The sequence below is a fragment of the Castanea sativa genome, chromosome 5 (genome assembly GCF_040712315.1).
Source record: "Castanea sativa cultivar Marrone di Chiusa Pesio chromosome 5, ASM4071231v1".
NCBI lineage: Eukaryota > Viridiplantae > Streptophyta > Magnoliopsida > Fagales > Fagaceae > Castanea > Castanea sativa.
The window spans coordinates 22,363,625-22,507,803 of record NC_134017.1 but is presented as its reverse complement, the minus strand read 5'-3'; the positions used below and the strand labels follow the sequence as shown (position 1 = coordinate 22,507,803).

Sequence of the window (144,179 nt, the reverse complement as noted above, 5' to 3'; positions counted from 1 at the left end):
ACAAGGTACGTATATGAGCAAGTATAATGCGATCAAGATAAACAACAAGATATAAGTAATGAAGCATAACTTGATCACACAAGAACAATCATTACAGAATGACTACAATGATCATTTAACTAATAAACGATCATCCGGACACATAATGCAATTGAGTACAAAGCAAGAATCAATTGCATGTCCAAAACACTCAACCAATGCAAAATACCAATGTATTTGCATTAAGGATACACAATCCAACAAGGGCACAAGAGTTTAGTACTCAAGATAAACTATAAGTACAAAAAAATGCTACAAAGCAATGAGATAAACACAAAGTACTGAATATTAAACTGAATTTAAATCAAAGTACTTAAAGCTTTAAAAGAAAGAAATGTAAATAAAAGAGTCCTAGACTATGGCATAAGCAAGTAAAGAACTAAACCACAAAAAGTCTATAAAGTGCATGTGCTACACTATGCTCCGCTATGCTCTATGCTCCTCCTCAAAATTTTCTCCCCCCTTTTTGACTGAAATGGCCAAAGAAGCTAGTCATCATCTTCTTCTAGTTTCCTTTGAATTTGATCCAATTGAGTTTGAAGAGAAGTGAACTTCATGTCAAAGCGAATATGATGAGAATGCATGATAAATGCAAGTCCGGATAGCTTGGTGCTAATGTCTTTAATGGATGACATAATGATGTCTAACTTCTCATCTAGAGCATGAGAGCTAGAGCTTGAACTAGCATGAGGATTATTACTCTCTTGCTTGGTTGCCTTCCGGGTGTGACTAATGCTAGCATTGAAAGAACACGCGCTGATTGGAGTAGGTCGTGGGTATGGTCTCTCATCTTCCAACCGGTGAACACCTTTCAGTTTCAAAATTTTTGAGATAAAGCAACTAAAAGGAAGGCAGTTCCTTGAGGCAGTCCTCTCAGCTATCCTACGTAAGATGTGGAAGATATGAGAGCAAATGTCAATCTCCTCATCATGGACCAGGTCATGGAGAAATAAGGCCCGACCGAGATTCATGGAGCCGGTACTTGAGAGAGGATAGAGGTTGTGGAACATGATTGATGTGAGCAGCCTCAATTCGGGTGATAGTGATGCAACACTCACCGCTTTTCCATTGGAAGAGAATTCCAAGTTCTTTCCTAGAGTTTCCCAAAGAAAATCCTACTTGGGATCTAACTCATCGTACACCAAGGGCTTTGGAAACATAGGCTGGTTAATACGAAGAATGTCAGCAAGATAAGTTGGAGTTATTGTGAAACTCTTCCCTCTAACCCAACATTTCAGCTCATCTCCCTCAGCAATGGCATTCACATAGAATTCTTTCACCATATTCTCGTATGGTTCATCAAAGCTTGATAGAAAGAAATTCCAATCCTTGGTAGCAAACCATTTTGGAATGCTTGTATCGAGAAGAGAGGTTTGGTCAACTGCTCTTTCAACCAACAAGGGGGCATCTTTGAAATATTTCTCATAATCTTGAGATACGGCGTATAACCTGAATTTGTCAACATCATAAAGCCCTATTGAAGATCTGGTCCTCTTTGGCTTCGGGGTAAAACTGTCAAGATCTATCATTGGTTCTTTTCCTTTGCTACTTCCCCCTTTGACAGCTGATTTTTTGAAGGGTGACATCTACCTAATAGACATAAAGCATAAAAAGAAAAACAGAAACACAAAACAGACCACAAAACTTGATTAGATTCAAGTTAGTCCAAAACTGAAGTAAAAACATCTTTAAACAAAGTATAATAAACTCAAAACAACATGTTAAAAGTGTTGAAACATGTAGACATAAACACAGTGCATGAAAAAAAATGACTATGCATGTGTGTGCATCTGCTGATGCATGTGTGTGCATGTGCTGATGCATGTGTGTGCAACAGGTGATGCATAGTGTGTGCCTAAGTGATGCATGGCATGGCATTTTGAGGCACAAAATGGGCAAAGTGTGTAAAACACACACCCATTGACCAAAACATGTCAAACATGTTCAATCAAGAGTAAACCCAAGCTTTGGAACTCATTTGGGCAAACTATGTAAAGCACACACTCATTGACCAAAACATGTCAAACATGTTCAATCAAGAGTAAACCCAAGCATTGGAACTCATTTGAGTCCAAAACAACTCAAGGATGTCACTAGGACATTTTGTCAAACACCTAACATGCAACGGTGAACATGAACTATAAGCAATGCATGAGCACATGTGAAAATGCCTAAATACATGTTTAGAATGCCATAAGGGGCCAACATAGATACAAACACAGCAAATGGGACTCATCCAATCAAAAAATTAAAAAAAAAATTCACAAGAAAAAGAACCCCAACCCATATTTTGAAAATCCCCAATTTTTAAAACCCTAAGTAAAAAAAAAATGCACAAATCTAAGACAAAGTAAGAACAATGTTTGGAAAAACATACCTTGAAGAGATTTTGCAAAGATTTTGCTTGAAAATGATGGAGTTTGAGTGAATGCACTATGCCATTAGTACGAAAGTACTAAGCCAAACTCACATGTGATATGTGCTTAAACATATACGATCAAACTTTTTGGAATTTTCCACTTTTTATGTGTTTTTGGATTTTTACACACACAAAAACAAAAGCATAAAAGTAAGATCAAATGCAAAAACAACAAAAACAATGCATATAAAGAGATGCATGATGCACAAATGCATGACAATGACGCATCTAAAGCACGAAAGGTCCTACAAAGATCGAAAGAATAAGATCAAGGACCAAAAGAGCATAAGCTCAACCATAGGAACCCTTCCTCATCCAAATGAAACGATTGTTTAGAGTGAATATCTCATGAGAAGTGAGACGATGGTTGGAAGAATGAGAACCGGAGATGCACATAGACAAGGAGGTAAGAACATTAAAAACTTTCTTCAACGACTTATCATTTTCCCCCAAAACCGGTTTAGCTTTCATAGCACAACTTCCAAGAAGCTCAAGTTTCTCTTTTCTTTTGATTCTTTTAAGAGCTTGAAACTTAGAGCAATGAGGTCTAAGATTACCAAAGGCACCACAATGGTGACACACAATGTGTTTAGGTCCATTAGGCTTTTTGGGGAGGGATCTAGTAACATGGTTTTGTTCTCTCTTCAACTTGGAACATTGAGGTCTTATATGATCGATCACACCACAATGGTGGCAAGTTGGAACAAACTTTGATCCATCCAAAACCTTAGGTTGAGACCTAAATGGAGGCTTTAGCTTAAGAGTCTTTCTCTCCACTTTTGGTTTCTTTTGTTTGGAGGAATGTACACTGATTTGCCTTTAGACGTAGAGCTCACACTAGGCACAAAATCAGGTATCACAACATGATTGCAATAAATATTTTCATCCTTTTTAGCAGTAGGTTCAGCAATCAAACACTTGGCATGCATCTTAAGAAATTCATTTTCACATTTTAGACAAAACAAGTTTAGCATCCAAGTCCATATTCAAACATTCAAACTCTTTCAGCTTTTCAAGAGAATTTTCAGCAAGCTTCTTATACTTTTCAACCAATTTATTGGATTCATTGAGCTTAGCAATCAAATCATCCTTTTCACAATGAAACTTGCTCAAATTCTTATGAAATTTCTTAACTTCTTTCTTCAAGAGTTTGATGTTTGGAATATCAACAACACTCAAAGATTCATGTAACATGGCATCACAATGATGTGGATAAGCACTCATAGAGGCATTTTCACAAACACATGGCATGTTACAATCAACAACATCCATAGAAGCATACAAAGCACTATCCATGGCAAAACACACAAAGGGGTCAAGGATCACACTTAGGTAATGAAACCAAAACAAGTGTACCCGCTCTGATACCAATTGAAAGCTCGGATTTGTGTTAAAAACACACGAGCTGTTTAGACCCCAAATTAAAAGATTACGGCTCGAGTGATTTTACTATAACTTAAACTAAGTGCGAAATAGAGTAAATACGAGCAAACAAACAATACAACTACTCTAAGCCATATTCATTAAAACATAGCAGTAAAATGAAAGCTAAAAGAGTAGGGAAGAGAGATGCAAACACAAGATAACTCACCGATGTGTTATTGAAGAGGAAACCGAAGAACTCGGAGAAAAACCTCTCCACCGCCCTCCAAGCGATAAATCGATCCACTAGACAATAAGTTGGGATACACGAATAGAAAATGACCCTCCAAGCCTAGTCTACCCAATGCACCTAAGCCATTCAAGATCCTACTCCAACAAGGCTTCTCGGAACCGTGTCTTGTCTAGCCATCCGGATCCCACAATGCGGCCGATTGCATCCGCCAAAGCTTGGCTTCTTCCAATGCTTCCCAGCAGCACCAAAAACTCATTGGACACTCAGTATGGGTGTGGTAAGTGTTTGGGCTATCAACCTCTCAAGGATTTAGAAATGGAGAGGTAGGAGTAGAGGAAAACCACAATGGATGGTGTGTAGAATTGTAGGTATGACAATCTCACACTCTCAAGGGTTGAGGCTAGGGTTTTCTCTTCTGAAAAGCTCTCTACCCAATATGTGGGTAATGGTGGTATATATAGTGTGTATGAGAATGTAATGGAACAGATAGGACAAAATAGCAAAACAAACTATTTCGTGGGTATCTCAGGAAGGCCTTACGTGCAAGACACTTACAAAAACCAGTTGTCACCATCTGTCGTGACTCTTTGCATTCAGTCATGTGCAAGGCACATGCATCACTTCGAGGGATGCTTAGTTGCGAGACACCCGCGAGAATTCTTCTGTCTTCAAATGCTTGAGTCTTCACACTCTCTCTTTATCACACAACCCTTACAATAAAATCCCACAATATATACAGGGTATAAAAGATTGAACAAAATTACAATCAAATTTGGCACGGAATTAAAGTCAATACAAAATAGTTGTAAATCACAACTTTACAATCTCCCCATTTGGCTATTTCGTGACAAAACACTCTATAACAGACTCTAGACTTAAACGTGAGTTTGGGAATAGTGGGAAAACTCACTCACACCTAATCTAGAAGCTGTGAAGCACTTGCACGAATACACCTGTATCTTGAAACACTCGCACACAAACAAAACTTTCATCAAGCTTATGACAAGTTTCAACCTAAAACTAAAAGCTTATGACAAAACTAAAAGCCTAAAACTACACCGTTTCAGCCTAACTTCTAAAAATCCCAAACCAAAACCCACGAAGGCAACTCCCTCCCACCTTGCACGGCAGAGACCCATCATGAACACACAACAGAACAGCTCCACAGCAGCAGCCACAACGACGGTCAAAGCGGCAGCTACAACGACAGCCTCAGTGAGAACTCTTTCTCTCCTCTACAGCTCTATCTCTCTTTCTTTGCTTTCTCTTTCTTTGACAAATTTTTGAACCCATAACAATTATTTATTTCTTTTAAATGGAAGAATTGTTGTATTGGCTAAGGTTGAATCTGGGAAAAAGTTGTAAAAGCTAAAAATAGTGGAAACAAATTAAAGAGGGAGAAAGTGATTTACCCATACAGATTCTGCATTTTCAGATTTGTTGGCGTCAAAGCACTAGCCAATTTCCAAAGCTTACTTATTTCTTAGTGATTTACTTAGTGATAAATCGTAAACTCTTGCTTCTTTTAGAAGCACGGTAATTTTTGTGTTATTATCATTCACTTTTCTATTTATCAGACCTTTATACCCTTTAGTTCCCTTGACTTAATTGTTCAAATCTAATGGGTTTCACTGAAGAAGTTTAAGTTGAACTGTTTTCTTTGTAAATTTTTTGCAATGATACTCACTGTGGCTGCCACTACGGCTGCTGCTGTGACCACCACTATGGCTGCTATTGTGGAGTTGTTCACGATGAGTCTCTACCGTGCGAGGTGGGAGGGAGCTACCTTTGTGAGTTTTGGTTTGGGATTTTAGAAGTTAGGCTAAAACGGTGTAGTTTTGGCTTTTATTTTATGTATGTAGGTCAACTTTTACTTTTTATTGAAATCGGTAGTTTTGAGGTTGATCTGGCAAAAATAAAACATGTCAGCATGATGATGTGTCAATTAAAAGCAAAAACTAACCGTGGGGGGTGAATTGCTAACGGAACGAAACTTCAAGGTGTAAAATTCAAGTTTTGTAACATTGGGGTGTAAAATCCAAGCAACCCCAAACGTTAGAGGTGTAATTTACAATTTGACCTTTATTTTATTTGTCTACTCTTTGTTTCGTGGTGCTTGGGTTTTTCTAAAGTTATTAAATGAACATGGGGCGATCCCTTTAATTTATTCTACTAAAAGTCTAAAAAGTTCATTCATTTTCAGGGTCTAATTATTTCATTAAAAATCTTTCAAAAAAAATTATTATTTCATTAAAAAAAATTGAAATAAACTTGGTGGCACTTCATTGTTCTAATTTCACACTTGCTAATGTTAGCTTTTGCCGCCTTTTTGTTTGGGTGACCCTTGTGATTACCAAGAGTTGTCAAATGCATGCATAACAGTCTTTTCAAATTATTTGATATAAGTAGGTGACAACAGTGGGTTCCAGGGAGCTCAGTTTGTAAAGTCTCTAATGGTTGTATAAGAGATCTACAGTTCAATCCCTGCCTACACCAAAAACTAATTAGTGTCTTGGTCTGGTAATAAAGAGTTATTATCAGGAGCAGACGTCATAGGTTGAAACTCTCTCAAAAAATAAAAGTAGGTGACAATATTGCCAATTATACACTTACTAATTTATGAGCTTTTTCCCATTCTCTGTTTACTTGCACTTAGACATGACAAAATGGGTAGGGATCCTACATCTAAGCTGTACCCGAAGGAAAATACTTGATATGAACTTGATTTTTTTGACCCGAAGTAAAAACAAATTGACTCGTGACCCAGCCCAATATTTTGCAGGTCAACCTAACTCGATTCAGCTAACTTTTAACCCATCTATTTTTTAAAGACATGGTTGATTTACTTGTTTGTTTTGGGTTTTACAATTCACAAGTCAAACTCGGTCTACAAATAAATAATGCTAGTGCCATGTGATTATTATTATTTTTAAAAAACATCAATTTTTTTAAAGTGTTTTATGAACAACGCTATTCTAATATAATTGTCTCAAGAAAACAATTGAAACATTTATCTAGCTACATGCAAACGAATTGACAAATGAATGATTGAAGCATTTTTCTCACTCGAATAACGCTATAAGTAAAGATTTTTAGATATCAAATGATAAAATACATGCCAAGATAATTAATTGCAGTAAAGTCAAAAACATATATTTGAAGTTATAGACATGTATGAGAAACATTTATAAGTGCAAAAAGTGTAAAGTCAAAGTACATCAATGAAATTGGCATAAATTATGGATGATTATGCCTATTTTTAACAATCCACAACTAAAATAAACTGCTTTTCAAAATAAAAGATGATATTCCCTAGAATGTGTATTGCTTAACAATGACATGATATTTACAAAAGAGATCATGTATAAATAAGTAAACAATCAAACTTTAAGGTATACTCCCAAATTGAAATAGTGTGTCAACCAAAATGCATTTAAAATTAAACACAACTATTAGATTATTTTTCAAGATATTAGATTATGAAATTAATTTTCAAGATTCTTATATGTTTTTCATTCTTTGTCAAATTAGATATGCAATAGGACATTTGTAAATTTTTTCTCTGTTTTGGGATATTGATATTGTGTAAAAGTGAAACTTGTGTGTTTGTTTTAATTAGATTTTCAAAGGATATATTTACTAGACTCCTTTGTGTTTGTGCAATTTTTTTTTACTAGCAATGTTGAGATTAATATGATTTTATAATTATTGAAAAAGTATCAATTTGTTATGCTAAGCTCTTTCTTGAAATGAGTGGTGAATTCAAAGTAATGCGTTTCACACAAAGTAATTTGATACGTGACTTACCAAGTGGCAAATAATTTTTTTTTTTTAAAATTATGCTAAAATATAGGTCAACCCTACCAACCCAACCCGACCTATAATCCAATTGACCCAACCTTTTTCTAACCTGCTTAAAATGACCATTTTTTTACCCAAACCCGATTGACCCAACCCACCCAATTTGCCACATCTACTTTTACTTGGGTTTATCAAAAGTTGTCAAATATATATGTAGACAAACTCTCTAATTTCTTATTTAAGAAAAGTAAAGTCTTTCTCAAATTCTACCAAATTATTCAATAAAAAATATAATTTATACAAGCCATTGTTCCAATCTCACAGTTGCCAATTTATTAGCATTTGCTTACTCTATGTTTACCAAGAGCTTTATAGCTCATTTGGTTCGCAATTCCAAGTGTTTTTAGCAAAAACATTCAAGATTCAAATTATTCATCTCCTCACAATCGAATTATCCCCAAAAAAAAAAATCCTTGCTCTATGTTCTTTTTTAGGCCACTTGATTAAGGGTTAAATGTCAATTAAGATTGAAGTGCATGTTAATACTGTATTATGTCCAGCCTCAATTAATGTGCCAAAATACCAATTTAAACCCTAAAAGGGTGAAAATCACGTTTTTAAAACCAAAAGTAGGGAACTATGTGAAAAATCCTATTTATCTTGACCGGACGACAAAACAAACAATCCAAGATTTCAAAATTCCAAACTTGCCAAAGGTTGGTGACAACTCCTTAAATAAAAATAAGAAAAAAAGACTTGCACGCACACACACACACCTAAAACCTAAATCTAGGAACACATGCACACTTAAACACATCTCCAAAGCACCCAATGTTGAAACCCAGGGGAAAGAACACCCTTTTGGGGGAAGAGTTCGGGTTTTTTCGAGAGCATCTCAATTCATATAAAGTATAAATACATAACACTCAAACCAATTCTTTCAAGTTAACAATCTATTTATTGTATGTAAATTTTGATAAATCCACCATTAGACTGCATTTTGTTATTATATGTTCCATTTTGTTGTTATATCTTGCATTTTTTTCAAAATTTCAAGAAGATCAAAGATCAATAACTATATCATTATTTAAATGTTTAAATTTTAATTTTTTGTAATCTTAAATTATGCATTTAAAGTACATTTATAAATCAAATGGTAATTAACATCCAATTTGAATGAAATTTGACATTCATGTTAAAAACGTAAGAACTTGCAATCTAACAGTTAAAATTTCAAAATATATAGTCATGTAAATGTTAAAATTTTAATTTTTTGTAATCTTAAATTATGCATTAAAAGTACATTTATAAATTGAATAGTAATTAACATCCAATTTGAATGACATTTGACATTCATATTAAGAACGTAAAGAATATGCAATCTAAAGATTAAATTTTTTAAATATATAGTCATGTTAGCACTTTAGTGAAAGTTTAAAGGGTTTTTCTCCAATCAGTTTAAAGGGTTTCTCTCCAACCATATCTTTTTGAGACCAACCATGTTTTGTTTGGCCAATCAGGGTTGTAAAAAGCCCCAGATTGGATTACCAAACATTATCAACTGCATAGGATAGTAACTTGTATCCTTTTTATTTATTTTTCAAGAAAAATATTCTTACTCAAATTCTACCATATTTAGTAAAAAATAATAGATACAAGTTAAGTGATCCTTTGGAGTTCTAATTTCACACTTGGTAATGTATTTAGGACAAATTACAACTTACCCACCTGTGGTTTGGATGAAATTTAAGTTGCTTACCTGTGGTTTAAAATTTGACACTTTACCCACCTGAAATTTGACTAAAATTTAAGTTAACTACCTGTGATTTGAAATTCCATGATGCAAACGTTCTGATGGATTGTTTTTTATCTTATTTGATCTTGTATTTATATGTTTTTGTGTTTTTGGGGGAGGGAGATAAAAGTGGAGCAAAATTACATATTTAGCCATGTTTTTAGCAAAACTGAGTTATAGAAATCTAACTAGGCTAATCTCAGGCAGTGTGGCCGATACCGTACCGGCCGGTACATACCGTACCGGCTAGTGCACTAGTACCGGTACACTTCTATATTGTACCGGAAAAAATACCGGCCGTACCGGCCGCGTACTGGCTATACCGGCCAATTTCAGGCAATACCGGCTGGAACCGGCCGATACAGAAAAAAAACTTTTTTTTTTTTTTTTTTTAGTTTTGTAATTTTTGAATTTTTGTAAAGGCATAATGGTAACTTATTTACATTAACTTCTTAGTATTATTTGTTTTCTTAGTATGCAATGAACAACTAAGCTTTCTATTTTTTATATTGTGTTTTTTTTTTCTTTTATTTGATACTAAAGTCTAAAACTATGAATAATTTGTTCTGAATTGAGGTAATGTTTTATAATAAACTTTTATATTTACTATAATATAAGTGAAATATTATATGTTTATAAACATGGTTCTAAAGATTTTGGTGTGTGTGTGTGTGTGTATATATATATATGTATATAAAATAGCGGTAAACCCGAAACGGTACACCGGTATTGACCGGTATCCGAAATATATCGTACCAGTGGCCAAACCGATACAGCCTCCAGTACGGTATTGACTTCCTTGATCTCAGGTAGGTAAAATATCAAATTTCAAACCACAAATAGGCAACTTAAATTTTGGTCAAACCATAAGTGGGTAAGTTGTAATTTGTCGTGTATTATATCATTCGCCGAATCTTTGTCTGAGGTGCAACTTATGTGAGTTTCGATCACTTCTAGTCAACAAGTGTTCGTTAAGGATTCAAATCATAAAAATTTTAAAATTATAGGGTTTAATTACATTGTTGTGATTATTCACAATTTAATTTAAAAGCGAAGTAAAACCTTAGGGTTTATTTTATATTTACACCTAAAATCTTAAAGTCTCCAAATTAAAAAATAAACCTACTACTAAATCTTTGTATGAATTGTAAACAATATAAAACCATCACTATTCCTTAAAGGTAAGCTTGGGCGACTTTTTTTGTTCAAGTTTTTTACAAAGAGATCAACGTGGGTGAGTGTTAGTGTATAAGTGTATGCAAAATTCTTGAGTATCAATAAAATGTATTCCTCATTCGGTTCTTTTGTTTTTGTATGAGGTGGTTACACCAAATTACACCATTCTTGAATGAAATATATAAGTTCACTTCTTGGGTGCAAACTTTGTCACTGTGATAACGCTTCTACTTGCTTGTATTGTTTGTCTGAAATTCTGATCACCATGGCAACATCTTTGGCTGTGCCGACATTCTTCAAGCACGATTTTCCATCATTCTACTCTTCAAAGAAAAGCCCCGCCATGTGTTGGCAAGAAAGAAGCAACAGCTTAAATACTAATGGATATAATCCAGACTCTACTCCTCTTCATGGTTTGCAGGTTAAGGTGCAGATTAAAGAGCCAGCAGCCAAGAACAATGGCACCATTGCCCGTAAGTAAAATTATCAAAACATTTGTATGATTGGCAATGTGACAAAGCCACATAGTAGTGATTGATGCAATTGCAACCACTAAAACTTTTATGTAAAAATATATATATATATATATATATATATATTATTTTTGAAATATTGTTCATTACATCCATTGAAATACGATTTTGCAGATCCACATACTAGAGAATTTTGAAATACTTGTGTTAAATAAAATAAAAAATAAAAGTTGTGGGATCAAGTTTGAGACCTGAAAGCTCAGATTTGTGTTAAAACACAAGAGCTTGTTTAGACCCCAAATTAAAAATTACGGCTCGGTTAATTTTACTCTAACTTATCTAAGTGCGGAAACAAGAGCAAATGCAAGCTAACAAACAATAAAACTACTCTAAGCCATATACAACAAATCACAACAGTAAAATGAAAGCTAAAAGAGTAGGGAAAAGAGATGCAAATACAAGATAAGACGCCGATGTGTTATCGAAGAGGAAACCGAAGAACACGGCGAAAAACCTCTCCACCGCCCTCCAAGTGGTAAATTGATCCACTAGACAATAAGTTGGGATACATGAATAGCAAAAGACCCTCCGAGCCTAATCTACCCAATGCACCTAAGCCCTCCAAGCTCCTACTCCAACAAGGCTTCTCGGAACCGTGTCTTGTCTAGCTTTTCGGATCCCGCAATGCGCCCGATTGCATCCGCCAAAACTTGACTTCTTTTAATACTTCCGAGCAGCACCAAAAACTCAATGGACACTCCGTATAGGTGTGGTAAGTGTTTAGGCTATCAACCTCTCAAGGATATAGAAATGGAGAGGTAGGAGTAAAGGAAGACCACAATGGATGGTGTGTAGAATTGTGCGTATGACAATCTCACACTCTCAAGGGTTGGGGTTAGGGTTTTCTCTTCTGAAAAGCTCTCTACTCAATATGTGGATAATGATGGTATATATAGTGTGTATGAGGATGTAGTGGAGCAGATAGGACAAAATAGCAAAACAAACTGTTTTGCTGGTATCTCGTGGGAAGGCCTTACCTGCGAGACACTCGCGAAAACCAGCTGTCACCATCTGTCATGACTCTTCACATTCCAATCATGTGCAAGGCACATGCATCACTTTGCAGGATGCTTAGTCACGAGATACCCACGAGAAATCTTCTGTCTTCACATGCTTGAGTCTTCACACTCTCTCTCTCTCTATCACACAGCCCTTACTATAAAATCCCACATAAAGTATAGGGTATAAAAGATTGAACAAAATTACAATTAAATTTGGCATGAAATTAAAGCCAACACAAAACAGTTGTAAATCACAACTTTATAGGAACCTTTTTTAAAATTATTATAATAAATAAGGTGATGTTCTTTTTTAAATATGGCACCCCAAAAATAATTCAAGGACTACTTTTTTTTTCCTTTAGGTTCTCTAAAACATGGTCTGCAAAACCAAATTTCATTCTAGGTCATTGTAACTTAAAAATTGATTCATGTTAATTAATGATGATGCACAAATATCATTAGTGAGTTGATCATCCACACACGTACCAATGGATGTACCTGAAGAACAAAAGAGAAGAACTAATCAAAGGGTACCAGTGGGGTATCGGCCAAAGATCCTCCGAAGGTTAAGTCAATGATAGAAGAATCTCCAAGAACTCAAGAGTGCAAGAGCTAGGGAGAATTCATGTACCTCAAAAAGGGTAAGGTTTGTGGTTTATATAGTGGTAGCAAGCTAACCTAAATCCCTTGATACGGGAGAATTTCCTTGTAGAGAGAAGGGTCTCAAGATTCTCAGGATCACATTTCCATAGTGGTAGGGCTTTTGGTCATGATGTGTAAGTAATTTCCATGTAAGGATGTGTGAATGGGCCCCACGTAAGCCCCATGGAAACCCTAGGGAGACAGGTCGTCAGAATCGAGGATTGCCTGATTCGTCGGCCCACGGGTGGGTCATCCCTTTCAGGGGTCGGTCATCCCTTTTGGGGTCGATCATTCCTTTTGGGCACCCTCATACTAATTAGTCAAAAATTATCCTCATCAATTAAACTCCTTATTAATTAGTACAAAATTCGGGTTAGATTAACTCTTAAATAAATAGTACAAGGTTGTATTCTTAAAAGATGCTGAGAGTGATAAAATAATCATCTCTTAATAATATTAGTGATAGGTGACCATGTAATACTAGCTTTCAGAATATAAAAATTTATGAGAGAACAACTATAACAAATTACTGATTCGAAGAGAAAATTTTCTGTAAAAACAATATCAAATGAGCATTAATATTTCCTTTTTTTTTTCAACTAGAATTCGCATGTACTGTTAGAAAAAAAATGAGAAATTCTTGACACCTCCACTCCTGATTGGTTTATGCTTCTTAAATCTTAATTAATCAATACAATTGTTGCAGTTGTTAAGAAAAGGCTAAAGCGTCATCCGTGGAAGCCAAGGGAGCTTGATATAATTGACATATTTGGTGGAAAATTGCTGCAAGGAGAGCTTGTTTCCAGCAAAAATTTTTAATTAGATCATACGAGTTAGACCCTGATGGCAAAGTTTTCATAATGGCCGTAGTGAATCGCTTGCAGGTTCTAACTAGCTAGCATCTTTGCTAAGTCATTGAAAGTTATTGTAACAACTTTTGAAACCTTCAACTTTCTCGGCTTTTGCTTGCAGGAATCAAAACTTAACCACCTTAAGAGTGCGGGGCTGCTTGCTGATGGTTTTGGTTCAACACCAGAGATGAGTCGGAGGGACCTAATATGGGTGGTCTATCAGTTGCAGATTGAGGTGGAATACCTTCATGGTAAATCACCCTACCAATATACTATGATATTTGAAGGTTCGTTTAGACCCCTTTAACAAATTGTTTAACCTAATTTATTAACCAAGTGATTACTTAAATAAATTTTTAGATCTAGGTTAAACACAAATAAATCATATCATGCAAAGATGTGGAAAAGTAAATAACACCAAGATATGATGACCCAGTAAAATTAATGAAACTAACCGTTTCAAGGTAAAAACCTTGGGAGGATTTGATCTAGGTATCCTCAAGGTAAAGTAAATCCACTATAAGAGAATCGATGTTTTTACAATCAAATTTAAGCCTAAATCTATTACTACCTCATGTAGTAACTTACTGACATAACCACGTGCAAGCTCCGAATCCACAAACTCCTCTTCTTGGATTAACAGCACCACAAGCACACCCTTGATTGTGACTTTGAGACTCCACTCAAAGGTTTCAAATTACCATCAGTAGTTGATCTTTATGCAGCAGCTAGTTCTACCAATCCTTGATTGTAGTTTTAGCTCTGGTAGAATCTTGTGTAGTTAGAAGGTACAGAACCTCATCTCACAAAGAGTAACACACAAGTCTTCTCAAAAGTCTTCAAAATGTAGCTAGGGTTTTCTTTTTATATGTGGAGAAGTTTAAGTGAAACCCTAAACGTTTTTGTTGTGATTGGACTGAAATAACTTTCAACAGAAAACCCTATTTGCGATTTTCGATCAATCGGGTCTATTTCTTGATCGGTCGAGAAGGCAGATCTTGACTTCTCTTTTCTGGAATCAACTGGACTTTGAAATCTTGAAACACACTTATTTAAGCACACTCTCAACACTTAGACTAGACTTGTTTTCTTCTCGATTTTGCCAACACGATACAATCATGATTCTAAACATTTAATCTAAATCTTTAGAACCTAACAATATTGAATGAAAAAAAAAAGATTTGTCGAACTCTTAAGTCCAACTTTATTCTCAAATCAATTGTAATAATACTCTTATAAAAAATATTTTTAAAAAATTGTAATAAGACATGTTATAAGACGGTGTTTGATTTTTTTCATTATAAATTTTAATGATTAAAGTTTATTACAAACACATCAAAAAATTACTAAAATTGTAACTTGAAGTTATGATTTTAATTTTAGTTACTTTTTTACGTGTGTAATAGTATATGTGTAGTAGCTTTTATCCAATTTTAGTTACTTTCTAGGGAAAAATAATGGATGTGTTAAGCTATGATTAGTAAAAAATAAAGTGAAACACTCTTAATGGAACAAAAATATTTTTATTTGATTATTATAATATAATACTATTGCCTTTACTTGGTTTTTCAATTATCTTTGTATTATAATTATTATGTAAAACAGTAAAAAGTAAAATTGGAGATCAAATCTAACCCTAGAAGTCCTTATTGCTCTTTTCTAGGCACATGGCTATACTATTTTGGCAATTATACATCACCACGTTTCCTTTTTTGTATTCAAGATTTTAGACTCAATTAAAATTATACTCTTAATAAAGTTTGTGGTAATTTTCACTTTGCTTCTTAAAGTGTAAAAAAAATTAGTTGATCCCTCAATGTTATATATCTATCATTTTGATTGGAAGCCCTTCCGCCATACCCATGTTGATCCGTCCGCTATGTGACACCTAAGCCTATCACACACATCTATTTAGTTTGTCCAATCAAATTATGGCATATCATTTTCATTATTCCATGTCAATTAAATAACTTTTAAAACTTGAAAAATTAAAATAAATTCTCTAAAAAATCTAAAATTACATAAATTACCCCACCTAGTAGCCAGTAGACTCAAATCCACCCAGCACATAAATCCAATGGATTCAAATCAGACCCGATCTAATTTAATACCCTACCTAGCAAAGGAAGAAAGAGAGACAAAATGTGCTTCTTTGTCCAGAATCTCCAACTTGTACTCCTCTTTGAGAACCACTGCAATTTACACATTGTCTAAGGTATATACCCAAGCCCAAATCTTTCTTAGAATTGTACATCAAGGGTGTGTTCGTTTGGGGTGAAAATAGGGAAGATGGAAAATAAAGAGAGGAAATAGGGTGGAAAATGTTGTTTTCCACTGTTCGATTAGGGAACGAAAATAGGAAGGAGAAAAACCCGGGAGAAAATTTTCTCTCCCGGGCCCACATTTTTTTCCTCCCAAATCAAGAGGAAAATCTGGGGAGAAAAGTGCTATAGTAGCACTTTTACAAAAATGCCCTCTTCCCACCTACCCCACCTGATGACTTTTACCCACAAACATCCTTATCACTTTCCTCTTCTCATCTCCTTCACCAACGGGTTCAAGTTCTCTTCTCTCCTTTTTTTTCTTTTTTCTTTTTTCAACGTGACCTGATCTATTTTTTTTTCAACATGACCTGATTTGTAACCACCTTTTTGCTGGTTACAAAATCTTTTGCCTAATTAAATTTATAAGTACACTATTATAATTTTTACATTATAACAATAAAAATAATAATATAAATTTATATATATGATGTGGTAAATTTTATATTATTTAATGAGTACAAATAAATCTATTTCCCACATATTATGTAACAAGGGTATAATAGTTAATTTATATAAATTACATTTTCCATCCTTCCCTTTTTCTCTCCAACCAAACAAAAGAGTTTTCCAGCCTCTCACTTTTCCACCCCTCCAACCAAACACACAAGAGGGAAAAATAAATATTTTTCATCCTCCTACTTTTCCACTCTTCTAACCGAACAGACCCCAAGGGTTAACTATAAAGGACCAATTTTGGGGAAGCTCTAAATACTGTTGGAGTGGACTCTTACCATGACATGATAGAACCAAATTGTTCCATAGTTCGTACCCCATGGTTGCGTTGTTGGTCCAGTTAGGGTTAGGACTGGCACTTGTTACCTGGAAAAGTATGGTTGCCATCAATGCCATCTCTTTCTGTATTTAACTCTCTTTTTTCTTTCTTGAAATCCATAAATGTTGAATTTTTTTTAACTTAATGATGTGGGACAATTTAATTGGATGAGGATTAGTGGACTCAAAATTTACGTAATTTTGAATAAGATAAAGATACGTCATTCTGAGCTTACTTTTTGCATTTAACAGCCACTTCAGTATGGGCATGGATGGAACGACTTCCAATTAAAAAAAAAATAGGTAATGTTAGGGGCGAAATCTGTTAGGGACATATTTTATGTAATTGACTAATCCTTTGACAAAATGCACTTTACTTGTAATTGGGTAGATTTAGGATGGGTTTAAGACTTCAAGAAACATGTTGTTCAAGTCAAGTGTTAAAGCCATGAAGATCTGACCAAGAAACAAGTAAAGAAGAAATGTTCATTAAAGCTCGATAGCAATCTCGACAGAAAGACTTTTACCAAGATTTAAAGTTGAAACTTGACGGAAGCTCGACACAAGCTGTTTCTGTCAAGACTTACGAAATCAGAAATTCCAGATCTGATTTTCGGCCCATGTTGAAATATTTGTATAGGGTTTCTTTTCTCACAACCCTAGACATATATAAGGCTTATTTTAAAGGCCGTCACGCATGCAGAAAGTGCCCTAGTTCATTATTCTTTCTGAAGAAGCTACTACGTCTTTGCTCCAAGGGTTTTGTAACCAATGAGCTTCCTGGTCATCATTGTTAATAAACTGAAGAACTTTGCAGCCAACAACCTCTTCAAGTTGCTGGAGTTGGTCACGTACTGGGATCCGTGCATCATTGGTTAGTCACGTACTAGGATTCGTGCATTGTACAGAAAGATTGCCGCTATAATACAAGTCCAATTGGGTATTGGGGTAGAGGTTCAACTGTAGGTAGGTATTTCGGGATAGGCCAAAGGGTTTGGTAAGATTCCTTATACCTGTAACCGCTTGTGATTGATAATAGTGGATTCTTAGAAGTGGTGACCTAAAAATCACCCGGTGGGATTATGTCTCGGTAGTTTTTCCCATTCATAAACAAATCACCTGTGTTAAATTTCTTTTCTGCTGCATTTAGATAATTGGGTGATTTGTTTGTGTTGCCACGCTATTGCATGAAATTTGATCTAATTAATTAACTTGGGTAATTAATCAATTAATTACAAGGGGTCAATTCATTTTAACCCAACAAAATCAAATTACCCCAAACTTTAAAGGTTTAATTTAAAATTTAGTAAAGATTTTATTAATTCCAAAAAATTATTAAAATTCTCACTAATATCATCAATTACATTAAAGTCATATGTTGAAACCAATGTGTTGTCACATTCGCTAGTCATTTTTATTTTTTTTCCCCTAAGAGAAAGGTAAGAACATATTCGCTAGACTAAATAAATGCAGTCATTTAGAAGAAGAAAAAATGCTATTATTATTTTCAATCTCTCTCTCTCTCTCTCTCTATCTCTCTCTCTCTCTCTCTCTCTCTCTCTCTCTAAAAATATTTTACTTTTGGCTTTGACATTTTTTATTTTTTTGAAGAGTTTGTCTTTGACATTTTATTCATGCTCCAAAATGAAAATATGACTATGGTATCCAAAGGAACCAAGGTTTCGTATTAAAACTAAACCTCCATTCATATTTGTTTCTACAAAAAAAAAAAAAAAACCTTCGTTTTTATTTCTTCTCCTAAATTTCATCACCTTATCTTTTATTTATTAGTTTACATATTCCTATTTTTTAACTTGGAGTTACGCAAATTAATTTCTTTGATTTAAACATACTATATGTGTTTAGCTCTTCTATTTTTTTCTTTTTTTTTTGAGAGAGTTTCAGCCTATGACATCCGCTCCTGGTGAGCGGTCTTTGTCATCAGACCAAGACACTAATCAGTTTTTGGTATAGGCGGGGATTGAACCCCAGATCTCTTATTCAACCATCAGAGACTTTACCAGTTGAGCTAACTGGAACCCACATGTGTTTAGCTCTTTAATTATCTTGATAACATATTCTTATCATAGGATTAACAAAAGACTATGCTAACATTATATTCTTATAAGCAAAAAAAGTATGTTGCTGAAGCCTTTAGCTTGTCCCAAGTTGAAGGCTAGAGGTTGTAGCTATATAATGGGAATATATACTTCTTTATTAGTAGCAAATTTTCAAAATGAAGACGGCAAAAAAGAAAGAAACAAATAGTTTAAAATAAAGATTTATGAAAGATTCTTGACTCCGTAAAGCATAAATATAGTATACTAGCCGCTAACCCATGCAATGCACAGGATAGTTTAACAAAATTAAATTGTTGCACATCAATTATTTCAAAAAGGTAGAAGAACTAAGAATAATACATTGTACTCATATTCTGCATGATGACAATAAAGTTATAAAATAAGAGTTGAAGGGAAAAATATCAAAATAATACAATTTGATTGGAGAGAGAGAGAGAGAGAGAGAGAGAGAGAGAGAGAGAGAGAGAGAAGCAACTCATATCCAATATCAATTATCAAATAACTCTTGTGTGTAAATATCGTACACTACAGCATTAGAGGGATAGATATCATAACGATGATAACTGACTAAATCACATATAGTGGAAATTCTCGTGCCACTCAGTTGTAAGCTAACAAACATTAACAACCTCCACATCATCAGGTTTTACATGGATTGGGGCATTTTGTACACCATATAAACTTATCAAGAATTACCTCACGATGCTCCTAGTTGCATTGCATTGGTTTGGGGTAACCTCTAGCAAAATAAGAAAAAGTAATATCTATTAGAATAAAAAGTTAAGTAAAAAATATATATAATAGAAGCCATGAAATCAATAAAAACAAATTTTAAGGATAGTTCAAGCTCAAAATTAAATGTGTGTCCGTTTTTTCCAACTTAATTTTGTCATTAAATATCCCTATTCAAAATTGAAAATATTAATGTTGTCTACTATTCAAATTTGTGTAGTAGTAATTTAAATATTCTAGAGCTATATCCAACCAAGAACCATAAAGAAAGGCAAAGGGAGGCAGACTAATTTAAATGAAGAAAAATGAAGGCCTCTAGTAGAATTCAACCTTGTATCAATAGCGAGCATCACCTCCAACTTAAACATTAGAGCCCTTACGTATGCTAAAATTATCGTGCATGAATATGTTTATGGAATGGTCTCACGCCCTTAGTGATAGGCCAAAAACGTATTGACCCATTGTGATGGATTAAGTTGATTAATTAGCCAAGTTTATTAATTAATCAAATTAACATGCAAACGCATGGTAGCACAAACAAATCACCAATAAACTAAAGTGCAGCGGAAAATAAATTGACACGGTGATTTGTTTACGAATGGGGAAAACCTCCAAGGCAAAAACCCTACCGGGTGATTTTAAGGTCACCACTCCCGAGAATCCACTATTATCACAACAAGTGGTTACAAGTAAAGGAATCCCAGTACTTTATACCAACCTACAATTGAACCCTTACCCCAATACTCAATTGGACTTGTTCTGTAGTGACAATCTCTCCTTTTCAATGCACGGCTCCCAATACGTGACTAACCAATTGCGCGGATCCTAGTACGTGACTTTAATTACCAACTTGAAAAAGATGTTGGCTGTAAAGTTCTTCAGTTCATCCTCACAATGAAGAATGAGAAGATGCTTGATTACAAAACCCTATGGTGCAAAGACATAGCAGCTTCTTCACAAAGAGATGAACTAGGGCAAACTTTTTCTCCGGTCACAAATTGCTTGAACAAACTTTGCTCAATGCTTGTGCAACTTGTGCTTTTTTGACAACCCTTAAAATAATCCTTTTATATGTCTACGGTTATGAGAAAAGAAAGCCCAAAGACATGTCCACGGATTAGAATCAAAACAGTATTGAAAAACTGTTTTTCTTAAATCTCGACAGCTAGAGGTGTCGAGGTGCTGTCGAGTCACGGGGCTAGAACAGCTTCTTAAAGCTCGATAGATGCAACTGTTGAGCCAGCTATTGAGCCAGCTGTCAAGCTTTAATGAAGAGCACTTCTTAGCTTGTTTCTTGGACAGACTTGCATGGCTTTAACACTTGATCTTGAAACCTTGTTTCTTGAAGTATCAAAAACATTCTATATCTAACCAATTACAAGTAAAGTGCGTTTTGTCAAAGGATTAGTCAATTACATAAAATAATGATATATGTTCTTAACAATTGAACCACGTATGTCCTAACACTTAGCCCAAATGATATGCATTTGGCTGTAGTTTTTATTGAGGTCTTTGACTATATAATTCCTCAGGGGTTTACTTTTGGGTGGGTATATAGTCATGAGGCCTCTCCTAAATTTTCAATAAAACCCAAAAACCAATGTACTATCATGGGCTTTCTAGTGGGAAATCATAATTTCAGCTATAATACTAAAGCTTATAACTTTAAATATACATGCAGAATCACTACTTCTCTTTTGCATAATTGGATGCCAAAAGCAAGCATCAAAATGTGATTTGATTAGGTCTTTTCTTTATTCTTCTTGATAAAACATGTATTTAGTTCTCAATGTTTGTTTTGTAATTAGAAACTCTTCTCAAAATAGTTTATGAATTGAAGTATAGCTCACGTTTCCTAGAATGCATAAGGAGCACACAAATAACATTAAATCTCATGCTCAAACATTATGTCCAGTTTCATAGTAGTTACTTGCAAAACTATTGAATCTTTGACTTGTATAATCCTTTTCATGGACAATTTTGGGTATCACTATCACTTCTTCTACCTTAAAAAACAACAAATTCCAAATAAGAAATCTTAACAACAGCAAACCCATGTCTCCAAGACATTTAATCAAACATGTTAGGACATATGTGATTCATGTTAGGAACATATGTCATCATATATTGGCTAATCTTTTAACAAAATGCACTTTACTTGTAATTGGGTAGATCTAGGATGTGTTTAATGCTTCAAGGAACAAGGTTTCAAGTTCAAGTGTTAAAGCCATGCAAGTCTGTCCAAGAAACAAGTAATGAAGTGCTGGATTTTAAATCTCGACAGCCAGTATCTATCGAGGTTTAAAAAGCTGTCTAAGCCCGAAGCTCGATAGCTGCTCGATAGCTTCTCACAACCCTAAACATATATAAGGATTGTTTTAAGGGCCGTCACAGCTGATACACATCAATGCAAAAGTTCTTCACAAGCATATTGTGAACTGAAGACATATGCCCTAGTTCATCTTTCTCTTGAAGAAGCTGCTGTGTTTGTACACCGTAGGTTTTTGTGACCAAGCAACTTCGTGATCTTCATCGTCTGATAAACTGAATAACTTTGCAGCCAACATCCTTCTCAAGTTGGTGATTAAGTCACATACTGGGATCCACGCATCTATTTGTTAGTCACGTACTGGGAGCCATGCATTAAAAGGAGAGATTGTCACTACAGAACAAGTCCAATTAGGTATTGGGGTAAGGGTTCAACTGTAGGTTGGTATAAGGTACTGGGCTTCCTTTACTTGAAACCGCTTGTTGTGATAATGGTGAATTCTTGGGAGTGGTGACCTTAAAATCACCTGGTGGCGTTGTTGCCTTGGAGGTTTTCCCCATTCGAAAAAAAATCACCTTGTCAACTTTATTTTCTACTGCATTTTATTTTAGTTGGTGATTTGTTTGTGCTACCACGTACATTGCATGTTAATTTGATTAATTAATACACTTGGCTAATTAATCAATTAATTCATCACAAGGGGTCAATACATTTTTGGCCTATCAAGTGTTATTAGAGTAGTCACACTTTGATTAGGTTTTAATCTTTGCTGTGTGATCCATTGACCCCTGTTTGTCATGGATAGAGGACAGTCACTCATTATACCCCATTTATTTGATGGTACTAACTATGCATACTGGAAAGTACGCATGAGAACCTTCTTGCAGTCTTTAGATGAGAAAGTGTGGCTGGACCAAGCCGAAGGAAGCGCCAGCCGATTGGGATGATGCTAAGATCAAGGCGGCAAACTTCAACAGCAGGGCATTGAATGTCTTATTCAGTGCGGTCACAAATGAGGAGTTCAAGAAGATATCCTCCACTGAAACTGCAAAGGAAGCATAGACCATTCTCCAGACAACCTATGAGGGAACAAAGGCTGTTAATGACTTGAAGTTTCAAAGGCTCACTACTAGCTTCAAAGAGATTAAGATGGAGGAGGATGAGTTATTTGATGAGTTCTATGCCAAGCTCAAGGACATAGTTAACTCAGCTTTTAATCATGGGGAAACCATTCCAGAACCCAAAATTGTGAGAAAGGTACTCAGATCTCTACCCGAGAGATTTCATGCCAAGATCACCGCTATTGAGGAATCAAAGGACATCGACAAAATTCCTTTGACAGAGCTGGTTGGAAATTTGCAAACTTATGAGTTAGGTTTGACAAGGATTGGGAAATCACGTAAAGGTAAGAGCATGGCACTGAAGGTCAAAAATAATGACACGGATGAGTCTTCAGATGACGAAGATTCTAAAATGAAGTCCTACATCACAAGGCAATTCAAGAAGTTCATGAAGAATGCTAATGCGAAGGCCTTCGACATGGACCGTAGGCAATCTAGTTCTTCTCAGTCTAAGAGCCTAAACAAAGGGAAGAAGGATGCTAGGGATGGCGGTCAGTACACTGTTCCCTCAGGACCCAAGTGCTTCAGGTGTCAAGGCTTTGGTCACATGAAACAAGAGTGCCCTACCTATCTCAAGTCCATCAAGAAGAGCAAGGCACTTGCTGCTACTTTGAGCAACACCGAACCTGAGGATGATTTCGAAAATGAGGATGACGGAATTGTAAATGCCTTCACCGCCATTGTTAATCCTACTGAGGGAATTGTAGAAGATGTGGATGAAGAAGGTACAATTTCTCTTCTCCTAATATTGCTTCTTCTAGTACTACTGTTTTTGTTTCTCTTGCTAATAATGTTGAATCTGAGAACAATGATGTTAAAACTGTGATTGCTAGTGAGAACATAGACAAGGGTAAATCTATCTTAGGAGCACCCCCTAAGCTTGTTAATAAAAAAGCCAAAAACTCTAGGGCTAAGAAGAGTAATGCTCAAAAGTCTAAAGAAAAGAAGCAGCATCTCTGTCATCATTGAGGAGCAGCTGGACATACTCGACCTAATTGCTATAAGTGGCTAGCCACTCAACAGAGCTATAGCATGGTCTCATCGAGAAACCTGAGTCAGTTTCCATCCTCTCTTGCTTCTCTTGAAGATCTCCTCAAAGCCCTCATGTTCCTTTCGAACTTCAACGGTTGTAATTCTTCCCCCTCTCCACCAGTTCAAGGGTTCGTTAAAAGGAAAGGCTCTTCCAAAGTGTGCAATGAGAAAGGCTCCAAGTGATTTAGTCACTTCTCTTTCTCTCTCTCTCTCTCTCTCTCTCTCTCTCTCTCTCTCTCTCTCTCTCTCTCTCTCTATTTTTTGTGTTTGCATTACTTGTGTGTTTTGCTTTATTGTTTTGAGTCAGTCTAGTTTTTGTGCATTGCTTTTTGATTGTTTGTTTTCAGTTTTGTTTTATTTTTTATATAAAAAAAATTGAAAAATCAGAAAGAAAAAAAAATACAAAAACAGTGTGTTTTTGTATACATTGATAATTGTGTACCTTGAATGGCCAATGAAATAAAGTTTTCTAAACTTTGTATCTCTTGTAGCTTAGATGAGCATCTCTATGCACAACTAAGCAAGTGAGCTTTGTGACTCGTGTTTGTGATGAATAAAATTAAGTAATCTCTTGTACTTAACACTCATATCACTCTTTTTGACAAGAAGGGCTAAAAAATCCTAAGAGAAAGGCATAAATAATCATCTCACTACTATTACCCGCCAATCATGAAATAACATCTATATGCTTCGACATAGCAAAAGTACAATGTCAAAAGGTTAACATAATTGGTTATTTCTTTTCTCTCTCTTATATGCGTATGCATGATATGCTTAATAAAAGATAATATGCAAAGAAAAATTAAAGCAAAAAGAATCAAAAATGCTTTAAATGTGATTGCAAGCGTGTCTTCTAGGAGATGTGGGAGTTATAGGATGTACCTCAAAGGTGATAGTCTCCATCAAGCAGTTATGATTGTGTGTGAGTTAAATGGATTTGCTCATATCTCAAATCGACATAACATGTAGACGCTTATGCAATCTTGAGATGTTTTTCACACACAATACGCAACATTCTTTGCTATGTTTGATACATGTAAAGGTACAATGTGATTTGGCCATCACAAGGAATACATGTGTTAATGTATACCCACTAAACTGTCTTGACTTGTTTTTGAAATATAAAATTGGTTAGACTTGTTTAGTGTGTGTGTGTGTGTGTGTGTGTATGTGTGTGTTTTAGATCTAAGTGCTTGACATTTGTCTTGATTGAGAGATGTTTTTGAGAGCTAAAATTGTTGTTTGGATCTGTCACATAGTCGTAGTAGTAAGTTTTCTACACAAAGTAGCAATAGAATGTTAGTGGTCTAAGTTCTGTTGTAAAAACTCCAATTCTTTCATAGTAGATTTATTTTTACCTTGAGGATAGCTAGGTCAAATCCTTCCCAGTTTTTTTTCCTGGGTTATCATATCATTGTGTTCTTTATATTTCCACATTATTTACATGATATGATTTGAATGTGTTAACCTAGAGCTGAATAATTTATCTAAGTAATGACTTGGCTAAATAACTAGGTTAAACAACTTGTGTTTAAGGGGTTTAAAAACGTACACAACTCTACAAAGTTAAGTTGATAATCCACTTCTTAAAATTTTCAAAAATAAAATGAACTAACGACGAAAATCTAAATATTTTCTAAAACAAAACCAATAACTATATAGCATTAAATCAATTGTGCCTAAAATTTTTATTGAACCCCATAAACAAAATCTATCTGCAACGCACAGGCCATATATATCACTGAAAATTCTGAAACCACAATCTACATCAATACATCAACTTCAATTAAAAATAAAAATAAAAATAAAGAAGAAGAAATCAAAGACAAAACAAATGGAGAAGGAGAAAGACTCTTACAGGAGTGGCAGAACTTGAATAGATTACCAATCTAACAAAATAAATTTAGAGTGGCCCTCCAATGAAATAAATTTAGACCAAGTAATCCATTTAAATTTTGAAATTTAATCCAAATAATTCCAAAAAAAAATTAATCACCAGGCCCATTCTTAGGCCTTTCAAAAACATAGGAACAAAAACACCATGGCTGTTGCCAAAACCTACAGCATGAACTCTAATGGCATGACTAGCATTGGCCTCTCTAAACAGGCCAAACATGTGATAAAAACAGAGATTAGTGCAACAAAGATCCCCTCCACATTAGCATCAAGAGTATAAGTATTATCAGCACCACTAGCATATGCACTTGGTGCATGTAATTCTAGAACTAAACAGGCCTATCTAAGCAAAGCTAAATCAGATCTGCTAAGAAAACCTAGATATCAAAATTAAGCCGAGCTTGAAGCTAAAGCAAAACCTGTAGGGTTGTTGTCAAATTTTGAGGGTTGGGAGGCTCTTCAATACAATCTCCACTACGAAACCCATCCATATCCACAATATTTTCTTACAAAACTTGTAGAATTTGATTTTCTATGATTGTTTCCCTCACTTCAAAAGAAAAAATAATAATAAAGAGGAAAAAGTGTCAGGAATTGAAATTCCTAAATTGATAGAAAACCTAATTGAAGACATAATTAAAACATAACTTTGAGGCTATGTTCTATTTAAAACAATTTCAATTTGAATTTTAACCCATATCAATAAAAGAAAATTAAAACTTGAAAAAGATCAGTAACTATCATTTCATCAAATGAATAGCATGCAAATTTCATCATTTAAATTGGAAAAAGTAGCCACCTGAAAAAAGGCAGTAACTATCATCAATATACAAATTACGATAAACAAAAGGACTAAAATTGTATTATTAGTAAAATCTAACAAATCACTACTAAATTGTTCCAATACCACAACTCATCTTGTTCCTAGCAAGGACATAAAACATGATCTCAATCAACACACCACATTCTCCCTTGAATCTACATTTTAGTAGAAGGATCCCATTCCTAGCCAAATCATTTTTCCTTTAATACCAAGCAAAACAAAAACAAAAAACAAAAGGTATATTATGTCCAGATAAAAGCAATCCTCAAGATTATTAAAACCTAATGTCAGTAAGAGCACCTCAATATAATTCCACACATTCAGCGACTATGCAACAATATTGGTTCCAAAGGAAAACAAAAAAATGCACAACCCAAATGTATGATCCAACAATATGCAAAAGATGCTCTTCTTTTCTAATAAATCAGATCATTCACATAAATCACAAAAGAAATTAGAATTAGAAATCTGAATAAAGAAATACAAATAAGAAAACTCAAGACAACCTAAAAAAGATGTAATCTTTATCTTTCTTTATTTAAAAGAAGGGAGGGTGGGGGGACAAAAAAAAGTGCAGACAAGTGAAGGCGTTGCTTCCCACAAGGACCACAACATTTTGCACAACATTCTGCAGGAAAATCAAAAGATTCCACCAACAAATTCCTCAAAACTTTCGGGTGATTCATGGTTATGGTGATTTTACAACATAAAACTACATAAGCAATAAATTCTTTGAAAGTTTTAATCAAGAGAATTGTACTTTAGTTTATGAGATTATGAGGTTAAAAGTAGTACAATGCATGTATTAAAAGATTGTTTATGAGGTTAAAAGATTCAATGAACAAAAAATGCATGTATTTAAAACTATTACTGCCAACACTAATAGAGAACAAACACCTGAGAGTATAGCTCTCCCAGGCATTCTATCAAACACCTATTAGGAATCTCAAACAACTATAGTAACCAACCCCAACCTTCAAAATAAAAATAAAATTCCCACAAAAACACAAATATTTCAGTCATATAGCAATATGCAACAATACCCACAAAAAGAAATTTTGATTTTTGGGTTATACCATCCTTCTTTCCTCTCATTCTAATAATTCCAATTCTCCAACACTACCAACCATGAACAGCTAAATAAAAACTGTAAAGTTGTGACTTACAGCTATTTTGTGTTGGCTTTAATTCTGTACCAAATTTGATTGTAATTTTATTCAATCATTTTTTCCTGTATTTTATGTGGGGTTTTTAATTGTAAAGGGTGTGTGTGAGAGAGTCTGAAGACTCAAGCTTAAAGTGAAGACCAAGTGGATTTCGTGAGAAGCTCATGAGAAGCTATCTTGCGAAGTAGCCACGTGTAGAGCACATGACTAGAATGCAAAGAATCATGACAGCCTGGAGTTTTTGCAAGTGTCTCACAGGTAAGGCCTTCCCGCAAAATACTCGCAAAACATTCTATTTGGCTATTTTATCATGTTTGCTTTACCAAGTCTTTACCCACACTATATATACCCTCATTACCCACATATTGTAGAAAGTACTTTTTAGAGAGAAAACCCTAGAATATATACTTAGAGAGTTAGAGATTGTTATACCCACAATCATCTACACATTTTCTTATGGTTTTCCTCTACTCCTACCTCTCCATTTCCAAATCCTTGAGAGGTTGATAGCCCAAACACTTACCACACTCAATCTGAGTGTAAAGTGAGGTTTTGGTGCTACTGGGAAGCATTGGAAGGAGCTATTCACTTGGCGGATGCAATCGAGCTGAATTGCAGGATCCGGGAAAGCTAGAGAAGATAAGGTTTCGAGAAGCCAGTTGGTAGCAGGAGCTTCGAGGGCTCAAGTACATTGGGTAGACTAGGTTTGGATGGTCTTTTGTTATTCATGTACTCCAACTTATTCTCTAGTGGATCGATTTACCGCTTGGAGGGCGGCAAAGAGGTTTTTCACCCAGTTCTTCGGTTTCCTCTTCAATAACACATCGTCATGTTATCTTATGTTTGCATCTTTCTTCCTTACTCTTTAAGCTTATCTTTCATTGTTGATATTGCATAAATATGGCTTAGGGTAGTTGTATCGGTTGTTTGCGATCATTTACTCTTATTTTGCACTTAGTTTAAGTTAGAGTAAAAGCAATATAGCCGTAATTTTTATTTGGGGGTCTGAAAAAGCTTTTGTGTTTTACACAAATCCAAACTTTCAAAAACAAATCTCAAGAAAAAACCAAACCTAAATCATAACATCCAAATTTTTAAAACAGAAAATAATTACCAACTGTAGTCTGGCAGTGAAAGAACAAATGCCTGACAGTGTATGGTGGCTCTCTGCCTTACAGACTTGCTTCGCTCAATCTCTCTTTACCTACTAACTTTCACTCTTAGTGTTAGTTATTTTTATTAATATAAGGCGAGCAGATACAAATTAGAGAAAATCAGCAGTGCCGCTGTCACTCCCGCCTTCAACGGACCACAGGGAAGAGAGGCTTGGATGGTATTGAGATTGAAGAGGCACTACTTCAGACATTGCGTTAGGAGTTTTGGATTGCTTTAGCTTCCTCGACGACACTGGCGGCATTTGAGTTTTGGGTTTTTAGGTTTTGATTTTAGGGAAGGAGAGGGTTTTGATTTTTGGGGAAGAAGATGGTTGCATGAGAGAATCTGAAAAGAGAGTAGAAGGCATCGGGTATTTTTGGGAGAAAAAAAGAGTACCAAATTTAGAAAGAAAAAAAAATTACCGATAGCGGTTTAGGCGGCCTAATGTTGGTGAGCGACTGGCTTGCCGGTGGATGATAGTCTGACACTCCGAAGATTTCTCTCTCAATTTCATTTTTTCTGTCTCTTTTTGTTTGATGGTGAACGATCCTCATATTAACTTCTCTCTTTCTAAGTTTCACGGTTTATGGGTTCTCTCTGTTTTTTTCCTATAAGTAGAATGTGATTGGGAGTTTTTCGTCTAAATAATATTTAAAGCCATTTTCTTTTTTCTAAATGTAAAAATTGTTTTAAAAAATCAAAATTTACTAATAGCATGTCAATGAGAGACTGAACGATCGTGGAAGGCCAGAATGGCAAATAATGGCAATCCTAAAATTTTTCTCTCTCTGCCTTATGATCTCTCTATCAATCACTATTTTTAATAAAATAGGAAGTGAAATATTGTTTTAGACAGCCAGTTAGTTTTTGTTATAAACGATGAGTAAAGCAATGGGTTGAGCAATGTGTTTTAAACAGTTTCTTTATGACTTTTCACAATTGAACTCTACACCAGTTAGAATTTTAGGTGTGCAGCTTTCCTACATATATCAAATTTCATACATAGATCTTATCAAAAAAAGAAATTTCATACCTAACTCTAAAAAGGGGGAAAGAATGTGTCGGCGCCAATGCTGATAATCTGATGGTGGTGCATATATGGCCTTGCGGTGTTGATGAGAGATCGAGCTTCAAGAAATAGTGAGTGGTCTTATCAATACACAAATGTATAACTCCCCAGGAATTTCAATTGCGCTTATATTCATCACTGTCGGAATTGGGTTCAAGCTTTCCCCAGCCCCTTCTCATCAATGGACTCCTGACGTAGGCGCGTTAGCACTTTAGAAAGATTGCAGGGCGTTTAGGCTTTACTAATAACATAGATAATCTTAGGCCAAACTAAATGCTGATCAATGAAGACAAGAAAGCTTTTAAGTGTAGACGACTCCATAGATTTTTCTTCTATGGTGAGGCTACTAACCCTGTGAAATAGATCAAAAGGTGTTTTCCAAATCAAAATCCCAGAAAAAAAAATATGAACGCAGATATTACAGAACAGGGAAAGGCTTAGTGATATAAAAAAAAATCAGAAAATTAAGAAAACAAATATTTTCATGGATAACCCAAAAGACCGAAACAAAAAGGAATCAAAACCAAAATCAAATCTAACCCTATCCAACAACAACAAAAAAAAAAAACTCAATAAAAAGTAATATTTCATACCCAAATCTAGAAAAATTGAGAAAAACATACCAGAACTGGTTCTGACAATCTGATGGTGGCAAATATATGGCCTAATGGTTTTGATGCCCATAGATTTTTCTTTCTGCTTGCAGTGGTGCTCTAAGTCTGGCGAGGGAACGAAGAACTCTCTCTGTATGCTGCGTTTTTTTTTTTTTTTGGGAGAATTGCTAGCCTTTTAATTGTATTCTGACTGGTTATATTTTCTTTTATACTAAAGAGAGTGAGAGGCTATCACATAGTGTGTTAACGTTGCCAATTAATATAATTTATCGCTTTTTAATTGTGAACGTGGCAGATTTTTAGATAGGCATTTTTCCTACATGGCAGCACCTCCTTAAGTGCAGGAAAAAGCTTTTGCTATTATATATAGTATATGATATAGATATTGTTAGGACATATGTGATTCATGTTAGGAACATATGTCATATAGAATTGGCTAATCCTTTGACAAAATGGATTTTACTTGTAATTTGGTAGATTTAAGATGTGTTTAATACTTCATGAAACAAGGTTTCAAGTTCAAGTGTTAAAGCCATGCAAGTCTGTCCAAGAATCAAGTGATGAAGTGCTGGATTTTAAAGCTCGACAGCTAGTATCTATCGAGATTTAAAAAGCTGCTTCAGCCTGAAGCTCGACAGCTGCTTGATAGATAAGCTATCTATCGAGATTTATGAAAAACAGATTTTCAATTCTGATTTTCATCCAATCCGTGAATACATTTTTAGGCTTTCCTTTCTCACAACCCTAAACATATATAAGGATTACTTTAAGGGCTGTAAAAGGTGGCACAATTGCAGAAGTGTGAAGTAAAGTTTTGTTCATGAAAATTGTGACCAAAGATAGAATTTGTCCTAGTTCATCTTTCTCTTGAAGAAGCTATTGCGTTTGTACGCCGTTGGGTTTTGTGACCAAGGAGCTTCGTGATCTTCATCGTGTTGATGAACTGAAGAACTTTGCAGCCAACATCTTTCTCAAGTTGGTGATTAAGTCGTGTACAAGGATCCGCGCATCTAGTGGTTAGTCACATACTGGGAGCCGTGCATTAAAATGAGTGATTTTCACTACAGAATAAATCCAATTGGGTATTGGGGTAAGGGTTCAACTGTAGGTTGATATAAGGTACTGGGATTACTTTACTTGTAACCGCTTGTTTTGATAATAGTGAATTCTCGGGAGTGGTGACCTTAAATTCACCCGATGGGGTTTTGCCTAGGTAGTTTTCTCCATTCGTAAACAAATTACCTGTGTCAAAATTAATTTCCGCTGCATTTAGTTATTTGGTGATTTGTTTGTGCTACCATGTGTTTTGCATGTTAACTGGATTAATTAATTAACTTGGCTAATTAATCAATTAATTTATCACAAGGGGTCAGTACATTTTTGGCCTATCAGATATATCTTTTTCAATAATTGTGCATTTTGGAATCGATTTAAAGTCATATATATATCCTCCGACAACATGCAGTGACATTGTTTTCTCTTCTTTGAAGAGTTGATGTTGTTCAGGTGGACACTTGGATGAATTGTTCTTCGACAGGAAAGACCCTGAAATGTGACCAGATTGTCTGGGGGGAAATGGGCTTTTGCCCTTTTTGCGAAAAAAAAAATTAGCGTGTTGCCCTTTTTTCCAAACTAATTAGGGAAATGCCCCTCTTTTGAAACTCGATTTTCTTAAAATCGAGTTTCAAAAAAAAAAATTGGAGCCCTATAGCGGCATTTTAAGGACCTATAGTGGCATTTTGGAACTTGAGCTCCATGAACTCGAGTTCCATGCAAGTTTTTCTTTTCTTTTTTTTACCTATAACTCGATTTCATGGAGACCAAGTTCCAAAACGCCACTATAGGCTGCTTAAAACATCACTATAGGCTGCTTAAAACTCCGCTATAGGGCTTAACTCAATTTTGAGAAAATCGAGTTTCAAAAGAGGGGTATTTCCCTAATTAGTTTGGGAAAGGAGGCACCATGCTGATTTTTTTTCGTGGAAAGGGCAAAAGCCCATTTTTGCCTTGTCCGTGGTTACAATTTTGGCGGAACTCTTATTCGAGCAATGAGGTACATAGAGACTTTTTTTTGTCCATAAATTGGTTAATTTTCTTCCTATCATGCAATTTACTTATCAAACTTTTTAGTGTCAAATGTGCATGCTATAAAAAATAAATAATTGACATAGCTTAGAATAAGAAAATATTTGAAAGAACGCGAGCAGGAGAGAGTGAATGATTAACGTAGTTCGGCACTTCGGCTTTACAAGTTTGCATCCATGATGAAATGCCCTCAAGGGATATATTTTTACTAAGCACTAGCTATGTGTTAACTTCTCCCAAAAAAGGCTCTATGTGTTACAAACTTACAATAAAGGCATCGCAATATATTGAAAGATGTAGAGAAGGGAAGTTGGAAGCCAAAAAAAAAAAAAACACCTCTATGTGTTATAACATGAACAGAAGGAAAGATGACAAGACAAGAAAGGTACATATGTGAAAATCATTTTGCTTTAAAAAAATCATATATGAGAAGGACGCGTGAAGATCCATATATATAAATTTGTCAAGACACTGCCCACAACAAGGAATAAGTCAAGATTTCAGTCCTTTAAGAGTAGTTGACAAAATGATAAAAATGGGCGAACTAAGGCCTTCCTCATTAGTAGAAGCCACAGGAGCCTTGCTCACATATCATATTATGATAGAAAATGCAAGATATAACTCTATAATACCATGTTAGAATAAACACAAGAAATTAATGGAATTCAGCCTTAAATTTAGTTTATATCCAATGGAAAGCCTATAACGAATTCTTAATTTTTGAGGCCAATGTGTTACAAGAAACATATTGAAAACTATATATATAGTATACTAACCATATGCTATCCTAGATTACCCTATGTAAAACTTGTAGCATAGTTAGAAACTTAGGATTACTCATACAAATGGGATTAGAATTTCTAGTACTATAAATTTAGACCAGAATAATACAATTGACTTGGTTTTGAAATCTCTAACTTTTTGAAGCTTGATTCTTTCTTATTCATGCCATACATTTGTATTATAGTATTTCGCTAGAGCTTTCCATAAGACCAATGCTAGAAACACACACAAACAAAACAATAATAAATAAATAAATAAATAATTAAGTGGTGGAATATCATTTAATTTATATGAAATCACCATTAACACCAATTTTATCTATATAAATCATATTATGTCACTTTAAAAGTTCTAAAAAATTGAAATATTTCCATGTCATTGGACTTGTGGATTCCATAATGTTGGGTTCTAAGACTTTAGGTTTAAATGTATTAGAACTTCATTTTGTAATGTTGGCAAACCATGATCAAAACGTTTAGTCTTGTTTGTAGACTTGCTCAAAGTATGTTTATTTGTAAAGTTGGAATCGAGTTTACTGCAGGATTTACTGTGTAAATCTACCTGGCTCAATCGATCGAAAATTAGACTCGATAGATCGAAGCTCGTTCAGATTGTTTTTCTGCAGAATTTTTTCAACTCAGCCCAAGCCCGGTTTGACGTGTAGGGTTTTATGTTTTGCCCTAGGTATAAAAGGGAAAACCCTAGCCACGTTTTATAGGTTGTTGCAGTTGTTGTTCATGCTATGTATGTGAATCTCTTGTGAGATCTAGAGGTGTTTGCCTTCACATATACTTAGGGTTATCAAGAATCAAGATTTAGGTCAAGAGCTTGATGATCATTCAATTGCTGCACTAAGAGCTTAAAGATACACAAGCGAGAGTGCTTGTACTTGCTGTGAATCCAAGAAAGAAGTAGTACGTGAACTCGGAGCTGTCACGTGGTCATGATAGTAAGTTTCCTGCTCGAGGTAGCAATAGGATGTTAGTGGTCTAACTGCTATTATGTAAACTTCAATTCTTTCATAATGGATTTGTTTTACCTTGAGAATAGCTAGGTTAAATCCTCCCCAGGTTTTTTACCAGTTTGGTTTTCCTGGGTTATCATATTGTTGTGTTATTTTTTTTCCACATTATTCAATGATATGATTTATATGTGTTAACCTAGATCTGCATAATTTACCTAAGTTAATCACTTGGTTAAATAACTAGGTTAATCTGGTTGTGTTTAAGGGGTCTAAAAACTGAACACATAATATATGGTGGTTGTTTTCTGTCGGCTGTATGTAACCTGTATATGATGATTAATAAGAAGACAAGAAAATCATCATTCTTAAAGGAAGTATGGGCAGAGATTAAGCCTCATGGTATGAATTGTGATGCTATTATCAATGTGGACAAGAAAAAACTCCTGCAAATTGATGTTGATACAGCAGATTATGTCCGAACAGGTTTAGCAGCAAGTTCTTAAAAGTTGGATATATATGTGAAGGTTAGAGCATTAGCAACCGAGTTTGCAAAAAAGTTATATTTTACAACCTAAAAACTTACTTTATATATTTTACCATCTCATTTTTCAACTCACCCAACATCCCACCATCAATGCCAAACCTAGCCACCACCAAAACAACCGTCACCGAAACCCACCCAAACAACCACCACCCCACCGCCACACACACCGCAGCAACCACCAAAAAAAAAACCCAGCATCCCCACGGTCTCCACCATTACTGCACCATACACACACCACCACCACCTCCAACACACAAAAACCCACAAAACCCATTAAATCCAGACCACCATCAATGCAACCCCAAAACCCATTAAACCCACACCACCATCAACACAACTGAAACCACCACCATTAACCCACTCCACCAATCACCAAACCCATCTCAAAAATAGAAAAAAAAAAAAAAAAAAAAAAAAAAAAAAAAACAAAAACTACCGATGAGCAAACCCAAAACCACCCACCTCCACGAACCCACCACCATGCTCAACCCACAGACCCACCACCACCCACCGCCGATCTGCCCATATCTGAGGGAGTGAGCAAGGTTTGAGAGGGAAAGGAGAGAGGGAGAAAGAGAGAGCATGTTCAGAGAAAGGGCGAGAGAGGGAACAGTTGGCAAGAGAGAGAGATGAGATAGAGAATGAGGAAAGAGAATGTATTTTTTAAAATTTATTTGGAGAGAGAGTGAGAATAAAATATAATTTTTAAGCTTACAAACTCATGAACAATAAGTTCTAAATATATGAGCGAACTGTTCATAGGTTGTAAAAAATTTTAGGTTTGCATCCTCGGATGTAGCTCTATTTTGGATTATCAGTGGCTATTTTAGCAACTGGAAGGGTTTTACACCCCCCACTGCTAATGCTCTCACAACAACATCCACTGGGTAGGGATGGCAATCTAAGCCAACCTGTGGGTACCCAGCCGGCCCGACCCGACCCGACCCGACCCTAATGGGTTGGATTGTACCTGGCCCAATAAAAAATAGGGTCAAGTATGGGTATAAAAAAAAAAACCAAAGTTGGTCCCGGCTCAAACCCGATCCAGTTATATAAAAAATTACTTAAATACCCTTATATATATATATATATATATACTTATAAACCAACCCTAACCTAACTCATTTAATTTTTCCTAATGAAGAGTATTTCCCACTTGCATATGCAGTGGTAGAGGCTGAAACCAAGGACTCTTAGACTTGGTTCATCAACCTGTTACTTGCAAACATAGGTCATAATAAGAGATAGGTGTTTATGTCAAACTAATAGAAGGTGTGTAGTTAATTCTCCTTTTTTTTTTTTTAGAAAGTAGTTAATTCTCCATTTGGTTGTTTGAATCTGTATTTAGTGATTGTACTGTTTGTCCACTAACTTCACATACTTGCCTGTGATACTATTTGTGACAAGGGTTGGTGCAAACATCCATTGACAACTGGCCACAGTATGAACACAGGATTTGTTGTAGGCACCTCTATAACAACTGCAGGAAGAACCATCCTGGTTTTCTGATTAGAGAAATGTCTTGGAGGGCAGCCAAGGCAACTTACAAACAAGAGTTTGATAGGGTTATGGATGAGCTGAAGGAGATTGATGCTAATGCACACAGTTGGTTGGATGTTCACTCAACAACAAAATGGGCCAGACACATGTTTAGTGAGGATGGCTTGACTAACACCATACTGAACAATATGTGTGAGAGCTTCAACAGTAAGATTCTTAAATTCAGATCTAAGCCCACAATTAGCACGGTATGAGTCTTTATGATCACCTTCAGTTAATTATAGTGATTGTTTGGTACTGTTCTTGGCAGTTGTTGTAATTAATATCTAATGTTTCATTGTACTTGTATGTGATTGTAGCTTGAGTGTATCAGGCTATATCTGATGACTAGGTTCCAAGAGAACAGAGAGACGGGTGTGAGGCTAGAGTCAGATATTTGTGCCAAGGTGATGAAAAGGTTGCACAAGGAAAAGCTGGCAGCCAATAGGTGGTTAGCTTGCTAGACTAGGCAGACACAATTTGAAGTGAAAAATGGTCTGCAAAGTTTCACTATTGACTTGGCCACAGCACACTGCCGTTGTAGGAAATGGGATATAAGTGGCATACCCTGTGCTCATGCAATCAGCTACATATTTTTTAATAGACAAGATGCTGAGCAATATGTTCACCCATGTTACCATGTCTCTACATACAAGGCATGCTATGAACCAATCATATCACCAATCCATGGACAGAATATGTGGAGACCTAGTGGTGTGACCCTAGTTCAGCCTCCCATCAAAAGAAGACCACCTGACAGACCTAAGAAGAAGAAAGCAAGGGAACCTAATGAGCCAATAAGTAGGAGAGCTGGCATCTCTAAGCAATGCAAGGCCTGTGGTAAGTTAGGGCATAATAGAAGAAGTTGCAAGGGTGAGATTGGAGGGAACTCCTCACTGCCAGGCACCACAAACACAACTAGTACATCTAATAAGGTAATATATGGGCATGTAAGTGAAATAGTTGCTTTCCAATATTCAATATTAATGTATGTGAATTTCTTGTTTGTAGACCAGCAGAACTAGGGTAGCCTCAGCCACACCAGGTGCACCTTACCAGTCCAACATGCCAAGCTTCAGGCCAGGTGCACCACCTCAGGCCAAGACAAGCTCAACCACTCAATTTGCACTATCTCGGACTCAGACAAGCTCATCCAATCCATTTTAGGCCAGCAGAAGCACATTCATCCACTCTTATACACAGCAGCATAGCTCCACTCCAGCTACACCACACCAGTCAGGCAGCACCACACAGAATCTTGGTGCACATCATCACTCCAGCAGCAGCAACCCAAATCCAAGGCAGAAAAAGACAAGGGTGGTCACATTGGAGACTCTAAAGGCTTCTAAGAATGCATCTAGATACAAGGAAGCAATCAAACATGGTGGGAGTCAATCATATGTGCATGGTCCAAGGAAATGAAGAGAGCACAAGTTCATTTTTCTTGTTGTTTTGTTTTGTGTATTTATGGTGATAGGTTTAACATTAACTATGGAGCAATGCCCTTTGTTTTGTAGAAAGTGATGGTAATGGTGATAGGGTTAACTATGGAACAATTCCCTTTGTTTTGTACAAAGTGATGGTCATGGTGATAGGGTTAACATTAACTATGGAACAATGCCCTTTGTTTTGTAGAAAGTGATGGTTAAAACAGGTTTGGAATTGTATTATGAATGTCCATTTTTTGTTCCTATTTCTGTGCAACTAAACAGATGTGAATATATGTATAGTCTTTGACTTTATTGCTTTAGATCTTTGATCATTGGGCTTCTCTCAAAATTTGATATTTTTTTTATGTTTTTGGGGTAAAGATGTGTGTTTATTTCTTTTTAGTTTTTTTCATAGATTACACAGTTGTGGTCATTGTTGGAATTTTGAAAATTTTATTGGATTGGTTATTGAGAATTGTATTCGATTCTATTCAATTGGGATTGTTTGAAAACCAACCTGATAAGTGTTACCTGTGATTGTGTTATTTTTTGTTTTGTTTCTTAACAAAGTATACTTGCATTTTGTGGACATTTTTGCCTCTTTATCTGAGGAGTTTATTGGGTTCTTATTTTGCCAAATCTTGATTGCTTAGATTGCATAACACATCACAGATTCAAGGAACAGGGGTATTCATTTCATTCCAGGAATGGTACAAAAAAAAAAAAAACAGCAAGTGTTTCCATGTTAACTACCTAACCAAAAACTTTACACATTGCCAGCCCTATGCATTAGCAATTACAGGATATTGAAACTCCCCCATCTATGTAACATGCTAACCAAACATACACTTCCACCACCCACCTAACCAAACATAAACACTTCCAACTTCCCACTTGCTGCCTAACCAAACCTTCACTACCTGGCTAACCATACATACAATTACAGAGACAAATCCCACATATCACCAATAAGAATGCCAAAGCCATAGTGTAAAACTTCTCTCTCTTGTAGCATCTTGCAACCTCGGCCTCTAGTCTAGTAATCTGTTGCCTTTGCTCTGGGATGAGCACCTTACCACGTTCACATATCTCATCATCACGCCATTGGAAGAATTTACACTTTTGCCCAACCTGAAATGCAAACCAAGCACTTAATAATGAAACACAAGAAAATTGAGTAACAGAAATTCAACATCAATTCATCTCAGCAATTTACACTATCATCTCAGCTTCTTTTCTTTAACAGCAATTCAAGTAGGATATGCCAATTATTTATGATACAGTAAGCCAGTTCAATACAGCTCTAATAATTACTGTGAACTAAAACAGTCTGCCAATTATTGTGAACTAAAACAGTAAGCCAGTTCAATACAGCGCTAATAATTATGATAAAAAGAAATGAAATAAGAGAGAAAAAAAAATTTAAGATCAAATTCATTTTAGTTTTAATTTCAAAGTGGTGACATAAAGTAATTTCTCCCACGTTGCAAAATCAATTCATCTTCAGAAAATATCAACTTGGAATTAGAAGTTCCTCCCAGCAGAATCAGCACCAATATGATAATTTCATTTCTAAAGTCAACAGCAATGATAATAATAATAATAATAATAATAATAATAATAATAATATTAATAATATTAATGATAATAAGACGTAGAAAGAGCATACCAATTGTTAAAAAGGCACAGCTTAAAACATAATTAAGAACTTGTGAAAATTTTGGTGTCTACAATATGCAACATAGTACACTGAAAAACTATTTCCAGGTTTACAAAAGCTAAAGGGGGTAAAAAGCAAGAAAATAAATCTTCTTAAGCCTACTGCTAGTTTGATAGCTTCACTTTCAAAACAGGCAGCATGGAAGCCAAAACATGTCTCTACAATCCTAGCTGCTTGCCAATTATATTCACCCTATGAATATCTGATATCTATACAGTCACCTCCAAAACATCAACAAAAGATGGTTCAAATAATGTGCATCGCCCTTTCTTATAGTCCACGACAAGGCTTCTTTAAGGTATGGGTTCCTTTTGTAAAAGGGTCAGCAATTCAAAAATAAAAAGACCAAACCCAACACAGAGAAGCAACCATAAAACAAAATACCCAGAATTTGACAAAAAAATTGAACAGCAATTCAAAAATAAAAAGACCAAACCCAACATGCCATTGCAACCATAAAACAAAATACCCAGAATTTGACAAAAAAAATTGAACAGCAATAGAAAATAAAAAGACCAAACCCAACACGCCATTGCAACCATAAAACAAAATACCCAGAATTTGACAAAAAAATTGAAATACCCAATAGTTTGGACAACCATAAAACCTTCTGCTATGGTTGTCTGCTGTCCACGAAACGACTAGCACTGGTTTTTCAGCACAGTAGCACCTCAATGGAGCTCTCCTCCTCAAGCTTGAACTAGTTGAAGAGATTGCTTCCATTTGATCAGGGACTTCGAAATGGTTGAGGATGATGGTGGTTTGAGAGAGAGGAGAGGCTGATGGTTCGAGAGAAAACGAAAGCTGAAATTCTAGGGATTCAAGTCTAATTTGGGTATTTACAGTGTCTGGTTGGTGCGTGTGTTTGTTAGTGCCTCACGTGACTGGATTTGGGGCGGGAAAGCTGAAGTGTCAAAGTGAGTCATGCCACATGTAAAAAAATATCATTATTTTATTTCTTTGTTAGCCACGTCAGCCTTTTCCGTTAGTTGGGTGACGGAAAGGACTAAAATGTAACGCGTTAATTGTTTTAGGGACTAAAAGTGGTAAAAATAAAATGTAAGGACCAAAATAGAAAAACGTCAAAATGTAAGGACTAAAAGTGTATTTACGCCTAAAAAAAAAAAGGATGCCACGTAACTTAAAAGCTTAAATCAATTGATCTGGACCTAATTATGTAATATTGACCACTCATTCTTAAAATTAGTATCTAATGTAAGGCTAGGCTAACAACATTAGTCACATGTGATTATCAACAAGATTTATATCTAGGGTAATACTTGTTGTACGTACAGAAATTGTTTTACACAGCCAAATAACCACTGAAATTATGATTTAAAGTCACGACTTCTAACTTAGAAATTGTTACTTCAAGCCACGATTTTAATTGTTTTTTAGGCAGTGTAAAATAGTTTCTGTGTAATAAACATAGCCCTTTATTTATAAGGGTAAATTTCACAAACATACCCTGAGGTTTGGCATAATACCAATCAAGTCCAAAGGATTTAAAAACTAACCACTTTAGTCCTTAAACCCAAACAACTTGTAACGTCGTTGCCTATTTTTAATTCTATTCCAAAACTCTCTTCTTTCTCTCATCAGTCTCCTTCAATCTCTCTCCTCTTTTTCTCTGACTCATATTAGAAGAAGAAGAAATTTAAGAACATGTTCCCAGTAATAGGGAGGAAGGGCTTGTTTTACTCTCTCTATGCCAGACCCCTCTAAATCTCTCTTTCATCCTAGAGCTCTTCTTTCTCTTCTCTCCATATGGCTTCCTTGTCCCTCTCTCTAACCTCTCTTTGTCTTTGTGGTGCACCGCAGTGGTGGAGTTACGGTGGTTTATGAGTTTTGGTTAGATCTGTGTTGGAAGATTTGGGTTTTTTGTGGATTGGCTTTGGAATTTTATGGGTTTTAGTTTGAATATTTTGTGGGTTTTTTGGTTTGGATTGGCAAAGGTGTGTGGCTGTTGCCTCTAGAATTTCCCATGTTGATTCATCCTCCACAATCACTGTCACAGAACACACGCGCCGCCACAGTCTCAACCAAGCTGTGATCTAGACATTTTCAACCTTCACACTTAACGGGTCACTCACTGAAAGCAGAGGCTAGAGAGTTGCAATTGCATGCAAGTGGATGAGATCGTGAATCAAAAGAGTGGGAAGCTCCCAAGGTGACCTTCACACGATGGGTCACTCACTAATTTAACTTGTTTACTACATAGAGATGTGATGGAGATTTTTTATAGAGAGCCAGAGTTTTGGTAATGAATTGAGTTGCTTATGCTGGGGTTTGACATTTTTGTGAATTTGAGAAGATTTTTTTGGAGGGTTTTGATTTGTTGGGTTTGGTTTTGGATTTGAAGCTGAGATTGGATTTTGATTTTGATTTTGTGATGGGGTTTGACATTTTTGTGAATTTGAGAAGATTTTTTTGGGGGTTTTGATTTGTTGGGTTTGGTTTTGGATTTGAAGCTAAGATTGGTTTTTGATTTTGTGTTGACGCTGATTTTTGGTATAGTTCTTGATGGCAGGTTCTTTGATTTGGGTTTGAATATTCAAATGAACTGATTTGTTGTGTTTTACTCATTAAATGAAAATTTGTTTTGATTGTTGGTTCCATTCAAGGTTTTTTTTTCTTGTTTGTTTACTGGGAACATGTTCTACAATTTCTTCTTCTTTTAAGTTTTAACACGAGTCAAAGAAAAAGAGGAAAGAGATTGAAGGAGACAGATGAAAGGAAGAGGAGAGTTTTGGAATAGAATTAAAAATAGGTAACGGCGTTACAAGCTGTTTGGGTTTAAGGATTGAAGTGGTCAGTTTTTAAATCCTTTGGACTTGATTGGTATTATGCCAAACCTCAGGGTATGTTTGTGAAATTTACCCTATTTATAATCTTATTCTTTGGAAAAGAAAAAATTCTATGACATAATATTTTAGAAATATATACTAAGAGTCTGTTTGGGAACAGCTTATTTAGCTAAAACTGAAAACTTTTTCTGAAAGTACTATAGATAAAGGTAAAAGTTAGCTAAAATAGTATAGTGTGACCTATGAATAGTACCAAAAAATGTAATGAGACTCATGAATAGTAGCAAAATAAGTTGAATAGTAAAAAAAACACTGGCTTTTTTAAACATGCCAAACACACACTAAACCTGGAAAAATGTACAACAAATAAGTCAAGGATATTTGCTGAACTAAAAAGTTACTTTTTTTTCTTTAATTTAATTATTTTATTTTAAGCCAGGAAAGTGTGCAATGCTTTACTACTCAATAATATGCAATTACAAATCTCCTTCTTCATAACTTGTTCATATGGTCTTGATGAAGATAATTTTTTACTAATTGGTATGGGCTGCCTAAAAGGGATGACTAAACCCAAAAGGGAAGACTAGCCCCAAAAGAAAAGATCAACCCCAAAAGGAATGACCAACCCCCAAAAGGGATGACCGACTCCAAAATGGATAACCAACCCCAAAAGGGATGACTAACCCTGAAAGGGAAGGTCAATCTCAAAAGGGATGATTAACCCCTGAAAAGGTAGATCAACCCCTGAAAGGGACAATCAACCTATAGGCTAATGGATAAGGTAATCCCCGATCATAACAATCCATCCCCTAGGGTTTCCATGGGGCTTATGTGGGGCTCACTCACGCATTCTTGCATGGAAATTACTTGCACATCACGACCAAAGGCCCTACCACACAATCAAATCTCTTATATATGGAAAGGTGATCTCGAGTATCTTAGGACCCTTTTCTCTACAAGGAAATTCCCCTGTATCAAGGGATTCGGGTCAGCTCTCTGCCACTATATAAACCACAAACCTTACCCTTCTTGAGGTATGTGAATCCTCCCTAACTCTTGCACTCTTGAGTTCTTGGAGAGTCTTCTATAACTGACTTAAACTTTGAAAGGTCTTTGGCCAGTACCCCACCGGTGCCCTTTAATTGGTTCTTCTCTTTTGTTCTTCAGGTACATCCATTGGCACATGTGTGGACGATCAACTCACTGACAATTCTTTTGCATCATCAGGTCTCATTGTTATTTCTTTATTGACAATGGAAAATGGTGATGCTTGTTAAGAGTGCTCCTTGCTCAATCTTCGAGAGTCACAAGCTTTCTATCTTGACTTTAGAGTTCTAGAATGAGTGTGGGAAAGATTGCACACTGCAGTCCTTAACTGCAATCAACAGAGATGGCACCAACAATCACTCTACAGAGGATGAAGGGATTGAGTTTGATCACTTGCTTTGTCTTGAAAATGGTCCTGATATTTTGAGGGCTAGGACCATCTAGATACCAAAATTAAGAAAATAAGCACATGTGAAATCAATTTGATATGGTAGACTGAAAAAACTAATAAACAAGTTTCTTACAAAAATGATGTGATGAATGATTCCATCAAATAAAGGGAAGATAGGGCTATGTATAAAATTTGTCTTAAATATAAAAAATAAAAATAGAAATTTTAAAAAAATTTAAAAAAAAACATTATTTTGAATTGAAATTTTGTATAAGTTTTTTCTCAAGAAAAGCATTTCCCTTATGTAAGTTCTGCACAACTCCTAATGCGTATGTGTCATTTATAATTTATCGATTCATCACATTTAATAGGCTTTATTCACTCTTATATTTTCTTCTTATTAATATAGTGAGAAAAAAAGTGTCATAGCATAAACAAACGATGGCTTTTGGCACATCATTCAATCATCACACACAACATTCATACAACAACTTTTACATAAACTTCTTAACTAAGTATCATAGGCTTCAGTTTCCTGTAACCAATGAGCCTAGTGGGAGGGAGGGACTTGACTTTATCAAGTCATCAAACCAGGTGATAGGCCAAGAATGTATTGACCCTTTGGTAAATTAATCAATTAATTAGCCAAGTTAATTAATTAGATTCAATTACATGCAATAAGCGTGGTAGCACAAACAAATCACCAACTAAGTTAAATGCAGCAGAAAATAAATTTGACACAGGTGATTTGTTTACGAATGGGGAAAACCACTGAAGCAAAACCCCACCAGGTGAATTTAAGGTCACCACTCCCGAGAATCCACTATTATCAAAACAAGCGGTTACAAGTAAAAGGAATCCTAGCACCTAATACCAACCTACAGTTGAACCCTTACCCCAATACCCAATTAGACTTGCAATGTAGTGACAATCTCCCCTTTCAATGCACGGCTCCTAGTACATGACTAAACAATTGTTGCACGGATCCAAGTACGTGACTAACTCCACAGCAACCCTTTGATTGATGTAGTTGATTTGCAATAACTTCACATAGAAACACCAATAAGATCTTCAATGATAGTGTGAGAGACTTTGCTTGGTTACAGATCCCAAATGCGTACAAGAAACACAGCAAGAACTCTTTCTTTTGTAGGAGCAGGCTAGGGTTTCAAAAAGAAAACTTTATGAAGCTCTCTTGGATTTGGTTTTTCTTTTTCCACCTCCTTTAAATAGGAGCTTAATGGGCTCTCCTATTCCAAATAGGTTACACAAACCTTGGGCTTTCCTAGACTAATAAAATTATACAAACCCACAAACCTTGGGTTTTCCTAGTCCTATTATGATTATACAAACCCATAAACAAATAGCCATTTAGAATAAAAACGTTGCTGGCTATAGTCTGAATCTCATAAGCTCGATAGATCGAGACATGTGTCAAGCTTTAATGAATCTCAACAAATTGAGCTTCTGTCAAGGATAGGGGTGTCCTTTCAACCCGACAACCCATTCAACCCGACAAACCCACCCACCGCCGACCCGCCGACACCCGATCCAATGACCCCGATGGTCGAACGCAGGTTCTGAACTCAATAACCCGACCCCACGGGGGTCAGTTGTCGATTTTCCACTTTAAAACCCGAGACACCCGACCTGAATTGAGCCTTTATTCTTTCCGACGAAGTATAACGAATTTTCGACCATATCCGGCAAGATCTCGCCTTTATCCGAAGAAATCTAGGCCAGATCTCGACGAATCTGGCCAGATCTCGACGAATCTGGCCAGATCTCGCCAGATCCGGCCAGATTTCAACCAGACCTCACCGAATCCGGCCAAAAATTGTTCCCAGCGATGAAACCCGATACCCAACCGATACAACCCAAAACTGAAGATACCTAAACCGGAAAATCCTACCAAATCAATGGGTCAGTTTCGTGCCATATTTTCCTCCACCTAAATATGGCGGGTTGGGTCCAGGCTGGGCCCAAACCCGACTCGGCCCAACCCGTGGACACCCCTAGTCAAGGAGGTATCGAGACCTGCAGATTGCACTTTTCTTAAGTAGTTCTTGAGTAATCTTCATGTCTTCAATGTAACCACTTGTAATGATCATCTTTGTAAAGTTGTGATTTACGACTATGTTTTATGTTGGCTTTATTCTATGACAAAAAGTGTTGTATTTGCTTTAATTTGTTCCTTGTATTTTGTGGAATTTTATTGTATTGGGTTTAGTATTAAGTTGGTAAAGAATCGAGCATGAATTAAAGAACAAGTGGATTTCGCGAAAAGCTCGTGAGAAGCTAACCCACAAAAGAGCCACGTGAGAAGCACATGCTAGAAGCTGAAGAGTCATGCCAGCCTGGACGATTTCGTGAGTGTCTCGCGGGTAAGACCTTCCTACAAGATACCCGCGAAACTCTCTGTCTTGAGGATTTTTAAGTGTGACTTTCTTACCCTTCACCCATACTATATATACCCTCATTACCCACAGATATTGTAAGGAGGCTATTTAGAGAGAAAAACTCTAGAAAGGTTTTCTACAACACCCACACCCATCTTTTAAAGAGAGAGTTACTCATCCTTAGTGAGAAATCATTGTAGCCTCTTCTCCTTCCCTCTCCCATTTTCATACCTTGAGAGAAGATTTGTACTCAAACACAACCCACACCTTTTCAAAGTGTAGAGAGTGTTTTGGAGCTTGGGAATCTTTGGGGATTTTCCAAAAGAAGCCAGCGAGGCTTGGCGGATGCAATCGGGCGTATTGCGAGATCCGGAAAGCTAAACAAGACACAGTTTTGAGAAGCCTTGTTGGAGTAAGAGATTGGAGGGCTTAGGTGCATTAGGTAGATTAGGCTTAGAGGGTCTCTTGCTATTCGTGTATCCCAACTTATTGTCTAGTGGATCGATTTACCACTTGGAGGGTAGCGTAGAGGTTTTTTACAGAGTTCTTCAATTTCCTCTTCAATAACACATCGCTGTGTTATCTTGTGGTTGCATCTCTCTTCCCTTGCTCTTGTGCTTTACTTTTATTATTTGTTGTTCATGTCTATGCACTAGAGTAGTTATCGGTTTATTGCACTTCATTTACTCTTGTTCCACACTTTAATTAAGTAAGAGTAAAAGCAATCTAGCCATAATTTTAATTTGGGGGTCTAAACAAGCTCTTGTATTTGCACACAAATCCGAGCTTTCAATCTTGAACCTACTTAGATTTACCCAAATACAAGTAAAGTGTGTTTTGTCAAAAGATATGTCAATTACATTAAAATATGTCCCTAACACCAGGTTATTTCTATCTTTTGCATTGATGTTAGACTTAGTTTGCTTCTTCATGTTTGCCTGTTTAGGCTGCATTTTAAGGCAGACGGGAAAATACAAAGCATGGAAGCAATATAAAATCTAGTAAAAAAACTCAATCTTATCATTGACTTCTTTTTTCTTGTGTTTTTTTCAAGAAAAAACTTCTATGAAATTGGAGGATCAATGAAAATGAAATGCTTAATATAATTAACTAGTTGCTAACCCATGCTATGCACAGGAACCTACCTATTTGTAAGGTAAACTAAAATAATTTTAAAAAATCTTAAATTGATTAAGAAACTACACCATTAATGAAGGGAAAATTCTGGTTTTGTATCTCATACAAAACACATAGTGGAATCAACGAACAAGGATCTATTTCATTCATAGTTGATAACGTGCACTATGTAAATTTCAGAATTTAAGAACAAGATAGCGTACCTTGGTGTGGAGAAATTCAAAACCAAGATTAGAAGCACTTGGGAACACTTTTAATCTTCACTCCAATTTCACTTTACGCCCAAGATGTGTGGTCTCTCAATCAGTTTTCAAGGGAGAATGAAAGTGTGTCTCACACTTTCTCACACACCGTTTTTTTTTTTTTCTAATCTCATCTAATAAAAATTCTGTATGTTTCTCCCTTTATAACTAACTGATTATCTAATTGGGTTGGCCTATTGGGCCTTTCCAATTGGGCTTTAGTGTGTGGCTTGAAGTGGGACCAAAAGGGACCAATAAGACACTAGCTCCAATGGGCCTTGGGCTTTTCCGTCAACTCTTGACAAGTCCAAAGTTACCATTAATTATATTTAATACCACTATATAAATATAATTGCACTCTAGGCCTTATTAATAAATTATATCCCAAGACTTTATTAAACACGTAACCCCTTCATAAAATATTCGTAGTAACACAAAGTCATAAATATAGACTGCCACTTTGTAAATTACTACATCTTATCCTTGAGTACCCGGTTTAATTCTTTAAAGTTATTCATTATATATTTATGAAATCCAATTTCATAAATATATACTTTAGTAATTTCTTACTAAAGTGGTTAGGCCTAACTCTCTGAATAACTGAAACCATTAAACTTATCTCAATGGAATATTTTATATCTCCATCAAGAGACTATGAATTCCATCTTGAGAATATATGTTCCATCAACACTAAATGCGGATGCCCAACATACTGAGGTTTTGACCGTCACTTCAGATCTCACTCCTGATATATCAAAGCAACCTACACGTCATGATCAGGTCCATTATTCTCTCAGGATTAAGAGTTCATGCAAATAGAAGTCGTGAGATTTATTATTCATTTGAAAGTCGTTAGAAGAATAATAAATCTCACAGCGGTCCTGTTCAATATGATTTAACTCTTAAAACATATCAACATATCAACTAGAAGTTTCCACTTCCATGATCAAGACAAATCATCGTAGTTGACACGTTATAGTCTTCGCAGATGAAATGCCCAATTTCATCACCGACCACGAACTATAAATTCTGAGTTTACAAAGAACTTGTGATTTACATCTTCTGTGACTTTTCACATAAATCACATACAATGCATCTCATGGACTATGACAATGTCTTAGTTCATTTATAGATAGTCTCATATAATTAAACAATTTAATTATTAAATACATGCCAATAAATTGGGTTTTAGGGCATAAACCCTAACAATTAAATGATTTGCTCTTGTACGATTTCAATTTGTGTTACAATTTGATGAAAAAGTCATTGCTTGAACGTGCAATGGCTTACAAAAAAATTGTCAGAAAATTTCAGATACTGCAAAAAATAACTCAAAAATTCAGATATTAAAACTTCTAAAAGACAAAAAATATTAAAGAACCAAATGATTCACTGCTTAGAAATTATTGAAACAAAACAAAATATGTATGACTAAAAAGTAGAAAAATATAAGAAAAAGATTGGGTTACATTCAAAAGAATAATCAATGACTATAAACTTGCACCCTATCATAAAATATCACGTTAGTGAAGTAGAGAGATAATAATAATAATAATAATAATAATAATAATAATAATAATAATAATAATAATAATAATAATAATAATTGTAGAGAGGAAAAATTTCCGACCTATCACAAGCTAACACATCATACTACCAAGTCCATAAAATACAACCAATTATAAAGTGCCACATACTGCTACTAGGTTTTGCTATCACTACTCAAAAACCAACAGAAATTTGCCAAGTGTCATTGAAATAGGGGCATAAAATGTATGCAAAAACCAATCACGCATCAACATGTTTAAGCAATGATATAAGTAGCCCTGCGCCTGTAAGCGATGACACAAGCAGTCCAATCGGGTGCTGACATGTGTCACCTTGAAAATCAAAACATTTTGGCGAATCAAAAGATGCCACGCATCTTGGAGAAAAAGTCTTAAAGCTCCTATCAGGCTGTGACACATGTCACCAATCAAGCTTCGCCATGTATCATTCACCCACCCCCAAACTCCTATAAATAGAAGCCTTCCTAAGGCATTTCAACACACCAAGACATCTAGAGCACAAGCAGCATCAAAAAAGATTCAGAAGCATTCATAAGTACTAAAGCTCTGTTGGAATCAAGCCCTGAAGCCTCTAGGATCTTCAAGAACTTCAACCTCAAATGTGAGGAACATTCAAAACAAAATCATCTAAACTACCTGCCTAAATCTCAAAGGTCATTGGAATCAAGGTCAAAAGCCTCCATAAACTTCAAGAAACTACAAATTGGTGAAGCTCTACGGATTCAAGCCTCCAAAGCTCCAAAGAAATTTCGCCACAAACCTTCGAATACGAAGAATATTCAAAGAGAAATCATCCAAATCATCTTCCTAGATCTCAAAGTTCATTGAAATCAAGCTCAAAAGCCTCCAAAAACCTCAACAAATCACAAATCAGCAAAACTCTACGAATTCAAGCCTCTAAAGCACCAAAGAACTGCCACCACAAACCTTCGAAGACGAAGAACGCACGAAGAACACAAAGAATACGAAGAACGCGAAGAACAAAGAATTTCTAACAAGCTCATAGCTAGAGATTTATTGTAATTCTATTTCAAGGGTCTTCAATCCATCCTTCAGCCAAATTGAAGGATATTTGGTGTTCAGGTCAAAATCACATTACAACAATTCCAATCAACAAATCCTTCAAGGAGATCAAATCAAATGATCACTCTTTTGTAATCACATAGAATTGTACCACATATTCATCAATACAAATTCATATTTTTGAAACTATTTTACTTGTTTGATTTATTTCAAACTAGAAATTTAGTCGCCCACAATAATAATAATAATAATAATAATAATAATAATAATAATAATAATAATAATAATAATAATAATATCAACATTTGAGTTTGAGTTTAAGTTTAAGTTGGACTTGTTAGAGAGATAGAGTTTCACTCCTTGTTAAGTTTGGATTAAACAAAAACAATTTTGTTTAAAAAAATGATGAGTTTGAGTTTAAGTTGGACTTGTTAGAGAGATAAAGTTTCACTCCTTATTAAGTTTGGACTAAACAAAAATAATTTTATTTAAATAAAATGATAATATTATTTAAATATTGTGCTGACGTGGAAAATTGTGAAAGCTTCAGAGGTTTCGGTTTTATATATATATATATATATATTTATATTTATCTAAAAAAATTATGAGTTTGAGTTCAAGTTGGACTTGTTAAAGAGATAGAGTTTCACCCCTTGTTAAGTTTGGACTAAATAAAAATAATTTTATTAAAATAAAATGATAATTTTATTTAAATGTTGTGTTGACGTGGAAAATTGTGAAAGTTTCAAAAATTTCAGTTATATATATAGATTAAGATAGTAGCTATCATACATAACCATAAGGTTGGAATGAAACACGTCTCTTGCAACTACTCGACCTTGCAAAAATGAAGGTGATTATCTTTAAAAGTAAAAGCTTCAAAAAATGCTAAAAATCTTTTAGTTTAATTCTCTTCTTGATATTTTCAATTCAATTTTCTTCCCTCAACTATCAAATAATAATAATAATAACAATAAAATCGCATTATCTCCTTTATAAGGAGAACAATGGTTCAAATGTCCTCTCTCCTTTATAAGTGCTTATGAGGTGCTTGAAAGAAATAAGTAAAGGAAAATAGAGTTTAGAAAGTATGTTGAAATTTTTTTTACTTTTAGAGTAATGAAATCACAAATTATTTTACAATATTTTTACAAACGGTTGATGTAGCCAACTTCTTGCTAGCTTACATTTAGGCCCACCATTAACATCACTTTTTCATTTACCATAATCACTCACCACATCAGGAATTTGTAAAAAAGTTTGTATCTCTATCATTACTCTTACTTTTATACTAGGTTGACCTAACCCATCAAAGATATATTAGGTAAAGGCAGTTAGTACAATTTATTCCAACCTAGCTAATGAGGTCATTCACTGCATCCTAGAAGCAATCGATAGTGCATATCTAGAAAAAAAAAATAGAAGGTTTCTATATGAGAAAGAATATGACAAACAAGATGTACATATTATGGCATATAGATTAAGGAAGGTTCAGACTTGTCAAAGCATCTCAACGTGTTCAACATGTTGAATACCCAATTGTGAAGGTCAGACGTAAAGATTAAGGAGAAAGAGAAAGTAATACTACATTGATGTATGGGTAGGATTTCCTAGAACTCGAAGAGGTGATTAGTGCTCTCCTATCAAACATAAAGATGAAGGGTATATTGATGGTTTGCAAGGTGATAAACTTGTGAATTGAGATTCAAACAACCGTCGTAAAAGCAAGTCAATGAAGGAACTCTTACACGAATATATTTTCATTTAGATTGATCACATATAAGAAAGATGTAGCGTGATCACAATAAAATGCACTAAAAATATCAGTATAAAGAGTTGAAATAACATCTAGTATGACTATCAAAAGAAAAACGCTAATCACATCTATGCTATACCTAAAAAAATTAGCCTAGACATGTATAAATTAAGGCTTTTTATATTTGTTTATAAAGCTCAAATCGACCCAGTATATGCCAATGTGGCATTCAACATACACCCACATAACACACAATTAAATAATTCAATTCAATATCCAAGCATATATGAGGCACCACAATCGCCCTCACTTAAATCTTGGACATCCTCGCAGGACTCATGTTATGGGATAGTGTTTCCAAACCCACAAAGGGTAATTAGGTAAAGCTTTGATTTCATTTGGAACAACTTAATGAAAAATGCTAATCACATCTATGCTATACCTTAAAATAACTAATTTAGTCATTGAGACTCGTTGTCGTTGTTTACCATGCTCCTACCATATGTGCCATAAATTAATGATGGTTTGACATAGGGCTGTCCATGGGTCGGGCGGATCGGGTTTGTGCTCAACCCGCCGCCAACCCGACCTGATCGGGTGGAGTCTACCATCAACCCGCTGCCGACAAAGAAACTGATCGGATCGGGCGGTTCAGACATCTAGTTGGTTTCGGGCGGGCAAGTCGGTCAGAGTCAAAATCTGAGATTTCAATGAGAAAACGGAGAAAAGTTAGTGAGATTTTGCCAGATCTGGAAGAAATCTCACCTAATTCAATGAGATTTCACTAGATTTGGATGAAATATCACTAGATCTACTTGATAAATCGCCAAAATATGAAAATTTGTTGCCAGAATCTGAAAATTTGAAGACGAAATCATGAAATTTGATGCTAGAATCTGGAAAATCTCGCCGGATTCTGGAAAATCTTGCCAAAATAAGGGAAAAACTCACCAAAATCTGGAAATTTCCGTCGGAATCTGGAAATTTTGGCTGGAAATTCTTAAACATCGGTCGAATCGAGTTTTTCGGGTTTTGGGGGAGGAAAACCGAGACCAACCCGCCGGAATCAGTTTTTTGGAACAAATGACCCTCCGCCAATCGGTGACTTGATCGGGTCGGCTGGTTTCGAATCGGTCGCCGATCAACTCCTCCGGGAGGGTTGGGTCTTGGATGGGTCTGGACAGACCTAGTTTGACATTGCAACAGCAATACTGCCATACTTGCCCTAATGGATATGAGAATCACGACCTGATGAGATTTTAAGGTATACTCCTATATAGTGAGTCTTGTAGTGAGGGTTCTACTAATGATGTTTATTTCCTAGATAGAGAAATGTGAAATGGACTTGTCACTTCATTCTTTTTAGTAAAAAAATCAATAAAACCATATGAAATTATATTTTATTAAATAAAATAAATGGTACAATCTAAAAGAAATATATATATATATATATATACACACACACACACATGAGTTTCAGTTAGCTTAACTAGTAAAATTTCTGATGGTTGAATAACATATCTGAGGTTGAATCCCCGCCTACACCAAAAACCGATTGATGTCTTAGTTTGAGCATAAAGAACTATCATCAGAATTAGATGTTATAGGTTGAAACTCTCAAATACACACACACACACTATTAATAACAGGATTCTTCATTTGGGTTTCAACATTTTGTGTACAAAAATATCCTCACATAAATTCTTAAACTCTCTAAAATACCCCTATCTTATAGCTAAATAATTTTAAATTAAAAAACACAAACCGGTTGAAAAGAGTAATTTACTATTCCTAAATTTGAGACTTTTTCTTTATCTTCTCCATTTAACCTAAAATTTAGGACACTATCACTATCTCATTTTTAAACATGAGTAAAGTTACACCCACAAACTATTTTACAACATTTTTACAAAATGTTGATGTGACCAACCTTTTATTGGTTTTCATTTAGGCCCACCATTAATATCACTTTTTCAATTACCAATAATCACTCACCATATCAGCGGTTTGTAAAATATTTTATATCTCTAGCATTTTTCTTTAAACATTATTCTATGTTGGGCTGTTGGCACATTACCTTACCTCTTCCTTAAAAAAAAAAATACAAATGGTTAATTAGATGCCACTTTTAAACATTGTCAAAGGCCTTGCAGCTGAATTGGCACCTCCCCATGCACAAAGTGCTTGGGATTTAGGGGGGAAAGGATTCAAGCTGCGGGGTTAGCAACATGTTGTAATTATCTTTAAAAAAACAAAAACAAAAAAAAAAGATTTCACTTTTAAACATTATAAATTTATAACATTAAACCAAAAAAAATTAATAAATAAAAAAAGTATTATTGCACGCACAAAGCACGTGTGATGAATCTAGTATATATATAACTCTTTGATTCTCAGTTTCAAACTAATAAAAAAAATTTGCAAAGGAAAAGAACTAATATTTTGTATCTCTAACATTTTTCTTTAAACATTATTTTATGTTGGCACACTACCTTACCTCTTCCTTAAATAAATAAATAAAAAATACAAACGGTTAATTAGATATCACTTATAAACATTATAACATTAAACAAAAAAAACAAATAAATAAATAAATAAGTATTATTGCACGCACAAAGTGCGTGTGATGAATCTAGTATATATATAATTCTTTAATTCTCAGTTTCAAACTAATAAAAAAAATTTGCAAAGGAAAAGAACTAAGTTAAATCCTTCTATCTAAGTTTGAAGAATTCATAACAAGGTAAGTAGGTGTTAAGCACCTTTTTCGCTCAATCCGAAGATTTCTCTTAGCTGGGAATTGATGGCTAATTCTAATTTCATCATTATATCAAACAAAATCATTCATTAACACCACACCGTACATAATATAAACAAGATCAGAAAAATAACACATGAGATTGAATAATGAATTAAAACCTAAAGTCAATAAGAAAAATGTTAGTCCATATGGAATAAATTTTGGATAGGTACAAGCACTGGCGGAATGCAACCATAAACCTTAATTACGGATGATTATCATTAAAACATACATGGGTTCATCCACAAACATCAGGTAAGATTTGAATAATTCTTTTCAACATATCCTAAAACTATCTTGAATCCATTCATCATTTGACATCCGAGAAATTTTCTTATGAGAATTGGATGATTATGCATAACATCACACATGTGAAAATGAACATATCTTAATTCATGTGATCATGATTTCACGATTTATGTCAATTCAATTCTAAGAATCACTTTTTCCCTCAAAAAAAAATAATTCTAAGAATCACTCATGAACTCATTAAATTGCATTTATGTTATAATTATTTGATCCACATGTTGAAACAACAAAGAAAAGTTTAGTTTAGAAGTTCTACAAACATGTACTTCTCCAAATAATGAGTTTGACTATGGATCATATCACTTCAAAGTTCTCTCTTCCCGATCATAGATTTTATCATGGGTCAGGTCTCCATGTTCTCCCATGGATCCATTAGCCTTCTCCCTATCTTGATGCGGAGGAATTATGTGCCATTAAGGCTATTGTAATTATTAAAGACAATAGAGTGACCGTATATGAAATTGCTTAAGAGGAACTAGGGCTTTGACGTCAAAGCTTGATGACTATCAAGGAACCTTTAGTATTGTAAAGTTATGGTTTTTACTTAACATTTATGCTGGCTATACTACATGATAAAAAATGTTGTAATTTCATTAAATTATTTCCTTGCATTTTGTGGAATTTAATTGCAATGGATTTCGTCTTAAGTGGTGAAGATTTGATCAAGACAGTTGAAGGGCACATGCCAAAAGCTAAAAAGTCAATGTATCTCGCGATTTGGCTAACTAGCGAGATACTTTGACTAGCTAGATTTTAAGTATCACTTTCTTACCCTTCACTCATACTATATGTACCCTCATTACCCACAAAATTCTAAGGAGACTATTCAAAAGAAAACCCTAGAGAGGTTTCTACAACACCCACCATTTTAGAGAGAACTACTCATCCTTAAGTGAGAATTCTTTTGTAGTCTCTTCTACTTCCCCTCTCCCATTGTGATACCTTTAGAGGATATTGTACTCAAACACAGCCCACACTCATTCAAAGTGTAGAGAGTGTTTTGGAGCTTAAGAAGTATTAGGTCTTTGCCAAAATAAGCCGATGAGGTTTAGCAATGCAATTGGGCAATATTGCGGGATCTAGGAAGCTAGTGAAGACAAGACTCTGAGAAATCCACTGGTAACTAGAGCTTGGAGGGCTCAAGTGCTTTAGGTAGATTAGGCTAAGAAGATCTTTTTGATTATCCTTGTACTCTAAGTTATTCACTAGTGGATCATTTCGGCTTGGAGGGCCACGGAGAGGTTTTTACGCCGAGTTCTTTAGTTTCCTCTTCGATAACACATCACCATGTTATCTTGCCTTGCATTAATTTGTTCATCCATGCAATTGTTGAATGCTTTGATTAATTAATTTGCTAATCACATATATTCTATATTAAGTGTGTTTAGGTTATAATTAATCAAGCTGCAATTAAAATTGGGGGTCTAAACAAGCTCTAGCATTTAGAATATCAAGCTTTCAGGTATGATAATTTTAGTGATGTATATGGTGATTGAGATGAAGTAATTTCGTTAATGATCACCAAGCTATATGGTATTAAAAGAAAATTTAATAGTTTTTTAGTATTGAAAATGTATTTTCTTAATGGCTAACCGTGGTTTATGGAGGAAAGGATCAACGTTGGTAATAAATATAACCATGATAAAATGACAAAAATGAAAGGCTGCTTTTGTTCCATTTGATGTGTACATTTTTAGACCCCTTAAACACAACCAGATTAACCTAGTTATTTAGCCAAGTGATTAACTTAAGTAAATTATGCAGATCTAGGTTAACACAGATAAATCATATCATTGAAACAGGGCGGAAAATAAATAACACAATAATATGATAACCTAGAAAAACCAAACCGGTAAAAAATTTGGGGAGGATTTAATCTAGCTATCCTCAAGGTAAAACAGATCCACTATGAAAAAATTAAAGTTTACACAATAGTGACTTAGACCACTAACATCCTGTTGCTACCTCGAGTAGAAACTTACTACCACGACCACGTGATAGCTCCGAGTCCACGGACTACTTCTTTCTTGGATTCACAGCAAGTACAAGCACTCTCGCTTGTGTATCTTTAAGCTCTTAATGCAACAACTGAATGATCATCAAGCTCTTGACATAATCTTGAATCTTGATAACCTTAAGTATATGTGAAGGCAAACACCTCTAGATCTCACAAGAGATTCACATACACAGCATAAACAACAACTACAACAACCATACAAACGTGGCTAGGGTTTTCCCTTTTATACCTAGGACAAAACATAAAACTCTACACGTCAAACGAGCTTGGGCTGAGTTGGAAAATTCTACAGAAAAACAATCTGCACGTGTTTCAATCGATCAAGTCTAATTTTCGATCAATCGAACCAAACAGATTTACACAGTAAATCTTGCAGTGCACGCGATTCCAACTTTACACATAAACATACTTTGAGCAACTCTAAAAACAAGACTAAACGTTTTAATCATGGTTTGCCAACATTACAAAATGAAGTTCTAATACATTTGAACCTAAAGTTTTAGAACCCAACAAACTCCCCCTTTGGCACTCCGTGACAAAACACAAACTAAACAAAGTGCTCAAAGTTACAAAAACAACCCATTACAAAACATTGCCCAACAAAAACAAATTCAACCTAACTACTATCTATCAGTTGCAAGTGTAAACAGCAGCATGACTAAATCAACCTATATATTCCTGTTACACTTAACAAACACATAAACGCAAGTGTGGAAAATACAAGTAAACAAAATAAATTCTTGATTTCACATAATCATAAACTACAAGACATATATTATGAATAACCTCATAAATATAAATAAATAAACAATGTAGCACAATGTGAAACAAGAAACAGAAATAAACACATCATAGTATCTCCCCCTACCATAGACAACTCAAATAAAACAAAACACATCATGAGCCAAAAAAAATATAAATACATGATGAAGCACCTAGATACAATCTAAATCTCCCCTATCAAAAAAATCTCCTCTCCATATGTACTCCCCCTTTTTGTGACAAATTGTCAAAGGGCACTCATTCATCATCAAAAGGAGATGGTGGAGGTGACCGCCTAAAACTCCCCAAATCCACTCTCAAAGCCTGAAGCTCGGTATGCATGTCCACCAAAAGCTGACCATAAGCCGCCTGAACGGTCATGACAATGTACAAATCACAAAGAATGCTAGAAACATCCGAAGTGGAAGGTGGAGGAGCAGCAGCAGCAGTCGGATCGACATAATCATTAGCAACCGGATCACCTATAGAAGAAGGGTGAGAAGGAGGAGGTGCACCAGAGGAAGAAACTACTCTAGGATGTTTAGAGCTAGCTCGCATCTGAGCAGCCATCGGCCTAAGAAAGGTGGCACCTATAAGAGCTATAATATGAACGGGCTCAGACACCGAAAACTCATCTAATCCTAGATGCAATAAAATCCGATGAATAAAAAGGGGAAAGAACAGACCATGAGCAATAGAACTACTCCTATGAACCTCAATCAAAGAACGAATGAAAAGATGAAGAAAACTCATAGAAGCGTCCATGACAAGCACATACAAAAATGCACATCTTTCCAAAGGAATAGTGTGCAAGTGAGAGATAGGCCGGATGGAATGGCAAGAAATCCGGAAAAAGAGATAATAAATCTCGGTCAACTTGTGAGAAGTGATCCAAGGATCAGAACCCCACTGGATAGAAGTCCTAGTAAGATATGACATAATGTCATCAAAGGGCGGAGACTCATCGTAAGGATAAACAGGATGCTGGACCAAAGGCACCCCAAGAGCATCAGCCACTACTGAAGGAGTAATGGTGTACTCTTCACCCCGTATGCAACTCCTCACCAGAGTGTTGGAATCATAGGCGTGGACAGAGAGGTTCGAGTACAACTCTCTAATCAAGGCAGCCGAAGGGGGATGTGAAATGTCTAACAAAGGAAGCCAACCCCTATGCTCAAAATTTCTCCGAATCTCACCATCTAGCTCATCTAACACTACCTTCCTCTCAGACCAGACATTGCTATGAATGTTCAGCTTCTCATAGGTTTCTTGGTTTTTCTTACTAAGGAACCTCTCACTATCAAAGGAGGGGACAGAAGAAGAGGAGGATTTCCTATTTGCTCTAGTCTTCCTAGTCATGATGCTAAAGATCATAATGGAAAGACAAAAAAGAGACAAAAGACAAAAACAAGAACCCAAGGGCAAACTTCAAGTTAGAACAGAAATAGTATAGAAACGAACAATCTATATGATGCATGAACAATATCAACACATGATGCATGCTCTAATTCAGTGAGAATAAGTTCAATTGCACTTTAAAATCACAAAATTGGCTTGAGCATAGAGTTATATCATAAACCCCAAATCTTGAAAACCCATTTTAAAAATTTATATTAAAAAAAAAAAAAACTCAACAAATTGACCAACTGATAATTACATAAGATAGTTAATTGAATATAATAATCAAATCAATTAAACAAACAAGCTAATTTCATCAATTAAAGTTCAATTGAACAAAATCCCCAATTCAAGTAGTTTCAAGCCCTAAAAATTCAATTTTTCCAAAATCAACAAATTGATCAAATTAATTCACAAAGATCAGATTTATATCATCCCACAACAAAAACCCATTAATCAATTTAGAAAAAAAAGATTGAAATCACCAAAATCCCCAAATATTCATAGGTTCAAAATTTCCCCAAAATGCATGAAAAATATGCATGAAACATGAAAATAAAAGAAAAAGGAGGGGCAAAAGAGTCTTACCGGCCTTAGAAGACAAAAACCTTGCAAAAAGTTTGAAGGAAAATGACAAAAAATTGCTTTGAATCCTTGACTGATCGAAGAGAGAGAGAAAGAACTTTTTGAAAAAGTTTGAATAGTGACAAACACGTGAAAAGCTTATGTTTTAAAAACCCTCTGAACGATTTTCGATCGATCGAAAAACAGGTTTGATCGATCAAAAATTACATTCGATCGATCCAACATCAATCGAGCCAGACAGATTCAAATCAAAATTTTAATCACAATTTCGATTGGTCAAAAAACACACTCGATCGATCAAAAATCTGAAAAAATCATATTTTTGAAAAACAAAGCATTTTAATGCAGAAACTCCTCAAAGCATAGTATTTTATGAATGAAATGCATGAGTATAAGAAGAAAATTTTTCAAAAACCCTTGAATTTAACCTTCATTATCCAAAAGTAAGATTTTCAATCAAATTTTCCTCAAAAACACTTTAAACACATTTTGCATCAAAATCAAGGTTCTTTCAATCTCGGACGGCCACAACAAGATCACACACAATAACAAGTACCAAGTTTAGCAAAGAGTAACTTGTGAAGTGTGTGAAACTAGCAAAAGTTTGAGATACATGTGAGGTGATAAGTAGATAGTAATGAATCACAATTTCTACAAAATCCATCACATAAATTTAAAAGAGACTATCCCTTAAAGAGTTACATCATATAACTCCCACATCTCATAGAATAAAAGCTTGCAATCATGTAAGTTTCTTGAATTTGCCTCATAATTTACACACCAATTTTATTTGTTTTGAAACTTATTAAAATAACCAAGATAATGTACACATCAATTCTATGTGATTGTGAAGTTATTATAGCTCAATAATATACACACCAATTTTATCATTAATTTGAGGCTACACCTTATGTTCTTTTGGTGTATGTGTGTTACACTTTTTCGAGCACAAAATCATATGATATGCACTAAGGTGTTCATAATTGGCTAGTAAATAGTGGTAAGATGGTTATATATGTCTTTCTCAATAAGTTCAAGTCCAACAATCAAAGGCATGTGAATTCAATATCAAGATCATGTGATCAAAAACTATAAACAATTCCCACACAACATGCACTTCAAAGCTCAAACTAGTAAAGTGCAATAAAGTAAGCACATCCAAGCTAAACAAAGTACATAAGCAAGTTATGCAAAGATGGTTTGGCCAACCTTGATTTCAAAATCCAAGAGAAATGGTGCAAAACACATTTGTTTTTCCCTTTTTTATAATTTTTTTTTTAAAAAAAAAAACCTAGCATGAAATGCATGAATGTTATGCAATGCAAATCCTAAAAAGAAAAAAACAAAAGAAGAATGGTCACAAAGAGTAGAAAGATGAAGCACAGGGACCATATCAGAAAAACTCAATTAGATTAAGCATTTTGCATCCAAAACTTTTTAGATGCAACTCTAGCATTAAAGTTATCATTCTGATTAGAATGATAAGCAACTCCAGGATTGGAATAAAGGTTTAAAACCTTTACCAGTTCACCAGTAAGTATCATAGGATCTTGTGCTTGAGGCACAGATACTTTTGGCTTATTTGCTCGCTTAGCAGCTTGCAACTTGAAATAGTTTGGACGAATGTGCCCAAACTTTTCACAAAAATGACAAATCCATGCAGATCTATCATGCAACTTATCCTTAAGAGGGTTAAGAGTCTTAGGCTTATACTCTTTGAGGTCAACCACAATCTTCCTAGGAGGAGCAACTTCCACTGGTTTGACAATCTCACTTGCGGGGGGCTTAAAAGAAGGAACAAAATCTATGGAATGTGTTTTAGGCACAAAGATGCTTTCTACAAAACCTAAACCAGTTTTGTCTAAGGGAAACTTCTAAACACTCAGCATGTGATCAAGTTTGGAATTAGCAGACCTATTTGTTTGTTCTCTAGCAACAGATAATTCAAGTTCCAAGTTCTTAACTTTATCAAGCAATAGCATATTCTCAGTCTTAACATTATTTAACAATTCATTAGCATCAAACAATTTCAACAGCAAAATTTTCTTATCAAGTTCAAGAGATGCAATTTTCTTTAAGCCTAAATCAACATTCATAGCATCCTTTGCAGCAACCTTGCAAAACTTATTATAGGCTTCTTGTAAATTTGCATCCTTAGAGAGTTCCCCATTAGAAGGATTCTCTTCAACAGCAACACTTTCATCAACTACAGCAGTAACTGTGAAAATAATAAAGTTTTCATTCTCATCACTATCAGACTCATTATCAGAAACTTCATCATCACTAAAGATTACAATTATAGCCTTACCCTTAGACCTCAAGAATGTAGGATATTCTGATTTCACATGACCATACCCTTGACACCCAAAAGATTATTAGCCCATAAAATTACAAGAGGTTTGATCTACTTTTTCTTTAGTTTTTTCAGTATTATTCACCTTAATGGGATTATCTCTTCTAAAATTTCTAGGTTCAGCATCATTTTTACCTCTTATCCTTCTGTTATTGTTCCTAAGAAAGTTTCTAAAGTTCCTGGCAAGATAAGCTATATCTGTAGTAGAGAGCTTGTCATCAAATCCATTCCCTTCAACATCATCAACTGACTTAAGAGCCATTGATTTGGATTTGTTTGTCTTGGGTAGGTCTAACTCATAGGACTGAAGAGATCCTACAAGTTCATCAACAGTGATGAAGTCAACATCCTTACTTTCAGTAATGGCAGTCACTTTGGGTAAGTCCTCAGTCAAAGATTTAAGTATCTTCCTAACAATCTTAGGTTGATCATAGGTTTCACCCAAATTATAAGCAGAGTTAACAATATCATTCAGTTTAGCATAGAATTCATTAAAAGATTCATCATCAGACATTCTAATACTTTCAAATCTAGAAGTTAACTGCTGCAACTTATTAATTTTGACAGCCTTTGTGCCTTCATGCACAGTTTGGAGAATATTCTAAGCGGTATAAGCAACCTCAACATTTGAGATTCTCTTAAATTCTTCTATAGAAACAGCATTAAAAATAGCATTCATGGCTTTATTATTAAAAGCGGCTGCTTCTTTCTGAGAAGTTTGCCACTCACGAACTGGAGTAGTGGGCTTATCCCATTCGTACTCAACGGAATTCCAGACTCTCTCATCAATGGATTTCAAGAATACTTTCATCCTTACTTTCCAGTAGGCATAGTTGTTACCATCAAAATGAGGTGGGATCACAAGAGAATGATCGTGTTCCATGACAACAGGGGTCAAGGATCAACTCTTAGATCAAAGGATCTAAACACTAGAGCTAACCCGCTCTGATACCACTTGTACGTTTTTAGACCCCTTAAACACAACCAAATTAACCTAGTTATTTAGCCAAGTGATTAACTTAGGTAAATTATGCAGATCTAGGTTAACACAGATAAATCATATCATTGAAACAGTGCAGAAAATAAATAACACAACGATATGATAACCCAGAAAAACCGAATCGGTAAAAAACCTGGGGAGGATTTAACATAGCTATCCTCAAGGTAAAACAAATCAACTATGAAAGAATTGAAGTTTACACAATAGCGACTTAGACCACTAACATCCTATTACTACCTCGAGTAGGAAACTTACTACCACGACCATGTGACAACTCCGAGTCCACGGACTACTTCTTTCTTGGATTCAGAGCAAGTACAAGCATTCCCGCTTGTGTATCTTTAAGCTCTTAATGCAGCAACTGAATGATCATCAAGCTCTTGACATAGTCTTGATTCTTGATAACTCTAAGTATATGTGAAAGCAAACACCTCTAGATCTTATAAGAGATTCACATACACAGCATATACAACAACTGCAACAACCATAAAAACGTGGCTAGGGTTTTCCCTTTTATACCTAGGGCAAAACATAAAACCTTACACATCAAACGGGCTTGGGATGAGTTGAAAAATTCTACAGAAAGATAATCTGTAAGAGTTTCGATCGATCGAGTCTAATTTTCGATCGATCTAGCCAGGCAGATTTACACAATAAATCCTGCAGTGCACTCAATTTCAACTTTACACATAAACATACTTTGAGCAAGTCTAAAAACAAGACTAAACGTTTTAATCATGATTTGCCAACATTATAAAATGAAGTTCTAATACATTTGAACCTAAAGTCTTAGAACCCAACATAATGAAAATATTTTTCAATAAAATATATTCATCAATTTTAGGTGTTTGGTACCACTAAAACTGTGGTCAAGCAAAAAATATTTTCAAGTTGACCATAAAAGTTTGAGCATTTTGGCTTAAAATGAGTTACACTTCTATTTTTAGTCAAAATATTTGATGTCTCATTTACTTGAAGTAGTAGATCGAGTAAGGACTCACTCTATTCGATCGTGAGCCATCATGTTACCACTTTCCACAGTCATCCTCAATTGCAATGGAAATCAACCATTATTTCCTCTCTCTCTCTCTCTCTCTCTCTCTCTCTCTCATGGTGTTTTACAACCACCATCACCCCCAATCTTGACCTCTATTTCACATTGCAATGACGACAACCGTCAAAATCAACTTCTGTTTCTCTTCCACAATCACGCCTAATTAATCTATGTTTCACGGCCACCACCACCACCCCAATCTCGACCTCCATTTTGCTACCACCGCTATCCTTGACTAATTTGTGTTTTGCGACTACCACCACCCCCAGATTATCTATTAAAGAGATCTATAAATCTCTCTCTGTCATTGTTTAGTTTGTTAAAGTTTGCTAAGATCTACAAATTTCTATGATATATTTTTGTTATGTTTTGTACTTAATGAATATTGAATTCTATACTTAAGTATGTATAATTTTGTTTTAGAGACAAACGTATAAAAACTGGGACAATATTTTACTTCAAACTAGTTTTGAGAGAAGTCCTTCAAATTCTTTTTATATTTTTTTATAAGATGTGAATTTGAAAATCTAATCATTGGATTGCATGTTCTTTAATTATGCTCTTAACACCAATGTCAAATTTCGTTCAAATTAAATGTTATTTACTATTCGATCGATTAACTTATCTTGTATGCATAATTTATACCACAAAAACTTGAAATTTAAATATTTGATTAGTGACATAGCTTTTTTTTAATGGAATGATATAATTACTGATCTTTAATCTTCTCGAAATTTTGCAAGTATGAAGAATATAATAAGAACATGTACTAATGGTTAGATTTTCAAAATTCATATCCAATAAAAATAAGTATGAGGAATTTAAATGGTTTCTCTCCAAACTAGTTTAGGGAAAAACTTTTTCCTAAAAGTTGCAAACAAATAGTTGAAAATAAAGTTTTAGGCTTTTTAGTTTTTACACCCTGAAGTTTCACAATTTGAATTTTATCCCCTAAAGTTTGGGGGTGTTTGGATTTTACACCATAAGGTTTTATAATTTGGATTTTTCCTCCTAAATTTTAGGGGTGTTTGAATTTTATTTCCTAAAATTTGAGGATTTTTGAATTTTACACCCTAAAGTTTTAGAATTTAGGGTGTAAAATTTAAACACTCCTAAACTTTAGGACGGTAATATCCAAATTCTGAAAAATATAAAATCCAAACACCCCCAAACTTTAATTTTAAAACTTAAAAATGTAAAATCAAAACGCCTTCAAATTTTGAAACTTAAAAATGTAAAATCAAAACGCATTCAACTTTTAGAGGTGTAATTTGTAATTTACCCAAAAAAATTTAAACCAGAAAAAAAAATCTTTATTTTTTTTTTGATAAATTGAGTCAAAACAAATGTATGAGAAATTTAAGAACGAAATTGACAATTGACCCTGAATATTTTCCAATATAAAAAATAATAATAATGAAAAACAAATAGTACCAAGATTATAAGCCGTCTGATCAAACCAAAAAATAAATAATAATAATGGGTTCATAAATTTTTTTTTTTTTTTTTTTGGGAAAAAATTAATTCCTAAAGTTAATCATTTGAAAATCCGACGGTCCAAATACGTCTTCGCCAAACATTCTCCTCTCAACCGTCCAGGGAAACACAGCTTGAGACCCCACCGTTTTGATTTGATATCAACGTTCTCTCTCTCTCTCTCTCTCTCTCTCTCTCTCTCTGTTTGTGAAAGTGTTTGCGTAAGCAATGGAGCAAAAATTTAGCTGACGCTCTATTTTCTCGAGAAAACTGAGAAGTCTCTTTGAAAAGACAAGAAAAGGTTTATCTGATATTCTCTTTTATTCAATTCTGGTAAAGATTTTTTTTTTTTTTTGGGTTCTATTTTTACCTTGAAATTTATGATGATTTCTTTTCTTTTCTTTTTAATTTAGATATGTGTTTGTGAGGTTTAAGTTCTGTCTGGATTTGATTGGTTTAAGATGGTCAAATGTTTGTGGTTTTTGATGATTTATATGTATATGGAAAATTTGGTTTGTGGGTTTTGTTTCTGAACTTGATATTGGTACTTGATTCTGTGAATTTGGGTTTGGTTTGGATTTTTATTTAGTGGGTCTCTGTGCTTTGAGACTTTTCCGTGCTTGTTATGTTGTTTGTTGAGCAAGGATTAAGATTTTGGTGAAAATGTGATGTTGTTGTACAGTATATAAGTTCCAATTTTTGAATTCTGCAAAATTATTTCATTTTAGAAGGATAGTAGTCATGTTTTTTCATGGATTTAATCTTTATATTTATGTACTTAATTGTTTATAATTTTTTTTTTTTTTTAAGAAAAATAAGGCTAAGAATTTGGTGTAATTTTTTAAATATTTATCAATTGATATGTTTTTAACCTGTCTGCTTTTACCTCATCATGTAATCTTGCTATCATTTGACCATCTACATTGCTATCATTTGATCATATAAGAGTTAATACTTGATTTTTATCGTAGTGATGTTCACAAAGATATTTAGAAAGTATATACTATGAATGTTTAAATGTCAAAAATGTCACATGAATCATGTAAGTGCCAGTTTTATCTTATTATACCATTGGTCAGCTTTTTGGCAAGTTGGTGTTGCACATTTTACTAATTATGGGATGTTGCATTTCGGATTTGATAATATATCCGAAATTGGGTTCTGTAACATTAAAGTAAAGAAATTTATTCTAGTTCTGATTCTGTGGCAGCTTGCATATGAATCTTAATGAAAATTGAATATTTTTGGATATTTAGTGCCAAGTGCTGCGGGGATCTTGTTGCAAATTCACCATATTAGACAAGTTTTTTGTTCATAAGGAGAATTTGGGAAAAAGTGCAAAAAGTCGGAAATTTCATTACCACGGATCTATGCATTCTCGCCTTAGAAGTCCATTGGCTGACTTAGATGGATGATCTTTCTCTTGAAACAAATAGCAACGCTCGAACTGACCAATACCCTTTGCTTATGGAGCGGATAGAAAGCGATAACAATCATGAGCACATACTTGATATATCTAGAAATGATGATGCTTCATCAAGTTCTTCTCGTGATGATCATTCAGTTAGAATGGATTCAAATCAGCATGAAGATCGACCATCGAGTAGCACACAACCCAGCTCTTATCAAACTTTTTTGTCTTCATCAAATAGATTAAACTCTAGGAACTCCTCATTGAGGGGAAGAGGTGATGGCTATGGTCGTCGCCGTAGGAGCCCATTGAATTCTGGGCTATGGATCTCTGTTGAGCTAATTGTCACTGTGAGTCAAATTATAGCATCTATTGTTGTTTTGTCATTGTCAAGAAATGAGACTCCGCAGACCCCATTGTTTGCATGGGTTGTGGGTTATGCATCTGGTTGTGTTGCAACACTTCCTATTCTTTACTGGCGTTATCGTAACCGCAACCAGGGAACCGAGCAAGATTCTTCTCAATCACGTCAAGGTTCTTCTCTAAACAATCCTACTGAACCTACATCCTATACTGCTATCTCTGTTGCTCAATCTTCAGAAGAGGAAAATCTTCAGACCTCAGAATCTCTCTCAAGGAACAATCAAACTGGAACCTTTAGTACACGGTATTTTTGCATTTGACTTTGTTCATTCACTAATCAAATCTCTGGTTATGCCTTTTATTTTGAAATTAGATATTAATGTTCTATCTATCACTTGCTGTTGTTTAGTTTGTGTTGTGATTTATTGTCCCTAAGGATTCATTGTAGTCATACTGATGCTGCTTCCCTGTCACATTCTTGGCAACAAAAGAATATGAATACATTTTAGTTACTGAAGTTGAGGTTTATCATGGCAATGTATGGTCCCCACAAAGTTCAATCCTATATCCACAAGACCTCAATCTCTTTTAATCCGTTAAATAATTTTCCCTGTTAGTTATTGGTTGGTAATGGATGCAATAGATTGATTCAATGAACATACTGGAAAGTTAATGGTTTTAACATGTTAAATTTATCTTTTATTGAATTTTAAAACGTTCTTTTTCTTTTTCTTTTTTGAAAGAGATTGAACTTTGTTCAGTGGAATGTTTTATCTGTATATTGACTAATTCTGCTGGCATTATTGAGTAGTATTAAACCAAATTTACAATTATGCTGAGCTTGCCAAATTTTTCTAGACTCTAGACTATTACATTAAGCGGCAGTTGGATGTATGCTTTAAACTTTCTATCCTTCTTCCTTAGCCATTAGCACTAGAAAATAAGCATACACCAAGCATGTGTATAAAACAGTGATGTTGTTGACAGCAGATGGTGTAGTAAGGCAATTGTGACATTGGTGTTAGAGATGTTACTGGAGTGATGGTCATGTGATATCATCTCAGAGCTCATGAATTGGTGGTTGGTAGTGGTTATAAGAATTGAGGCGGTGATAGCAGTGGTGATTGCAATCATTACAGTATGCTTGAAATAGATCAAATTCCAATTACATATCATACAACAGAATTGTTTATGCACTAGAATAATAGACTTGCTTTTGGTATTTTTATTATTGGGAGTCCATATATCATCCTATTAACCAGGGTGGTTTGGGGATTAAAAGGCTTGTGGTGTTCAACCAAGCCTTATTAGGTAGATGGTTGTGGCAGTTTGGGGTGGAAACAGATTCTCTTTGGGGGCAAGTACTTGGGACAAAATATGGTGTGTCAAGGAGGGGCTGGTGCACAACCACAGTGGGGGGGACTTATGGTGTTAGTTTGTGGAGATACATAAGCAAGGGTTGGTTTTCGGAGAACATTTCTTCGGAAGTGGGAACAGGTCAAAGTATCCAGTTTTGGCTTGATAATTGGAGGGGTGATGGGTCTTTTTCAGAAAGATTCCCGGATCTTTTTGAAATTGCCAAACATAGAGATGTTCTTGTAGCTGAATTTTTGGGGAGTCAAATGGGGCTAATCAATGGAATCCCACATTCATTTGCTCACTTCATGATAGGGAATATGAGACTATGGATTTATTCTTGTTGGAGGTATATTCAGTCAAGGTTAATCCTTTACAGGAGAATAGACTATTTGGATTCCATCTAAGGATCGAGGCTTTACAGTGTGCTCTTCCTATCAGATTTTGAGAAGAGGAGGGGTGACTCTTTTCCTTGGAGGGAGGTGTGGCGGGTGAGAGACCCTCCTCGGGTTTGTTTCTTTGTTTGGTCCACCGTGAAAGGGAAGATTTTAATTACTGATAATATGCGGAAAGGGGTTTTGTCATTCTGGATTGGTATATTATTTGCAAATCTGACGGGGAGGGCATTGATAATTTATTTTTGCATTGTGTGGTTGCGGGTGAGCTTTGGGATATCATTTCTCTCTCTTGGGCCTCAGTTGGGTAATGCCTAAGTGGGTTCCAGAATTGCTTACTTCCTGGTCTGGTCTGCGTGGTAAGAAGACTTGTTCTACAATTTGGGGTGCGATTCCCACATGTCTATTATGGAATATTTGGAGGGAAAGGAATTCTCACGTTATATGATGGGATGGAAAGTTCAATTATTCATCTTAAATCTCCAATTTTGGGCTCAGTTTCAGAGTGGCAGCAGGTGTATTGCTCTGATTCTGGGTCCGGCATACACTTTATGGCTTTTTGGGACTGTTTTTCTGTAGCTTGATGCTTCATGCCATCTGTGTTTTGATGTACCTTTTCTCTTCTTTTTTTGCTTTTGAGTATCCTTAGTACACTCCCTGTGTATTTTGGCCTCAACCTTTTTCTTATTTATTTCAATAAAGTTCTTTTCTTACTGATAAAACTAAAGAATTAGCAGTAATATTTCTGGTGCTTTGGTAATACATAAAGAAACATAGATACAGTTTTATCAAGTATCAAGTGACCAATGGGAGTAAGATCTTCCATTTTTGTCCCTTGGAAGCTTCTAAAATAAGTATTCATGTATGACCTGTATTTGCGTATATTTTGTATTGACAATCAATTGCAGTCACTCAAAATGTGTTTCAAGAGAAATGATGAACTCTGTGGTACAGTTTGAATGTCTTATGAAAATAAATTATTCCTTAATGGGCTACTCTGTAGCATTCAAAATTGAATAAAATTTATTTTTCCGTAATAATACTAGTTTCTTAAATAAGTCAAATTTGGCTTAGAATCTGCTTTGGGCTTGTAATCCTTTCGGAGAGGAGAATAAGCCAATTGTGGTGCCTTTATGATTATTGAATGAACTAGTCAATATTTAACTTGTCAGTATTGTGTCCTTTGTGTAAACCCTTCATTCTTCTTGGATTATAGTGGCAAAGCTGGCTTTCTTAAGTGTAATTGTTGCTGCACATGGAAAAAGCTAATATCAGGAGCACTCTTTAAAATGTAAAAGTAGTCTGAAGAGCAAAATCAGAAACTTGTGTAAATTAATGGAGTTTATTGTGATGTGTACAACCAAGCAGACACTAATCCAAAGTTTACTGTAAAAAATTTGGAGCTCCTCCCAACTGTTTTCATGCTCAATAGATGGTGCCAATGACTGATGGATTTGTTTATTCATTTTCAGACTCAATGGATTAGTTGACCATTTCAAGATGGCCTTAGATTGCTTCTTTGCGGTCTGGTTTGTTGTTGGCAATGTGTGGATATTTGGAGGTCACTCTTCACCCTCTGATGCACCCAAGTTGTATAGGTACCAGTTAATAACATACTAGTGATTTGTTTGCCTACGGTTTTCCTTTACCCAAGATACCTAATTGTTTGTTGCCTTCCCTGCAGGTTATGTATAGTGTTTCTTACCTTCAGCTGTATTGGATATGCCATGCCTTTCATACTATGTGCAACAATTTGTTGCTGCTTGCCTTGCATAATTTCTGTTTTGGGCCTTCGTGAGGATCTTTCTCAGGCTAGAGGAGCGACCACAGAATCTATCAATGCTCTGCCAACCTACAAGTTCAAGTTGAAGAAAAATGGAAACGTTGAGGATGAGGAAATCAATGGAGTGAGTGAAGGTGGGCTTTTGGCTGCAGGAACAGAAAAGGAACGTTCCATATCAGGAGAAGATGCGGTGAGTTTGATACTAAGTTCTTGTGTCATCTTATTCATGGTCTTCAAACTGAGCTCACGGCTAACTGAATTTGGATTGACAGAAGCTGCTACAATCAGATTGGGCGAAACTTTGGAGAATTCTGCCAAATTTTCCTTAAAACATCTAGAAATTTGAGCTCCTTTTGTGCAACTAGTTGAATTTGCATATCAGTTACCTCTCTTTAGCCTTAGTTGCTGAATATGCTTGTCATGTGTATTAACTTTATACATAAGTTCCTATTCAAATGGGACAATGGTATTGATTCTGTAGTTGTGCCCCATAACTCACAAAATTATCTAGAGTACTTCGTATTTGAACCCACACAAAAAGAAAAAAAGAAAAAGAGGGGGCATGGGAATAAGATAAAATATTAACGGGCTACTGGAGAGGTATGGGTTATGTAATTAGTAATTACTATCAATTTGTTATAGTTCAGTTAGCCTACATGCATTTTTTTTAGTCCTTGTCCCCCCACCTAAAAAGAAAATTGTCTCTGTTACCTGTTGCCTACTGCATCTACTATGCTTACCTTCTGTGTCAACCTGGTGCAGGTTTGTTGTATCTGCCTGGCAAAATATGTAGACGATGATGAACTGAGGGAGCTGCCCTGCTTTCATGTCTTTCACGTGGATTGTGTTGACAAATGGTTGAAGATCAATGCATTATGTCCCCTTTGTAAAAGTGAGGTCAGCGAGTGCAACGTCACCTCATCTTTAGAGAGAGACACCAGTCAGCACTAGAGTGAAGAAGACACTACACAGGTCAGCCATTGGTGTGACCTATCCGGTGAGTTCTGTGTTATAACACCTTGAGTCTCATACCCTTATTGTTGTTGCCAACATGGAGTCACATCACATGCAAAACCTCTAGCAAATTCCATTTGTTTTGAAGAATGATGCATTTGTGATTTGCTTGCAGCTGAGACCAATGTCCCAGCAAGGGTGGTTTGGCCCTAGCATCATGTAAGGCATGTACATGCTTATATTTATAATACTGAGGACTTGAAAAGAGTGCAAATTTACCTTATCCTGCGCTCTATCATCTGTGAAATGTTGCTTTGTAAAAAATGACAAAACTTTCCTATTATCTGCCCCTTCACTGGTACAGCCCATCTTGTACCCCATTGCTTGAAGGTGTTCAATGAGTAATGTATATATGATATATAGTTCATCGTTGCAATCCTGTGGGTTTTTAACTTTCAACCTTGAAGGGCTTGGCTCCTCGTCACTTTGTAAGGTGATCCGATCATAAATACCTTTTGTATTTATCACGTCATTACTAAATGGAAAATATCAAAATCTACAGTAAAACACTTCTAAAATGTCAGAATTAATCATTTCACTTAGGCTGCGTTTGTTTCACCATAAAATATTTTTTTGAGCGGGCTGAAATTGTTTTCGGTAATACAAATGTATCACTACACTAATATTGTTTTTTCTATTTATATTAGCCACTATATCATACAATTTTCAAATTTGGAAAAACACATGCACACATATGTATGATCAAATCAATACATTACTCATATTGTCTTTCTATTTTGTCTAGAAAATAAAACATTAAATATTAAATTTTTTTTGAAGGAAATTATTGAATTTTTTTTTTTTATATACATCAATAGTTGGGGATGGGGGATTTAAAACTCAAGGAGATACCAACCATCAAGAGCTCCAAGAATTTTGGCGAAAATTATTAAATATTGGAGGGAACGAATAAGGAGTTACACTGCATATAATGAGAAATAAGACTAGTTGAATTAATTGAAGACTACCAGCAAATGGTAATTTTCGGGCAGAACAAGAGTTAATTCTACTTGAGATCTTGTCTGTCGCTTGTAGTCCCTGCTTGGAAGCTTCCCAGATATCAATGGTAAGTCTAAATATTTAACAATTTGTCCTTCAACAAACTCTAATACATGTGAGACTTGAGCTTTTATCTCTACTTGAACCCCTCCAAAGAAGATTCCACTCTTACTGCAACTGGCTCATAAATCTGATAGAGCCTTGAATTCTTCCACAACACCCTGAACAAATCATCATAAAAGCTTAGTCAATATTAGCAAAAGCCATCAAATTATCAGTAAAAGCACAGGTGAGTAAATTTTAGCTTGGCGGAACTTAAAACCATGCTCCTTCGTAGCTCCATTGCAAAAACAAAGAGATAGGGTGACGAAGGATCACCTTACACCTCAAGCCTTTGCAGTTTCTAAAATGGCCTACAGGATTACCATTAAATGAAACAGAATACTTGAATTAATGCATAGTTCCACTTAATGCAAGAGCTTAACAAGGATACCACATGCTGCCAAACATCTAATTATGAATCTCCAATCTACCAAGTCATATGTTTTCATTAGATCAACTTAGCCACCTCTTTATATATGGTAATCTAATACAACTTCCTAAGCCAATAGTATATCCTCAGTTATACTTCTCAAATTTGTTTTGAGGATCATCACATCAACAAGAGAGCATTAACCTATTGGTAAGGATCTTAGTGATAAATGTTACAATAGGATAGTCTAAAATCACCCATTTTAGAGAGATTTGACACTTTTGAGCCAAGAGTGACAATCGTAAAATTCACCTTATTTAACAATCTACCTAAGGTGCTGCGCTATTCCAAGATTCCCCGAGACATCATCCTGCACTACTCCAAGATTCCCCAAAAAATGAGCTAAATACATGGAAGGGCTTTATCTTCTTCCATAGGAAACATTGTCTTTCTTTTATCTCCTCCACTATCACCACACCTTAAAGCTAGGCATTTTTTTGCTTAAGGAATGCGTGACTTTTTACTGTCCACCACTTTATAGAATGTCCACATCAATATGAGCAGGGAGACTCATAAGCTAATAGAACCCAATTATCAATTCCTTCAGCTAATTCTGACCTTCAACTTTTCTTGGTCATCAAACATGGTCCTTGGCTGTTCTAACTAAAAGAGACCTATGGAAGAAAGCAGCATTCGTATCAGTTATCACCCAGGTTCCAGGTTTAGCCAATTTCTTCTAGATTTCTGCTTCATAAAGCTCTCTTCAACATAGCTCAAGGCCATAAAGAACAGAGTTCTCTCTTTCAATCTGCGAAACTCTGATTGGTTTGGGTTTTGCATTAGACCAAACTGGTCTAGGTTTAGCTCAGGTTCCCCTTCGGTTTTCTGTACCGAGTAATAAGCCCCCAAACTGATCCTTGTTAAATTTCTTTGATTATAAGCCTTCAAGTTCTTGGGCTTTTGATACAAGCCAGACTTGGGAACCCATGAATATCCCGAGGCCAGAGGTTACTAACCAGCTGCAACTAAATCAAAACAGTTAGTGGTTGCAACAATAATTCCTTGGTAATAGCTTTGGAAAATATACTAGCAGTAAAAATTTGTGGACGTTTCATTAGGCGTAACTGTATTAACAACATACTTCTTTTTAGCCTTTCTTGTTCTACGTTGTAGTTCAAATCAAAAGGCCGTACATTCTTGTATAATAAATGAGATGTACTTGCAAAATATTGGCTAAATCAGGTTTATTGATCTCTATGTTAGTACAAATTCAAAATTTGCAGAAAACTATCGCTGATCATTGCAGTAATACACATGAATTCCACAGCAAAATTTTCACATAATTTAATGTTTATACATAATAAATCAGCCATCAAATGGGAAAAGTACAAGTAACTATGCTGGCTGGACGTAGGACCATGTACTACCAAAAACGAAAATGTCGCTCTTCCCTCCACCCAGAAGATAAAAATATTCTCATATACTCAAAGCCAGGAAGCACCTTTGTCCGGGATCTCATGAAAAAGTAAGCAAATAAAAATTTCAACCCTAAAACACAATGGAAGTAACATTATACACATTTGCAAATGGAATACATCTCTGAATTGGGCAAGATATATAACTGGTGAAATAAAAAGAATCCTATCCCAAAGCAACAGTACTTGCGATCACCATAACTTGCAGAAGAACCCCAAATTCATCCACAAGCTGCAACCTCCTCTTCCAAGTTCCAACACATTTGATATTTCTCAGCCACAGCTTGGATTTGTATGGTGACTTGCAAAATAGTGAAATACAATGACAGAAACACGCATTCAACATCTAAGGTCAGATGGTGAGGTCCTTAAATGTCTCTAGCTTTCCGTTTGATGCAAGGGAATCTCCAGTTTCACCACCTGAATGGTTTGCACTCCCATTTTCAGACCGTTTACATATCTGGTTGTATGCTGAGTTAGGTATGGCAGAGCTGCGGCTGCCCTCAAAGTATGTAGAGAAAGGGAAGTACTCTGCACAACGCACCTTCCATCCTACAACAAAAGAAGATTATGGTACTATGGACATAATTACCGTATCTGACCCCTATCAATCTGAACAGGAAGAACATGATAGAAATTTTATCAGTTTATTGTTGAGCTAAGTGCTAGTACCATGTCAAACACTGTCCTTCGTTCTTCAAAAGACAATAGATTATGACCAAATACAAGTAGGTAGCAGAAAATAATGTGAATGTCTATAATAAATAATGTGTATTGATCTGCAACAACTATGTGATTTAAAGAGAAGGGCAAGACTTAGGTACAGTACTTAGGTGTTGTTCCTTAGGCTCCCCTCTTACGATTCTACCATGTGAATTTTTCCTTATGAGATTGAAGTGTATTTTTTAGTTAAATAGCCACATGGCTCAATCTTAAGTGGGGAACCTAAGGAACGGCACCTAAGGTATTGTACCTAAGTTTTGTCCTAAAGAGAAAATACAAGACTTTGACAAGGTACTAACCTACAAAGAACGGCACATTTTAGGACTCAAAACACGAGACCAAAAAATTTTATCTATAACCAACCATTAACTAAAGACTTAAGACTGAAACCAATAACAAGTGTAAAAGAACCGACCACACATTCGATGGCATTGCATTACAACATAAAAACAACAAAGGATTAAGAGGTTTATCTTCCTACTGTTGTGACCCTTATAAGTGATGGCAGATCTTGAATCTGAAATATCGGCAAAACAGAACATGCAAAGAATGCTAAAGTAATATGGACAATTTAGGAAATTCTACCAAGTAAACATAATTTTGGAGAACCTAAATACACTATGATCAACAATAATTACATATTTGCTTCAAAAAATACCATTTCTCATATGCAGTCAACATGAAGGAGCATGTGCTTACTCAATGCAGCTTCATTGTCAACAAGGACCGTTCCTAGGAACTTGTGGACCGCAATACAGTCTTTGAGTTTCCATTCCCTGACTGGTCCAAGCGCTCCATTTCTATTATAATAAAACATGTAGAGGTTCAATGTGTAATCACTATTGAAGACACAAAAGGCAAAGGAATTAAATATTAAGCAAAAAACAAAACAAATTTCTAAGAGGCATTACTTGGGTACTGTGTTGTTAGTTGATTCTTCAATTAATCTGATAGCCTCTGGCTTTTTATCAGGTTCCAAAACATAAAGCATTTCTGCAACAGCAGCTCTATGCATCAAAGAATCTGCAAGGAAAAAAAAAAAAAAAGAGGTGTGGGGTGGGAGGTGTCATTACAAAGCTGCAAATGTTGAGGTGCTCATACTGTACATTAGGTAAAGGTTGACCATGACCTTTATGTTGTTCAAGGAAAGCCCTGTTTCCCTCGATCAAAGATTTCTCATGCAATTGACTACAGAAAAAGAATAAATAGACATTCAGTAGGCAATTTTAAAAGGATAAACAACATTATAGAGCAGCATTAAAATATCAAAAACAATAACAATATACAAGAGTACCTAATTGTTGGACGCTCTGCTTCTAAAACACTCCAAATGAGTTTCTCAGTATCAGTCACAGGAGCAGCCATCGATCCCACTTTATGGAAGAATTTAATCTGCAGCATAACAAATTGCCAAAATAGCCATACTGTTAGTTAAAAAATTTTAAAATAAAAAAATAAAAATAAAAAAACACACACACACACCCCCCCCCCCCCCCCCCCCCCCTCAAAAGAAAAACCCCACAAACCACCACCACCAACACTGAGGCATAGTAGGAAATGCAGAAGATGATTGTGAACAAGTCAGTTGACTAATAGTAAAAGAAAGCTACAATACCAAGCTGCGATGTGAATCTGGGTGTTCTGCATCCAACCTTAGCAACTGCTTTAAAGCCTACAGGACAAAGAACAACAAATTACTTTACCATCATACACTAAAATGAAGCTGCAAGCATAAGTGTGATTGAGCTACAAGGTATGTAACAAAAACTATTCAGTTTTCTGGTGAACCATAATGAATAAATAGACAAATAAGAGAGAAATCCCATTAATATAGAACTTGCCTTTTGTCAAGACAAAAAAGTTAGTAAGGTACTCAGTTTTCAATTACATATTGTAACTTGCAGACAACCTATGGGTTTTAATCTAAGTCTAAATCTTAGTTAACATTGTACAACCAACAAAGAAGATTATGACAACGAAAAAGGGTTTCAAAGTTACAAATTTCAACATAAAACAACCTGAAAGGCCAGCAAAATTCTCTGCTTTCTCATATTTAATTCAAAAGAAAGCAAATGTGTCTCCAAGGAATTGGGCGAGTTCTTCTGAAGCAGCTTTAAGTACTTTGTAGCTTCCAGTAGTGGATCTTCAACCTAAATAAAACAATATTCAGATGAGATACGCTGATATTTATCTTAGGATTTAAGAAAAACACTTTGTCCAGCAATCTAAAGACGTTTCTTAGCAGTCGGAAATATTTAAAAAGGAAAGAAAAAGATGAGCCAACAGTAGGATTGCAAGAACCTGCAACAACTTTTCCCCATTAGGATCTGGATCTACAGGTTTGACATGTCGTTTTCCGGACTTAGAGGCGGCACCAACACTCGATTCTTCATGTTTTTCTTCTGCCTCCTAAAAGAAAGCAAAACATTAGTATGAAAACCATATTAGCAGGAATAATCCCCAGAAAGCACAGATAAATAGCAATACTTTCTTAGCTCGTGCTTCTGCCTTTCTCTGTTTTTGCCTCATTTTCTTTTTCTGAGAAGGAGGCAACTTTGACATTTCATCATCTTCATCTGCTGTTGACTTTGAAGGAGTATCATACAATTTTATATAGCACCTACAACAAAAGCACAACAACAAAGCCTTAGCCCCAAAACTTTGGGATGGGCTATAGATCCACATCAACGGACCGCTTTATATTTATAAAAGCACCTGCACCTCAAAATCCAAAAACTCAAAATATGAAATGAGGACAACAATAAAAAGACTAGATTCACTACACTGCAAGTGAATGATGACAAACATAACAATAAACATCATAGCGTGTTTTACAAATGACTGATGCATGTTTGGTGAAGAACCTATACAAAGTACATTAATAATAAGTGAAACAGAACAGAACAAAACAAAACCAGAGAATGCATCATTTGATACAACAATATTTACAATAGTTTAACAAGTAATAATAACAAAACTCATTCCTACCGCCAAAAGTCATGACAAAACTGAAAGAGAAAAGTTGCTGGTATTTGAATATACGAAAGGATATAAAGTACCATCTCAAAGGCAATGAGCAAAGCAATCACACACACAAAACAGAAAGAAAAGTTGTCAAAATTTAGACAAAAAATGAAAAGGCAACGAAGTCCATCTCAGAGGCAATGGGTATAACAATGAAACATTACACAGTTGACACAAACATGAACATTAAACAGCATTATATCTGCCCAAGAAAACCAACATGGTCAATACTGTACCATGCAGGCCACTAAATTGGTACAAACACCCCACCTTGAAATATTCCAGATATAGAACCGGCTTTACCAAGGTTCTTACAGGTTTTGGCCGGTACAAGAAGAAAAAAATAAAAAGGGTTTCTATAGCTTGCTATTTATATATGGGGCTTACAAAATATGTTGATTTTTAACTATGTTTTAAACATATAAATGCATACATAATCTGATAATCATAAAAATAACTGTAATCCTAAAACAGTACACCGGTATTAACCAGTTACAAATATATTATGCTCCCCTAACCAAACTGAAACAGCCTCTAGTATGGTATCGACAACCTTCCCATAAACTTCAAAGATGCACCATATTAATGCAATGAGGTTCACCAGAAAAGTTTCAAATGCAAACCAACGAACAGCAAAGCATGTCTCTAACTAGCATTTCATTGTCAATCATCGAAAATCTGATTTTCACACCAACAGAATGTTTCACCTGATAGCCCCAGCTGCTGCTTTGTGAAAATATGCATGTGAATGCAAACGATCTTGAAATCTGAGCATTTCCACATAGGTGCGCAGAGTCATTTTCCTCAAGCAATAAGAATGAAAGTCAAATTGGTCTTCTGTAATATCAGCATAGTGCTTCTCCACAGATAAAAATTTCTTCAAGGCCCGTCCAAGATCACCTTGGCGGAAGTAACTTTCACCAGAAGCAAGTTCATACCTTCCAAAGATGAAAAACATCATATAGCACATTAGACATCTAGAACCAAGATATCTATTTTACACAATGAGCAATTTCAGCAAGAAAAAGAGGCAGACCACATGCACTGCATGTCATGAAGGTTGTTGTGTTGCTCCCCTTCTTTTGTGAACAATACAGCAGTTTTTTCTGCCAAAGCCACCTTCAAAAAACCAGTTTCAATAAAGCAAATGCAGAATAATGCAAAAATACTTATTGAATCAACAGCAGATGAAAGGAAGCTTCCAAACCTGATCAGCCTGTAGCATACGCTTGACGCAATCACTGTTTATATAACGATCAGCAAGATCCATACACCTAGCTTCATCAGCCAATGCAGCTGCTGCTGCTAAGTCGCCCGCATGCTTCAATATTCGACTCTGGTCAAAAGACAAACAGAATTAATATCTTTCAAGAACATCAAACTTACGAGCTTCCAAACAACTTCTCCAAGTTACTAAAATATTTGGAGAATTAAACAAAAACAAAAATCCACAATAATGTTCATAATTGACGTTTTTCCCTTTTCACATCAAAGAAAACCATTATGACAACAAAATCCCCACAAGAGTAATCTTTGGGTACTTACCTAACAACCACACCATTAAGGTATTCAACTGATATTTTCAGGTATGCATTATTGACAGCCATATATTAGCCTAGTCATTCATATTTTCATAACCAAAATTTGAACTTAGAAAAAAAAGGGGGGAAGTGGGGGAAGGGGGATGACTTTAATTATTTGGATATTGCAGTAACAGAAACTGAGAACTTAAACTAGAAAACAGGACGGCCAAGCACCAATATATATAAAATAGATACACAGTTACCAATAATGCAAAACCATGGAGGTTATTAATCAGAGAATGTATAAAATCAAAAGTTTGAAGAAGGAGAGTTTAAAATATAAAGAGACCTTGACAGAGTACAGATCAATCACAGTTGGAGTGTGTTCAATAGCTTCATCAATTTTCGATAGAGAAATGTCATATTGACCCCGTCTGTCGTAGTGCTGTATGAACAGAAAATTTATAAGAAAATTTCCCAAAGAAAATAAATATGGGTGTAAAAGAAAAGGTTGTAAAACACACCCAAAAAAAAAAAAAAAACTAAACATCCAAGAGACAGCCAACAACCTGAGCCAATAGAAACAATGCCCACATAAGTGTTGAAGGGGGCTCCTTTTCAGTCCTGCAAGTAGTAAGACAAACATCAGTAGAGAGATAATTCAACATAATGTCACAATGATGATGAAACCAAAAAGAAGAGCACACTAGACATTGTATCATTTATACTTGATACCAAACCGATTCTCTAACTAGTTTGACATTCTCAATTCACTTTTCTCACATTAATGGTCCAACCCAAGTGAACTATTTTACATAAGAGAATATTTGGCTGCTCTTATCAGTGCTGGTAAAATCACAGGGCCAATTAAGGTCAAAGGCCTCCTGGATCCTAGGGACAAAGTGCAAGGGCGTGCCTAATTAAAGTGGAGCACATGTTTTTAAAAAATAATGTCATCAATTTTAAGGAAAAAAATTATTAATGGGCTATGAAACAATCATGTGATCAAATAATCATATAAATTGAAATATAACGTTTTAAATAATTCCCTTGTGCTTTACATAATATATACAACACTGGTATTTGACAAAATATATATATATACAACCAGGGTACTTGATAGCCATGACTATAATGAAGACATGAAGGTCATGATTGAATCAAATAATACCCAATAAGGCAGAGGCCAAAAAGCACTAGGATTTTAAAGGGCTGAAGTGGTTTCGACAAGGAAAAACTCCAAAGAAGGGGGATTTTATGGGTTTCAGTAACAAGCAGAAAAATTTAAGAGAAACAAAATTTAAAAGATAAAGAAGAGGAGGACAAGTGGAGTGTGGGTTTCAGGACATAACAGATCAGAGATCAAGTTTTGGGACAACTAATCAAAAAAAAAAAATTTGGGACAATTCTAAAACAAACCCAAAAAACAAAAAGAAGAAAAAGAAAGGGTTGTGCTTGTGGGAAACTATGGGGGGAAGGGGCAGAGAGAGAGGGATCATGGGTTTTGGGAAGTCATAGGAACAGTTGAAAAGAAGGGGGGGGGGGGGGATGGATGCTTTTAAGCAAGAAGACCAGAGAGAAGAGAGAGAAGCATACATGGTAGACAAAAGATTAATCTTTGACTCAAGCTCCTTTGGTGAGACTGAGAGAGGTATGTGTGGTGTGTAGTGCACAGTGACTTGGGTCTCATATGGTATGCTCTAGAGTACCATACCATGAAATTGACTTTTATATAAATCTACTGTATTTGGTCATGCCAAAATCCGTTGTTAATGTGCTTGCTGCTTGGCAAGGGCGCTTTGGAAAGAATAGAAACTGTATTATTTGGTATATTTGGAGGGAGAAGAATGCTTGAAGCTTTGAAAACATCAAAAGAAACATACCGGATTTTAAACTGTTCTTTTTAAGAACTCTGTTGGATTGGATGTCCGCCAGGGACTGTATTTCCATATCTTCTATTTGTGATTTGATGGATATTTGTAATTTGAGGCTTTGGGTGACTCCTTTTTTGGGTTTTTAATAAAATCTTAGATGGCTACAAATAACATTTGGTGAATTTAGAAACAACACTGTTTGAACAAATTGGAAAAACTCCCAACAGCGTGCCACCTCGCTGTGGAGGTGAAAAGAGCATGGGCTTGGCGCTTTAAGCATGCTTTTACCAATATTAGCTCTTATTTCCCTAAAAGGGGGGGAAAAGGAATCAAAAGCCCAATATACGCTAAAATGCAGTATCTGTTAATGGGTTCAACAATATTGTGGTCAGCATCAGACTATTGTTTATTGTGTCAATATTTGAAATTTAGCATCTGTGTCGCAGAAATTTGTAGATGTTTCTATTACAATACAACATGAGAGTGAAGAAGAGCATATATTACCTCCCAGGGTATTGGCCAGTTGTCCTTAGTGAATGCTCCAACTCAAGTATAAGTTGCTCCAGAATATCTGCCTGGATAAGAGTGACAAGCAAAAAAAACTGGCTAAAACAATGTCCAACTGGAACATCAAATTTTTATACAACATTTAAATAGAATATCGCTCTTATACTAGATGATCATTAAGAGCAAAAATACCAACCTTGCCAGGGTGATCATACAAAGGAGAGAGATCAGAGAACAAGGAAGGAACTCCCTAAACGCACCAAGAAGAACAGTCTTAACTTTAAACCCAATATTAGGCAGACCAATAACAATGGCATAAGAAGGAACCATAAAAACCTTTGTTAGGAGAGGTCTAATATAATTTTCGGCTGCTTCTCGAAACCTGTTGCCTTGAAGAAAGTCAAGTGGTATTCTCTGAGGCCATGAAAAAAAGGTAGGGGTCAATCAAAGGAATATTTATATAATTCATTTTACATTAGAATGAACCAGCACATCATTGTTGTTAGAATAATGGTGAAGCTATTAAGTTCTTCATTTCATATCAACTTGAGCTTTTAGGATGAGTTGAAGTTCATCATGGTATTACAACAGGTGGTCTTAAATTCAAACCACGCATCCACTCCAACTCTGATTAAAAATTAAAAATTCCACATGTTGGACCCCACTAAGTGAGGGAAAGCTTGGGCCCACACATAATGAGTGTTAGAATAATGATTAACAGTGTGTTTGGATGGAAGGGGAGTACAGGGAAGGGGAAGGCGAAGAGCATGAAAATTTGGGAGGATTTAATGGACCTTGTTTGCATTTCTTTAAAGGGAGAGAGGGAAGGGGGTCATAAATGTCAATTTATATGAACATTCCCCTCCCCTCTCCTCACCTTCCCCCTAAACATGTACTCCCTTCCTCCAAACTCACTGTACGTTATTAATTAAATTCACATTCTCTTATCAGCTAATACTGTTGAGATAAATGGAAGTTTATCAATAATCATAGTGATGATGATGATGATAACAACAACAAAAAGAAGAATAAAACAAACAATAACTATATTTAACACATTTTAAGTGGATGGAGGGGGAATTCAAACCCTAAATGTCTCTATTTGGAACACCATCAAACACCATTTTGAGTTATAGGTCATTGGCTAAAAACAAACAATAACTATGGTGATGAAAAAACAAAATCATGAAATTGTTGTAACAGAAAAGGTATTGAAAACATAAATCCTTCAAAGCATCTATCATATTCAATATAATACACAAATACAGAAACACGTGTGTGCGTGTTGAGACGCCGCAAGAATTTGAACCTACAAAAGTCAAAGCATCCACCATCATTGATTAAACAATACAAGGATATCCATGCTACTTTTAAGGAAGATGTACAACCACCACTGTACACTGAAATGGCAATGCACTCTAAAGTCAAAAGAATATATATCGTTTTAAAACTTAGTGGATAAGAATTTTCAGCATAGCAATGAAAGACAAGAACTAGAAAAGGTGTAAATAAAACTGCGAACCGAGCAAGGCATAATGTTTTCATTCTAAAAAGTGAAGATGGGAAAAAAAATCAATGAAATATGCTACCTTAACAGCAGACGACCACTTCTGTTGCTGCCCAAGAGATTTGTACAAGGCTTCTAATTGATCAATTTCATCATTAGAAAACTGGGCATTTTCTGAATATAGCCCAACACATTTTTGCAGGCCTTCATAATATCTAACAGTGCAAAATAATAAAAATCAGTCCACACCAAAAAACTAGAAGTACAACCCAAGAAATCACAAAGAGACATATAGTGTGTATGTACACAGTAGGTAGAAGAGAGAGAGAGAACTCATAAGACAAGTTCCTCCTGCCAAAAATGCTAAAGTTACTCATTTTTTAACTGAAAGGACAAGTATTTGTGAAAAGTCAAAGGTAGCAACGATTGAGATATGATGCAAGAAAGCTTCATAAAACAGCCCAAAACAAACAATGATTCTGACAGACATGACCTACGTGAAAAATGAGTTAAACCCCCTTTTTTGTTTCTTTTCTTCTGCAGGTAACTAACAAAGTTCACAATGAAAATTGTTTTGTAAATCAGGATATGAAAGTTATTGACCTATAGTTTTGTCTAAAAGATTTAAGAATGACCATGAAGTATACCCACCACTCTTACTATATAATTTCCACATACATAAGGTCAATAACCAATCTGGCAACACTAAGGTACTCTATTAGGAATAGAAAGCATGTGGAAGAAGACTTTTTATTAACGTTAACCCTGACATCCATAAGCTTGTGAGATCAATCTTGGTTTCTTTTAGTTGCTGTTTTGTTTGTCTAAACTTAAAATGTTTTCTGTTTGTGATTTAAGTTTTATATGTAATAATCACATTACCACTGCATGATAAATTTAGAGACACTAGATCATAATTTTAAAAACCAGATTGAACAAAGAATAGGAAAAGAGAGTGCTTTCGTTGATTTGTGATCCAAGTATCCAATCAATGGTTGAACCAGAGACATCGTAAATAATTTAACTCATAATTATATCATAATATAATAAATGATAATAAATAACTCTATTCATAACTATTTATGTATACAATAAATAGAAGAGGTTCATAGTAAGTCAAAAAGTAAAAATACTTATTGAAAAAATATCCAAAAGAAATTTTAAAAAATTCAAGTATGTTTCACACCTTGTACATATCCAAACAAAAAAAGTATGTTTTTTTTTTTGATAAGTAATCAGAAAGCTTTTATAAATGAAAGAAAGTAAGTCATACAAGAAGTTCATGATGATGAACGACAAGAGAAAAGCTACTAGAGAGATAAGCTAAGAGAGGACATAAACACAGAGAGAGAAGAACAATTAGTAAACCCCCAACAACGAGACCACTCTAAGAGACTACGCTGGCATAAAAGATTAAGCTCAATCAAGGTCTTCTCTTTGTCCTCAAAGGAACGGCGATTCTGCTCCAACCACACAATCCACATTAAGCACCCTGGAACCAAGTTCCATATGTCCGACTTATCCTTTCCATGCCACTGATACCAACAACAGATCAAATCCGCCACCGATCCTGGCATAACCCAAGGAATCCCAAAGGCCTGAAGCATACAAGACCATAGAGCGTGTGTAACAGGACAATGCAGGAGAAGGTGATTAACCAACTCCCCATCCTTACAACACAAACAACACCTATTAACCAAAGTCCGACCCTTAAGCATGAGGTTATCCAAGGTGAGAATCCGGCCATGAGCAGCAGACCACAGAAAGAACACCACCCGCTTAGGGATCTTAGGTTTCCAAACCCCCTTCCAAGGAAGCCAAGAATTCGAAATACCCCGGATCGCGAGGTAATAAGACCGAGCATCAAACATACCATCCCCTTTAAGCCTCCAGTAAAGGGTATCTCTCCTACTACCCTGAGGAATACGAGCTTGGATAAGCCGGAGAAGAGAATACGAAGCCGCCAACTCCCAATCCTCAAAAGCTCTATAAAACGTTAAATTCCACACTCTAACAGTACCCCCTTCTGGAATCCACAAAACCTCTGAGATACAGGCATCCTTGACCGCTGAACACTCATAAAGCTCAGGATAGAGAACTTTTAGAGTAGCGTCACCAATTCACCTGTCATGCCAAAATCGGATACGAGTACCTTCCCCCACTACAAATGAAAGATGCTTAGAAAAGTTCTCCCAACCTTCGTTAATGCTTCTCCAAAAGCCGCACCCATGTGACCTCCTGCAAGCCCTAGACCTCCACCCCCCTTGACCCTCGCCATATTTTGAAGAAATAACACGACGCCACAGGCGAGTATCTTCGAGGCCATATCTCCACAACCACTTCCCTAATAAAGCCTGATTAAACGACACCACCTTTCTTAACCCCAATCCACCCATCTCGACGGGAAGACACACCTTATCCCAAGCCACCAAAGGATATTTGAAACCCCCCTCCGAAGACCCCCAAAGGAACTTCCTCTGAATATTTTCCAATCTAGCCGCCACTGCTTTAGGAATAGTAAAGAGAGATAGAAAGTAAGTCGGGAGACATGAGAGAGTACTCTTAATTAACATGAGCCTCCCACCCTTAGATAAATAGAGACGCTTCCACCCAGAGAGCCTCTTCTCCATCTTTTCCAAAATAGGATTCCAGATCAAGGGGGACTTAAAAGAAGAACCCAATGGCATCCCCAAATACTTCATAGGCAATTTGCCTACTCTACATTGAAGCACATTAGCCAAAGCATCAATATTATTCACCTCCCCCACGGGGGCAATCTCGCTTTTCCCCACATTAACCTTCAAACCCGTAAACGCCTGAAAACAAGACAATACCAGCCTAATTGACAGTAGCTGCTCCCTAGAGGCCTCACAAAATAAAATGGTGTCATCCGCAAATAACAGATGGGAAATACTCACCCCAGCTGAGTTCACAGCTCCCACCTGGAAACCCCGAATAAGGTTACACTCCTCTGTCTTCTTCAAAAGCCTACTTAAAACCTCCATTATCACAAGAAATAATAACGGAGACAGCGGATCCCCAGACAAAGTATGTTTAACACCTTGTATTAAGAAAGTAGAAACAACAAAGTAGAAATAAATAAATTAACATTACAATAATAATAATCCTTTAAGTATATCCTAGTTGCAATATTTCTCCCTTCTTTCGATTATAAATAAAAAAATAAAAAATTGCAAATTCATATACCTAAATCAATACCATTAATCAAGTCTTTAGATTTTATATGGTTCTTCTTTTCTTTTCTTTCCTAGGTATATCACCTGAAAATTTAGAACTTTATATGGAAGAGTTTCAGTACATTTTTACTTATCAAAAAACAAGAGTTTGAGTACGTTTAGAAAGAATCCAAGTTGTCAAACATGATGGTACATATATACTTAAAAACTTTGTTACATATGGTTTTCCACTCTATTTTAGCAAATATGCATAACTAGTTAACACCTTACGGCTTTGGATTTTTTTGACAAGTAATATTATTTATTCAAAAAAAAAAAAAGATTACTTCATTAAATCATATAGGAAAACAAACGGAGCCCTAGAACTCCAAAATGGGATTACAATGAGTAAAACCCCAAGCACAAGACCAATTAAATGAGGTACAAAACAGCAAGAACTTCAATTGATCAAGGGGTCACTCCTTGTCCTCAAAAGTATGGTTATTCCTTTCCTTCCACACTATCTACATCAAACATAACGGAGTAGGATTCCAAACATATGAATAGTGCTTCCCAAACCAATTCCTTCATCCAAATTATATTTGCTACTGTTGACGGTTCCCCACAGAATTCAATATATCTTAAATACTCCACTCCACAAAACGTAAGCAACATCACAATGAAGCAATACGTGCCATCATTTCCCCATTACAACAACACATACAGCACCAAAAAACAAAGGAGAAAACCCTCATATGAAGATTATTATTAGTAAGAACCATACCCCAAGCTACTGTCCACATAAAGGACACACTCTTGGGAGCCTTAACACACCAAATACTCTCTGAAGGGAATGAATTAACAGCTGTTCCATGAATAGCCTTGTATTAATATTTAAGATCGAACATTAAACTTACCACTCCCAATCAAACACCGTCTCAACCTATCACCCCCCACCCCCAAGCATCTGGGAGTAGATTAAGCCTAGAAAGGAATTCACTGAACCCAACTCCCAATCATGAAAGCCTCTATTAAAATGCAAAAATTAGAACGCAAGAACATTTAGGGTTGATAATATTGTAAATCTGTAGTCTGAACGTAAAGGGGTGTATGGAGTTTAATCACTTAGGAAAGATATCTATAAAGACTTACTTCTTGTCAATTATCATATAAATTTTCCAATATAAGACTTTTTACACATAAAGAATGAAAGACAAAGGGGTAGAGTGGCTCATTTATTAGTCAAAGACATTCATAATATCAACTTCTTTTTCCATGTGGGACTTGTCCTTCTCTGAGAAAGTCTTTTTGAGACTCCCACACTGGAGAAATGAAAGTCTTATTGGTATTCCTCTATAAATCCCACACTCCATCAAGAATTGTAAACATTGAATGTATGGGCAAGTTTATTAATGGGCTTAACATTCTTTTGTTACTTGGCCATTTACTCCTTTATTAAAGAAGTACTGCATGTAAGGGGCAAGTTAAAAAACTTTTCAACAATTATTAAAAAAAAGTCAAAAACTGGTTCCTGTTCCAAGTTTTGACCAGTTTTTTTACTTTTCTGGTTTTTGAATGTGGACTGGAATGGGATATGTCCCATTTCACAGTTGAACTGAGGAGTCAGACCAGCTGATCAGGTCCAGTTCTTAAAACTATGCATTACATTTTTAAATTAGTGATTGCGATTGTGACTTTGCCACTGCAACATTCTGCTATCTAATTTAAGGCTTTCAAAAGTTGTAACAGTAGTTTTTTTTAATAAGTATAAAATGAAATTTCAAACAAGTGTATGGCTTTTTCTCTCCTTTGTTTTAGGAAAGTAGTGGGTGTTCTTGCTAATTGATATCCCTTCACATGCTCTCTATGTGGATTGCATCAAAAGGCACGGGACTAAAACCAACTACAGATTTTAATCTCCAAAAGAATAAACTGCATAATGAGCACATTGCGACTTTCAGGAGAAGTATTACTTCGCAGTTTTCTACTAAAATAAATCTTCAACGGCCACAATTCTTTCACTTAATAAGATTTAAGAAACTAAAGAGAGAGAGAGACTAGGAAACATGATGACTAAATAGAAAACAATACATCTTAATCAAAAAATATTAGTCAAATGTACATGGATCATAAATAGGCATATGTAGGCTACAAAAAACAACAATTCACTAACACTAGAAACAACAACCAACATAATGAGCCACTTTCAATGCTCATCCCAATATTGGTCCCATTTGGTACAACCTAATTTTCAGCTTTTTGAAAATGAGGTAGTTTGTAAAAGCTTTACCTTAAAAAAAAGTGAAGTTTAAAACAGATGCACTTTGAAAAAAGTGTAATTTCATTACACATTACCAAACAGGCAATCAAAAGAAACTGACAAGAAAATTGATTTTTTTTAATCAAATCAACTCAACCAGATAGATGCTGCTTTCAATTTTAAGATTTAAAGTGTCTATAGAAGTACCTATAATTGTCAGGATTCATGGAAAGTAATGCTTGGTACAATTTTTCGGCTTCTTCTAGGCGACCAAGCTTCACCAGAAGAGAAACCTCTTGCTCTTTATAAACCAATTTATCAACCTAGAAAGCCATGTGCGAGGATTAATGTTTGGTATCTGATGCTCCAAATATTCAACAATTAAAATTTATAATGTAATAATATCCCAGCAACACATATAACATACTCACAATTTTAAACTCCTTCTTGTGCAACTCCTCGAGTGCTCTCTCAAGAAAACCACATTCCTCTAACAAAGAAATCTGGACAAACAATTTATATAAATATAACCATCAAACATATAATGTAGCATTTTTTATGTAAAGAGTCATATCCATATTAAGCTAAGCAGTCATGCCTGAAAAAGTAAAAGCAACAACCAAAGCATTTGTGCAAAAAGAGTTAATAAAAACTTGTATATTGCTTGATATGTATCTGACTTGGGCAATTGCCCCATCTGTCCAGATGACAAGATGGTTCCCTAGATATGAGAATATGCCGAGGCACGATCAGCGTCAGGAAGCCGTACTTCACAGAGATTTATATTAGCATAACAATAAAATATTAACTTGCACCGACAGGGTTTTTCCCTTTGTTTTTTCTTTCATATATAACCACTTGAAAACATATCATGTTGCTCTGTAATTTTTTTCCTGATACTAGTATGCCAATATGAAATAAGTGAGTTAAACCTAAACACTTACCCTATTTTCCACTTTTTTGCCCAATATTAGTACTGTATTTTAGAAGCTATATAGCACTTTATCAGTCTTCCTAAAGAACCTAAGAATGAATTGTCAATCAAAGTTCTGTTTTCTATATAAGTAACTATGCAGGTCAACAAAAAATTGAACCTCACGCTTTCAAAATAAAATGAAGACCCTATCAACTATCAGTAGAATTTATGCTTCTTATTTTTTACCAAAAAGTATCAATTAATTTTGAACAAACTGCTTCCAGAATAATGGATATCTGAATTACTTAAAATTTCAAATAAATAAAGGGATATAAACCATTTTGTTAAGGAGAAAGGGATGCATGCAAAGAGATTACAGAAACTAGAAGTGCACCATACATTTGGGTGTGGTGCTCATACACTTATAGAATGGGGTTTAGCGAGAAGTAGAGAAGTTGGTATGCAAAACTTCATCTATTGTGTAGAATGGTGGTGAGAAGTGGAGTTGGTCTCATGCATGTATTTCTAGTTTTCTACTGTCCATTTCTAAGTTCTATTGAACTGTTCCCCTTCTAGCTTTTTTAGCACCCCTTGATGGTTACAACAAGGTGACCCGTTATCCCCACTGCTCTTTATACTAGTTATGTATTTGTTTGCATCATGCTGAAGAAAACTGCGGAGGGGGTTTTATTACAGGATTCCAGGCAGGACCTGCTGTCAAGGGGCTAAGTATCTCCCATCTCTTATCTGCTGATGATACCACTTTATTTTATGATGTGAATATTAAACAAATTCTTTATATCAGAATGGTGATGAATTGCTTTGAAGCTGTTACAGATTTTAAAGTTAGCCTAGGCAAGACTGAAGTGGTCCCTATAGTAATGTGGGTAACATAACTAGCGGATATACCGTGCTGTAAATTGGGAACCTGCTGATGAATTACCTGGTAATGCCTTTGGGTCCCCATCCCCCCTTTAAGGCACATTCTGTGTTGAATCCTATCTTAAAGAAGGGAACGTAGACTGCCTGGTTGGAAGAGATTACTTTGCCAAAGGGAGGGAAGCTAAAATTGTTGAAGAGTACATTTTCAAGCTTACCGACATATTATCTATCTTTATTAACTATTTTCCTGTTTGTGGCAAATACACTAGAGAGAATACATAGATATTTCTTGTGGGGTGCCTCAAAAGAGTAGTCCAAATGCTCTTTGGTGGCGTGGAATTTTGCTTGTTCACCCATTGCTGAGGGTCACTTGGGGTTAGGAAAATTGGGAGCTTTAATCATGCCTTAATGGGGAAATGGTCATGGCTCTTTGCAAATGAAGATACACACTTATGGCAACGGGTGATAGCTTTTATGTATGGGGAGGAGGGGTTGGCTGGAGTTCAAAACCAAGTAGAGGGACTCATCAGTGTAAGCGCAGTATCCAATCTGGTTCCCGTCAATGAAGGGGATGGCACACAAGTAAGGATCTCAACAATAGGCACTAGGAGTATTCAACATAGGTTTATAGAAGTGATCATCATCATCATCATCATTAAATAACAGCAAACCACCATATGTACAAGTCTAAATCAGGAAGCAGGCATCAAACAAGTGAAAAAGGATATCTAAACATATGAGCTTTAGACCAAATGGCACCTCCTCTCCCTAGTAAGAGTAAGGTGAAGGGTTCAAGAACCACCAGGTGCCTATGTAGTTACCAATAAATAATGTATGTCATAAGCAATCATACCTTGTACAAGAGCATTTCCCCATGCTCACAACGTTCATTGTCAGGAGGATAATCGTCTTCTAGCGTCCCTTCATATGCTTCTAGAATTTCAACCGCTTTTGACGCACTGATACATAAACAAAAGATGTTTGTTTAGGGTATTCAATCAATCAAGGACCTAAAATATCACTTCATAGAACTGGAGCACAAAAAAAAAAAAAATTAATGGATCACAGGTGTGTAAATCCAGGAGTTACAAAGGTGAAATAACTTGATCAAACTTCTTCTATCAAAGGCTTAAAAAAATAAAGATAAATTAGCTACCAACAATAAAACAAGCCCAACTGGGTATCTAATCAGCATAGTTGCCAAAAGAAATCATCCCCATATATAAAGAATTCTCCGGGTTCAATCCCGTGTAGCATGTATGTTGCATTTACCTATCAAAAGAAAGTTAATAAGGAACCATCAATATAACAAAAGAAAGGAGAGAAAAGCTGGCATTCCTTAATAAAATTCTCCTTAAGATTCTTGTGCCAGATAAATGAGCACCCTATCAAGGAAGAGTTTGCCACGTGCAGCAAGATCATCCAGGCACCCGCATGTGGAAAAATTTGTTCAGATTTCTTTTGAGTAAGTTCAAGCAGTCAATCCTTTAATCACACTCAATACATTTAAATCACATTGATAAATGTCATGTCTGCATGGATTTAATGACAAATTGGATATGTACGCTCTCCTCTGTCAACAGATTTATTGAAATGTGCCACAGCTGATTATGTTACACTGAGCAGATAAAGCAAATTTTAAAAGGAAAAGCATGAGAAAGCAGCGGAAGAGAAATATGTGGTCACAGAAATTCCAATTATAGACATTAAACAACTTGAAAAGATATCGGCTATACTGTAAATAGATGAGGATACATACGATGAAATTGATGCTACCACAATGAAGGGAAGCTGATTCTGATTTAATGAATTAAAGATCACATTCAACACACACAAATCAACTAATATTAAGTAGTTATCATTAAATTACGGTAACCACCATTTTGGTGGAACAGTAGAAGAAAACAAATAAGATAATAAGAACTCATAATGTAATACTATTAACAGGCACAAGAATGAAAAGCTGTACAAAATGATGGGCAACAGAAAATTGCAAATCCAAGGATCGAATCATACTTTGAGTTTAAATGATGGGCAACAGAAAATCCAATCCAATTCATGCGATGATTTGGTTTCAGAGACAGAAGTTTCTGTCTTGTCTCAACAAAACCTGCCAAATCCCGCATCTGTGCCTGTAACATGAAAGGTAAATAATGTCATTAGCAAAAACAAAGCCAAATGGAAAATCCTAAAAACCACAAAAAGACTAGAGAAAAAGGAAGAGAAACAAGCTTTTTTTATTGGTAAGTTATATATACACAGTAAGTATTGAACCTACGACCGCACACTCCTTGCTCTTACAAAGTGAGGACATGTCATTTGAGCTAGAGCTCATTGGCACCAAAAAATAGTGACAAAATCTAAAGGCCATTGCTATGATAAGAACAAACTATAATGAACAACCATCCAACTCAAATATGCATCTAAAGGTCTCCCCCCCCCCCCCCCAAAAGGCAAGTGTAGCACTGCGGCTCCACATACATCAGTCAATTTGTATCAAGAAAATTTTAAAGCAAGCTATATCTGTGATTCAAATGAAAGACTTATTAGTTACATAATAAGGTTACTTGAATTGGGGTTTCTTCTTTATGAAATCAAGCATCTAAATGGCCAGAGAAATATTCAAGAACAATTCTTCAGAGGTGCTTCAGGGAGACTAGAGATGAACTGTTTTTGTCACACCTAATGTCAGCTAAGGAATTTTTAAATTTTAACAGGTATTTTCACTATGATTAACTCTAAGAATAATTTGCAATAAATGATGATAATATTGAGTTTAAAAGGACCATGAGAGGTACAGACGTGCACGCAAAGAATATGCCCCAGAGCCTCAACAATATATTTTGATAGCCAAATGCCACGACTCACGAATAAAAATTTGAAATAAGCAAACCACAAACACCAGCATTAGTAACAAGACTAGTAAAAAAGTAACTACCAATAGAATTTCCTTCCACTCTACTGCACACATCAAGCAGCGTCCACAAATTTAATACAATTTGAAGACTGCCATGTCCTATGCCAGTTTCGAACACTTATGGCCATCACAGTCCTTGGAATGGTCATTAAAAGTGAAAGGCTAGCATAGAGATGTTTCCTTAATTAATCTGCAGCAAGCTATCCTTCACCCATAAGAACAGGATGGAGAGTGAGATCATGGGCTCCTAGTTGCATACTTACCAATTTAAGAATAATAATACTAATAGTTATTATTATAATTATTCACTAATCATAATCATCAAAGAAGAGATCAGCATTTAACAAATACCTGTAAGAGTGACAGGTCCCTAAGTATCTCAATATTTTCCGGATCTATCCTCAGTGCATTTCGGTAGCATTTAATTGCCTCCCTGTATTCTCTGTCTGACCGGTAAAGGAGACCATAGACATGCCAACAAACATGACTTTTGAGGTCATTCTGCACCAATATAGGCATTTAAGCCCAACATTACATTATACAACAATGGTTTCTGAAATTAAAGTTGTTTTAGTGGAAAATAGTCTGAGACAACATCCTCCTACCTTTAACCCTTGCCGGACAAGTTCATACGCTTCGGTTTTACGGTCCATGCAATTTAATGTCAGACCCTTCATAGCTAAAGTTTCTGGAAACCATGAGGGAAACAGGTAACATATATGTATAGACAACAAAATACAAATTAAGAAAATATATATATATAAATGAAAATCAAACTATGAAAGAATGGGGATAACAACCCCCCTCCCAAAAAAAAAGAAAAAGGTATAGACATAGTAAATGAACATTAGGCAACTGCGCATATAAATCTGTAACTACATGGCTTTTTTAGTAGTAACATTACCAGGATTTTATGCTACCTGTGCTTCTTTTCTTGCTAAATTGAATTCTAATTCTAAGTTTGAATTTAAAACAAAGGGAAAACTGGGTCAAGGAAGCATTGGTAAACCAAGAAATTAGTTTCCTGCAGTTTACGAAGTAAGGATTTGGTTTGCTAAAAGAGTTTGTCCTCACACAAGTTCAGGTACTTCCATTACCCAAAAAATTTCTTATAGGTGATTACACACACCCACGGTCTTACAACCTCACCCTCCACCGTGCTCTTACAAGGGATGGAGTTGCCATTTGAGCAGTTCATCAGCACTTCCATTCTCCAAAACAGATCATGAAATCTAAAATTGTTTTTAAAAAAGAAAATTAATGTTCTTTCTCACTTGCACTTGTCAAATGTTCTTTTATGCTCAGCTTGCTCCCTCAGGAGGTTGATTCAACAGCCACTAAATAAATTTCATAGCTTTCAGGCTCTTCATACATTATTCACTTTCAATGTTTTTCTTAGTACCCTTAATTCTCATAAAAATTTGCACTTGAGGAAATGCATTTATATATAGTGCCTGATTGTCCCATTTTGTGAATTTTCACAGAGAAAATACCACAGAGAAACCATGTGAATTCAGACATTAAGGCTAAATCTAATGAATATGTCCGGACAATAAAGGAAGTAGAGCTTTGGTTATAAAGGTTACACAATAAAGAGATTTAAATGAAAAGAAGCTTTAAATTTAAAAGAGCTTCAGAATTTTGACCATTCATGACAAATAATAGTGAGTTGTGCTTTAAAATTCTGGATTTATAAAGCATGAACAAAGAATTGTAGAGCTTTTTTGCCTAAAAGATCCAAATATTTCAACTTTTTTTATAAATAACTAAATAACATCTTTATGGGGGTTAAAATCTCTAATCAGCGAGGCTAAGAGGTGCCCAATTCGTTTTCCCAAAAATAGCTTCAGAGCTCTTAAATAAGACGTACCTCCATGTTCTGGAAACCTTTTCAATATGGCATCAGCTGCCTTCAGCCCCTTCTTATATTGTTTAGTTTCATATGATTTCTGCATAGCAAAATGAAGATTCAATTAACGATCAAAAAAAAAAAAAAAATTTTAAATTGCCTAAGTAATACATACATATGGCCCTACATAGATACATGTCTACAAAATATGCAGTGCCATAGTTGTACAGCTTCAAAAACTGATTGCCATTATCCATACATCCAATGGCATATGAAAAGAAAATGAAACTCAAACATGTAGACTTTGTATTCATTTCAAAACTATCCAATCCCACCAGAATTAGATCATTTTTTTCACAATCACAGAAAACCCAGTTGACCAAACCACTCATATTTCCCAGAAAAAAAAAAAAAGCAAAATCAGTGGAACAACAAAAACCCCAAATTTCCATCTTTGTATTTCCACTACTAAACTGAACTTCCTAATCCAAACCCAGTTAACAAAATCATCCATTTTCTCCGAAAATAAACAAAACAAAGCATAAATACACACCCAAAAAAAAAAACCCAGTATTCCTTTTCAGATTCAGAGCACAAATAGATAAAGCTAAACAGAATTAAAATACCAAAAAAAAAAAAAGAAGAGAATCTAGGGTTTTAGGGGGAAACAAGGAAAGAGAAAGTGAATGAAGTTCGATCGTGTTGTGATGAATAAGACAGAACGAGATATTAAAGGAAAGAGATTGAAACAAAGAGAGAGTAAAGGGAATCGGAAGCTTACAACAATGAGCTTGAAGAGATTTGCCTCTTTTGGAGGCAGCGAAGCACCCATTGTTTCTCACAGCAAGCGAGCAAGAACCACAGGGAGAGAGAGAGAGAGAGAGAGAGAGAATTGGAAGAGTAGGGGTTTTGTCTTTGTTTAATAGTTGTAACTTAGTAAAGGGCTGCGGTGTGAGAGAGAGAGAGGAAGAGAGAGAGAGAGAGAGTGGTGGCGTCTATCTGCTGCAACCTCAACCCTACTATACGAACAAAGGAGGAAAGGATTGGGAAAATAATACTATGTCTATGACAATTTTAATCTTTCTTTCTTTTTTCTACAATAGAACTATAATAAAAATTTTAAAAATACAAAGATACATTGCTTCCAAGTTCCAACTTGCCCATTTTTTTCACCTTTTTTTTTTTTTTCCTTGAGGGGTTTTCTTTTCTTTTTTTTTTAAATACTTAATTGGTCCTAAAATTGTTAAACTTAAAATTAATTTTTTTTTAATTCTCAAAAAATTATAAATATGTCGAATTAGTCATTTCATAGTCTTGTTGTTACGACTATTATGAGATAACGCCATAAAATTCTATTGAATTTTGTAGTATATATAAAAATTATAATGGTAATATTACTAAATGACTAAATTACACCTAGTTCAAATTTTAGAAACCTAAAAAATTATTTTTTTTAATTGAAATAGTCAATTATAATATAAATATATTAAAATAGTTGTTTTGTAATCTTATCGTTATAAACAAATGCCACTAAGTTTTGTTGAATTTTGACATTTAAACAATAAGAATAGTAGTGATATTACATTATGGAATGACTAATAGTATGGTTGCAATTTTTTTTTTAATTAGAAATAAACTTTTCAGATTAAGATTAAAATTTAAGTGATACAACTTCTTAGAGGCAAAAAATATGTGGTAAATTAGTACTAATTTTAATTTTGCTACCTTTTTCATTTTGTTTGGGAAAGTTTTCAAACTATAAAAAGTAAAAATGTAAAACTAGTTATGTACACGTGCTAGTAAAATTAAGAATTAACCCAATAATTCTTACTTGTTGTAAATAAGGACTGGGGATGTTTTGACAAAACAAAACAATATTATTAAAAAAATGTTATTAAAGTTCAGTAATTTCTTCATAAGTTTTTTTTTTAATAAAAAAATGAATATAACTGAGACAAGCTAAATTAATCCATGTAGATTTTTATTAAAGACTTTCATTTTTTGTTTTGAATAATCCGATTATAGTTATTAATTCAGTTATCACCCTTCAATTCAGCCTGGCTGGCTGACGATCTGTTTCCAGAGGTATGGGTATGGCTACTCTATGTAAGTTTAACATATTTGTTTAAACACATATTTTCAATTTTTAAATAATATTATATATATTTTTATATATTTTTAAGTTATATATATTTTTAAAAAATATAAACAACGATACTAGAATAATTATATCAGACTGCCCTTAAATGTTTGGCGTTTTTTCTTTTTCCTGTTTGTGATAAGTTTTAACTTTTAACTCTAGAAAGAAAAAGAAAAAGAGAAGGAATATATATATATATATATATATATATATATATATATATATATATATCTCAAATCCAACCGTCCCACTCCCACCGCATAGTCATTGTAATAGAAAAGTACAAAATATCTAGTAAAAGACATAATTGGCAAGCCTTGCAAATGTTGGACGAGTTAAGTAACAAGTGGACTCTGTTGTTGTTGTACTTAACTAGGTATCCCAAAAAAAAAAATAGAAAGATAAATTACAACTTACTTATTTACGTAATTTAATTGAAATTTAAATTACTTCTATGTGGTTTGAAATTTGACATTTTACCAACTTGAAGTTAGTTTAGTTAGATTTTCTTAATATACCACTATTAAAAATATTGTTAAATATGTGATTTTGTTTCAATGTTATTTTCCTCCAAAAACATAAATATACAAGATCAAAAAAAATCCAACAGAACACTTACTTCATGGGCTTTCAAACCACAAGTAGGTAATTTAAATTTCAGTCAAATTTTAAGTGAGTAAAGTGTCAAATTTTAAACTACTGGTAAGTAATTTAAATTTCAGTTAAATCACAAGTGAGTAAGTAGTAATTTGTGCAAAAGAGAAATATGTAACAAGTGGACTATTTACTCTTTTGCCACAAAGAGATTTATCATATTGAAGGGTAACAACAAAATTTTATGATTATTGAGTTGCCATGTTATTATTGATTCTTATATAGATCTATCACTGACTCTACTTTGTTATCTATCATTAACTATTTGTTACCTTAAACATATGTGAAATTTGTTATGTCTCTAGACTAATTTGTCACCTTGAACATGTGTGAAATTCATTATCGTTGGACTTATTGATTGACTTTTTGATTGTAAGCACTGAAACCTCTTGTGACCTGCTCAACTCCCCTCCCCTTAGGGTTCATTTGCCATAAAGAAGTATGAGAAGTACCTTGGTTTGCCGTTGTTGGTAGGGAACAATAAACGAAATACTTCTCACCAATTAATTAAAAGGTTGAACAATAAACTATTAGGATAGAAAGAAAAATTGCTCTCCAATGCAAGGAAAGAAATTTTAATTAAGACAGTTGCCTAAACTGTGCCAACATATACTATGACTGTATTTAAACTTCCTATTTCCTAACAACCTTTGTGATGAAATGACTAACAGAGTGCGTAGGTTTTGGTGAGGTCAAGCTAATGACAAGAATAAGGTGGCATGGCTTAGTTGGGAGAAAAAGTGTATGCCCACGGAGGAAGGTAGTTTGGATTTTCGCTATTTAAAAGCCTTCAATCTAGCACTGTTAGCCAAACAAGGAAAGGCCTTCCAAACTGCTACAAACTCTATAGTTTATAGGGTGATCAAGGCTCGCTACTTCCCAAGAAGGGAGTTCTTGTCAGCCGAATTGGGAAGCCACCCTTCCTACGCATGGAGAAGTATTATGGTAGTGAAATCTCTTGTTCAACTAGGGTATAGGTAGCAGGTGGGTAAATGGCTTTCTCTTAATATCTTGAAGGATAAGTGGCTGCACAAACCAACTACATTTAGTGTCATCTTCAAACCCATGATTGTACCTCTAGATCTCTTCTTATTGATCCTTATACACGGGCTTGGAAATCAGCAATGATCAAAGAAGTATTTTTGGCAAATGATATTGAGTATCCCTTTAAGTGCAAGACTACCTGCTGCCTAGATGGTTTGGGCTTACTCGCCAAAAGGGAGCTTCACGGTTAAGAGTGCTTAAAAATTAGTTGTGATCTTGGGGAATAATAGTGCTTTTGGGGGTTCATCCAATGTGCAAGATTAGAAGGGCTTTTGGAAAACTTTATGGCAACTTAATATTCCTAACAAGGTCAAATCCTTTGCATGGAGAACAAGTAAGAATATATTACCAACAAAGGCCAATCTATACCATAGACGTGGGGTTAGTAATGATCCAATGTGTGTAGTATGTGGTTGTGAGCCTGAGAGTAGTGGGCATGCATTATGGGATTGTGAAAAAGCTCAAGCCGTATGGAAGCTTACTGGGGGATCTTGTTTGATACCAAAGGGAGGGTGTTCCTGAGTTCATCGATCTCTTGTGGCACCTGAAATTTGGACAAAGGTTGGGAGAAGAAATTATGGAACTTGAGATCATGGTGGCATGAGGTATTTGGCACAATTGGAATAAAGTTCGTCAAGGTAACATGAGATGAGATCACGGTGAAGTGAGGTATTTGGCACAATTGGAATAAAGTTTGTCAAGGTAACATGAGATAAGAGGAAAGGGCAATTCCACACAAGGCTAGATTTTTGCTAGATGAATTCCAAACTGCCAACTTTAGCATGGCTCCATCCGTGGCTCAAGACAGTGCTCACTGGAAGCTCCATGATCTCCCTGGTCTAAACTCAATGTGGATGGAACGATCTTCTCTAAATCTCAGTTGGCTAGTGTGGGGGCTGTTATAAGGAATGACATTGGAAGAATCACAATTGCTCTGAGTAAGCACTTACCTTTGCCTTTGGCACCACTGGAAGCCAAAGCTAAGGCTCTAGAAGAGAGAGTTTTCTTTGCATGGGACATGGGTATACAAGAGGTGATCTTATAGTGTGACTCCCAAATTGTGGTTGATGTTCTGAAAGGTGTGAGTGAGCCACCAACCATGATAAGTACTATTATTGAAGGGATATGTCATAAACTACAGGATTTTAGACATGTACAATTTCCCCATGTCAAAAGGCAAGACAACCGTCCAACACTCATCTTAGATCAGCATGCCAAAAATATTGTTAGTTATGCAATTTGATAAAGGAAAATCCCAATATGATTGAGTATGCTCTAGTGCAAGATGTATTGCTTTTATCTTTGCCTTAATAAAGTTGCGACATTTTTATAAATTAAAAAAAAAACATCTAGGGGTTATCTTCAAGAGATTTCTTGTTGTAATTATCTGTGATGCATCTGGGACGAGAAAGCTACCCAAACTTGAGGGAATAATTAGGTGCAAGAGCAAATGAAAATAAACTCTCTCAAATGAATCTTTAGGGGCTGTTTGATTTTAAAAAAACCATCACTCATTACTTAAAATACCCCAATTTCCTATACACCACACATTTGGTACCCATCACTTAGTTATGTTTTCAACCAAAAAAGCTAAAAAAACTAAGACCCACACACTGACCCAATGTCATAAGACTTTTCTCTTTCCTTTTTTTCTTTTTCCCTTGCCTCTCATCTTTCTTGGCCTTTCCCCTTCGTTTTTCTCTGCTTTTCTCTTCGTTTTTTCATGTTATTCTCCCAAACCCCTCCACGAACCCAGCAACAGAAATCACAGTTTGGACCTGCGGTGTCGATCTCCACCATCACCCACCGTCGCCGATGTCCACCGTCACCCAGCCCCGCCTACCTCGTGGGCATTGTCACCCAGCGCTGCAAGATCTCCTATGACGTGTCGTGGTGGCGCAAATCTGTGATCATGGTTGATCTGTCACTCATTTCCTTTTTCTTTCTTTCCATAGTGATTTGTATGAATTTTGGATTTTGGATTTCCTTAAGCCTTGTTTATGGATTTTGATCTTAAATTTCTAGTTCATGTTGATTAAATTGAAGTGGGTCTAACTTGATATGCTATACTTCTGATCCATTATAAAAAAACATTCCAAAGAAGAAACACTTATACAATAAATGTGTGAGTGAGGAGGTATGAGGTTGGATGGAGTTTTGGGTTTTGGAGTTGTGGTGTGAAACTGATCAAGTTGTGTTTACTAAAGGAGTTGTTGGTGTTTGTCAAAAGTAGCGCCTGGACGTGACCATTGCCTGACCATGGGCCCCTCAGATATGTGTATATTTATAAAAATGCCATTATAACTCTATTTTCATAACTTGAAAACACCTAAATGTGTTTTCAGTTTCTATAACTCATCACTCAAAAATCAAAGAATTGAGTGATGGAAACAAAAACTGGAAACACATCCAAACACACTACTCAATTATGGTACCCACCAGTTTTGAGTTATAAGTGATGGAAACTGAAAATCCAAACAACCCCGTAGGCACTAGGTGAAGATAAAAGTGAAATTTTATAGTTTTCTCTCAACAACCTCTCCTTCCACCTAGCAATTATATATGTAATGTTAAAATAAAATAAAATAAAATAAAAAATTGGAGGCAGCTACATAATAGATCCTTAATTTTGCACCAATTTCAAACTAAATTCTAAAATATTTATCACATAAATTGTTATCCTAAAAGTTTCAAATCATTACAATATAGCTTTATAAAGCTTTAACTATAAGTAATGAAAACTTTTGCATGCTACACAAGTCTCTTTAAGTTAATGTTATCAAAATCAGGATCTTACGTAAGATTATGGAAGATAGGCGAGATTGTAGATCGTAGGATCGAATCATGGATTGTAAGATCTTACATATTTTCAGATTGAAAGCAAAAAACACATTGACAATAATTTTATATATTGAATAATCACGCAAATTGTGATTTAATCCATAAAAAAACAAAGATTTGCATCATATGATGCAATTTGCATGTCATACATCACTATGTCTATACTAATGAAACAAATATATTCAAAATACACGTTGACAATGATTTTGTATGTTAAATAATCACGCAAATTGTGATTTTATCCATAAAAAAACAAAAATTTGTATCATATGATGCAATTTGCATGTTATATATTGCTATGTCTATACCAACGAAACAAATATATTTAAGTTTTGATTCGATGTATCTAAAAGTTCAATAAATGTTTAATCAGCAACCAAATACCAAAATATTTATCAAACCATAAGGAAATATTTTTCAAGTTCCAAGTTTAAAATTCAAAATAAGTTATCAAAACTATTTGGCTAAAATATGAAATCTAAAAGCAAGATGAATATTAAGGTGAAGTGAACATTAAATTTTTTCCATTCTAAGGTTCTCATAACCATCGTCCTAATCATCATCATCCAGTTCATCACCTATGTAAACATTGTATATTTGTATACTAGAGCTACAAAAGAGATCAAGATATAACTTCACACTCAACTATTCAAGTTATATACCACTCAGCAACAATCAATATACAAATTAGTATATAAAAATGAATCAATCAATATACAAATACAAGCATACTAATTACATATAAGAAAATCATTTTAGTGATATTAGAACACAAATTAGTATATTGAACAAACAAATTTAACAATACTATAGCTTAAAAGGTAGCAAAGCCAATAAAATTCTTCATTTAGAAATGATGAAGCATTCTTTCATTTTGATTACAAGTAAACTAGAAACTAGAAAATATTTGCTTAGGTTAACATATTTATATATATAAAAAAATAAAATATAAAAAGCCATACCATCACAACATAGAAAAATATAAACCCTTAAAGCTTCATCAAAACCAAAAATTTATCCCATAAAAAAGAAAAAACCAAAAACTAATGTTTTGGTAGGATCAGTAAAATTGGTAGAATCCCATATGATTCTACCGTTCTATACGATCCTACATATGGTCCTACTATTTTTACTAATCCTAGTGCGATCCTAAACATTTTGGTGAGGTGGGATCGTAAAATCATACGATCCTACGATCTAGATCGTGATTTTGACAATCATGCTTCAAGGTTTATTTGTCAGATTGTATTTCAATTTATTCAACCTATTTAGTTTATATACAATTTTTTAAAATTTTACTTATTCTAAGTACAATTGTATATTTGCCTAGCTTAATTTTTTTAAAACCTAAAAAATCAGTGAAAATAAACTCTATCTCAATCGAATATTTAGGCACAAAATGAAGATAAAAGTAATAGTTTTCTCTTTAACAACCTCCCCCTCCAGCAAAAAATAGTGTACTGAATTGTAGGCCTCCTCCTCCTACAATGCCAAATCCCCTCCTCCCTAAACAAAAATAATGTTACAATAGTACCATGGACATTCCCAATTTTACAACTTATTAAAGTGATTGATTGTAAGCGGCAAAAATAAAAAGGCAACCCAGGGGGTTGGCTGAGTTGGTAGAGCTCTCAGTCTCAAAGTGCTTGTACTGGGCTCGACTGGGTGTGCTCCCTAGTTCGAGTCTTGCTACCTGCACTTTGAAAAGAATTTCCTGGGCCAGTGCTTTACCCCTTCGTAGGGCTCTCCCGGCACGAACAGTGATTAGTCTCTGGTTGAAAGCCTTGAGGATACACTGTGGGCAACCAAAAAAAATAAAAAAAATAAAAAAAATAAAAAATAAAAAATAAAAAGGCAAAAAAGTAGTAGTTCCATATAAAAAGTAGTGGGTAAAAGTGTCCAATACTAACAATTAAACACTTCACTAAATTGTGAAATTTGATGTAAATTTGAGTAATTTATTCATAATGTTAAAATAACCCACTGAGGCCATTGCTGAGATGGGAGTCTACCAAGAATGTGTTTGTTGGATGAATTTATTTCTACGGATGGATTTTATTTTATTTTTGAAAACTTTTAAATAAAAAACCTTAAAAGATGTAAAACATATATGTAACCAAAATAAACCATAAAAATATGCCAAGCTAGCACTAGGCTTAGGTTTGGCCATAGTGTCAATATCTTACTACTTTCTTTCTTGCCATAACATTGTTGAAACCAATTTGTTTTAAACGTAGGTGAAGACCGAATCCCCAAGTCTCTTAATTAAGAACAAATTTTGTTCCCTATTGACTTAAATGAAACCCACAATATCTCATTGCCTTTCGATATAAAAGCATCACTTATAGACACTACAAGTCTACAATCACATGGATTATGGCACGTGGTGAGAGATGCTATCTCTGTATTTCGTCAGTGCATGTCTATCTCCTTGTTACATATACTTTCCCCAACCCATTATGAAAGTGGACATTGAAATGAAAGGTGAATATCCTAAACGTGTTGAATGATTATTAAAAGGGAGAGTTTCTAGGATGGTGGTCTTTATGGGCGTCACTTTCTCTCTGAGTATACATGTGCATATAGTTTTCTAAATGACTATGTGTAAACAAAAAGTGCGAGAAAGAGATTCCTTGACTTTGCTTGGAAACTTTACACAAGAAGAAAACAAAATGTCATTATCCAATGTTAGTACTGCCAAAGCAAAATTATCACCTTTTATCATCAACACAAAGATAAGCTCATCATTGACAAATCTTCGATGCCACGGTTTTGAAGGCAATGTCTATTTCCTCTTCTGTCATCTCTATTGTTTCATCACTATCGTATCCTGTTACATCCATGTTCTTGCCATTGGTTCTGAGATTCTTTTCATCAGTTTTTGGCTTTTTCTTCTTGGTTGAAGGATTATCATCCATATTTTTAAGTTCCTGCTCATATATTCGTTTACAAGCCTTCGCCTGTTTGCAAAGATCCTCCTTCGAGTTTGAGGCTAAATCATTTCCAGTGCCCTCAAGCTTTGCCAGCTCCTCAACCACACGAGGGACAAAGTTCCACTGCTCGGTTGCTTGCTGAATATCCTAAAAATCAGGCATAACAAAATATAAGTTTAAGAATGATGTTAACACATAGAGGAAGAGTATCCTTATCTTTTCACTAGCAAAAATGGTAAGGTATTGTCAAAGAAGAGGTACAAACTACAAAGGTTGAACTTCCAGTGTGTCCCCAGAATGGCAATCCACATAAATGCAGCTGAGAACATATTCATTATAAGAAGGCATTCTTCATTTTTGTATTTTCCGTTTTCTTTAGGGGATTTGTATTCTAGGAGGTATGTAAACCACTGCTAGCTACACATCTTTTGTTTTTGATGAATTGCTAGGTACACATCTGAGTTGAAATTCTTCAGCAATCAGAAGTGACTCAGGAATCTTGCATTTTTTTTTTCATGGTACTTGATTATGAACTATCCTGTTAGTATAGTTAAAAGTAACCTCTGAAAATATAGTTAAAAAAAAAGTAAATTAACCTCTGAAAATATTGAAAAGGATTGTGGGGAAACCATCCATAGATGTTGTAACAGCCTAAATGAAGCCAAGGATCAACGAAATATCAATGATGTAATAGCTGATTGAGTACAAAAAATGTAGTAATACAGGATTACTAGTGAAGTGTGTTGAGTTTTATGAGGGTCCACCTGCAAACCTGAGAAATTTATTTTTTCTGACTGCCAATTTACAAATGGAATATGGGGGTATTTCTGCAGAAATGTTTCAAGAGAAGGATGGAGGGGGCTTGGGATAGTGAGAGGAACTGGATTCTTAATGACAAAGGACATATTTATAGTGGCAATAGTAAGATACTGGCTTGGACTGCTATGGTGTCTGCCATCAGGAGTCAGAGAACCACTCGCACACGTATATAACAGAATGAAGATGCCTATGGCTTAAGTAATAAGAATGAACTAGAGGTCAGAAAAAAAGTTTCATCCCTGACATAAAAAGCTCACAAATATTGGTAATGAAGAAATATTCCTTGAATATTTGCGTATGTACATAAAGAGTATTTTTTACCATGAGAATTTAATTTCCACTTAGTTGATGTTTCTCTTTGAGCATAGGGGTTGTTCGCTTTATACATTGAACTGTCTTTCCTACATTGTTTTTTATTTTTATTTTTTTTATTTTATAGATAAAACCCTTAACATATATAAATCTGTTACTAAACATAAATGATTTAAAAAGAAAAAAGATCAACCATGTGAAGTAATTGCAGAATACCTCTCCTTGCATGCTCTGTCATGAGCACATATATTAATAATGACAATTTTCATCCATAGTAAAAGAGTCTATAAATTAAAAGATCAATCCTTTTCCTCGTCTTCTTGGAGAAAGTGAGATCACTGGTACTAATCAATCAATTCGGTTTAATTGCAGTTAGAAGCCCCTACTTGGTTGTGTGCCAAGTTCTTTATTTTTATTTTTTTGACAAGTAAACATGGAAATAAAGTGTGCCAAGTATTTTCTTCAGGAAGATATCAAAATCCAAATCAAACAAAACCACCTATGCTATTTAAAGGTCAAAATACATTTCTATAAGAACAGTTACCTGCTTTTGTTCAAGAGAATCTATGGCATCTTGTAGACAAGTTAAGATCCCTTCAGCAGCTATTTTCCTTATCTCGCTAGGCTCTGGCTGTTGTTAAGGAAAATTAAGACCAATTTAAAATTTATTGAAAACATATTGCAAGAAAGTAAACAATTAAGTGGGCAAGATATGGGACCACACACCTTTCAGCCCTCTAATGCAAATGATAATAGGAAGAAATGATTTCCAAATCCAAAAAGTACTGCTAATAGCTACAAAGTCAAATGTTTGGTTTAAACTCAGGAAATTTTTATTTGTTTTAAGAACTACACCATTTTAAGGTATTCTGACTATGTTACTATGGTAATAAAATATAAAGTTATATATAATAATTACAACATATTAAAAACATTGGGGAAAAGTGGAGGTTAAAGAAGTAAAAGACACTTAAACAAAAACTGGAAGCTAAGTCAAAAAGTCAAAAATAGGATTCAGATTGTTAAACCAAGAATGAAAATCAACAAGTTCGGCTTAATCATTTAACATCAGAGCATTCTAGATACAGCAATATTAAAATAAACATGTCAATGGGTAGGGTTTTTTTTTTTTCAAATTTATAATAATAACAATAACAGCAACAAAGGCCTTGTACCTTCTCATCTTGACTCTCTAGCCACGTGATGGTTTTACTCAAATCATCGACAGCCCACCTTTTCACTTTAGAAGGGGAAAAGCACTCTTTGGCAGTATTAGAAGCTAGACACTGCTTAATACACAGCAACATGGGTTAATATAAAAATATATGCAAAAGTGAACAGAATCAGTATAAACCCTGTATTAATGATAGGCATAGGCAACAACAATTTACTCAAGTGAGCAGTGAATAAGAACAAACCTCCGAGGAAGCAGGGGCAGTTGGCTTTGAGTGTGATCCTCTTTCAACTTGCTTCTCGGATTTTCCAGGTGGTGATACTATTTTATCTGCAAAATAAGCTTTATAATTCAGAACATAAACTAACTATGCAGACTAAAGAATGAAAAAACTAAAGACCAAAAGATCTGCTATAACCACATGCTATGTATGAATTAAACTGGCATCTCATTTCAGTGTTAAATTACAACAGCTGGTATACTTGTTATTCTTCAGGAAATAAAGCACCATATTTGCTTCAAGAACAATACAAATCTTTTATTTGAATGAAACACCACATAATTCTTTAAACGTGAATAAAAATCCAATCATTAAAAGCTTAGCCCCAATTCAAATGCAGATAATAAATAGATCACAGACCTAAGAAACCCCAAAGAAATTGAAGCTAATAAAATCCAGAAAAGCAATCTGCATTATCTTTTTGATACCTACATATCGCTCTCTAGCTGTAATTTGGAGTAACATTCAAATTTCTCAATTTAAAGGATCCATCTATGAGGCAAAAACCTTACTCTAGATTATCTTTGTAAGCATAGGCTTGCAGTGGTTAATTGGTGTTTCTTGTGCAAAGAGAGTGGCGAGAGTGTTGATCAACTGTTGCGGCATTGTGAGTATAGTAGAGAGTTATGGTCTTTGGTTTTGAGTTTATTTGGGGTGCATTAGGTTGTGCCTCAGTGGGTGGTGGATTTGGTGGTGTGTTGGACGGGATGGTTTGGCAAGTTTCAAAGCAGTAATAGTTGGAAGACAATTCCTTTGTGTCTCATGTGGGCCATTTGGCGTGAGCAGAGCAGCCATGCTTTTGAAAGTTTGGAACAATCAATGACGGAGCTTAAGATGCTTGTATTGCATTCTTTGTTTGAATGGATTTTCAGAACCCCAGGACACTTGAGCTCTAACTTCGTAGATTTTTTAGATTCTTGTACTTCATAATATGTAACTTTCTGTATCTCCAGCATGCTACTTGTGTACTGGGGGTCTTATTCTTTAATAAAGTTTTCTTATTTACCTATCAAAAAACAGATCCATCTATGGAAAATCCAACTAGGTGTATAACAATATCTGATATTCCTGCAGTTCTTACACAGTAATATGTATACATGGATCAATCAACTGTCAACTCCAAAATTTATGAAAGCGTGCTAAAAAGTGGAAAGTTCCTTTTTTTTAGGGAGCTGGGCAGTGGGGAAAAGGCAAGAGTAAGAGATTTGAGCATTATGTTGAAAAAATAATGGAAAATGGATAGAATGAAAAAGAAGACACACATCACCCATCAGATGAATTGTAAGCAAATAATATTACCTTGGCTTTGATTGGAAATATTGCTTCTCCGCCATGGTTTTCCAGCATGCATGAGGAAACTTTCAATGTCAACGAGCTTCTTCTGGGCATAACAGTCAGATATCCACTCCTATGCAAACAAGCTAGGTATCATCAGCTTATCAGTGCATAAATTGATTTAATAAATGCAGCAGCAACAAAGTTGAGCATGATAAAACTACAAAAAGATTGCTCCAATTCAATGAGACTAAGATGCCCATATGCAGTGTACCCCAGTCATTAAATGGTATATAGCTTATTAATCAAAGACCTCTGTACTCAAGGCAATATCCAACCTGAAAGGCAAATAACTAAGCCTCCTAGTCAATGGCAAAGATATCCATCACTTATATGTAATCATTCCCTCCCATTTGTATATTCTTATCTTTTATCTTTTCCTTGTTTGGCGGTTTTTTGTTTTTTGTTTTCCCTAGGAAGTTGTTCTGTGCTCCTCAACTATTTACTTCTTTAAGAACCCCAGAAGAAACTTTTTACTCATTGTAAATTGATGTACATTTCAGTGGGAATGGGAAAAACATACTCATGGAAAGAACAAGGGTTACCTTTAAAGCCAAATGAAAATAGACACAAACAAAACCATCCACAATAAAAACAAAAGTGATCTCAAGCTTTCAAAATCATAATCAAGGATTACAAAAAGGGACAACAGAGCATGCCACATGCATTAGATGTCATTATGTTGACAATCCAAGACAAGGCAACCATATAATGGTAGATGAGCTTAATAGGAGAAAATTTTCAGGGGTGATTTAAATGGACAGTACAAAGAAAGTAAAAAACTCATATGAAAAATGACATTTACTGCAAAAGATACAAAGGCATTATCAAAGAAACCTCATAAAAAAGATCAAGAGGAACTAGCTCTAATAATAATGCATCATCATGATTGGTGTGAAAAAAATATGGAATCCCAATTAACTCCATCATGGGCCAGATGAAAAATCATCAAAAAATAGCGTTTAGAAAGCAACTGAAAATCTCAACCCCAAGAGAGGAATGAACCAACCAAACAGTAACAAAAATTGGAAAATTGATTTCAAGAAAATCTGAAAATAGGCAAGGAAAACAAGGCATCCCAAAAGCATATTGCAATGCTTCGTCAAGTTGAAACAAGAAGTAAGGAGGCTTAGACCATCACAGAGTGCTTATAAATATAAAGCAATAGATAATTCATGAATTAACTAGAGCATGATGCGTCATAGAGTCTCCTACAGACCAATGCTTGCACTCAATTTTTGACAATATCGAATAATTATACGGAGTTCCATCTCACTTTCAACGATTCTCAAAAAATTTATAAAAAGAGAAAGAGAGTTACCTTGGAAACAATGGTCCCACAATCTGCCTCAACTTGTCGAAACTTTGGCGTGTTGGGAAATGCACAAACCAAGAGAGTGCAATCCGGGTTCCAGTCAGGCTGGTATTCTGCTCCCATTTCCAGTGCTTGTGATCGCAAATTGCTGCGCTCAGGATTAACAAATCCCGACAACACAAACACTACCCCTTCCTGCCCAAACAAAAGGGTCTCACATTGGCTCAATCCTGACACACCAAACAACACACTAAACCACAAAAATCGACAAATCCCATTTTATATCAATCAATTACCAAGAGTTTGGAGAAGTTCATGGCTGGCAAACTCGACACAGAATCATTTTTGGCGCTTTCCTTAGAAGGTGTACTGCCCTTACCTCCTTTACTACCGCGCCCTTTCACTTCCTTAGGCTTCTCACCTTCATTACATTCTTCAACCTCACTATCCCCATTTCCACTAGATTTACTATCATTCTCTCTTGAACTCATCCACGAAGGAAGATTTCTCTTCCCACCCTTATTACCACCACTTCCCAAACTTTTCTTTGTATCAGACATATCAAAGACCACTAAAATATCTCAAACTATTCCAATCAAAAACTACACTGAAGATGACAATAGAAACACGCAGGCACAGTCCCAGACCCCCAATTACACACAATATACCAGAAACCTGAGCAAGTGAGAGTTGCTACAACCTGCACAAATAACTAACAAACTGTTACAATCCTAGTTAAAACTAACTGCTAACAATTCATTTTTGTAAAAGCCCAACAAGAACCATATCAAAAGGTAATTTACATCAAAATTTATCAACCAAAAAAAAAAAAAAACACGAAATGTCAATTTTATTTTATACAATACATACCCATGATTCTATCTATGTTCAGAAACAAATAAAGCTATAGGCAATGTTATCAGATTGTACCCCAGAAAAGAAAAAAAAAATCAAGGACCTAAGGGACCAAATTGGGTTCCAAAAGAACATGTCATGCAAATACTTATGAGTGTAACAAAAAAATGGTAAAAGTTGAGAGTAATGAAAAAAAAAAAAACTAACTCTTCTGGGCTGTTTGCCTGGGAATAACTGTGGGTTCTTACTCTTGAGTCCGTACAGAATATGGTCTTGCACGTTTGCTCTCAGGCTCAGCTTTCGTTTTTTTGACTCTTTTCACTTCCTTTTCTAGTGCCACCTCTTAGGTGTTTTCTTTTTTGCTAAAAGCCAATCACTTTGGTGTAATTAGTGATTGACACCCATTTGTAATTTTTTTTTACAATAAGACACAATTACTAGATCTGTTAAATAATATTTTTTGTTTCGAGGGCCGTCAAGGTGGACGTGCCAGAGTGGTTATTGGGCATGACTAGAAATCATGTGGGGTTTCCCCGCGTAGGTTCGAATCCTGCCGTCCACGGTTTTATTATATATTCATTTTTTTCTTTTATAGGTCAATTTTTTAGAAAATGTTGTTGTGATCTTCTCAAATAAATAAATCTGGTTGCTAATGAGCTCCTCCACGTGCTTTGTCTCTTTGTTTTTAGCTAGATCATACTTTGTTTTTAGCTATACACACAGGAAATAGTCATATACATAGTGAGTTTCTCATTTTACCTAGTGAATATTAAAATCAATATAAATATATTATTAAAATTTTTTTATACTAAATATAAATTCTACTTTAACCTAATCTAATTGTATATGTGTGTAAAATTCTCTCCTGAAGATTTGAACCCTAGCCCTTACCTCTCACACTCCACAAACACTTATACTTGTGAAGTGATCATCACACCAAAGGTATGTAATGATATATATTATCAAAATTTTATTCTCTCTTTGGATTGATTTTTTTTTTATACAGAAAAATCTTTGGGAATTTGAAAACTATTGCTCCACCAAATTTAGAGTTGTAAGAACATGTTTGGCATCAGCTTGTTTGGAGTTTAAATTTAAAGGATACAGTTTCATAATTAATTGATTAGTATCGCATCTATGCTTTTTTGGTAATATTTGTAGTACACATTTCTCTCTCTCTCTCTCTCTCTCTCTCTCAATCAAAAAATAGCATTTCTCTTTTAAAGTGTATACACACATATATACTTTTTGATGATGCGAAGAAAATCAGTAAGCTGAACGCTTCTGACTTGAAATGACTACTTGCTGTCTTGATGGTCTGAAAAAGAAAGAACAATTAAAGGTGACCGGGGTTTCCGGCCAAGAACCCTCCGATGACAAAGTTAGTTTTCTCTCTATAATTCTGGAGTTTTAACTTTTTTGGAAAAATGTAAAACGTACCTTTGTTTTGTCTAAATGAATGTTTATATAGTGTTCTAAGAACATTTATCAAACTTGTAACCTCCCCTTGATTTGAGGATGTGTAAGAATTCAAAGATAACTTCCACAACTGCTTGGGAGTTTCATATTTCTAACCTAACTGTTGTTGGAAGTTATGCGTGTAATAAGGAGTTGTACTACACGCTCAGGAATTTTCTTAAGTGTCCAGGGTTCTTCCATGGATCCTCGTCCTGAGGACTTCCAGCCGAGTGTATCTCGCATCTTAGGGATGTCCTTCCTTTATGGACAACCCTTTCCATGGACGAGGTTCATGATGACCCTGGACGACATGACGGGGTTCTTGTGAAACTTGACCATGCAAAACCTCATCCAAACATCTTCTTGCATGGACGAGCTTCATGGACGAGGTTCTTACAGCCTTCGATTGCTTGGTCTTACCCTGGACGACCTCCATGGACGATTATTAGAGTTTATCCCCCATCAGTTGCCCCCTTGTCTATGGGTCGTCTAGGAAGCATATAAAACAATGTCATTTTTTGGACGTGTGTCTTTGTGTAAGCTGTATGTGTGCCACATGTTGTAGCTTCATTGGCAATTTTTCATGTCAATTTAATTTCCCGAGGGAAACACCAAGTGGCGTGTCTTGATTGGTCACGTAATTCGAGACACCATTTTTCAACGCCTATAAATAGTGGATTTTATCTCATACCCTCTGCACTTTTTTAAATTTTCTATTTGGACATCCTCGTCTAAGCGCCTCATCTAGAAGTTTCCTGCGTTTGTAGTTCCCCTTCGTTTAGACTCAGGTATTTTCTACATCCACGTCCTCGAGTTTTAAGCTTACTCAAAAAATGTCTACAGATCTTTCCTCGTCTAGCAATATTGTTGACAAAGCTATAGACGAGTATCATGACCCTAGTAGTTTTAGTAGGTCTAGTGATAGTACTAGTGGTGATAGCAATAGCAGTAGTGAGGGAAACACCACGGACGAGTATACGTCAGGTGTTCCTAGGATTCCCTTAGAGGAATTTCAGGAAAGTCTTAGGACGAGGACTGAGTCTGGGTCTAGAGCTGGCACAAATGCCCCCTCTTCTTCTGCTTAAGACGTGGAAGAAGTGGTCTATAGTTGTACTGTTGGGGTTGCCTTCAAGACAAACGAGAGAAAGTTAGGCCTCCTTAAGTCTTGGTACCAAATCCCTGAAAGTTTAAATCCTTGAGTACCTGCGCGTGATGAGTGGTGTTGGCAGCCCCGTTTTGGTGTTGGCATTTATGAGGCTTACCTTTTGGGGGATTTGAGGTTGCCCCTCAATGCCTTTGCTAGGGAGTTGCTTTCTAGGTTAGACTTAGGTATTTGTTAGTTCAACCCTAATGTATGGAGGCTAATAGTCGCTATGCAAGTTTTATGGAGGGAGGTGTTTGAGGGGGATCGTCCTCTTACTATGGACGAGTTCCTCTACCGTTATAAGCCCTCCAAGATTAACCAATCCCTTGGCTTTTACCAGCTTACAGCCAGAGGGAGAGATTATAAGCTGATAAAATTCTTAGTCACCTCAGATAGGAAATGGAAGACGGAGTTCTTCTTCGTCTCTGGCTTTTGGGCTGGGCGCCCTATCGAGGTTGACAGAGATTCATTCCCTCCCTACACAGGAGAATTAGGGAACCTTCATCCTAAAGGTATGTCTGGCTGTCCCTTCACCTCTTGTTCTATTTCGTATTGTGGTCATCTAATCACCTTCCTCTTTTTTGTAGGTGCCAGACGACCTCATTTGAGTAAGTTTCACCTTGGACGAGTTCAGAAAACTCGTCTACACGCTGAAAGGGACTTCTACTCCTTGGTCATCTTCCAACGCCTCGCTACTTGGGGACTTGGTCCTAAGCCTTCTCCTGAAGCCACAGCCCACGAGCGTACAATCCGTAGACGTAAGTTTTTACTTTGAGTGATTTCTTGTCATTTCTAGGAGTGATTCTAACGAATTTCTCTGCAAGAATGGCCACCATGAAAGAGAATAAAGGGAAGGAGATAATGTACGAGGTTGTGGGGCTAGAGGTTCAGCCTCAACCTCGTTTTGCCCTCGGGGAGTCTCAGCCTCGTCCTATCCTTGAGGAGTCTCAGCAGCCTTGTCCTTGTACTGGGGACAAAAGAAAGAGTTTGTCCCTTGGAGTTGATTTGGGGAATCTCCCAAACAGACGTAAGGAAAAGAGGGTCAAGCATAGGTCGTCCAAGGGTAAAAAGGCTCAAACCCAGGACGATCAATCCAACCCTTTCCTCGTCCCCAAGAGTCCCATCCAAATTTTAGATGTTGACTCTGAACCGAAGGATTCCCCATCCATGCAGATCTCATCCAAAGCTGACCCTCCTTCCTCATCTCAGCCTTCTCAACAAGCCCCTCAAAACCTTCTTTCCAGCGAGGGCTTGGCTTGGGAAAGGTTTGAGAAGGTTGTGACTGACAAAGACGTGATGGCGTGCTATGACATGTCTCTAAAGGATTTTGAACGTTCTGGCGTTCATGACCATTTTAAGGTATGCCCCCTCCTTTATATATATATGCCTTATCTTGTCAGTTTCGTATATATGCCCATTATAATGAAAATTTTAATTTGTGCAGGCTATGTCTAAGTTTATCGCCGCGTCCAGGCAGGCAACTGAATTGGATAAGACGAGGATTTTGTTGGAGAGGACGATCAAAAAGGGAAAGGACGAGTCTACAAGGTGGACTGAAGTAGCTGCCAAGGCTAAGGAGGATGCAAAGAAGCTGATGAGCAACGTCAAGGAGTTGAGGACAGACGTCAAAGAGAAGGACGCTCTTCTTGAACTCCTCTAGAAGAAGAATGACGAGCTAAGCGCCCTTCTTGCCAAGGCTAAGGGAGACGCAGTTGCAAAGTTTCAGGCGTCCAAACAATTCACTAATCTATTGGACACCAACTACGCAACTGGGTTTGAAGATTTCAGGATGGAAGCAGTGGAGAAATTTCCTGAAATTGACTTCAGCCTCATTAAACTTAACGTTGGTGGAGCTACTTCAAGTTCCCTCATCTAGACGAGCTCAGAAGATGTTAATATTGAGGACAATGCCTTTACAAAGCCAGCTCAGGACGATCCCAACGCTGATGCTCCTCTTGCCTAAAGATGAGATTGTTGATTAATTATTCAAAGTTTGTTTTATTTGTCTTTGCTTTGGTTCACTATGTTTAGGACCTTTTTAAGATGTATTTGAATACAATTATCTCGTCCAGAGTTTTCTGGACGAGTTTATTAACAATCACCTTTTGCAGGGGTTTTTGGGACGGTAGTTGTCTACCTTTGTTTTAAACTTTGATGAATGCATACTTTTATCCAGTATTGAATTTTATTGTTTAGACGAGTTTATGCTCTGTTTTCACCATTAGATGTTGTTGGCTTTTAAACAGTGAGTATTCTAAGTGTTGTATGGTCGTCCATGCATTTCTCTTATGGACAACCCACCTATGCATGGACGTCTTTGTTAGTCATTTTAATTTTTCTAAGTATAACCCGTCTTAGAAATGACAACGTTGATCATGCGTCCTTTTCCTCGTCCATGGCTAGATAGTTGGCATTCGTCTTTCGTCTAGACGTTTGCGGTGTTTACCCCGTCCTAGAGCATCTGGGCGTCTTGGCCATATGCTCGTCCATGGACAAGTTTCACTATATGCCCTTTTCTCGTCCGTTGACTTTCGGACGAGCATGCCTTAGCTTATTTTCCTTTGCTTTATCCTCGTCTCGAGGAAAGCTTATGAACGTTACATCCCTGCGTCCAGAGATTTTCATTCATATTAGGTTTTTGCCCCCTCTTGTGGGTATTATTATGGAAATTAGATTTATGCATTAAATACATTAGAAATCCAAACCATATTATTATACGAACATTGTCCACCAATTTGGCACATGCGTATAAGCTAGCGCCTTATTAAAATACTTAAGAAAATACATAACCTTGTCTTTCATAAACTGGTCTGTAGACGGTGCAAAAGTTTAAGAACTAGTGTACTTTTTATTCTTAATACACACCATAGTAGTAATAAAAACATAACAGTAAATATAAGTGAACGCGTAGATCATAATTGTAACTTCGTCCATAGCCGTAACCTCGTCTTTGCTTCCCCTCGTCCCCGTTCATTACTGATGATACCTCCTTATGTGCTCCACATTCTAGGGATGCTCTAACTTCCGTCCGTCCAGAGCTTCCAGGCAGTAAGACCCATGCCTTTTGCAGTTGATTGACCTATAGGGTCCTTCCCAATTGGGTCCTAATTTTCCATGTGCTGGGTTCCTGGTTGCCAAGGAAACCCTTTTAAGAACGAGGTTCTTGACGTTGAAACGCCTGAGTTTTACCATGGCATCATGCTGCCTAGCCATAAGATTCTTGTATCTTGCTATCCTTTGCTCCGCATCCATCCTTACCTCGTCAATGAGATCGAGGTCAAGGCGAAGTTGTTCCTTATTTTCTATCTCCTGATACTTCATCACTCGATGGTTAGCCATATGAACTTTCGCTAGTATGACGGCTTCACTTCCATAGGCTAGCTTGAAGGGAGTTTCTCTTGTTAGGGTTCTCATAGTCATCCTGTAGGCCCAAAGAACACTTGGTAACTCGTCTGGCCATATCCCCTTTGCCCCTCGAGCCGAGTCTTGATGATTTTCAGCAGGGATCGGTTCGCTACTTCTGCTTGGCCATTTGCCTGTGGGTGGGAGGGTGAGAAATAGTGATTCTTGATTCCGAACTGTTCGCAAAATTCCTTGAAAGGTGTGTTGTCAAACTGTCGTCCGTTGTCTGATACTAGTACCCTAAGTACTCCAAACCTACACATAATATATTTCCAAATAAAATTCTTAACGTTTTGCTGAGTAATTTTTGCAAGAGGTTCGGCCTCCACCCACTTTTTAAAGTAGTCAATCCCTACTACCAAAAATTTCATTTGTCTCGTTCCTAGGGGAAAAGGACCCAGGATATCCAGTCCCCACTGTGCGAAGGGCCATGGGGCCATCATTAGGGTCTGGTACTCCAACGGCTGCCTAGGGACGTTGCTATAACGCTGACACTGGTCACATACCTTGACATAGGCCTTAGCATCTGCTTGGATTGTAGGCTAGTAGTAGCCTGCACGGACGACCTTATGGACAAGCGATCTTGCTCCTGAGTGATTTCCACATGCTCCTTCATGAATTTCTCTCAAAACATAGTTTAACTCGTCCGGAGCTAGGCACCTTAGGTAGGGCTGAGAAAAGTCTCGCTTGTATAGTACTTCGTTTATGAGAACGTACTTAGTTGCCCTGACCCTCAGCTTCCTGGCCTCGTCCTTGTCTTTTGGAAGCCTTCCATCTTTAAGATAGACTACTATTGGATTCATCCAATTTTCTCCCCCTCCTATTTGCTGTATATATGGGAGGTATATGCTTGGCATGTACTGGATTCTGTCGCATGCGTCCATAACTTCTCCCCTCAAAGCTGCTTTCGCCAAGGCATCCGCTTCCATGTTTTCCTCCCTTAGGAGTTGAACGAAACTCACTTTCGTAAATTTTTGGACAAATCGCCTAACTTTGTTAAGATATTTCTTTATCCTATCTTCCTTAGCATCACACATTCCATTCATTTGATTGATCACTAGCTGATAATCTCCTTTAACTATTATTGACTCCGCCCCTAAAGACTTAGCCAATTCCAGCCTTTTAAGTAGGGTTTCATACTCAGCTTCATTGTTGGTGGTTTGGTACTATAGACGGACCGCGCACTCCAGTTTGTCTCCCTCTAGGGACTTGAGTATTACTCCAATCCCCCCTGCATATAAGGTGGACGATCTGTCTACATTGATAACCCACCTTTCATCTCCTTCGTTTTTGTTCAGCTTGTCTTGGCTGAGAGTGAACTCCGCAATGAAATTAGCCAACGCCTGTGCCTTGATCGCGCTCCTTGGCAGGTATCTGACATCAAACTCGCTAAGTTCTACCGCCCACTAGATTAATCATCCTGCAGCTTCCAATTTGTTCATTGCCTTCTTTACGGGATGATCCGTCAAGACATTGATAATATAAGCTTGGAAATAATGTCTCAGCTTCCTAGAAGTCGTAATCAAGGCAAAGGCTAGTTTCTCCATCATCAGATATCGTCCTTCTGCCTCTCTTAATGCGCGGCTTGTATAGTACACCAGTTTCTGAACTCGTCCTTCTTCTCTAACCAACGTCGAGCTTACAGCGCGTGGGGACATCGCCAAATACAAATATAATTCCTCCCTAGGTACAGATGGACTTAGCAATGGCACTATCATGAGGTAAGTCTTCAGGTCTTGGAAAGCCCTCTGACACTTGTCCGTCCACTCAAATGCCTTCCTGAGGATTTTAAAGAATGACAAACACTTGTCAGTAGCTTTCGAAACAAACCTGTTAAGGGCGGCAACTCGTCCGGTAAGAGACTGGACTTCTTTGATGTTCTTCGGTGGTTCCATACTCAGTATTGCCTGGATTTTGTTCGGATTTGCTTCAATTCCTCTGTGTGAAACCATGAACCCCAAAAACTTCCCCGACGAAACTCTGAAAGCACACTTACTTGGATTTAATTTCATGTTATACTGCAGAAGTGTATCGAAGGTCTCTTGAAGGTCGTTTAGATGCTTTCCCTCGTCCAGACTTTTTACCAGCATATCATCCACATAAACCTCCACATTTTGCCCTATTTGAGGATGGAACATGTGGTTAACCAGTCTTTGGTAAGTCACTCCTGCGTTCTTCAAATCGAAGGGTATTACCTTGTAGCAAAATAACCCTTGGTTAGTAATGAATGAGGTCTTTTCTTGATCTGCCTTGTCCATCTTTATCTAGTTGTAGCTTGAGAAGGCATCTATGAAGCTCAACAACTTGTGACCTATTGTCGAGTCCACCAGCTGGTCGATGCATGATAACGGATAACTGTCCTTAAGGCAAGCCTTGTTTAAATCAGTAAAGTCCACGCACATTCGCCACTTGCCGTTGGCCTTCTTTACCATGACTATGTTTGCCAACCAGTCCAGATAATAAACTTCGCGGATGAACTCCGCGGTAATCAACTTCTAGACTTCTTCTTTGATGGTATTATCTCGTTCAGGAGCAAAAACCCTCTTCTTCTGACACACTAGTTTGGAGTAGGGACATACATTCAAACGGTGAGTAATGACACTCGGATCAATACCCGGTATGTCCTCATGACTCCATGCAAAGACATCAAGGCTTTTCTTCAAAAACTGGACTAGAGTATGCTTTGCCTCTTCTTCCATGTTCACTCCAATTCTAGTGAACTTCTCGGGTCTGCTCTCGTCCAAAGGTACATCTTCTAACACCTCAATAAGTTCAGCTGCGATCCTTCTCTCGTCTATGCTCATTGTCTGGACGTGCTCGTCCATTGCCAGCATGGCTAGGTAGCACTCTCTGGCGGCTAACTGGTCTCCTTATACTTGGCCCACACCGTGCTCGGTCGGGAATTTGTTAGACAAATGATAGGTAAAGGTTACCGCCTTCCAATTATTCAAAGTTGGCCTTCCAATAATAGCATTATATGACAATGCACAATCAACAACATGGAAGTTTACCTCTTTGGTTATTTGCTGGGGATATGCTCCAACAATCACTAGCAATGTGATGGTGCCCACAGGTTGCACCTTCATTCCTCCAAATCCCACCAATGGAGAATTCGTTGGTCGAAGTTGATATAGTCCTAGCCTCATTTGCTAGAAGGTGGGGTAATACAAAACGCCGAACTGCCATTGTCTACTAACACCCTCTGGTCATGTAATCAGCAATGAGTAGGGTGATGACTATCGTGTCATCGTGTGGGTGGTGAACTAGTCCAGCGTCCTCGTCTGTGAACGTAATGGCTTGCTCGTTTGCTTCCCTCGTCCTAGGAGATCGTCTAGTCAGCTAAACGTTTTGCACCACCTTCAGGTATGTTTTTCTCGACTTGGATGAATGTGCTGTCGAGGTTCCTCCTATAATTACTCTTATTTCTCCAAGTGGGGGTCGTGATGATTCTTCCATCATAGCCTTCAGTTTCTCGTCTCTCTGCTCTCATCCATGGAAATTCCTCAACTTTCCTTGTCTGATAAGATTCTCTATCTGCTGCTTCAAATCAAAGCACTCGTTCATGTCATGCCCATGGTCTCTATGAAAGCGGCAATACTTGTTCCTATTACGCTTATTAGGATCTCCTTTCATTTTATCCGGCCACTTCAAGGACGGATCATACTTGATCTGCATAAGCACCTGCTCTAGTGGCATATTCAGGGGTGTGTATTACTGATTTCTCGCTGAGGAACTTGCCTTCTTACCATCCTTGTCTTTTTTCTCGTCTACCCAAGCCTTCTTTGGACAAGGACCCTGATCTGAGAAACGCTGGTGACCTGCTTCCGAGTGCTCTGCTCTCTTTCTCTTCTTGGCTATGATAGCGTCCTCAGCATTCATGAAATTCTGGGCTGAATGGACGAGTTCGGCCATAGTCTGTGGTTCCTACTTGTAGAGCTTATGGATGAACAAGTCAGACTTGACCCCATTGTGAAAGGCGGCTAATAACAACTTGTCGTCCATTTCATCCACTATTAAGGCTTCTCTATTGAATCGGGTAATGAAAGACCGCAAACTTTCATTTTCCCCTTGCTCTATAGTCAACAAACTAGAAGAGGAATGCTTGTGGCGTTGCCCTCTAATAAAATTATTGATGAACAACTTATTCAACTCTTTAAATGAGCCCACAAAATTTGGAGGTATTTTGCTGAACCACACCTACGCTAGTCCCTTAAGTGTGGCAGGGAAAGCTTTGCACATAATCTCGTCCGGGACCCCTTGAAGGTTTATGGTCGTCTTGAAAGTAGCAATGTGATCACACGAATAACGATTTCCATCATACGAATCCAGGGAAGGCATTTTGAACTTCGGTGGTAGGGGGTGGCTGTTGATGGAAACCGTGAAAGGGGAGTCCGTCCGGTGAACTAAATCATACACGGGGTTCGCCCGCCTTATATTCTCCTTCATTTCATCCATGGCTTTTCTCATTTGGTCCATCTCCCTCTCCAAGTGTGGCACTCTTTTCGAAGCAGTACCCCTTGTCTGATTTTCTAACTCAACATTTTCTCCCCCACCTTCCTGACTCTGGGCTTGTCCTTTTGCGTGCCCATCATGGCGCTGCCTCCTTAGATTGATCTCCCTGTTCAAATCCTGATTCTGACAGGTCAATTTTGCCATAGTGGTAGACATGAACTGTATATGTTGAACAGAAGGCGGTTGCATGACAGGCGCTGATTGACGATCGCAGAGGGGATTATTAGAAGCATCCCTACTCTCTTGGTGGCCAGGGCTGGTAGCCTTTGATCTTGTTCAAACCATTCAGCCTTTTGTCTGGGAAAGGCTAATCGTTGAAAACAGAACAGATGATCGAACGAAAAGAAAACTCTTGTTCCCACAGACGACACCAACTGATGATGCGAAGAAAATCAGTAGGTTGAACGCTTTGGAGTTGAAAGGACTACTTGCTCTCTTGATGGTCTGAAAAAGAAAGACCAATCAAAGGTAACCGGGGTTGCCAGCCAAGAACCCTCCGATGACAAAGTTAGTTTTCTCTCTATAATTTTTGAGTTCCAACTTTTTTGGAAAAATGTAAAACGTACTTTTGTCTTGTCTGAATGAATGTTTATATAGTGTCCTAAGAATAGTTATCAAACTTGTAACCTCCCCTGGATTTGAGAAGGTGTGAGGGTTCAAAGATAACTTCCACAACTGCTTGGGAGTTACATATTTCTCACCTAACTGTTGTCGGAAGTTATGCGTGTAATAAAGAGTTGTACTACACATTCAGGAATTTTCCTAAGTGTCTAGGGTTCGTCCAGGGGTCCTCGTCCTAAGGACTTCTAGCCAAGCGTACCTCGCATCTTAGGGATGTCCTTCCTTTATGGACAACCCTTTCCATGGACGAGGTTCATGATGACCCTGGACGACATGGCGGGGTTCTTGTGAAACTTGACCATGCAAAACCTCATCCAAACATCTTCCTGCATGGACGAGCTTCATGGACGAGGTTCTTACAGCCTTCGATTGCTTGGTCTTGCCCTGGACGACCTCCATGGACGATTATTAGAGTTTATCCCCCATCACTTTTAATTATATATTTAATAATATATTCTTTTACAAGGAATAAAAGTTTTAAAGCATTAAGTTTTAAAACTTTCATTTAATTCAAATAAAACTAAAATAAAATGTTATATTTTCCTTATTAATCCATGTTATTATTTTTATGAAATAAATTTAGGTAAATTTTAAGAAGTCTTTATAGGGAATCTAAGTTCTTAAATTTGAATTAAAGTTATATTTTTATATTTATAATCAAATTAAAAAGAATATATATATATATATATGTGTGTGTGTGTGTGTGTGTTTTCTCTCAAATAGACAATAAAGTATAAATTTCAAGTTTTTAGATTTTAGATTTTTAACCTTTTGACCTAGATTTCTTTAAATTTATTCTCTTGTAGATCATTATTTTATGAATTTGTACCAATACATCTTAATAATTCTTATTAAAGTAAAAATAGCAAATTTCAACATAAATGGAGAAGTAGGGTAATGTTATGATATTTTTGAAGACATTGATTTTTAAATTATATGCGAGACTTAATTTGACATATTATTAATTTAAATAATAATCTCTCTCTTACTGGAATTTGACAAATACCGCTTCAAAGGAGAATTGAAAAAGCTCAGGTTTGGTCATTCAAAGTTTCTCTAAAGCAAAAGGACAGTCCTCCTAGTGCTCAGTAGAATTAGTGTCTCTTCATCAAGAATGTGTAGCGAGTTTCCTTGGAATAACAAGCCTATTCCTTGGCTAGTTGGGTTTTCTCTTTCTGGGGATTAGGAAATAGGAGTAGGTTTGAGTTCAAAAAATTAATATACTTGGCAATGGAGGACTTGACACAGAATTGGAGTCGCATGTCTTTGTCTGACAAAAAGGGCCCTGGTTGCAGCCTAACAAAGAAGGCAGATTCTATTTCTCAATCCATAGTTGCCAAAATTTTGATAGAAAAAAGCTCTAAATGTGGACGTCATCACTAGGACTTTTAATCCATTATGGAGGCCTTGCAATGGTTTTCAAATTCAAAATCTTGGAAACCACATCATAATGTTCACTTTTGACAACAAAGCTGAATTGGATCATGTTCTTGCAAGCTAACCATGAAGTTTTGATAAGCACTTAGTAGTTATGCAAAGATACAAGCAAGAATCAGTCATTGAAGAAATCACTTTTGATCGAGCTAGTTTTTGGGTTCAGTTGCATGGTATACCATTATGCTACAAGACTATGGAAGTGGCAATTAAGATTAGCTCAGTCATTGGAGAGGTTTCTCACCAAATAACACTGAACAAATCAGACGGGGGTTCCTTACTCCGCCTAAAGATGGCAATTGATCTTTCTCTTCCTTTGTGTCGAGGGCGCCTTATTTCTTTGGAAAATGGGAAACAAACACGAGTGACTTTCATATATGAGCATCTCCCAAACATGTGTTACTGGTGTGGGTGACTCACTCATGATGACAAAGACTGTGAAATTTGGATCAACAATTAGGGCATTCTCAAACCTAAAGAAAGACAATTCGGGGCACACTTACATGCACCTGCTTTCGTCCCTTCTTGAAATTCTTGTGTAATAGTGTCGGAGTATTATACAATGAAGAAAAAATCTACTTCAAATGTCCATCAATCATCAAAGAATTTTGAGACACACGACCAACCCTCGAATCACAACAGAGAACAGACGGCTCATGGTGGTCGGTGAACTCTGATGAATAGTCACCAAACGGGTAAAGCAGCTGACAATCAAGGTGAAAAGCATGGGGAAGCGTTACCAGAAGTTACTCTAGGGATAATAGTTGCAATTAAAACAAATCTAAATCACTCTGCCGTTGCTGATCACGTTTTAAACCATGAAACCGTTTTAGAGAAACATAAACCTGACTTTGAATTCGAATTAAAGGGTATTGATGCCAAGTTGTCAAAATATAATGAGGAAGAGTCACGACAGGAATTAAACTCTACCCTATCACGTGTCTCATTAAACTTGAATCCAGCTCAACTTAATGAATCACATGAGTCTTTTGCCTTAGCTATGGTTGATGCGGTACCATCTCAACTTCAAAAACTACCATCCTGGTCATGCAAACTTCAACCAGACCTCCCAATCCACAGCAATTCCTCCATAGCTATCACGGGAAAGAAACGTGTGGTCACCTTAACAGAGAGTGGGCAGGAGCAGAGTTCAAAATGACATTAGCAACTTCAAGATCATGAGGATGCATCTTTCAAAGTGGTGGAGGCTGGTTGCTAGCCCCACCAACCACAATGAACTGCATCAGTTGGAACTGTCGTGGTCTAGGCCAAACATGTGCGCAGTTCTGGAACTCACTGAGATGGTCAACAAATATGCTCCGTCAATTATGTTCCTTATGGAGATGAGATCGAGAGAGGGTTTTTTGAAAAATTTATGCTTAAAACTCCATCTTGAAAACATTTTCATTTTTCCACGAAGAAACACAGGGGGTGGTTTGACACTTTGTTAGAGGAATGACATCAATCTCATAGTCATGAATTCTTCCCCAACTTACATTGACGTAGTAGTTTACCCAAGAGAGGATGACTCTTAGCAATTCACGGGTTTTAATGGAAATTCGGTAGCAGTCAACCGAGAACACTCTTGGGCACTACTCAATCATCTCTGCCTAAATATAGATCTACCTTGGATTTGTGAGGGGGATTTTAATGAAATTGTTAAAACAGGAGAAAAAAATGGGAGGAGCCCCTAGAAGAGAAAGATTGATGGTAGAGTTTAGAGAATCCTTGGATTTTTGTGGCTTTCAGGATATGGGATTTGTAAGTTCACCTTTCACCTGGTGCAACAATAGAACTGATCAAGCAGTGACTTGGATCATATTGGATAGAGGAGTGGATACACCATCATGGTCGCAACTATTCCCTACGGTTAGGGTTCATCATGTATAAGGTTCTTTATTGGATCATTGCCCTTTGTGGTTAAGATCAGATGATGAAAATATTTGGTTCTATAAGAGAAACATGCCTTTTCACTTTGAAGCGGTAGGGTTGAAACCTGAAGGGTGCGAGGGGGTAATCAAGAATGCATGGTTGAGGCTAAATTTAGGAGATTAGATGCAAAGAGTTATGGGGAAGATTGATGCGTGCAGCCCAAGCCTAAGGAGCTGGAGCCAATTATCATTTGGCAATATTAGGCGAATGCTTGAGAAAAAAAAAGAAACAATTGATTCAAGCCGAGGCACTCTCAATGAGAGGTGGTAACCATGAACATGTATGGATTCTCAAATGTGAAGTCCATGAACTTATGGTGAAGGAAGATTGCATGTGGCATCAAAGGTCAATGGTGGATTGGTTGAGAAGTGGGGACATGAACACTACCTACTTTCACAGTCATGCAACTCAAAGAAACAAGCGAAATTACATCTCAAAGTTGGTGAAGAAGGATGGAAGTGTAATTAAGGATGAAAATATGATTGGGGATGAATTGGTGAATTATTTCACTAAAATCTTCACTTCGGCTCAACCAACAAATTTTGATCCGATCCTCAAAAGAATAGAACCGAAGGTTACTCCTGGCATGAACTCAGAATTGATTCTTGAATTTACTGTAGAAGCGGTAGAGTAAGCTTTGAAACAAATGAAGCCATTATTAGCCCCAGGACCAGATGGTATGTCACTAATTTTTTTTTTAAATCTTGTTGGATTTTTATTGGGTAAGATGTTATTGCAACCACTCTCTCTATTCTCAATTCAGGTAACATGCCAAAAAACCTAAATCACACTTTCATCTCCCTCGTCCCAAAAATAAAATCACCAGAAAAAGACAAAGATTTTAGACCTATAAGCCTTTGTAATGTCCTATACAAAATCATTTCCAAAACCATTGCAAACCATTTAAAACATATCCTCCCTAAACTAGTCTCTGAAACACAAAGTGCTTTCATGCTTGATAGACTAATTTCAGATAATATCCTAGTGGCTTTTGAAACTCTCCACCATCAAAAAAATAAAAGGAAAGGGAAAACGAGTTTTATGGCCCTCAAACTTGACATGAGTAAAGCATACGACAGAGTAGAATGGGTCTTTCTAGAAAAACTAATGAAGAAATTGAGTTTTGATAATAGGTGGATCTCCCTCATAAGCTCATGCATTCGTTCTGTTTCTTTTTCTATCATGGTTAATGGTGCACCCCATGGTCATTTTACCCCCAATAGAGGACTCTACCAAGGGGATCCCTTATCCCCTTATTTGTTTTTATTATGTGCAGAAGGTCTACATTCTCTTATTTAGAAGGCTAAGGATTTTGGGACACTCCATGGTGTCTCCCTATGTAGAGTCGGCCCTAAGGTGTCTCACCTAATTTTTTTTGTAGATAACAGTCTGCTCTTTTGTAAAGCATCACAAAATGACTGCAACAAGATCCTGGAAATTCTACAACTTTATGAGTCAGCCTTGGGACAACAAATAAACAAGGACAAAACTCAGCTGTTCTTCACACATTGAGGACAAATAAACAACAACACTAGAAGTTTCGGCCACTACACACATTGAGTCCTACCTTGGTGTTCCTTCATTTGTGGGACGAGGGAAAGAAAAAAGCTTCAGTTATATTAGAGAGAGGATTTGGCACAAGATGCAAGGATAGAAGGAAAAACTCCTATCACAAGGAGGTAGAGAAATTGTGGTAAAAGTAGTTCTTCAAGCACCATGGGTTGTTTTTTATTACCAAAATCCTTGTGCAAGGATATTGAGTCCCTAATCCACAAGTTCTAGTGGGGATATATAGCTTGGAAAAAACTTTGTTCGTCAAAGTACAATGGGGGTTTGGGTTTCAAGGACATTGAGAATTTCAATATTGCTCTGTTGGGAAAACAGGTATGAAGGTTTCTTCACAACACCGACTCGCTACTTTACAAAGTTTTCAAACCAAAATACATCTCTAATTGCTCTATTTTGGATGAGAAAGTGAAGACAAAAGGGTTGTATGCTTGGCAAAGTATTATAAAAGCTAGGTAGGTGGTAAGGTTGGGGTCAAGGTGGAGGATCAGCAATGGGAATTTGGTTTGTATCAAGAAGGACAAGTGGGTCCCAACATAACAGGCCAGTCGCATCATCTCACCCCAAAAAAACTTCCTAAACAACACTCGGGTATGTGCTCTGATTGATGATAAAAATTCTTGCTGGTTAGAGGATCGGGTCCGAAGTCAGTTTTTACCTCACGAAGCAAGGGCAATCCTAAGCTTGCCACTCAACCATGGCAGCTTAGCTGATAAACTGATATGGTCTGCTTCAAAGAATGGGATTTACTCCATAAAAATAGCTTACCAGGTGCTCATTGAAGAGAGAGTGAAGGTAGACTCGGGTGCTTCAAATTGTAATGCGCACAAAACATTATGGTAGCAAGTTTGGTCTCTAAATGTTCTGAGTAAGATTTGACACTTCATATGGCGTGCTTGCATTGATTCTCTCCCAACAAAACAAAATTTGTTCAAGTGTTTACCCATCCCAACCGCACTATGTGAGCGGTGTGACAGTGAGGTGGAAGACTCAACATATGCTTTATAGGGATGTCAATTGCTGAAGGAGATTTGGTGGGAAGGAGAGGCATGCCAAGCTTTTTTGTCAGAATGGTTTATAGATGGCATGGAGTATTTGGTTTAATCGAAATGCAGCTAGAGTAGGTAGACCATCGCTACCATTATCATAGATTTACAGGGATGAGCTGGAGCGGCTCACTAAATTTCAAACAACTACACTTTCATCATTGCACTTTGCTATAGAAACTCACCCAACCCATTGGCTCCCCCCTCCACGGCTTCAGCTTAAAGCAAACTGTGATGGAGCTATCTTCCACGGCATGGACTATGCAGGATTGGGAGTTGTAATCCGAAACTCTGAAGGTTCAGTGATTGCAGCATTATCAGAAAAGGTACCCCCGCCTCCATCAGTGGATGATTTAGAGGCAATTTCATGGAGAAGATCAGTCACCTTTGCCATCAAAATTGGTCTTCAAGAAGTGATTTTTGAGGGAGACTCCAAAGTTGTTTACAAGCATCTCTCGAATAATTCGCCAAGCTTCGCTTCCTTTGGAAACATAACTGATGAGACTCGACGTTTAGTTTCTAATTTTCATTTTGCTTTTTTTTTGCATATAAAACGCAATAGTAATGTAGTAGTGGATAAGCTTGCCAAGTTAGCCAAAAATGCTTCTCATCCTTAGATATGGATGGATGACATTCCCTGTAAGGCTAACAATTTTGTAATACTTGACAAAATGTTTCTATCTTTCTAATAAAAAGCTTCGGCTTGTTTCTAAAAAAAAAAAAAAAAATTCAAAACCTGTGGATGAATCAATGACGCTCGATCAGAGCATGATTAATGGCCCTAATGCCTCTGATTGTGGCACCAGCCTGTAGATGATTGTTCGAACAAAGTTTTTCTCCAAACTAGTTTGGAAAAATGTTTTTCAAACTTCTTATATCTCTTTCTTTTTTTTTGTGAATTTTGAAAATCTAACCGTTGAATTTTATGTTCCGTATGTTCTTAACATGCATATCAAATTTCATTCAAATTGGATATTATTTACTATTCGATCAATAAACTTATTTTTTATACACAATTTTAAATCATAAAAATTTGAAATTTTAACATTTGTTTGATGAGATAACAATTGATTTTTTATCTTCTTGAAATTTTACATGCATGAAGAATATAATAAGAACATGCAGTTTAACGGTTAGATTTTCAAAATTCACACTAAATATTGAAATATATGAAGAGTTTGTAGAGTTTCTTTAGAAACTTTGTTTTGATTGTTCTCAACTTGCTTCGTTTAGTTGGGATGGTTGCACAACCTAAAAATTTTTTTTTTTTCTGACTTTGAAATAAGACATTGTTTAAAAGCATTACAAACTCGTTAACTTTTTTTTTTTCTCCTTAACATATTATGGTAACTTGTAAGAGTTTTAAAAGCCTGGTTTTGATTGGTTGAAAGAGGAGAGAAGGGAAAGTCGAGAAAGGAAATAGATGGATAATCCCTTGTTTAGTTAACAAGAAAGAAAATAAATTGGAGAAATTAGGATTCGAAGAAAGACAAAATTACCCTATCCCTTCCCTTCCTCCAAGTGTAACCAAATTACCAAACATGGTCCCTACAATATCGTCTATTTAAGTACAAACCCCTAACTATTTGAATTACGGGATCTAAAACGACGACGTTACTGCATTTATAACCGTTATGCAGGGGCAGATCTGCAAAAAAAACTGAAAAAAAAAAATAAAAAAAATCAAAAGCCTGCGGAGTGAGTGCATAGTCCATCATCATCTCATCAGTCCAAAAAGCGCACACACTCCCAAGCCAAGCGAAAGACGAAAGTGCCCACTCCCGCTTACTTGTGTCATTTTTGAATTTTCCACTCCCCAAACACACCCTCACCACAGACAACGATGGTAGCCGAGCCTCCGAGCTCCGATTCGGCGGTGGATCCGCTCTCATCATACTATGGTCTCGTTCTCTTCCCCGACTCGTTCCGGCTCCAACCCGACCCGACCAAGTCATGGGACTTCGACGCCGATCTTGACTCCATCCACAACCACCTCAAGTCCATCGTAAACTCTCTCTCTCTCTCTCTCTCTCGAAGTCTTCTTTCCCTCTAATCGCACTTGATTTCTAGGGTTTTCAGTGTTTAATCGTTCATTTTTTTTGTCTGTTTGGTTGCCGAGAAAATCTTAGGGTTATGAAGTGTAGTGTGACTGTTTGTTGTTTGAATTAGTTGCAAATTTGAACTTGACTGAGTTGAGAGGGACTCTTTTTCAGTTTTGGATTTTATAAATTTTTTTTTTTGTGAGCTGTGAAATTTAAGATATCTGCTTAATAGTAATGTGACTCTTTTGGATTCTGGTTTCTCCAAATTATTGGATGAATAAGTAATTTTCTAAGCAAAATTTCTGAGAAAATCAAAGGAAAGTGAAACATAATGAGCTTTTCGAGGCTTTGAGGATTCGAAAAATTTTGCTGCCATTCAAATTAGGAAAGTTATAACTTATAAGCGTATTGCTACTTGCCTGAAACTTCTAGCATTCTCATTAACACACAAGACAGACCATTTTGTTTGTTCAAAGTGAGAAACTCAGTTGAATTTACTTATATGAGGCTTACTTAAGTTGAGCGGTAATTGTGTAAGGTCCGGTAAATTGAAGCATCTTTGATTCGGACCAAAATCAATTTTCTTTCCTTACCTCTGAGTTCTTGCCATCAAATAGAGTTTTTTCACAATGATGTACTCATTAATTAAAGTCAAATTCAAAGCAGGTTTATTTCAGGTAGAATGTGTTCTTTTTTCGGAGATGATGTGCAGTAAATTCAGTTTGATCAAAGAAAATGGTCACATTTCTTGTTTTTCCTGTCCATTCAGGCCTTACGAAGTCCCAATAAACTTCAAGAGCAGGCAAAAATGATTTTAGATGGTAGTTCAGAACTTATGAACTCAGAAATTGCAAATTTTCTGGCATCTAAAGTGAAAATAGAAACTGGTGTTGCACTGGATAAAGAAAGTCTCCCAGAAAGAAGGCCAGGCTTAGGCCGTAAGCGGGCTCGTTTTAGTTTAAAGCCTAGTCTTAGGTGAGCCTATAGTTGATGTCTTTCTCAGAAAGGTTACCCTAAAAAAAAAAAAAAAAAACCAAAGTGGTACCTTTTAGTGCAAATTATCTATCAAACTAAGCACTATTTTCATTGCACAGTCAGTCTGCTGTGAGTTTGGAATCAAATTTGGACATTGATCAGCTAAAAGACCCAGAGGAATTCTTCTTGGCCTATGAACGATTTGAAAGTAAGTTGCACTCTCTTTACCTTCTGAAATCCATGCTGCAATTATTTGTGTAACACTTGTTTTTACTGTTTGATTAGATGCCAAAAGAGAAATACAGAAGCAGATTGGTGGTGTCTCAATGAATTTAGAACAGCATGATCCCTCCACAACTGTACGACAACGTCGACCAGGGATTCTAGGGTATGATCAGCATTTTGTATCATCTATCCCCCTTTATACTAGTTTGACCATATAGCATTTGTTCTTGTCTTATGGAATAACTTTTGTTTTATTTTTTGGGTGACCCAGGCGGTCGGTCAGATACAAGCATCGCTATTCATCAGTGATTTCTGAGAATAAAGAGAATGTCATATCTTCTCAGGAACCATTTGAATCAGGCATCGTCATCCCAATTGATGACATGCCGCAACACGAAACTGATCAAAATGTAGCGTCACATGAGGGTAAATTAGCTGGTAAGTGGACACTTTTGAAGAATATATCAGCTCTCTCTGAAGCCATGAAATTTCCCTCTCTCTTAGCTCTCCTTTTTACTTAATACTAGTATCAAACTTTCTTTTTTCTTTTACATCTTGTGTCTTTTTTTTTTTTTTTTCCCAATAGATGCCTAATATCACGACTAATTGCATTCTAAATAGGTTCAATGGAAAAGGTAGAGAAAAATGTTAATGAAATCTTGGATGAGTTACTATCTGGTAATTTTGAAGATTTGGAAGGGAGCGGAACAATCAGTATTTTGCAGAAGCGCTTGCAGATCAAACCCATTGATCTAGAGAATTTAAGTCTCCCAGAGTTGCAAGGTACCCAAAAGATAAATTTGAATCCGTCAAGAGGAAACATAACAAAGCCTCGGAAGGCTTTATCGGACATAGATAATCTGTTAAAAGAGATTAGCAGTAAAACACCTGAGAAGCTTATGCAGGAGGCAGAAAACACTTTTAATCATATAGCTTCACCCACACCCCCAAGAAGTCCGTTTGCTACATTCCCATCATTACAGAAGCATATTGTGCAGTCAATGCCATCAAACGATCCATTTTCCATTCTTGATTTTGATGACTCACAAGCGATAACCCCCTCTCTGATGGAATCTCGTAAAGAGTCTGATCTTTATGATTCAGGAAAGCAGTTGAGCAATTTTGATGGGTTGAAATCACCTCTAATTGAGGAAGATGGCACTGCAGTTGCTAAGACAGGTTCACCTGAGGCAGTTATTGGGGATTTTACAAATTCGGAAGCAATTGTGCATGATAATTCAAGTAAAGTTTCTGTTGGTGTTGACGTTGGCCCCAGTGGAACTCATGTTGACATGGAGGATAATGTTAGAGGCTGTAATACGGATAATGATCTAGATGAGCGGTTGAGCAATTGTGACAAGTTGAAATCACTTTTAATTGAGGAAGATGACACTGTAGTTGCTAAGACAGGTTCACCTGAGGCAGTTATTGGGGATTTTACTTATGCGGAAGCAATTGTGCATGATAATTCAAGAAAAGTTTCTGTTGGTGTTGACGTTGGCTGCAGTGGAACTCATGTTGACATGGAGGATAATGTTAGAGGCTGTAATATGGATATTGATCTAGATGAGCAGTTGAGCAATTGTGACAAGTTGAAATCACCTTTAATTGAGGAAGTTGACACTACAGTTGCTAAGACAGCTTCACCTGAGGCAGTTATTGGGGATTTTACTTATGCAGAAGCAATTGTGCATGATAATTCAAGTAAAGTTTCTGTTGGTGTTGATGTTGGCTCCAGTGGAACTCATGTTGATGTGGAGGATAATGTTAGAGGCTGTAATAAGGATAATGATCTAGATGTGCAGTTGAGTTGTCATGATGCCGATATGACTGCTCAGACAAATGGACCCAATAACTTGGAGGATAAGGTTAATCTTCCCTTTGGTTGGTTTATATTTATTTATTTAAATAGAGTTGTGAATGTTTTAAATTTGAGTGTTGTGTTTCGATAATGTGACAAACTTTAGGTGGAAGACATGCTGCAGGAACCAGCGGAGGCAGTGGCTTCTCCTCAGCCTGATCTGAACATGGCAGATGCAACTGAGGAAATCTTGAATGACATTCAGAGTATGTTGGGTATGATTGTGTTTTTTTATTTGTGCATTGTGAGAAATACTTTTGTGATGCTGATGGCTAAATCTCAGATTTTTTACTTAAATTCAGTTTATCTAGTAGTGGCTGCATGAAATTAATTGATCAATGATCATTGTGTGGTTCTCTTTGGAAAGAGGTAAGCATCCTGTAGACTAATAATTAATTACAAGCCTTAAAATGCAATATTAATATTAGCTAGATTTTTTTTTTTTTTTTTTTGATAATTATCTAGCTATTAAAAATACATTTTAATATTTACTAGATTCTCAACCCTTTAGGATCAAGGAGGTTTTGAACAGATCCACTAGAACATATGCTTCCATTGTGACCTGCTATTTCCTTCCAAACGATACAAGAGATTTTTTGGATCATTATGGACTTTATCTGAACCCTGTTGTACCTATATGCACCACTATGAAGAAGTTAATCAAGCTTGTCTTGTCTGTTCTAGTTGTGCAATATAGTCACAATATGGGGTTGAAGTTAGAGATACATTTTTACTTAATAAAAAAGAATTGCAGATACATTTTCTGAAATTCAGATTACTATTTAAGCCAGAAATAGGTAGTGATATGCCCATACATTCGTACACATTTACCACATGCTATCAGTGCCTGCACTGTGCTTGACATAAAGGCTTCCGGATTACTGATATTGATATAGTGATATTCAAGTGTATTCTGTTAATTAGGGGAGAGTAACTTGACTTACCTCTTGATGATCAAAGGGTTGTGTGTTTGTTCCAAGTTATCTTTAAGAAATTAATGTTGGTCTTATCTCTGCACATAACCAACCAGTTCAACCGAGATTAGGTAAATGGAAACTGCTAATAGGTCTAAACCAATCAGTTCCAATGAAGTTGAGGTGAAGAGAAACAGCTAATAGGTATAATGATTTATGATTAAGCTATCTTATGTCTAGAATAAGCTTTTTCGTTTCCCCACTGAATAAGTCTCATTTTCTGTGAGCTTGCACATGAAGTTTTATAAGGCAAGTGTAATTTAGTTGCCTTCCAAATGGAATTCTCTCTGTTTTAATAATTTAAAATTAGGAGTGATGATTATGCTTTAGATGGTTGAACGTAAGTGTATTTACACATTTTTTTATTTTCTCTCTCAGATCAATCAAGTCCTACTGTTGTTGAAGAACATGCAGCGCATCAACTCTCTAGATCCCCAGGCAATGTTCCAGAACAGCATTTAGAGGTTATTATCTTTCCATGTTATTTTGCAATCCATTCCATTCATTCTTTTGTTTTATTTGCTGCTTGTCGCTGATACATTGAGAGTTTTTTTTAGCCATGTTTAGCATTTTTGTATTAGTGACGTTGAAATCATTATAGCTTTGTATTTTTACTTATCACAAACCAAATTGTACTGGAGGGGTGGATCTTTATTTTTACCTTTTTCTGATTATTTTTGCCATGTCTATCATTATTTATACTCAATTCAACTAGGACTTAGTCCCAATTACATTGGGGTTGGCTCCAATGTTTATCATATTTATTCTGCCATATAGAAATTGACATTTAAGTAGTTCATAGATTTTCACTCATTATGTGCCAACATGTTTCAACATGAAAAGCTATAATATACTGGAAGTCCATGACTGTTCAAACTGATAGTGTGTGTGTGTGTGTGTGTGTGTTTTAATTTTTTTTAATTTAATTTAATTTAAATGGGTCAATGTAAGTTTCATGTTTTCAAGGCCAAAATACAGATGTTTGTCTAATGGATAATTCTTATATATATAGATTAAGTCCCCTTGGTCCTATGCTTTCTTTCTCCCTTTTTCTGGCCAATATATATGGCCTACATAGTCTACGCGCCCTCCCTTTACCTTCTGATTCAAGGCCTAGGGGCTCCCTTAGGTGTTTTTAAGTGAGCTAATTTACTTGTCCAAAAAAGAATTATCTCTCTTTATGGTGGTTAGCTCCCCTTTTAGTACTTTGTAATGATTGGAATTTGTTTATATTGTGTCTTGTGAAACACAACATCCAGGAATGTACCGAGGAATCATTGAATGAGCAAAACAAAGCAACACCACCACGTCCACGCAAGAGAAAAGAAAAGACTTGCAGGAAAAGCCTTGCAGGTGTTTATTTTTATAAATCTCAACTATATTTCACTAAATCTTGTTTAGTTATTTAGTTGGAGTAACTGGATGTCTGTTATATTCATAGGAGCTGGTTTATTGTGGGAACATGGGGTAAGGCGAAGCACCAGGATCAGGACAAGACCTTTGGAGTATTGGAAAGGCGAAAGATTATTATATGGACGCATCCATCAGAGTAAGTACTCTCTTGTGTGGATTTTCTAGTTAAGGAATTTGTACAGTTCTTTATAATCGTCTCTGAGCTTAAAATATGGCTAATAATTAGACTACTTCCTCTATACACAATCTTTATGGAGTACAAACCATTTGGAGGAGGTGGTTGCTATTTTTTTAATATATAATTTCTCTAACACTGTATATGCTAAGTTCTTGTGCTATAAAAAAAAAAAAAAAATTGCAGCACTGTTAGTAGACAACCACAAACTCCCTAGTTTAAGAGTTGGAAGCAGGAAATACAATAATTCTGGCTTGTTTTAAAGACTGGACCCTAAAGAGTATAAAAAATATGAAGGTTCAAGGTTTTAAGGCCAGACTTAGAGGGGGGGGGGGGGTTGAGGAAATTATTGTATACGAATTTATGAAAGCTAGAAATATTTACTACAAAATATTCAACAGTTTTAATTAATTTTCAAATAAATTTATACAATTTTCATATATTAAAAACTGGACTGTGAAGCATCCAATATGTATTGGATGTACAACTGGTATATGTGCACATTCACAAACACCAGCATAGGTCTGTTCAAAGTTTAAAATCCCTTGGACTTTGCAATTACTGATGAGAGTGAGTGGCAGTAAGACTTTACATATATTCATGTAATTGATGGAGGCTTTGAGAACTATAAAACGCAAGTTTATGTGTAAAAAACTATTTTTACACTGCACCAGTCACTGCCTCGTTCATAGTAAGTATATTCAGTGACCTGTACAAATTTGTTGACTTCAATTTCAATTTTGTGTATGAGCCAATTTATCAAAAAAAAAAAAAAGTGTATGAGCCAATGGGCTCTAGTTCAATGGCACCTCTTCACCTTGTAAAGAATGGGCTGTGGGTTGTGGTTATGGGTTCCAAGATCTACTGTGTGTAAATTATTAATAAATACAATTTTTTAAATTGTATTTGAAATTTTTTAGAATTTAAACAATTTGTGGTGTGTAGCGGGGCAACAAAGCCATATTTTTTTTACATCTCTTTCCTTTGATATCCAATTGTTGTATATTGGTACAATCATGGAACAATGTCTTGTTGTAGTTCCATTTCTAATGGAGGTAACATAGATTTGTTTTATTGTACTTTTTGCAGGTCTGACAACAGTTATTGGGTTAAAGTATGTTTCACCATCAAAGGAAGATGGACAACCTGCTTTGAAGGTGAAATCTTTTGTATCTGATGAATACAAAGAGCTTGTTGAATTGGCAGCTCTATAATTTCAAGAAATATTAGGTACTCCAATGAGTTTTCATATATGTTTGTAGTTTGATGCCTTCCTTTTGTACTTAGTCTTTAAGAAGTAGAGACGAGGGTTGTCCTGTAACTAGTTATTCAGTTCCAATGGTGGTCTAAACAATTAAAAAAAGGTGGTCTAGTGGTGGTAAACAATCATATAGTATCGTATGCTTCTCATCAAAGACAGCTTCAGTGCCAAAATTTATAATAATATATGCAAGGTGATTATGTAATTGTAGTACATGAAAAACGTTCCTTTGAATCATGAAAAGACAGGAGGTGAAATTTTCTGAGGAAAGGATGAATAACTTTAAGTCTGTTGTATATTCTATTAGTATTTGGTTAGGAATTTGGCCTTGAATTGTGTTTTATCGTTACTTGTTAGTAAATATGTAAGAGATAACTTGCATTGTGAAAAAAAAAAAAAAAATAGAACTTGAAATTCTCAAAGCATGAGTAAGTTGTGTTTATTGTATGTGGTTAGTTTGCCTTTATTTACTTTCGGGAAGAAAATTCATGGGTTTTCTTGATCCAGGTGAGTTGACCTTAATCACATGAAAATTAGATTATAATAATTGGCAAATACAACTCAGTCTCTTACAGGAGAGTTTTGATTTGGAATTTTCTTTTTGATGGAGATTTGGAAGGATTTTGGAATCTCTTACATAAGGAGATTCACTGAGCTTATGGAAGGATTTTGTACAAAAATTTATGGTTAATTATGGATATTTCCGTTTGGATAGAACTTATTGCTGAAAACTAAAAATTGAATACTGAAAACACTGTAGCAAAATAATTTTTAAATGTGCGAATAGTGCCGTGGGACCCATTTTTAATGAAAAAGTTGCTGAAAAGTGAAATTTGTGGGTCTATAAACAGTGCACGGATGTACTGTTCATGGGGAATTAGTCAACAACTACGGCTGAAGAAAAAAAAAAAAAAAAAAAAGAGCTCTAAACGCTGAAACGCAATACGCAGTCCTGATAAGTTGAATCCAAACGCCCTCTTAATGAATCTGAAGCCTAAACGGTGGGGATATGTGTAATTTGCACTCACAGTACAAAATTTTGCTATAAGCAACTTAATTCGATATTAATTGGTAATATTCACTCTACTATTTATATCAGTGTCTGAATTGAGAAAATGGTATCCATCCTAACATTATTGAGTATGTGTAATGTATACCTTTGAGGCTTTGACCAAACATTTTGTATTCGTTTGAATACCTTAAACACTCAAAATTGGAATTTCTTGGATCTTGCGATGATAAATATCTTCAATTTAACGAAAATTAATAATGGTAATCAAATCTTCAATTTAAAACTATTTGAGTTTTGTATTTTAATAATTGTTGATTGCTTAATCTTATAGTACATTGTTGTGATGGTTTAAAGCGAGTTACTTTTGTCTTTTTGGGATAACAAAAATAAGAACTATCTCTATTTTTCTTTTTGTATAATCTCTTGATTACTTTTAAAAATGATGAAACTGTCAAGGGAGGAGAAAGAGAGTTCATAATAAAACATGTTGAAACAGGTACAATTCTATAATCTTTTGATTACTTTTAAAAATGAAACTCTCAAGTGAGGAGAAAGGGAGTTCGAAATAAAACATGTTGAAAAAGATACAATTCTTTATATACGTACCTTTTGGATTATTCAATTAAATTCAATTATATGGATGTATTAATTAATACAACAAAAGATGTTATCTTCTCTTGGGAACAATTAAATTTAATTATGCGATTGTTGCTCAATTTTTTTATCTAATTATGGGATTGATTTTAAATGAGAAACCTAATATAAAACATATAAGAAGTTGTATTAAAGTTTCTTGATAATTTGACATTTACAATAAGGAGAGAGATTTGAATTAAGGACGAACAACAAAACTTTTGACTTGTATGTAAGTTTTTTTTCATTGAAAATTTGGTGCAACTGGTCGCAATGTGTAATTACAATTACACTTTGTTCGGTAAAATGGAGAAAATGAAGTGAAAGAAAAGGAAAGGATAGAAAAAGAAAAGCATTTTCTCCCTAGTGGAAAGAGATAAGAAAATGAAAGAAAAGACCCTAGTGAAAAGAGACAAGAAAAGGAAAGGAAAGAAAAAGAAAACGGATTTTACACGGTGGAAAGACGTGTAATAATCTTACCTTGTAAATGAAGGCAAATCCCTTTTTTTTTTCTTTTTCCTTTCTCCCATCCCATTATTTCCCCCTTCCCTCTTTTTCGTTTTAACTAATCATTGGAACCCCGAAAAAAAGAAGAAGAAAATTTTGTAATCTTAGATTACAACCTTTATTAAAAAAATTGACATGATTTTGAAAATCTAAATTGTATTGCATGTTTTTTATGTTTTTAACACAAACATTAAATTTTGTGTAAATTGAATGTTATTTACTATTTGATACATAAGCTTCTTTTTTATTTTAATTTTAAATTACAAAAATTTGAAATTTAAATATTTAATTGACAATATAGTTACTAAGAAAAAATGTAATTCAATAATGATCGAATACCAAATAAAAAGATATTATGAAGTTGTAATCTTAAACTAGAACTAAGTTTATAGTCAATTTTTTTAAAAAAAAAAAAACTAATGACAAAATAAGAATCATCTACGAAAAAAAACAGATGGTCAGGAAAGTGGAAACTCGTGGCTTGTCAATTATCATGCTTGTGACTTGACCCTGAACCTGAACCCAAGAAAACGGAAACTCATAGCTTTTACCAATTTTTCTATCTCGTGACTTGACCCACGAAGTCTCCTCCCCAGAAATTCAATAAGTTTACAAGTTTCCCCGACAACAACATTGCAATTTGTTCCGGAATACATCTTCTATTATAATGATTATGATTTTGAAGTCAATCTTCCTCACAATTTTATGGGTCTTCCTAATTCCTATCACAAGTTTCTTGCAGTGGAATTATTTCTTGGCAAGCAGCATGAAGTTTCGTTTTCACTTCATTCTTTGCATTGCATCGTAGAGTTTACGCCAAAATCATTATGAACATTTGATTTTAATGGTGGGCTTCTTTATGCTTGGACCAAAATTTTAAATACCTGTATTGACCGTTATATTGATGCTCATTATGCTAACTTGTAGGAGAAAAAAGTTTCGCGAAGTTTAGTACGCAAATATCAGCAAACGTACAAATTTTAAATTTCAATGTCAACGGTATCATTCTATAGTATAGCGACACTTTTTAAGCAATACGTTTAGTTAGCCTGGTGATAAAAGCCATGTCTCAGGACTTGGATTTGATACACTCCATATGCACGTTGTTCTTCTAATTCATTAGCGACTATAGTATGGATTATGAAGTTTTAGTTTTAGAGTGGTTAAAGTGCTACTATAGTCACGTTTGGAAAGAGTAGTCACACCAGTTTCTTAAAAAAAAAGAAAAGAGAAAAGAAAAAAAGACTCTTTTTCGGTTGGTTTTTTTTTTTTTCCTTTTGCAACTAGAACTGGAATATTCATATGCTAATTGTAGAGAATTGTAAACGGGTTTAGATCATCTATGACCACATTGAAGAGGATGATGATATTTGATACGGCTTCATTTGCAGTGGGAAAACTGAAAATTACCGACATAATTAATTGTAGATGCCAACTTGCTATATTCAAAATTTCAAATATTTGTGCTCAAACTGTCAGCAAAATGTCTTTGCAGCTTTGATTTTTCTAGATGAAAGAAAAGCCTGAGGAATTTTATTTATTTTATAATAATTTGACGACCCTGCAATTCACCATACATATTATATATATGTATATATATATATATACATATATATATTTTTTAATTGATAATTCAATAATTATAAAGGAGATAGATGATTTGAACCCTTAATGTCTTAAAAACATTATGAAAGTATTAATCAATTAAGGAATAAGGCTTGGCTGTTAAATTTACAAATAATGCAAATATTAAAACATAATCTAACAAGAGGTCATGTCATCTAATTCCTTACTATCCAACAGACCAAGCGGTTAAAATTTACATTAATAAAAAAATAAAAAGTAAAGAGAATTTACTTAACGTTAATTCAAATTAAAAATTGAATTTAAAGGCATCCATATTAATGCATCAGGAAAAAAAAATTCCGTATCTTTTTGAACCAATTCATGCACCAAATTAGATCAACAAATGCCAAGCTCGCATCTAGAGAATTGTGGACATGTTTTGTCATTTGACATGTGTGTTAAAAATATAAAGAATATACAATTTAACGGTTAAAATTTTAAAATATGTAGTAACATTTATTTTATTAAGTAAGATTATAGGAGTCCAAATCTTCTGTCTCACTTTTTCTGCTCCACTCTATACTCCACCAATAAAAACTTAATAATAATATTAAGATCGTAAATAACATACAATTCAACGGTTAGATTTTCAAAATATATAATAATATTTATTTTATTGAGTAAGGTTGTAACCTTAGGCTACAAATAATTTTGTAGCTAAATTTTATTCATAATTAAATTATTTTTAAATAATTAAGAAAAATAGTTGACTACAAAAATAAAAATTATAGGCTAAAATACAAATTACATTGTCTAAGTTTGGGTTGAAATTCATTTTTGTCATTTAACTTTACTTTTATTCAATTAAGTTCTCTAATTTTCAAAATTTTTAAATTAAAATATTCTTTTCAATTTTGTTAAAAAAATTTCCTTAAAAATATATTATTTTAACATTAAAAAATCTATGAAATTAATAAAAATATTTTATAGATTCTTTATGTAAGAATTTTTTTTCAAAAAATCTTTTCCATTGATTAATTGCATACTAATAACAATTTTTTTAACAAAATTGAACAAAAAGTTTGAATTGAATAAATTTGAAGTTTAGAGAATTTAATTGGATGAAAGTATAGTTAGAGAATTGAAATAAATTTCAGTCAAATTTTAAAGGTGCATTTTGCATTTTAGATAGAATAATAATACCAAATAGAAATTTGCTTGACTCAACTATCTTGTTTATAAAAAAAATTAATAGTTACAATGGGAGTGGGAGATTTAAACTCTAAACATCTATCTTATAAATTATCAAAATATACTTATTAAATTAAAAGACTTTTGGCGACTCAACTAACTCTCACAACACCCCTTGTTTTGAGGCCTAAGAGCATTTACAAAATATGATTTAGGTAATATTGATTTGATCTATTCTTTGGTATTTCTTGGATTCCCCATAAGAAAATTGTCCATTGTTTCAGATAAGCAAATAAGTGTGCAAACGCTCTTGCCAAGATAGGAACAAGTCAATTCTGTGGACTTGGTTCTCTTTTATGCCCATCCTATAGGGTTGTAAATGTTTTTAATTCAGACTTACTTGGGTTGTACTCTAAATCTCTAACAGGCTTTGTCTTGAATCTTTTGTTGCTTCTTAGCTAATGAATCAGGGTTTTATAAAATAAAACAAATTGATCTATTCCTCCGGATAAAGAAAAGGTTTTCGGCAACAACTAAAGAACGAATAGAATACTCCAAGAACGAGAAGAATTTGGGGTTGGGAAGGTATCACACGAGTTTCTACACACCCAATTTGAAAGAGTTGGTTCAAAGAAATTTCTCGGTGGACCAGGCAGCCCACAATTTCAACAAGCTTCAGTCATTGCCAAGGAGTAGGTATATACAAACTTAACTTAATTTCGTGCCATATTATTTCAATGTATTATCAAATTATAAAGATTAGAGATTGAAAACTTGAAATCCTCTTTTGAGTTGTGCGAAGACCTGGCAAATGAGTCGCGAGTCGATTTGATTCAGGTTTGACTAATCCGAATTTGTGCCAAAAAAAATCGTTCTAAACCAATTACAAAACTGGTTAGGTTGATCAGGTTACGAATTTGGACAATTAGGTGAAGATTGACATGTATTTTTTCGCATACATAATAATAATAATTCTTTTATTATTAT

At 35.6% G+C, this 144,179-nt stretch overlaps 4 protein-coding genes and 1 non-coding gene across 9 annotated transcripts; 3 read left to right on the top strand and 2 right to left on the bottom strand.

Annotated features, from left to right (window-relative positions):
- The first annotated feature begins 66,274 nt into the window (after positions 1 to 66,274).
- On the top strand, positions 66,275 to 72,812 carry LOC142636584 (E3 ubiquitin-protein ligase At1g63170). Of its 4 annotated transcripts, XM_075810849.1 has the most exons (6): positions 66,275 to 66,415; positions 67,371 to 68,192; positions 71,112 to 71,237; positions 71,324 to 71,612; positions 72,185 to 72,419; positions 72,552 to 72,812. In XM_075810849.1, the coding sequence occupies exons 2-5, from the start codon at positions 67,522 to 67,524 to the stop codon at positions 72,371 to 72,373; spliced, it is 1,275 nt and encodes a 424-aa protein (XP_075666964.1). In that variant the 5' UTR covers positions 66,275 to 66,415; positions 67,371 to 67,521; the 3' UTR covers positions 72,374 to 72,419; positions 72,552 to 72,812. The 4 variants fall into 4 exon arrangements, with proteins under 4 accessions (XP_075666964.1, XP_075666963.1, XP_075666961.1 ...); XM_075810848.1 differs by having other exon boundaries at positions 72,185 to 72,812; XM_075810846.1 differs by having other exon boundaries at positions 66,281 to 66,415; positions 67,325 to 68,192; positions 72,185 to 72,812.
- A 2,371-nt stretch (positions 72,813 to 75,183) lies between these two features.
- Positions 75,184 to 97,634, bottom strand: LOC142634528 (N-terminal acetyltransferase A complex auxiliary subunit NAA15). The gene is made up of 26 exons (XM_075808836.1): positions 97,322 to 97,634; positions 96,562 to 96,640; positions 95,297 to 95,379; positions 95,043 to 95,192; positions 93,791 to 93,906; positions 92,628 to 92,733; positions 90,408 to 90,479; positions 90,184 to 90,299; positions 84,623 to 84,755; positions 83,370 to 83,447; positions 83,230 to 83,283; positions 83,031 to 83,101; positions 81,222 to 81,276; positions 81,002 to 81,097; positions 80,337 to 80,465; positions 80,166 to 80,248; positions 79,837 to 80,067; positions 78,593 to 78,725; positions 78,407 to 78,514; positions 78,124 to 78,255; positions 77,721 to 77,777; positions 77,400 to 77,497; positions 77,235 to 77,293; positions 77,017 to 77,128; positions 76,805 to 76,905; positions 75,184 to 75,934 (listed from the first exon to the last, which is right to left on the bottom strand). The coding sequence occupies exons 1-26, from the start codon at positions 97,370 to 97,372 to the stop codon at positions 75,735 to 75,737; spliced, it is 2,703 nt and encodes a 900-aa protein (XP_075664951.1). The 5' UTR covers positions 97,373 to 97,634; the 3' UTR covers positions 75,184 to 75,734.
- Positions 97,635 to 105,839: 8,205 nt separating this feature from the next.
- LOC142633811 (DNA-repair protein XRCC1) lies at positions 105,840 to 112,611 on the bottom strand. The gene is made up of 8 exons (XM_075808060.1): positions 112,491 to 112,611; positions 111,684 to 112,087; positions 111,394 to 111,582; positions 110,037 to 110,145; positions 108,702 to 108,787; positions 108,459 to 108,569; positions 107,828 to 107,914; positions 105,840 to 106,299 (listed from the first exon to the last, which is right to left on the bottom strand). The coding sequence occupies exons 2-8, from the start codon at positions 111,945 to 111,947 to the stop codon at positions 105,964 to 105,966; spliced, it is 1,182 nt and encodes a 393-aa protein (XP_075664175.1). The 5' UTR covers positions 111,948 to 112,087; positions 112,491 to 112,611; the 3' UTR covers positions 105,840 to 105,963.
- Positions 112,612 to 112,722: 111 nt separating this feature from the next.
- TRNAS-AGA (transfer RNA serine (anticodon AGA)) lies at positions 112,723 to 112,804 on the top strand. The gene has a single exon. It is a non-coding gene; the product is annotated as a tRNA-Ser (tRNA).
- An 18,284-nt stretch (positions 112,805 to 131,088) lies between these two features.
- LOC142637349 (centromere protein C) lies at positions 131,089 to 138,725 on the top strand. 2 transcript variants are annotated; one of them, XM_075811625.1, is made up of 11 exons: positions 131,089 to 131,362; positions 132,169 to 132,374; positions 132,494 to 132,582; positions 132,660 to 132,762; positions 132,871 to 133,037; positions 133,221 to 134,467; positions 134,567 to 134,666; positions 135,813 to 135,898; positions 136,694 to 136,787; positions 136,876 to 136,983; positions 138,112 to 138,725. In XM_075811625.1, exons 1-11 carry the CDS (start codon positions 131,201 to 131,203, stop codon positions 138,234 to 138,236), a joined length of 2,487 nt encoding a protein of 828 aa, XP_075667740.1. In that variant the 5' UTR covers positions 131,089 to 131,200; the 3' UTR covers positions 138,237 to 138,725. The 2 variants fall into 2 exon arrangements, with proteins under 2 accessions (XP_075667740.1, XP_075667739.1); XM_075811624.1 differs by having other exon boundaries at positions 134,567 to 134,675.
- The last annotated feature ends 5,454 nt before the right edge of the window (positions 138,726 to 144,179 follow it).

Bases quoted from the DNA above. Each gene is read 5' to 3' on its own strand.
- LOC142636584 (XM_075810849.1), top strand. From the start codon at position 67,522: ATGGATGATCTTTCTCTTGAAACAAATAGCAACGCTCGAACTGACCAA. The intron at 71,238-71,323 runs GTACCAGTTAAT...CCTTCCCTGCAG, and splicing joins GATGCACCCAAGTTGTATAG to GTTATGTATAGTGTTTCTTA. The intron at 71,613-72,184 runs GTGAGTTTGATA...AACCTGGTGCAG, and splicing joins CCATATCAGGAGAAGATGCG to GTTTGTTGTATCTGCCTGGC.
- LOC142634528 (XM_075808836.1), bottom strand. From the start codon at position 97,372: ATGGGTGCTTCGCTGCCTCCAAAAGAGGCAAATCTCTTCAAGCTCATT. The intron at 90,480-92,627 runs GTATGATTGCTT...TTGTTTGTCCAG, and splicing joins GGGAAATGCTCTTGTACAAG to ATTTCTTTGTTAGAGGAATG. The intron at 81,277-83,030 runs GTAATATATGCT...TACTACTTGCAG, and splicing joins ACTGGCCAATACCCTGGGAG to GACTGAAAAGGAGCCCCCTT.
- LOC142633811 (XM_075808060.1), bottom strand. From the start codon at position 111,947: ATGTCTGATACAAAGAAAAGTTTGGGAAGTGGTGGTAATAAGGGTGGG. The intron at 111,583-111,683 runs GTAATTGATTGA...TTGTTTGGGCAG, and splicing joins TGAACTTCTCCAAACTCTTG to GAAGGGGTAGTGTTTGTGTT. The intron at 108,788-110,036 runs GTAATATTATTT...CTTATTTTGCAG, and splicing joins TATTTCCAATCAAAGCCAAG to ATAAAATAGTATCACCACCT.
- LOC142637349 (XM_075811624.1), top strand. From the start codon at position 131,201: ATGGTAGCCGAGCCTCCGAGCTCCGATTCGGCGGTGGATCCGCTCTCA. The intron at 134,468-134,566 runs GTTAATCTTCCC...GACAAACTTTAG, and splicing joins CCAATAACTTGGAGGATAAG to GTGGAAGACATGCTGCAGGA. The intron at 134,676-135,812 runs GTATGATTGTGT...TTTCTCTCTCAG, and splicing joins TGACATTCAGAGTATGTTGG to ATCAATCAAGTCCTACTGTT.